The sequence below is a fragment of the Callithrix jacchus genome, chromosome 9 (assembly GCF_049354715.1).
Source record: "Callithrix jacchus isolate 240 chromosome 9, calJac240_pri, whole genome shotgun sequence".
Taxonomy (NCBI): Eukaryota; Metazoa; Chordata; class Mammalia; order Primates; family Cebidae; genus Callithrix; species Callithrix jacchus.
This window is the reverse complement of record NC_133510.1, coordinates 113,145,652-113,267,547: the sequence shown is the minus strand read 5'-3', so window position 1 is coordinate 113,267,547 and position 121,896 is coordinate 113,145,652. Positions and strand designations below refer to the sequence as shown.

The following is a 121,896-nucleotide window of genomic DNA, read 5'->3' as shown; positions in this document are numbered from 1 at the left end:
CCTTGCCAACTGCTCCATCCTTGGTATCAGAACACCCACTTCTTGGGATATTACCATGTGATTTTAATTTGCCAGTCTGGAGTTGAGCATCTTTTCACATGTATGAGCTATTCATTTTCTCCTGTTTATACCATTTAACCATTTTGTCTTTTGGGGTTGTAGCTGCATTTTCCAAATATTTTGATTTGCAATTTATTGGATGTGACACAGCTTTATTTTTCTCAAGGCAACCACCCATATAACAATCCAACTTTTATCTACTAAGCTTCGCCACCACCCTTCTCAAATGATGGATCTGATTACTATGGCTTAAGGTTTGGTGTACTTCTTGGTTATCTTGATGTTAGGATCAGCCCAAGGCCACCATTGGTATTCTCATAGATTGGTATGAATTACATATCACTCCCATTCGGCTGTCAATTATCCCCGAATCATTAGACATTCCCATCTAGGAATGACATGTTTGATCCAGTATGACCCTTGGTTGCTTATTGTTCATTCCAATTTCCTTCGTATGCCTGATTGCACTGACTGGCACCTCTAGAACTGTGTTAAGCAGTGGGCCGTAGTGGACTTGGAGTGCAACTTTCAAGTGTTAACACTTTCGGTTTCTCCTTGTTATAAGCGATACATAAAAATAATTTTAGAAAATGGATGTTAAATTTTATCAAACTTTTTTCTCCAGTAGAATTGATAGATTTTAAAATTAGATTTATAGAATCATCCAGCTATCCTTGTATCCTGGAATTTTAAAAAGTGATAAAAGAATCATCTTAGTTCACAAAACCAAAAAGCCCAACCCCAAACCCATCACTGCCAAATAAGCACTAACCAGCAAATGAATTCCAACAGTTTCAGTTCCAGTCCACCTCTCTGTTCTATACCTATCAGCAACAGGGATGGAGAAATTCACATTGTGAATCTGGAGAGCGTAAACAGCATCTCTCCATTGCTAGTCTCTAAATCTTTCCAGGCTGCTAACAATGGAGAGAGCGGAGCCTTGGCTTTCTTCACCACGCCAACAAGTGAGGCCTTGTGTGTGTTTCTTAAGACTCTACTGATGACACACACGCAGCTTCCCCATCCTTAAGGGGCAGGAAGCCAGGGTGGGCTTCACATGAGTGGACCTTCTACCAGTCAGCTTGTCTACTGTGAAGTCAAGTCCACGAGGCTCCTGTTCCATCTAGTCACATGGCCACCCTGACCAGCCTGAGCCTCCCCTGCCTCCCTCTAGAGGAGCAGGCCTGGGTGTGGGATGGAGGCCCTCGGTGCCCATCACTCCCCCTCCCACAGGAGAACAGTCACCACGACACTGAGAATTTATCATAGAATAGATTTATTTACCTGAAACCATGACTGTGCGACGCTCATTGTTACTAGCACAGAAAGAAACTGATCTCTATTTACAGTCTAAAGTCAAACATGCATTGTGATAAACTGACATTTAGCATTTTATTAAGATAAATGCATCACAATATTTGTATTGCACCAACATCTGTCTACTGCTTCTGATTTCATTAAATAAGTCACATTTAATACAGTGCAAAAGAGCTGTCTGCACACTCAGAAAATAACTGAAAATGAACTGGAGGCCTACATTTTAACCAACACCTGTAGTATTTTTAATGAATTTATAAATAAGCAAACTGTACAGGGCCAATTAAAAAGTAGCATGTTCCAATGTCACTGGAGAGGAATCTGGCTACTTAAAACTGAAGGCATGCATTACAACTGAATACTGTACATTTATATAAGCTATGACATTTTGCAGAGAAATGTGGCGACTTGGCTGACGACTTCTAAGTTCTTGGATAAGGTTTCAGAGCCTCATTCTTCTTGCAGCAAAGAAACCAAAATTCTCTGGAGAGCCTTTCTGATTAAGCTAAATTGTACATTTGTAATTATTATTTTGATTTAAAAGCTAACAACCCCATTGGTAATACACATTTCCTCCACATAACACACAGTGAGTTGGGAACTTTTTTTTACTTTTCTTTTTCCCCAACATCAATCATGCAGAGGGTTGGTAGATGTGTTGCTAAAAACGCACATGCACGCAACCGAACACCCTTACATTTCTGCAAAATGGTTTAGGAAGCGGTTACTCCAGTATTGCTGAAAAGGAAAGAGAGAGGAAATCAGCTTCATGAAATACAGAGAGGAAATGTTAGAATAGCTATTTAAATAGATGAAGATCAACAGCGACAGATGAAAAGGAACATTCAGCTTGATCTTTTCAGTTTCAAGACCAGCATTTCTGATTTACTGTCCCTGAGGCGCTGCCCACACAGGGTAGCATCTAGAAGCACTGGCTCAGTGACACAGATTCCTTGTGTCGTCTGGCTACAGAATAAAGGTTCTGGATGAAAACCCCACAAGGCAGACACAATCACTGCAGGTGTGAAAGCAGCGAGACAGGCAAGAGGACAAGGTCTTGATTAGTGGTGAGAGGGTGAGGTTGATGGAATAGTGAGCAGCCCTGCAGCAGCACAGCCTTCCTGCTCCTGCCCTGTCTGTGGGCACCTTAGCCTCTAGCCGATGGACTGCCCTGCCCTGCCCTGCCCTGGAGGGGAAACTGCGGTCCTGGGGCAGCTCCTTCCTTTCACTGTTTTCAGTAAAGGAGGCTGAAGCCTACTCTTCTTGCTAACTGCAGGGGGTGTTTGGACAATTCGGTGGTTAGTCACAGGGTAACTGCTGCCTCCTTGCTCACAGGCACTATAGACGTGGTATGCTCTGGCCCTGGGCAGTGGCTAGGTGCTTGGTAGACACTAAGCTAAGGCTTGTAGTCTCAGATTTTTTTTTTTTTTATTAAAAAAAAAAGTTTTTAACTATATATATAATTTTTTTTTTGAGACAGAGTTTCGCTCTTGTTACCCAGGCTGGAGTGCAATGGCATGATCTCGGCTCACCGCCATCTCTGCCTCCTGGGTTCAAGCAATTCTCCTGCCTCAGCCTCCCGAGTAGCTGGGACTATAGGCGCATGCCACCATGCCCAGCTAATTTTTTGTATTTTTAGTAGAGATGGGGTTTTACCATGTTGACCAGGATGGTCTCGATCTCGACCTCATGATCCACCCACCTCGGCCTCCCACAGTGCTGGGATTATGGGTGTGAGCCACGGCGCCTGGCCTAATTTTATATTTAAGACAGTTTCACCATGTTGGTCAGGCTGGTCTTGAACTCCTGACCTCAGGTGATCCGCCCGCCTTGGCCTCCAAAGTGCTTGGATTATAGGCGTGAGCCACCATGCCCGGCCAGTCTCAGGTCTTCTGAGGTCTGCCTGCCTCACTCAGGACTGAGGTTCCAGCCCAAGGGGATGGGGGATCAGCTGTTGTGAGGGAGGTCGCTGAGATGCCCTGCTTGCCTGGGAGCTCACCGAGCTTAAGGGATGGCTTCCTCCAGAATGGATCATCTGGGTTTTGCAGAGTGAGCTACTACTGTGGTGTCCCAGTTAGGGTATGTGTGAGGTTGTTGGTCTTCTGGACAAAGCTCAAAGAAGCTAAGGGAGGCATAGGGCGGCAACAGGTGATACTGATGGCTGGGCCTTCAGTCACCTGCCCATCAAGAAAGAATGTGGAGTTGAGTTTCAGACAAGAGCTGCCTGACAGCAGGCACACTGCATCGGGGGAGGCGGGGCGGGGGTGGGGGGAGGTGCTGAGCAGCTACTGCCTTACTGCTGGGTAGGGCCCTGAGGTCAGGGGTGCACCAAGACCATGGTGCTGGACCTGGTCCTTACAGGTTGACTAAGGAGGGGGAGATGCTGAGATGTTTTCACCTGGCAAAGCTTTCAGTGGAATGGACCAAGCGGCCCTGCTCAAAGCAGCAGTCGCCCTAACCTGCTTCCAGCTGTCTGGGACAAAGGAAGGTGGGTCCCTCTATGGCCTCCTCTGTGGGCTGGAGGGGTCGGAAGCCGAGAAACCATGAGGCTGGCCAGGAGTGTGCCTCCCACAGCAGGCCAAACTACTCTACATTTTTGGTAAAAGCCGCTAGGTCAAAGAACTGCGTCACGAAAAGCTGACTCTGAGTTTTGTTTGCACTCAACAGTAATAGTGCAGCAGTCAGTTTGCAGCCCAGAGATGCACTCCTTACATTTGGTCCATTCAACCCATTTCTGGTTATACCTCATGATGCTCAAACTGGCAAAATCTACCCCCTGCCCCAAATGTTCCCTGCTGGGCAAGGCAGCCTCCCTTCCCAAGAGCCACAGCTGCCTGCCAGCAGCCCTGGAGGCCTCAAAGTGAACCTGTTTCTTTTTGAGACAGAAAGGGCCTTACTCTGTCACCCAGGCTGGCCTCCAATACCTGGGCTCAAGCAATCTTTCCGCTTTGGCCTTCGAAGGGCTGGGACTACAGGCATGAGGCATGAGCCACCGTACCCAGCCATGGACTGTGCTTTTAGTTGCGCTCCAGGTTCCATCTCCATTCCTTGGACCTCTGAACTCAGCGGCACCTTGTCCTGCTTGATGTCTCCTAACCACCCCCAAACTCTATCATCTGCATTACAACTACTGGCCGTCCCAGTAACTAGAGCCTAATACATTTCTGAGAATGTAGTTGATGCCTCACACCCTGGCTAAGGAGCAAGCTGGTTTTTGGGCTGTCTAGAGCCATGTCCTGCTTTAACATCCCCTGCAGAGGTAAGTCTTAGCCACAAACGACATGACCCAGCAAGGGGGAGAGGGGGTGACCTATTTAAGATGAACCTAGTGATACCCCGAGTTCACTGGTTTTAGCTTTTTAATGAACAAGTAGCAGTGCTGTGGGATGATTCCTGGCAGCTGTGAACCCTCATTTTAGCAGTAGAGGCTGCACAGCTCCTTCAGCCTGTTGGTCTGGCTGAAAAATGCCTCTCCCGACTCTGGCTTGGGCCCTCCTGGTCGTCTTGTGGAGCCACTGTCTAGGCAGTCTGGAAGCCACACCACCAGCCAGCTTATGGCGTGCTTGAGTCACAAAGCAGGCGCCACAGGCAACCCTGCTGCTCACAGGGCATCAGGGAGCACAGCAGCGTCTGACATGGGGGCAGTTTATTCATTAGTGACATATAGTTATCTCACTTGGTGGCAGCCAGTCACTTTTAGGCTAAAGGATCCAAATCCCAGGGAAGAAAATACTCACATTAGTTGATGGATGTTGGAAGGCATTGGAGGAAAACACCACAGTTAGGACTGTTAATGACTTACACACTGTTGGTGAGACTCATCTTGAACATGCGCAAACATTGATCGTAGTAACGGTGGTGGTGGTTAGTGCCACATTCAAATAAAAATAGTTCTATACAATATGTTCATTTGGTCATGTGCTATTTACAGATTGTACAAAACACACACATACACACGCACACTTGCCCTTATGTTCTCTACACCAGGCCAGCAGAAACTTGCATAAAATGTACATCACAGATAACAATTAGTGCCTGTACATTAAGAATACAATTCCTATGACTACCTACGCAGCAGAGCAGGAGCCTTCTTCCCCTCAAGCAGAGTACAACTAAAGTTCTGAGCTAAGAACTGGAGAGAAAGTTGGACATGTCTGTTAGTCCCAGGTAGGCCACTTAAGAGTTAAAAACAAGACAGTTATTTTTCTCTGTCCATTTAAAATGTTTTATTTTTCTTTTTAAACTAGATCGTGACGTGCCACTGAAATAGGCAATGTTGGCAAAACAATGTCTGTTACAATAAAATACATTAGACATTTAAATAAATAATCTTAAAAACTATGTGAAGGGACATAAACCCGGTCGATTGACTCTGGAACGATGTTTTCTGCACAAGCGAGTACAGGCATACCTCTCGTTAAAACTGATGTAAACAGAACGAACCACCGCAATCCTACAGAAGAAGCCAAGCGGGGCAGGGGTGGGGGGGTGGGGTGGTGAATGGAGGCCAAAGTGGGTGAGGGGAAGTAGCAAACCAAAACAATACTGACTGAGGTAGCAGGACTCTGCTCAGTGCAGAAAAATTGGCTTATGAATAAAAATTAGACTGTGATATCAAATTAAATCCAGATCATCATGCAAAAGACACAATACATGCTATTTAGTTTTAGAAAAAACCACACACATTCATTTCATTTCCTAAAATCTGCTGCCAATTAATTTGCTGACAATGTCTGCTGGCTCAACTATTTTTTTTTTATACAAGGATGAGTATTAAACAGAACACTGTACATGCTTTTTCATCTACAAAAAAATATTTGCATAAAATAGTGTTAGTTCTCTGTACATGTCAATGGACACTTTAATTATGTGTATAAAAAAGGAAAATCTTGCCCCACTGGAGTCAGAAAAAGCAAAACAAAAATCTAGAGTATGAAACCTCCATCACCAGCCAGTATGTTCATGTGAAAATTCAGCAGAGATAGACAGTTGCTTTAAACAATAAAAAAATTAATTGATTAAGTTAAACATCTTCTTTATGGAAAACTGTCAGTCAAGACCAGAACATATCACTAAAGTTAGTGTCTGTGCTATAGACCCAGATCACCAGGGGCATTATGAGCAGCACAAACGGCCAGGAAATCCCATCGGTGCATGCCGAGAACGAGCAGGATTTGGTGGCAGGCTGCACACACTCTTTACCAGGTTCCAGGTAGTTGCGGGCCACAAACTTGAGCGTCTCATCCATGAGAATCACAGGCAAGGAGATTTTCAGCACCATCAGCCACTGGGTCACGTTCAGCGGTGTGATCTGGAAGATGAGCTGACGCACAGAGAAGGCATGTCATGCCTCCAGCCTCTCCAGGAAGGAGGTGGCCTGTCCCCAGCCCAAGCCCCCCAATCACTTACTGGCAAGGGTTCGACATAGAGGATCAGGAAGTGAAGTGACATGGACAGGCAGATGGAGCCCACGAGCCAGATGTTCTCCCAGGGAGGCATCCTCAGTAAGGACTGGTTTTCGGACAAGCTGCAGAGCAAGGAGAGGTGGAGGAACGCACCCCCAAGGCAAGCATGTAGTAAGACACTGTTGGACTACACTTCAGAAAAGCAGCTGTTAACTTGGCACCGTCCGCTGACCTAACTCACTCCACCAACTTTTTATGGTGGCAAAGTTGAAGAGGAGAATGTCCCAATGTAGGACAAACTGAGTTTGACATCTACGTTTTGGCACAGCAGACCCATCTCAGTGCATTCAAAGCTGCTCCCAATTGCCCTGAACACTTGGGCTACTTACAAATTTCCATTTTTGTCACAGGCTTAATTGGATAGTACCATTTGTCTGTGTGAAGGGGTGAGGTTCCTTCGCTGTGGGTGCTGGCATACAGGGCTACCAAAGTTCCTATTTTTGGACCCCACGGTTTCTTTTAAGGAAGAGCTCCTAAGAAACACAGGGCTAAGCACTCCCACTACTTCCTGGAGGTGACGACAGCTTATGCTTTTAATACTGGTGTTGCCTGTTCTTTCTTTTTGGAAGGGAAGAATTGTCCTGTGATCCTCAATCAACTGTGACCACACAAAATTTCCTGGTGCCCTGGCCATTGGCACGCTCGCCCCAGCCTGCTGTGAAGGTGCACTAACCTGTTGAGGGCGTTACACATTTCTATGGTTACTAGAACAGAGAGCGCCATTGTCATCGGGTATGGGGATTCAAAGATTGCACAATCCACGCCTTCAAAATCCGGGTTATCCTCTTTACACTGTAGGAAATGACTCTGCAACAAAAATCCAATCAAACGCCTATCAGCCCAGTATATTTCTCAAGTCCAGGCACCAACTCCATACCAAGACTAGCACAGACCAGCCCAAGAGAAGAGCCAGCCAAGGGGTTGACCCCAACTTCCCAGAGAAGCCCTGGTCCCTCAGAATCATCTTAGATGTAACTGCTTATCATTTAAGCCTTAAGATGATTTGATAGACACCCAAACCACAGAAAGGTCAAGGCCTCACAACACTTCTCATGTAAGGAACAAAAAGAAAGGTGGCTGAGTACCAGCTGGTAGAAGGACACTCTCGGACCGCCATCAGCAGCAATGAACCACCATGCGGCAGCACCCACGGTAGCAGCGCCGACGTAACCTGGGAACAAACATGATGCTGAGGCACTTGCCTCTGCCACTGCAGGGCCCACTGCCACCAAGGCCACAGAGGCCAATCCACATAAGGAAGAAGATCAAAGACATGGGATGGTAATAACATATCACCAGAATCTGTGGTGCTACCAGCAAACTGCTCATGCCTGGCAGCCAGAGCAACTAAAGCCTGGTTTCTGAAGGACAGGGATATTTCTGGTACAGAAGAACTGGGTAATTTTTCCTCTACAATGTGTGAGAAAAAGCAACTGCTGAATCTTGTGCCAACCTTTACCCTGGCTGTGCCTTCTCCCCTAAGGGAGCAGTACTTCAAGGCTGCAAGTGTGTATCCTCCAATGTAAGGCTAGATAACACCATGACTTCTGGGCAAACTAATGCTGCCTAGTTGTACACGAATTTATTTGCTCCATTAAAGGCCCAGCAGCAGCTTTCTAGGGAAATGCTGTCAGGAGCTAGGGTAGAACACTGAGCAGCATGGCCCTGGCCTCAGCAGCTCCTGGGATTCCCCCCAACATTAGCGTTCAGTTCAGGAAGTTTACTGCAAAGAAGCAGCTAGGTGCAGCAAAGAATACACAGAATTCAGATGAGGTGAATATCCCCATGTGGCAGCATCAAAAATGACAAGTGGGGCCGGGCATGGTGGCTCACGCCTGTAATCCCAGCACTTTGGGAGGCCAAGGTGGGTGAATCACGAGGTCAAGAGATCGAGACCATCCTGGTCAACATGGTGAAACCCCGTCTCTACTAAAAATACAAAAAATTAGCTGGGCATGGCAGTGCGTGCCTGTAATCCCAGCTACTCAGGAGGCTGAGGCAGGAGAATTGCCTGAACCCAGGAGGTGGAGGTTGCGGTGAGCCGAGATCGCGCCATTGCACTCCAGCCTGGGTAACAAGAGCGAAAGTCCGTCTAAAAAAAAAAAAAAAAAAAGACAAGTGCATATACCCACTAACCCAGTAATTACAATGGAGCACGAAGCCCCTGGCTGCAAGGATGAGGCACTATGCCTGTCCCAATGTGGAAGGATCTGACAAGCAGGAAGACGTTGAGACAAAGTCATGCAGCATGCACAGCATGCTGGAATCTCTCTGGAAGGGCACAGGGTACATGAGCTCCTCGATGCCAGAGGGAAGTGACTGGCCCAAAACCTTTCCACTTTATGCCATCGTGTGCTTTTTGAATTTTAAGTTGTGTGAATATATTATGAAAACACGCCTTCCTATGGGATTTGCAGGGAAGTGATTTCGACTCACTTTCCCAATCTTGAATTTGATTGGATTGGAACCAGCACATGGGGGAGGAAGATGATGGCTACAGAGATGATTCATATACAATAGGGCCTAGCCACTGCACAACCCTTCTCTTGCTTATGGAAACAGGGACTAAGCTTTATGTCTTGGTGACAATTATCTATTCAAATCCCGTCTATGAACTCTTAGAAGGCAGAACCCAGACTGAGTCATCCTTATCCCTTTGTACACGGGCCTGATGTTTAATTGCTCATTCACAAAAGCCCAGATAAGGGCAGGATGCTAAAACTGGAACTAACTGAAAGGACTTTAGTAAATTGGGTGTATAGTTCATCAAACTGTAAGAGGGCATCCTCCATCTTTTGCTACCCTATATGGGGACAGAAGAAAAAATAGGTTTTTAAGAGATGAGTTTACAAAATTTCAGCTCACAAACATTTCGTTTAAAAATCAGCAATATAAAAAACTGTACTCACAGCCAATAGCCAAGTAACGGAAAAAGAGCCACCCGCTGATCAATGGTTCCTTTGGGTTCCGGGGAGGTTTATTCATGATGTCCAGGTCAGGAGGGTTGAACCCCAGTGCAGTGGCAGGCAGGCCATCTGTCACCAGATTGACCCAGAGCAGCTGGACAGGAATCAAAGCCTCAGGAAATCCAAGGGCTGCTGTCAGGAAAATACTGTTTCCAATCAAGGAAAGAAGACACAGAAAGCCCAAATGATTTCTAGCTACTATTTAAAGAGCATCATCACCCCTTCCTCCTCCATAAAAATACACAACAACAATGATTAACTTTGGGCAATGAGTAAAAACACTTATACCCAATTTGGAATTAAGGTTGCCTTTTCCTAGTTTATTACTTAAATTCAGCTGACTGAGGCTGGGTGCAGTGGCTCATGCCTATAATCTCAGCACTTTGGGAGGCCAAGGTGGGTGGACTGCCTGAGCTCAGGAGTTCGAGACCAGCCAGGACAACATGGCGAAACCTCATTTCTACTAAAACACAAAAAAGTAGCCAGGCATGATGGCGCATGCCCATAATCCCAGCTACTTGGGAAGCTTGAACCCAGGAGGTGGAGGTTGCAGTGAGCTCAGATTGTGCCACTGCCTGCAGCCTGGGTGACAGCAAGACTGTCTACAAAAATAATACTAAAAGAAATAATTAAGCTGACTGAGATAAAGCCAACTCTTGGAGGGCAAGAATTTCACGTAACTCCTTGGTTAAGTTAGGCTCAGTTTCCGTTAAAGAGGATTCTTTGTGCATGCTGGGGCAGCTATAGACAGCCCTCCCAAGGGAGGAAGCAGCATGCCTTCCACAAGGCATTTCTGTCTTGCCCACTCCTCGCTTCCAACTCAGGCACAAAGACAAAAGCTGGGGCAATCTGGAGCACAAAGTAGAAGAACTGAGCTCCGTGACCCATTAGATAAAAGCATGCACGTGATGCTGTCACAGAGACCTACCAGACAACTTCCCCCACGTTGGACGAGATGAGGTAGCGGATGAACTGCTTCATGTTGTTGTAGATTGCCCGCCCCTCCTCGACAGCAGCCACAATGGTAGAGAAGTTGTCATCCGCCAGGACCATCTCAGAGGCGGTTTTAGCCACTGCAGTGCCAGAGCCCATGGCAATGCCAATCTCGGCTTTCTTCAGAGCAGGAGCATCATTCACGCCATCACCAGTCTGAAAGGGAAAGCAATGGTTGGGTCAGCCAACTGGCATGTCACGTTCACAACCCTGAGCAAAGGCTCACTAAATGGAAAGCAGGAGGAAAACGAACAGAGCTGTCGGTCTCTTGGCAAAGAGTCATAAAACTGTTTCCTAAGTTGGTGTCATAAAACACATTATACCTAGGAAATGTAAAATTACCAAATGAGATTACCGAAGTGGACAAAGGGGACTTCAAAATTATCTGTGTATCTTGCTAAAAACAAAAACACAACCTATGTGGCAGTCAAGAGGAAGTGCTTGTATCCACATGGATAAATTTCAAGTAGAAAGGTGAAGATTCCAAAAATACGTACATTTTATTTTTTGAGATGGAGTCTGACTGTTACCCAGGCTGGAGTGCAGTCTCAGCTCATTGCAACCTCCGCCCTCTGGTTTCAAGTGATTCTCCTACCTCAGCCTCCCGAGTAGCTGGGACTACAGGTGCGTGCCACCACACCCAGCTAATTTTTTTCTTTTGTGTTTTTAGTAGAGACGGAGTTTCACCACGTTAGGATGGTTTGATCTCCTGACCTCATGATCTAGCCACCTCTGCCTCCCAAAGTGCTGGGATTACAGGTGTGAACCACTGAGCCCAGCTGTAAGATTTTTTTTTTTAAAGAAAAGAAAGTAAATTTAACAATATATCTGGGTGAAAATCAGGTGAGGGGAAAAATATTGGAAATGCTTCATCAATAAGCCAGCTCTTAAAGAGCATCCAACTTAAAGCAGGGTGATCCACACACAGGGTGAGAGAACACTGACTGATCACAGCCTCAATTTTCAGAAAACTTAAGATTAAAAACAAGTCTCCTTTAACAAAGAGACTAGATCACCAGATTGCTCCTCTAGGACTGATTTAAAAGGCCCTTCTGGGTCTTAAGCTACTCTGGGATCTTCCCTGCAAATAGCATATAACATGCCAACTACTGATGATTAGAATTTTAGAGAAAAGACCCAAATCATGACAGAAATTTCAAATTAGAAAGCTATGACAAAAAATTCAGTGGTCAAAATTAGGATGTACTATATGCTCATTTACCCCGAGTCACCTGTACATGTTCAAACATGCTCACCATAGCTGTAATCTCATCAAAAGACTGAAGAAATTCTACGATTTTAGACTTGTGAGAGGGTTCAACTCTAGCAAAACAGCGGGCATTCAGGCAGGCATCTCGCTGGGCCGAGGGGCTGAGTTCATCAAACTCCCGGCCTGTGAAAGCTTTTGACGACACATCCTCATCCTGCCCGAAGATGCCGATGCGGCGACAGATGGCCACAGCAGTGCCCTTGTTGTCTCCAGTGATCATGATGACCCGAATGCCTGCTTGTCGGCACAGCTTCACAGAGGAGGCCACCTCGATTCTCGGAGGATCCAGCATGCCCACGCAGCCAACGAAGGTCAGATTGGTCTAAAGTAAGAGCATCACTTTAAATAAAAGTGGCAAATTCTGGGTTTTGTCCCCTAGTTTGAAAAATGCCCAGTTAAACAGAGACAAGTTTCCGCATTTTCTTTCTGAGATGGAGTTTCGCTTTTGTTGCCCAGGCTGGAGTGCAATGGCGCTATCTCGGCTCAATGCAACCTCTGCCTCCTGGGTTCAAGTGATTCTCTGGCTTCAGCCTCCAGAGTAGCTGGGATTACAGGCATGTACCACCACACTTGGCCAATTTTATATTTTTAGTAGAGATGGGGTTTCTCCACGTTGGTTGGGCTGGTCTCAAACTCCCAACCTCAGGTGATCCACCCCACTCGGCCTCCCAAAGTGCTGGGATTACAGGCATGAACCACCACACCTGGCCAGTTTCTGCATTTTCTTATAAGAAAAAAATACCACTATACCCGTTACCAAACCATTCTTTAACTCTTGTGCTATTCTGAGCACACAGTACCAAAGTTTGTTCCTTTTGTTCATACCTGTAGGATGTCACATCCTTGATATGAAAGAATTACACTCTTGAGTAGAAAAGTGTAAAGAATCTCTAACTTGGATCTTTTGACCTTTAGTAACTAATGAATATTCTAGAAATATCTCCATTAAAAAAAAAATCATGATTTAGATGAGCTGCAAAATGGGGTTTATAAGCTTATTTAAATTCATCTTGATTATTCCTCTTTCAAAATAAACTTTTACAAAATTATTAACTAAGTCTGAAGCAGCAATCTAAATTTTAAGGGTGACGTGGTTGGTAAGCAGAAAAACAACCACACCTCTTTCTTGGCAAAAGTGAGAACTGTTTGACCTTTCGCTTGAAGGAGTACTGTTTAACACAATGAATCGCGCAGGGTGTGGACAAAGAAACTTTTCATTAGCTAACCTCATATTTAATAAAGTTGGCAGAGTCTTCAAGGTGCATTTCTTCTCTTCTCAGTGGGTTGTCATGAGTAGCCAGGGCCAGGCATCGCAGTGTGTCGCTGCCACTACCCCACTCTCGAATGACAGACATTATCTTCTGTTTGACTCCAGGGGTCATTGGAACCTTAGTACTTCCAACTCGAATGTGGGTGCACCTGTCAATGACACCTTCAGGAGCACCCTGGAAATGTTACAGATTTAAATAAACGATTTTGTTTTATTGGCTCACTAGGATCTTCACCCTGGTAAGAACATCTCAATTGTGGTTTGCCATACTTGCCTTCACAAACATCTTGCTCATTGATGTCCTGCTTGGTTTATTTGGTGTACAATAAACTGACATTGATTTTCTATCACGTGAAAACTCTAGAGTAAATTCCTTTTTCATCAGCTGTTTAATGACCTACGAAGGGAAAAAATAGGAAATACTACTGGATGACAATTTCTGAACTTTACTTGTTTAACAAATATTCACTAAGCACGTATTACATGACAGATGCTGGGGATATAGCAATAAACAAAACAAACGAGTTTTTGCCCTCATGAAACTTGTCCCCTATTTTGGGAGACAGACTAAGATGCAAAAGTAACCCAAATGCTATGGAGAAAAAGGGAAGGGGGATAAAAAACTTGAGTATCTACAGATTGTACTGTTACATAAAGTGGTCAGAAGGCAGCGACACTTGAGTAAAACCCTGAAAAGATGTGTGAGCCAGGTGGGTGGTGGTGAAGACCCACTGAGCAGAGAACAAACGTGCAGCCTGGTGGCTCCTGGAATGGTGAGGGAGTGCCAGTGTGGCTGGAACAGAGTTTACATAAGAGAAAGGTGAGACAGGTAATGGCAGAGAGTGGTAGAAGCAGGTCGTAGGACCTCAAAGGTAATTATGGGGCATTTGGGTTTTATAACGAGTAAAAAGGGAAGACAATGGAGGGTCTCCTAGCTATTAAGGAGTCTGGGCATGGTGGATCACTTGAGGTCAGCAAGTTTGAGACTAGCCTAACCAATATGGTGAAACCCTGTCTCTACTAAACTACCACAATTAGTCACGCATGGTGTCGGGCGCTTATAATCCCAGCTACTCAGGAGACTGAGGCAGGAGAACTGCTTAAAGCCAAGGGCCAGAGGTTGCAGTGAGATGAGATCGTGCTACTTCAGTGCAGCCTGGGTGAAAGAGTAAACCGTCTCAAAAAAAAAAAAAAAATTGGCTGGCTTTTTAAGCGCCATCTGCTTGCGGCGCCGCCTCCTGCTCCTCCCGCCGCTGCTTCCGCCCTGAGTCACTGCCTGTGCAGCTCCGGCCGCCTGGCTCCCCATACTAGCTGCCGATATTTGGAGTTCTTACAACATGGCAGACATTGACAACAAAGAACAGTCTGAACTTGATCAAGATTTGGATGATGTTGAAGAAGTAGAAGAAGAAGAAACTGGTGAAGAAACAAAAATCAAAGCACATCAGCTAACTGTTCAGGTGATGCAAAATCCTCAGATTCTTGCAGCCCTTCAAGAAAGACTTGATGGTCTGGTAGAAACAACAGGATACACTGAAAGCCTGCCTAGGGTAGTTAAAAGATGAGTGAAGGCTCTCAAAAACCTGCAAGTTAAATGTGCACAGATAGAAGCCAAATTCTATAAGGAAGTTCACGATCTTGAAAGGAAGTATGCTGTTCTCTATCAGCCTCTGTTTGATAAGCGATTTGAGATCATTAATGCAATTTATGAACCTACGGAAGAAGAAGGTGAATGGAAACCAGATGAAGAAGATGAGATTTCGGAGGAATTGAAAGAAAAGGCCAAGATTGAAGATGAGAAAAAGGATGAAGAAAAAGAAGACCCCAAAGGAATCCCTGAATTTTGGTTAACTGTTTTTAAGAATGTTGACTTGCTCAGTGATATGGTTCAGGAACACAATGAACCTATTCTGAAGCACTTGAAAGATATTAAAGTGAAGTTCTCAGATGCTGGCCAGCCTATGAGTTTTGCCTTAGAATTTCACTTTGAACCCAATGAGTATTTTACAAATGAAGTGCTGACAAAGACATACAGGATGAGGTCAGAACCAGATGATTCTGATCCCTTTGCTTTTGATGGACCAGAAATTATGGGTTGTACAGGGTGCCAGATAGATTGGAAAAAAGGAAAGCATGTCACTTTGAAAACCACTAAGCAGCAGCAGAAACACAAGGGACGCAGGACAGTTCGTACTGTGACTAAAACAGTTTCCAATTACTCTTTCTTTTTTTGCCCCTCCTGAAGTTCCCAAGAGTGGAGATCTGGATGCTGCTGCTGAAGATATCCGTGCTGCAGACTTCGAAATTGGTCACTTTTTATGTGAGCGTACAATCCCAAGATCAGTGTTATACTTTACTGGAGAAGCTACTGAAGATGATGATGATGATGATGATGATGATGATGATGAAGGTGAAGCAGCAGATGAGGTAATGTTTACCAAATGAGCAAATATGTTTAACACATTGAGAAGCAAACTGAATGACTTATGTATTCCTTTGCTATAATCATTCTGTGATTTGGGATAAAAAACATTTTGGAAAATATGATTTTAGAATTCTACAGCCAAACAATGTATGTATAAGGTTTCAATAAATTGCAAAACTAAAAAAAAAAAAAAAAACTGGCTGGAGACAAGGAACACCACTGAGTATAATGACACTGACTTGAGCTATGGAGTGTGGAGGTGGAGACATGGCCTGGAGCAGAGCTGTCCACCATAACTCTGTGTGAAAATGGCAATCCTCTGTGGCCACTGTTCATGTGGCTGTCACATGTGGCAGATAAGTGCTTGAAGTGAATATGGCTAGGGTACCTAATGAACCGTTTTCAAGTATTCTAAGTAGCTTTAGATAGCTAGTGGCTACTGATTAGAATTTAGTCATGACACCAGAAGAGAACACAGGAGTAACTATAGACAGAAATGGCTGAGGACTATGCATAGAGCCTTCACCTCCTGGTGCTTTGTGAAAGATCTAGCTGAGAAGACCTTGAAGGAGAGGCTAGGGAGGGAAAACAAGTGTGGGATTAGGAAAGCCAAGTGAAGAGGCGCTTTAAAGAGGGAGCGAGTGACAGCACCAACCAATTTTTAAGATGGAGACTGAGAATTAATCTTTGGCTTTACACCATTACCTACAACTAAAGATACCACACTCTCTGCCAGTTTTTGTATTTTTCTTGCCTATTACACAGATCAGGAATGCCAGTATAATACTGAGTAGAAATGGTGAGAATTCTGTTGCCCCGAAGTAGGATGTTACCATGGTTTCTGTGTAAACACACCGTCAGTGTTAAAGACATGCTTTTCTAGTCAGTTTGGTGTGACAGATGAAGTTTCATCATATGCATCTACTGAGGTGATTTTGTCATTTTCCAGCTTAATTTGGTTAATGTGGTAAGTTAATTACATCAATTTGCCCCCACTGACACACATTTAAAAATCCTCATAGAAATCACCAAGAACATTAGCATCTAACCTAGGAAGCTACAGGAGCCCCAAAGCCTGCTCAGCTGACGAGATGGGGCTCAGGGCCCTGCAGTGATCCTGCTGGCCTGCCAGCCACTGAACCACTTCAGGCAGCAAAGGAGTGGGTATGAGTGCGATCCTGGATTCTGCATCATCTCAATCACACCTGTTTAGTTTCAATTAATAATTTACACCAATGGTACTGGGAAGACTAAAGGAATGTGCAGTGATTCTGAGGAAGCCATGGACCTACCCAGGTAAGAGGTCTTAGGGCTGGGAGTGGGGGAGGGAAATCCCTTTCGTCCAGTACTGGGCTGGCCAAGAACCACAAACCTAGCCAAACAAGCCATGGGGCCAAAACGCTGGGCCTGCTCTCTCTGCCTCTAAACTACAGATGGGTTCCTGCTGTCTCAAGTGGAGAGAGAGGCAGAGCTTGTGTTTGGAACTCCTTAGTGAACTAACAGCATGACAGCTGTTTCCAATCCCTTGGCTAAGGGATGTGAAAAAGATGAGGCGAGGGAGCTCTGGAGCAGGGAGACACGAGGATGACAGCATTGCCAGCCCTTGTGTGGTCACTGGCTAGTAAGCCACTGTTCAGCCCCATGACATGACTTGTTTCCCATCACTGGGCAGGAGTAGTCAGAGGTCTAGAATGAAATGACTCAAACCCTCAATTTGTGAAGCTGAGTTTTCAGGCTGCCTCAGATTTTTAGTTACACCAACTAATAGATCACAGTGAGGCTCTACCAGGATCCACCTTCTTACTTATTGGCAGAGTGAATGGTCTAAAATGGAGACAAGGAGCCTGGACTGCTTTGGGTTCATGGAAGCCACATGGGTAGAGAGAGGAAGCCAAAGGAGTGGTCCAAGGCCTTCATGGCTCTAAGATTGCTATCTGTGAATTGTGCATTGGTTTACTGAAAAGGAATCTATACTTCAGCTGAGACATTCTCAATTCTAGTGTGAGTTTTGTTTTTCTCAGTACATTATAAAGGAGACAAAAATCCTGTGAAGGAAAGCAAGGGCACTAGAGTGTCCTTAAGACCAGTTCTGCCTCATATTAACTGGAAGACCATGCCATGTAGGTCATGGAAGGGCTCGGTGTCCCTACCTGCAGGGTGGACAGGATGGTCTAGAACATTTCACCCTGAGATTCTGTGTGGTCACTAAAATGCTTGATATTTGAGGTTATTAAAAAAAAAATAGGTACACTCTTCCCACCCCCAACCCAGACTGTACTACCACTCAATGATACAATGCCTCCTCATCTGCCCTCTTCACGCAGGAAGAGATGAAAGGGTTTATGACACATAAAAAGCATTAAATGTAGTGACAACTGACCATTTTGCTAAATAAGGCTTGCCTTTATACAGCTTCATATGACAACTAGAAAAGGCTGGGTTTTACCTCTCTCCTCCCCTAGACCTGTTCCTTCAGGTATGCAGGATCTCTCCTTGTTCCATCGCTCCTTATTCTACCGAGGAACCCTAAGTTACACAATGTCCTATAAAGAGGCTGCATGTACTGATCAGCAGCCACATGGTGATGACAGACAGGTCTGACATTACAAAGAGGTATGTTCAGCAGATTCCCATGGGATTCCATGGGAATTCAAGCTCCACAGCTAGGAGGCAGTGGATACTGATGACGAAGCTCTCTGTAGGCAACTGATCTGGTGGACCTATTAGAGGACCATGATGGCTGTGCAGAACCTTGGACTGCAGACAGAGGGTATTCACTCTAAGATAGCGTAGGAGGGCTCTTGCTCAACAAGCAATCAGCCTGTCATATAAAAGGAGCAGCTGCTGCTTGCTACCGCACAAGGAATGATGTCTCCCAGGTGGTGGTTTGAGGGGGCAGGACCCAGACCTAGACTTTGGGGGCCTGACTTGCATCCCTAAGCTGCTCCTCCCTGGCTCCTTTGAGGGCATCACACTCCTTCTGCCAATACATCCAGCTTCCGCAGTTCCCATTCTTGAGCTGCCTCTGTAGTTTGCTTCTCTTCCCTGTCCTTGGCACCTACATTACTGACTGACCCAAACAGCCTTTGTGTATTGTAACATGTAGTCTGCAAATCGCTTCTCACTTTAGCGATTTGCAGACTACATGTTACAATACAGAATAGGATAAAGGGAGTTATCCTTCACGTTTAGCCACTTTAGGCCTTAATTTTTTTTGAGATGGGGTCTGGGTCTGTTGCCCAAGCTTAAGTGCAGTGGCACTACAACCTAAACTCCTGGCCTTGAGTGATCTTCCTGCCTCAGCTTCCCAAACTGCTGGGATTACAGGTGTGAGCCACTGTTCCCAGTCCCTTTCAATTTCTTAAATTGAGCCGAGTGACAGGCGGGGGGACCAGTCTTTTGAGGAGACCCAGGTGCTAGAGGCTGAACAGGTGGCCAGTGTCCACGAACAGCCACTGCAGAGTGTTCCTACTCAGATCTAAGCTCACAGGGCTTGTGAAGCCACAGAAATCTAAGGGTAGTACTGCAGGACAGGTCCAGTATGGTGGTCTTGGCAGGAGAAAGTAGCAGCTCCTGGATAGGAACCTTGCCCAGGTCAAACTCACTGTGGAGACTCCCATCCTTGCTACTGGTCCTTGTCATAGTGATGGTGGCCAAATAAGCCCTGGCTCAAAGGCTCTGACAGGCAGAAAAAGACTCAGAGCCTACTCATTTGTTCAGTGGGTACATGGACAATGCCCGTGCCCACTGCCACCACCACCACCACACTGACCTTTAGTATTTGGTTATGCTGGTATCATCAAATGAGTTAAGATATATTTGGTTGCCGGGTGTGGTGGCTCACGCCTGTAATCCTAGCATTTCAGGAGGCTGAGGAGTGCGGCTCACTTGAGGTCAGGAGTTTGAGACCAGCCTGACTAACAAGATGAAACCCCATTTCTACTAAAATACAAAAAATTAGCTGGGTGTGGTGGTGTGTGTCTGTAAACCCAGCTACTCGAGAGGCTGAGGCAGGAGAATCACTTGAACCCGGGAGGTGGAAATTGAAGTGAGCCAAGATTGTGCCATTGCACTCCAGCTTGGGCAACATGAGCAAAATTCCGTCTCAAAAACAAAACAAAACAAAACAAAAAGTTTGGTGAATGCACCTTATGCATTTGAGAAGCATACAAATTAGCGTAATAGAAATATAAGTTAGGCTGAGTCTATTTACTGTGTTCAAATCTTTCGTATGGTTACTGATTCTTCATCTTGGACTACTTACTGTATGAGTGTCCAATCTTTTGGCTTCCGTGAGCCACAACGGAAAGAGAATTGTCTCAGGCCACACATAAGGTACATTAACACTGCCTGATGAGCTTTAAAAAAAATCTGTGACTCTGTTTACTTTTCATTTCTGTCAATTTTTGCTTTGTGTGGTTTTTTTTTTTTTTTAAGACAGTCTTATTTTGTCGCCCAGGCTAGAGTGTAGTGACACAATGTTTATTCACTTCAACCTCCACCTCCTGGGTTTTCAAGAAAATCTTGTGCCTCAGCCTGGGGCTAAAGGCATGCGCCATTATGCCCGGCTAACTTTTGTACTTTTGGTAGAGATGGGGTTTTGCCATGTTGGCCATGCTGGTCTCCACTCCTGGCCTCAAATGATCTGCCCTGCCTGCCTGGGCCTCCTAAAGTGTTGGGATTATAGGCATGAGCCACTGTACCCAGCCTCTTTGTAAATGTACCATTTGGCACACTCACAAATAATCTGGCCATTGGATTTAGCACCAGCTCATAGGTGACTCTGACAAGAGGTTCTTAAAGACTAGCAGAGGCAAGAGCTTGACTGGAGTGGATTTCAAGAAAGTGAGAGGAATGAACGTGGGATAATACACACAAACAGCTCTTTCAAGAAGTTTAACTATACAGGAAAAGAAAGTATGGTAGTTGACAGGGAAAATAAGGTCAAAGGAAAGTTTTAAAACAGTCACATGCTATTACTTCCGTTATGCTAGTGAACATCTAGTAGAGATGGAAATCAGTAATATAGCAGAGATGTTGGGAGGAGATGGCTTCTGCTAGGAGCATGAAGACTGTTCACAGAACTACAGGAGAAGGCAGTCCCTGTGGGCATAGATGGTCACTCAGGGAAATTATCTATTAATTGCTTTTATTTTCACGGTCAAATACACAGGAATAGCATCTTACCTGAGAGTGAATATGGGGAAGGAAATACCATTGTTTGAGGAGATAAGGTATAATTAGTTTTCTTTTCTTTTCTTTGAGACGGAGTTTCGCTCGTTACCCAGGCTGGAGTGCAATGGCGCATTCTCGGCTCACCGCAACCTCCGCCTCCTGGGTTCAAATGATTCTCCTGTCTCAGCCTCCCAAGTATCTGGGATTACAGGCATGTGCCACCATGCCCAGCTAATTTTTTTTGTATTTAGTAGAGGGAGACGGGGTTTCACCATGTTGGCCAGGATGGTCTCGATCTCTTGACCTTGTGATCCACCCGCCTCGGCCTCCCAAAGTGCTGGGATTACAGGCGTGAGCCACCGCGCCCGGCGTATAATTAGTTTTCTAAGAGAGGACAGTGAGGACACTAAGTATACATACACTTAGTGCATGATAAGCAGCATGAGCAATAAACCAGGTTCAAATACTGACCGAGTTGCAGGCATTTGCACGTTCTATTTTAGAAAGACCCTTCAATTCAGTATCAAATACATTCATCTTCTCTACTAGGCAAGTGAGAGCAGTCTCTGTAGCTTCTCCAACTTTTTCATACACACCCTTTGCCTGTATTGGTTAAAGGCACAGAAAGTTGAAAAAAGGGAGAAATACACAGATAAATTTCTCTTTAATATTTTTTTTCATATAAGGACCATCTGTCCTCTATTACATCATTATTCTATGGCCATTTTTAATCCTCCTCTGGAACAGGTGACCCAGATAATTAAAAACATACTCAAAGTACAGGTATGCATGTGATCTTATTCTAATAAGTAGGTTTTTCATTTCCCTTAAATATAAAACACCAATCACAGTATTTATTATTTCACAGAAACATAAGAAGCCACTGATCACACTATTAATTCAAAGAGAGACTTCACATAGTAATGTAATTCCATGTCATTGCTTATCATTCAGAAAAGTTAACATTCTGTCTCTGACAGGGATTGGCTTGCCTTTGAGACAGAAACTCTACCCTTTGCTTTCAGGAAAGGATTTTCTATCCAGGGCTTTATTAATTTCTAGTAAGTATGCTATCAACAGATAAGAACATCACATACACTACAACAATGTATGCAATACATACATTGCAGTTAACTAACTGCAATGCTCAGTCACAGACATTAAGTGAAAGGTTCTCAGTTTTCTTTGGTGTGGTCATGCTAGCCCCACCATAGGCTTCTGAATGGAAGAGGAAATAAAATCAGGAACCCTTGATTTTCAAAAGGGAGGAAGGAAGGCTGGACTTTTATTCCACCCACCCCACCCTTGAACTAGGAATAGTCATTTCTTCTAAATTATGAAGAGACTTACCTCGTTGTAATCCAAAGCAGAGTCATTACAAAGAGCACAAATTGTTGCTAATTCTACCAGACCATCATACTGGTGGCATTTCACTGGTTTATCATCTTTATGCCTGCCAGAAGAGAATACACTTTTTAAAAATAAATATATCTTTTATTGCATTTTAGGTTTTCGGGTACATGTGAAGAACATGCAAGACTGTTGCATAGATACATACGTGGCTATGTGGTTTGCTGCCTTCCTCCCCATCACCTGTATCTGGCATTTCTCCCCATGTTATCACTCCCCACCCCCCGCTGTCCCTCCCCAAGTTCCCCACCACAAACCCCAGTGATGCTCTCCCTGTGCCCATGTGTTCTCACTGTTCAACACCCACCTATGAGTGAGAAAACATGCAGTGTTTGATTCTTGTGTCAGTTTGCTGAGAAAGAGAAAACACTCTTAAGAGCAGGGTGTGGTCGGCTCTATTGATTTTTCCCCAATTGTTTAATAATGAAAAGACAATTTTGGGGACAACAGACTGGAAAAAATTCCAAAGAATCTGAGTGATCATTCCTCAAAATCTGATGTCAGAGCCAGTATTAGACAAATACAAAAGAGAGAATGCATCTCTGATGTCAGAAATCAGTCCGTAAGAAGACCAGAAATTCTTAGTCAATTTAATTCTTCCACCACTGCTATCAGTGAGTAACAAACACAAATCCCACTGGAAAGTTTGGACCCCAGAAGATGCAAAAAGATGACCAGATTATAACTTGTGTTTCATCTTTCAAAGTTTTTGTTTTAAAAAAAATTTACTACTTTCGTCATAAGCGTTGATTTGAGAGCCACATTCAGAAAGCTGTCTTAACTCTGTAGACAAGCTGCAAATCGATACAAATACTAAACTGCCACACCAGAGCCTTTAAATGAGGAGGGTTACTCACACTTCTCCAATAGGTGCATATGTTGATCCAGTTATGGTAAACTCATTAAGGGAACAAGTATCACCTTCTACTCTATCCAGAATGAACATCTGTAGGGGAGAGGGCATCATAATATTTAAAAGGGATTTAAAAAAATACAAATACACTACCTTTGTTAGCTCAAGACAAAGGCAAACCACCTTTTTCATTTACGAACACAACTTTAATAAAATTCACTGAGGCTCACTCAGCATCAGTACTGTCCCTTACTCTAGCTATTATATTAGACTGCCTTGCCCATCACACTCCCGACCAATCGAACAGTCTGAAAAACAGCATCACTGAGGTGCTGAATCAGTGAGCAGCAGTGGCACCAAAGACATAACCCACACAAAATCAAAGTTATGAGGACTCCTGGTCCGCAAAAGGTCAGTTTCAGAGACAAGTTACTCTTTAGATTGCTCAGAATTCCAAATTTCAAATGGCTGGCTGTGAGAGGGCTATTAGGTAGTCCTGCCTTAGAGCTAAGCACAAAAGCTTGGGAAGAACAAACTCACATTTCAGAGCTTCATAAACATTTCCCGAGTAAAATAAGACAAACTGCTTCTCCGCTCCTTCCCACTTATTTTTATTGTGGCAATAGCTCATGTTCTATGAAGCTACATAACTATATGTATACGGTAAGGAGCCCGCAGAGCTGAATGAATTGATGTTCCCTAGACAATACAGATGGAAGCATACTTAGGAAAGGATTTTTATTTTTTAAAACGACATAAGCTATTTTCTTAAAGATAATTTTTTCCCCCTGCTTGATTTGCATTCACAAATTATAATTCAGAAGCCCAGTTTGGAAAAGTAAGATTTAGTCTTGTGTTTTCATTGCAAATGAAAACTTGTAAAACCTTCTCTAAAAAGAAAAAGAAATATAGAAAGTTGATGTCTAAACTATTTTCTCATGCTCTCTTGCAATAAGAGCAATTGATAATTTGATCAAATCATTTTCTAATGGGAATTTTTAATATGTAAAAACAAGTTTAAAAGGCCATGTTTGTTTTAAAAACGTAACTTTTCAGAGCAATTCACCTCATATACGATAAGGAAATTAGCTAATATTTATTTTAAAATAACTTTTTTTTTTTTGAGGTGGAGTTTTGCTCTGTCACCTGGGCTGGAGGGAGTGCAGTACCGTGATCTCAGCTCCCTGCAACCTCTGCCTCCCAGGTTCAAGTGATTCTCCTGCCTCAGCCTCCTGAGTAGCTGGGATTATAGATGCCTGCCACCACGCCTGGCTAATTTTTGTAATTTTAGCGGAGATAACGTTTCACCATGTTGGCCAGGCTGATCTCAAACCCCTGACCTGAGGTGATCCACCTGCCTCGGCCTCCCAAAGTGCTGAAATTACAGGCATGAATCACCATGCATGAAATTTTGAATCTATACCAGAGCCCAAAATATTCTAAAAGACATTCAGAATTTGAATGTACATTAGCTAAATTGAAATGTACTTAGACATTTTTGATTGTAAGCAAGTCAACCATTTAGGATAAGCAGGATGAAAATCTTCCTAAGTCAAGGGCGGTTATGCAATACCACTGCAGGGAGCCTCGTGCAGAATACCAATTAGCACCAGCTTCCTGTTGTGAGGTAGAACTTCACTCAGAACAGGCAGGCCTTTTCTTTATTATAAGAATACATTTTAAGTCAAGCCATTCAAGGGAGAATAGAAGAACAAAAAATTTTTTATAATAAACTTGGAAACAAATTTTAAAAATTGTAATTTTACACATGGCTTATTTTCATGGACATAAAAACTGTTCTGAGGAATTAAGGCTTTCAGGCTAAGTTAAAACAGTTAACTGGGAGAAAGAGAACAGTAAAGACAATCCCTTTCTCTTCCTGAAACAACGAGTAGGACAGAACTAACTTTTAGCCAATTCACCCAAACTTCTGGTTCCAAGGAGTAAGAACTTAAGTAGCTCAAACGCCTTAATATCCAGGAGAAACCTAAGACAAACCTAGAAGCTTTCCACTTTGAAAGCTGGAACACCCCAGTTCTGTCGATTCTAAATGTGGGTTTGCACTTCATAAAGAGCTTGCGGGGGAGGGAGAACCTGTATCTAAAAAATCATCATGAAATTAAAATTGGCAAGATAAAAATTCACAGTACTTAACCGATTATAAAACAATTTCCGATGTTAAAAATAATTATCTAAAACCTGGCGATAAGGCCAAGGTAACTATATCCTTTCAATATCATACAGAAGCATTATTTAACAAGCCCATTCGAGGAAAATGTTACACTGTGCTATTAAAGTTCAAATATATGAGGTTTCCTTATAAGACATTGGTTTTGTAATCTAACCTAGCAATCCTATTCTAATATTCTAATACTGAACACTTCCTCAAATACAGATTCCCTGGCTAATTAATGAGCTGAATAAAATTTGAGACATGTCTACTCTGTATGAGTCATGTGTACCTTCTGGAATAGACTTGTACAAAGTTGTTTAAGCAAAACCTAAGTAAAGTGAATCATACAAAAATAATTCAGCTGTATAATTATTGCATTATTTATTCAGTTGTTACTTTTATTTTTTTTCCCCAGGAGCATGTATACTTTATTGAATGCCATTGTAGAAAAGAGTGTGAGGATAAAGGGCTGATACAGGACTCAGCTCAGGGACAGGGAGAGGAATGGCAAGTGGAGTATGTGGGAAACAGCTCATGGGCAGAGTTCCTGGCCTGGATGATGCCTCCTGATCTATCAACAGACTTGCAATATCGATACTGGGATGATGATCAGCAGAATGGTCATGATGATGCCCAAAAATCAAGGCCCACATGTTAGAGCACTTGGCAGTGGAGGCATAGGCCTGCGCCCCAGTCAGGTCACCATCTTCCTGTCCCTAGACTTCACTATTTACATATCATTTATTATAAGTAATCTGGAGATGATTTCAAGTATACAGGAGGATGAACAAGGTTATATGCAAGTACTGCAGCATTTCACATCAGAGACTTGAGCATCTACAGAGTTTGGTATCTGAGGGAGGTCCTGGAACCAGTCTCCAATGGCTACTGAGAGATGACTGTAGGAACAAGCATGCTACATTCAACATGTTATAGAAAAACCAATTAGGACCTCAGGTAGGGAGATTAACTAGCAGCTTTCTCTAGAACTTATCTGTTAACATACACCTAGAAACAGAGGATCAGGCAAAGAAGAAAGAAGGATGAGCACGGTGGCTGATGCTTGTAATCCCAGCTCTTTGGGAGGCCAAGGCAGGAGGATCACTTGAGCCCAGGAATTCAAGATCCTGGTGACATACTGAGAACTTGTCTCTACAAAAAAATAAAAAATTAGTGGGGCATGGTGGTATGCACTTGCGGTTGCAGCTACTTGAGAGGCTGGGGTGGGAGGACCACTTGAGCCTGGGAAGTGAGGCTACAGTGAGCTACAACTGTGCCACTGCACTCCAGCCTGGGCAACAGAATAAGACCCTGGTTTTTTGTTTTTTTTTTGAGACTGTGTCTTGCTCTGTTGCCTGGGTTGGAGTGCAGTGGCGCAATCTTGGCTCACTGCAACCTCCGCTGCCCGAGTTCAAGCAATTCTCCTGTCTCAGCCTCCTGAGTAGCTGAGTCTACAGAGGCATGCCATCATGCCTAGCTAATTTTTGTATTTTTAGTAGAGATAGGGTTTCACCATATTGGTCAGGCTGGTCTCGAACTCCTGACCTCAGATGATCCACCTACCTTGGCCTCCCAAAGTGTTGGGATTACAGATGTGAGCCACTGCACCTGGCCTTTTTTGTTTTTTTTAATTAAAGGAAAATAGAATTTCTCTAGTTCAGTTATATAGAATACAAGTATATTAGTCACGCTGTTATCCTGTATTTTGTGAAACAGTTTTAGGAATCAAATGATTATATCCTCTCAAATATTAGATATTAGGCTCAGGCTACACACACATGTTATAGAAAAACAAGCCCGAGAGAACGATCCAAGATGGCCAATCGCTAACATCCCGGGATTGCAGCTCTCAGGGAAGGCGCGGAGAACTAGAGGATGCCACACTTTCAGACAAATTCTGGTCGCTCACGGAGCAGAAGATCCCCCAGTGGAGGAAATACACGGGTGGCCAGCGCGACTCTCGTGGCCGGCGCAGTGGTTCCGCTGGCACCTTGGCGCGGCAGCTCTCGGAGCAGAGTAAACAGGTTCAGAGGACTCACACGGGCCCCCAGCATGACACCAGAGCCCGGCGCAGCGGCTGTGATGGCACCTAGGTGTGGCAGCGCTCGGCGCAGAGTAAACAGGACCGGTTTCCCTTCTGACCGAGGTTTGGAGCCCCAGGAAGGGAGAGTCGCCTACTACGGACACAAGAAGGAAGCCAGACAAGAGAATCCTGGGCAGAAAAGCACCATCAGTTTTAACGCCGCTGCTCTGGCCCTGGGAACTAACAACCTGGACGCCCACTCAAGAGACCTAATCTGAAAGTTGGTAATTTCAAAGACGACAGGAGGATAAATTTACAATGACGGGAAGAAACCAGCGTAAAAAAGCTGAGAATACTCAAAGTCAGAACGCCTCTCCCTCTAAAGATGATCACAGTTCCACATCAACAATGGAACAAGGCTTGATGGAGAATGAGCGCCTCCTGATGACGGAATCACTCTTCAAGGAATGGATAATAAGAAACTTCGGTGAGTTAAAAGACCATGTTGTAGCCCAACGTAAAGAAACTAGGAACTTTGAAAAAAGGTCTGATGAAATCCTATTGAGAATAGACAACTTAGAGAGGAGTATGAGTGAATTAATGGAACTGAAGAATACAATACAGGAACTCCGAGAAGTATGCACAGGTTTAAACACTCGAATTGTTCAAGCAGAAGAAGGGATATCAGAGGTCAAAGTCCAACTTAATGAAATAAAACGTGAAGAAAAGATTAGAGAAAAAAGGATAAAAAGGAATGAGCAAAGTCTCCAAGAAATGTGGGACTATGTGAAAAGACCAAATTTACGTTTGATACGTGTACCTGAATGCGACGGAGAGAATGAATCCAAGCTGGAAAATACCCTTCAGGATATTATTCAGGAAAATTTTCCTAAACTAGCAAAGCAGGTCAACATTCAACCCCAGGTAATACAGAGAACACCACATAGATATTCCTCAAGAAGAGCAACCCCAAGGCACATAATCGTTAGATTCACCAGGGTTGAAACGAAGGAGAAAATACTAAGGGCAGCCAGAGAGAAAGGTCAGGTTACCCACAAAGGCAAGCTTATCAGATTTACAGCAGATCTCTCAGCAGAAACTCTACAAGCCAGAAGAGAGTGGGGGCCAATATTCAACAACCTCAAAGAACAGAACCTTCAGCCCAGAATTTCATATCCAGCCAAACTAAGCTTCACAACTGAAGGAAAAATAAAATCTTTTATGAACAAGCAAGAACTCAGAGATTTTGTTACCACCAGGCCTGCTTTACAAGAGCTTCTGAAAGAAGCATTACACACAGAAAGAAACAACCAGTATTAGCCTTTCTAAAAATACACCAAAAAGTAAAGAGCACCAACATAAAGAATTTACACCAACGAATGGATAAAACAGCCAGTCAACATCAAATGGCAGTAACCCTAAATTTAAATTGACTAAATCCCCCAATCAAAAGACACAGCCAAAACCCAACTGCATGTTACATCCAGACCTGTTTCAAATGCAAGGATACACAAAGACTCAAAACAAAGGGATGGAGAAAGATTTACCAACCAAATGGAGAGCAAAAATAAATAATAAATAAAAAGCAGGAGTTGCAATTCTCCTATCGGATAAAATAGATTTTAAAGCAACAAAGATATAGTGGTAAAAGGATCAATGCAACAACAAAAGCTAACGATCCTAACACCCAGATACGAGACTTAGATTCAATGAGACAGAAAATTAATAAGGATATCAAGGACTTGAACTCAGATCCCGAACAAGTAAACTTAATAAATATTTATAGAGCTCTCCACTTCAAACACACAAAATATACATTCTTGTGAATACCACATCACACCTACCCATAAGTTTAAATGAAACATTGATGGGCCATTATTAATACCCAATTTTTTTCAAAATAAAGCAATATTTCCATTTACTCTCCCTCTTTCTCTTCCTCTTTCTTCCTCTCCTTTACTTATTTTTTTTTTTCTTTTATTCTCTCAAAAAAAAAGAAATCAACTTGTAAACCTCTAGATCCAGGTCGGCAATGTCTCTCTCTTTGCTTGATTTCCTTCCTTTCTTCCCTCCCTCCCTCCCTGCTTCCTCCCTTCCTTCCTTCATCCCTTTCTTCCTCCCTACCGTCCTTCTTCCCTCCCTTCCTGCCTTCCTTCCCCCCACAAAAAAAAAAAACAACAAAAAAACAAGCCCACAGAAAGGTATGAAATTACAAATCAAAAGTTTTGATGGCATGAAGGCATGTTGGTAGGATGAACAGAAAACCACCACCGGAAAGATTCTAAATTATTCTTCTTACCCTGCAGACTGACATCTGGTTTGTTGTAAGTGTACCAGTTTTGTCCGAGCAGATAACAGAAGTACAACCAAGGGTTTCCACAGACGGGAGGCTTCGAACAATGGCATTTTTCTTTGCCATTCTGCGAGTTCCAAGAGCCAGGCAGGTGGTGATGACTGCAGGCAGACCTTCAGGAATGGCTGCTACAGCCAGGGCCACTGCAATTTTAAAGTAGTAAATAGCACCTCTGATCCAGGAGCCTCCATGAACTGGGTCATTGAAGTGCCCAATATTTATGATCCAGACTGCAATGCAAATAAGGGAGATGACTTTGGAAAGCTGTTCCCCAAATTCATCTAGTTTTTGCTGAAGGGGTGTTCTCTCCTGTTCTGTTGCCACCATTTCATCCCGGATCTTGCCAATTTCAGTGTTAACTCCAGTTGCTACCACCACTCCCATAGCTTTCCCAGCAGCAATGTTTGTACCCTAGGATAGAAGTAGAGAACTGGTCACAAGATGAATGCCACATCCCAAATAAAATACTGACGCTGAATTTTGACTAGGGCACCCAGATTCTCACCACATTCTACTAGCCCTCTGCTGGCTATTGTTCAAGCAACCAGCCATACAACTGTGACAACCAGCAATGCTCCACATAGTACTTACTTACACCAGGCAGCTCTGTACTAGCCCACCTTAACTTCTATTTGAGCCTGGCTTGCAGAGGATCTTCAAGCAGTGCTCTGACCCCTCTGTGTTCTCCATTTTTTCAAACTTGTATAGTTCAACTCTAAGCATTCTCCACCTCTGACTCCCAACAACTCAACCCCTACTTTTCTCATTGTAATAGGAAAGGCAACCAGTCCCACCGGCTATTTTGAGAACCCCTACTCAAGTGCCAGGGTCCAAAAACCAAATCAAGTGTGAGCACTCTCTCCCATGCCACTTTAACTCCTAGTGTTATAACAGAAGGACATGGCTTCATTATTTTCAGTACCTCTATTTACTTACTATGGGTGGTAGTTAGGCTCTGATACAAACCCACAAATGTCCCCAACTTGAAAATCATTACAGATTCCAAACCAAAAATCCTTGCATTTCCTCACTATTCAAAAAATTTTTCACATCAACAGAAAAAGTGAAAAAGTAAAATGAACATTCATATACTTTGCACCTAAACTCACCATTATTAACGGCTTGCCACATTTGCTTCCTCTCTCTTAACACACACCTTTTTATTGTGAACCATATACAAATAGCAGCTGTCATTTACATCATTTTGAAAACACTCTTTATAGGCTAAGGCTTTTCCAAACGAATCTACTCTTCAACTATGTTTGCAGGTAAGAGTTTGAAGATGTTTGAGCTAGTCTGTTTTTTTTGGTCACCCCAAACCTGCCAATTAAAAGACACTGAAGTCACATGTTCAACAATAATATGTTACGGCCATATTCTGACAGCTAAGACTGACTATGAAAAGTGTGATTATCCTTTAGAATGATAGCCTATGAAAAACGTAACATTTGTGGACCATTCGGCTTTGGAAATGTCTCTAAATAAATTAAAAACATTTCATCAAGTACTTACAGAAAACAGCATGTTCTTTTTATCTTGGTTGACAGCTCGTGGGTCAGGGACGGGATCAGTGTGCTTGATGACAGAGACAGATTCACCTAAGCAGGTTGTAAGACAAAAAAACAGATCTCTGCAATCCACGTCAAGAAACTGGAACCTCTGATTCATGCCCACCCATTACCACTCTTGGGATACTGTCAGTGTGAGAAAAGGGCTAACGGCCCAATTCATCCAAAGGAGGTAAGCTGGAAATATTTAGCAATGTAAATTCATACCAGAGCAAACGGTGTCAGGACAAAAATGAACACAATTGCAAAATAAGTGAATTTTCAAGTACAATCCTCACTGATTACCTTTATTTTCTGGAGTAACTATTCAAGTTAATTTATTTTTCAGTAATCATTTTATACTCTGATACTGTGACTATATATTTACATATATTTGTTGTAAAGTACTTTAACGAATACTTTAACATATATACTGATCCTTTTTTTTTGGAAACAGGGATCTTGCTCTGTCATCCGGGCTGGAGTGCAATGGCACCATCATGACTCACTACAGCCTCAACTTCCCAGACTCATGCAAATCTTCCCAACTTGACTTCCTGAATAGCTGAAATTACAGACACCCGGTACCACATCGGGTTAATTTTCCTTCTATTTTTTGTTGAGATGGGGTTTTAGCATGTTGCCTAGGCTGGTTTCCAACTCATGGGCTCAAACAATTTGCCCATCTTGGCCTCTCCAAAGTGCTTGAATTACAGGTGTGTGCCACCACATCTGGCTATACTCTGAAGTAGCAATTAGCAAGTGTACTGGAAAGATCGTATGATAAATAAAGAACTATTTCTTTCTTTTTTGGAGAGGGGGGAGACAGAGTTATGCTCTGTTGCCCAGGCTGGAGTGCAGTGGCACAATCTTGGCTCACCGCAACCTCTGCCTTCCAGGTTACAGCAATTCTCCTGCCTCAGCCTCCTGAGTAGCTGGGATTACAGGTGCATGCCACCATGCAGGGCTAATTTTTGTATTTTTAGTAGAGACAGGTTTTGCTATGTTGGCCAGGCTGGTCTCAAACTCCTGACCTCAGGTGATCCACCCACCTCAGCCTCCCAAAGTGCCTGGATTACAGACGTGAGCCACTGTGCCTGGCTGATTTCAATTTAAAAATCACGTCACAGATATATAATCAGCGTCAATCTGAGTAAAATATGTCTCCAAATGTTACTTTAAGTCACAGGTAGCAAACCTCACTCTCAATATTTGACCAAAAAAATTGGTTCCACAATTTAGCCTAAAACTACATTGTGATTACTTAATGAAAGATAACATTTGAGAACCTGTATGAAGTTTAAAAAAATTTAAAGAATTTTTTTAGTTTTTTATTATAGGCAAGGCGCAGTGGCTTATGTCTGTAATCCCAGCACTTTGGGAGACTGGAGGCGGGCTGATCACTTCAGGTTAGATCAAGACCAGTATGACCAACATGGAGAAACCCCGTCTCTTCTAAATAAAATACAATTAGCTGGCGTGGTGGTACGCGCCTGTAATTCCAACTACTCAGGAGGCTGAGGCATGAGAATCACTTGAACCCCAGAAACAGAGGTTGCACCAAGCCAAGATCGTGTCACTGCATTCTAGCCTGGGCAACAGAGTGAGACTCTGTCTCCAAAAAAACAAAAAGTTTTTCATTATAGACTGGGTCTCACTATTTGCTGTTCTCAAACTCTTGAGCCTACTGCCTCAGCCTCCCTAAGTGCTGAGATTACAGGCGTGAGCCACTAGTAGTTTTTGTTTGTTTTTTAGTAGCGTGAAAATGGAAAAGGAAGTTTTTAAATGGCAACTACCTCATTAGGGCACACTATGAGTTCACACATATAACCCAACCATTTCCCCAACATTTTAAGGCTTAATTGGCCTTCAGCTTGTTGCAGCTAATGGGAGTTTTAATAAGTAAGCTATTTATAAAGATACAATACCAAAAAAAAAAAAAAGAGAGTCGAGGTGACATCACTATCTCCATGACATTAGTTGCTTTCCAAAACTGATAATCAGATAAATCTTGATAGCCTTTAGACTTTATATTTACTATTTAATTCAGGTTAGCACTGTATTTAAAGTTAATTCTTCTGACAACCTTACTTCCAGTTAGTATGAACCTTCTACCCTACATTGTGCCTTTATAACACAAAAACAGGAAAATGTTTCAAACAATTGTACAAACTCCAGGTAGTACAACTTTCACCTCTTATAGGGGTTAACTTTTGTTAATTGTGTATTTGGATATTGTAAAGATTGATGAAAAATTAGCATTCCTCCAATGAAAAAAATTATAGGACTAAAGTCTATTTTCCTTGCCTGCAAAAAGAACATTGAATAAGTAATTTGCTTTTCACAAAACAGACAATTCAACCTTAAGATTATGACCTATGATAATGATTAATTTTTTTTGGAGGTGGGGGAAGACAGAGTCTTGCTCTGTTGTCCAGGCTGGAATGCAGTGGCACAAGCATGGATCACTATACCCTTGACCTGGGCACAAGTGATCCTTTCACCACAGCCTCCTGAAGTAGCTGGGATTACAGGTGTGCATCACCACACCTGGCTAATCTTTGTATTTTTTTAGAGACAGGTTTTTGCTATGTTGCCCGGGCTGGTCTTTCACTCCTGGGCTTAAGCCATCTGCCCACCTCAGTCTCCCAAAGGGCTGGAATTACAGGCGTGAACCACCGTGCCCAGCCACTTTTTGTTTTTAAAGCATATCTTTAAAATCATATAGGCAGCCGGGTGTAGTGGTTCACACCTATAACCCAGCAGTTTGGGAAGCCAAGGCAGGTGGATCACCTGAGATCAGCAGTTCAAGACCAGCCTGACATAAGGTAAAACCCTGTCTCTACTAAAAATACAAAATTAGCCAGCTGTGGTGGCAGGCACCTGTAGTCCCAGCTACTCAGGAGGCTGACACAGGAGAACTGTTTGAAACTGGGAGGTGGAGGTTGCAGTGATCCGAAATTGCACCAGTGCACTCCAGCCTGGGCGATGAAACAAGACTCTGTCTCAAAAAAAATTAAAAAGAAAAGAAAAAAGAACACACCATATTGGCAAAAAGCATAACTGATAAAGCACTACGAAATAAATACCTTAGAGAGGAGTAAGATGGGAAACCTTAAAGGGACAGTGAAGCAAGAGCCAACTCTACTGGCAATGGAGATATGAAAGGGTCAGTCTTCAGAAATTCAATGACCTTCTAATATATCATACTTACCTGTGAGAATCGACTGGTCAACTCTTAGTGTGGTAGATTTGATGGAAGTTAATCTTATATCAGCAGGAACTTTGTCACCAACTAATTAGGGGGGGAAAAAAAGGCAGCTAAAATGAGTAACTTTTACAACCATGTTACCTAAAAATAAATATCTCAAACCAAACTCAATCTTTAAAGAAAATAAATGATCTGCATTTAACACAAATATATAAAATTCTGTTAAAGCAAGCAAAGTGACAAACTTATCTCAGGGTCATAAAAACTTTGGATAGATTCAAGATTTGAATTAGGAAGGAATAGAATGAAGCTTAAGGAAACCTAACTATACATTATTCTAAAAAGTTTGGCTCTGTATCTTCAGACAGGCCTTCAAGCTTTCACTTTAAAGAATACTCTCCTAGTTAGCAATATTAAGTAACATATTTTCTAAGACTTACTACTTATATACAAGGCACAGCAAAGAGAATCAAGTTGTATATGCCATGATTCATTCCATCAAAAAGGCTAAGTTATTGTGAACAGGAAGCAAATGGCTCCCTTTAAAAAGATATTCAATTAACAACACACATGGCAAATGTAAAATAAAACTACACAATAACACCACTTTTTTTTTTTTTTTTGAGACAAGTTCTTGCTCTGCCACCTAGGCTGTAGAGAACAGTGGGGTGATCACAGCTCACTGCACCCTTGACCTCCCACTTCAGCTTCCCAAGTAGTGAGGACTATATTTGCACAGCACCACACCTAGCTAACTTTTTTTGGGTGGGGGAGGAATGGGAGGAAGGGTAGAGACAGGGGCTCAAGCGATCCCCTCACCTTGGCCTCCCAAAGTGTTGGGATTACAGGCATGAGTCACCACACCCAGCCAGAAATGCCATTTTTAAAAACTGTCAATTTTATAACTGAATTGAACCTAAAAGAAAAAAAAGGAAAAAAAAAAACTGTCAATTTGACAACAAGAGTTGAGAAAATACACCTGGTCATCAAGGATGTATAGAAAGAGGGATTTTACACAGCATGACCATAAGCTCTGGAAGTCTTGCAGTTTTAATCAGTTAAAAAAAGCAGAGGTATAAATCACTGGAGGCAACTCATCCAGTGCATGTGCTGAAGATTAACAAAAATTCTGTCAGTGCACTGCTGACAAAGGACAAACACTGAATGTATATGATGTAACTAGGCATACATACTATGTTAACAACAGCTGCAAACTCTGGGGGACAAATTGTAATACATACCAAAATTGTGCAGCATAATCTTTTTTTTTTTTCCTTTGAGACTGAGTCTCGCTCTGTCACCCAGGCTGGAGTGCAATGGCGTGATCCTGGCACACTGCAACCTCTGACTCCCCGGTACAAGCGATACTCCTGCCTCAGCCTCCCAAGTAGCTGGGATTATAGACGTGAGCCACTGGGCCTGGCCACAGCATAATCTTTTTATACCGCGGAAGAATTCATTCTACAGATATGTTCGTACAACATGCAATCAATTCATACTATATAAAATGACAACTTCCTCTAAAATATACTGTACATTAAGTGGGGGACAAACAAGATGTGAAACATCATCATCATGTGCATGGGGCTACCAATGGCATAAACACCTCTGGGAAGGTGTAGCAAACTAGTAACACTGGGCAGCTGGGGCATATACCCTTGATATCTTTTGAAGTACCAATTAAATGAATAAACCTCTTGCATAACCTGAAGATCTTTAAGTCAACTGAGTCTTCTTTCCTAGGCCAACAAGTTCCTTTAATAGCTCTTAAAGGACCCAAATCTCAGCCCCTTTCCTTGATGTGTATTTAAAAACAATGCCACAACATAACCTTAGTAACAGATAGTCATGTACCTTGAGAATACTGCCCAGCCCCCTGCTGGTATTAAAATATTGCCAAATGCGTGCACAATCACACGATGCAGCTGGACATTAAAACAGCTGTCTGTTAATCCCAACACTGGGTGAGGCGGGAGGATCACTTGAGGCCAGGAGTTCGAGACCAGCCTGGTCAAGATGGCAAAAACCCATCTCTACTAAAAATACAAAAAGTTAGCTGGGCATGGTGGTGTGTGACTGTAGTCTTAGCTACTCAGACAGTTGCAGTGAGCTGAGTTCACACCACTGCACTCCAGCCTTAGAGACAGAACAACACTCTGTCTCAAAACAACAACAACAAAACAGCTGTCTGTGACTTCCTGAAAGATAATTAAGGTGGCTTTTTATTGAAGACACATAAATCCAAATTGGTTTTAAAAATCTGCCACAGGTTGGGCATGGTGGCTTAGGCCTATAATCCCAGCACTTTGGAAGGCCGAGGCAGGCAGATCACCTGAGTTTAGAAGTTTGAGACCGGCCTTGGACAAGGTGGTGAAATCCTGTTTCTAATAAAAATACAAAAATTAGCTGGGCATGGTGGTGGGTGCCTGTAATCCCAGCTACTTGGGAGGCTGAAGCAGGAGAATCGCTTGAACCCGGGAAGCAGAGGTTGGAGTGAGCCGAAGGTGCACCACTGCACCTTGGTAACAGAGTGAGCCTGGGTAACAGAGTGAGACTCCGTCTCAAAAACAAACAACAAACAAAAAACCTGCCATATTCTAGTATTCTCTTAGCTAGAAGGACCATCAAATCATCTTGACCAAACAATGTCCTCTTCATTTTATGCACAGGAACTCAGGCTAGGAAGTAAAAAGAGCCTTCTCCAAGGAAGTTCAATTAATGAAAACCTTTATTTAACTTGCTGTGTGACTGTTACATTCCTTTTGTTGGTTTTAGAGTCAATTTAGGGTTGACTCTACTAGGAAAACAGGTTCTCTTAGAGTCAAAACGTCCATGAAAGTAAAGGTCCACTGAATACTATTCAAGTGAAGACAAAACAATTTCCCTTTGTCCGGAGAGGCTTCTGTGAATTTCAGACACAGGATTTTGTGCATGAAGAGCAGGCAAGACTGTCTGATGATCACATCCAGTAACATTTCCCTGGTGAGGCATGTCAATGCCCTTAGGGCAAGTGGTAGTGGAAAATTCTTATTCTTGCCAAGGGGATGCTGTGCAATTTTTTTCTTCCAAATGTTTTTCTCTGACTCTTTGGGTGGAGGCAGGTATAATAAAAGAATAAACTCTGAACTACCTTCCAACTGTTTTACATCTAACACCTTTCAAATCCAGCTCTTGAAAATCCACAGCTCTTTAATTTGCTATTACAATAAAGATTTCCAATCTGAACAAAATCCTCAGAGTACACTTGAAGTTAGGTTACCAAGAGTGCAAGTAAGAGTTCATTAAATTATTAGTCTGCCACATTTTAGAACTCAATGTAAGTGTTCTTTACCTTACAGGTAGTGTTTATAAGCCATGATACTAAACATTATTTATACTACTTGTTACATATAAATACTGATGGTTAAAACTAGCATTATATTACATAGAAATACTGATGGGCATGGTGGCTCACGCCTGTAATCCCAGCACTTAGAAAGGCTGAGGCGGGCGAAACACTTGAGGTCAGGAGTTCAAGACCAGCCTGGCCAACAGGATGAACCTCTGTCTCTACTAAAAATATAAAAATTAGGCGGGTAGATAGGAGCATAATAAATAAATAAATAAGTAAATTAGGTCATGCGCAGTGGCTCATGCCTGTAATCCCAGCACTTTGGGAGGCTGAGATGGGTGGATCACAAGGTCAAGAGATCAAGATCATCCTGGCCAACATAGTGAAACCCAGCGTCTACTAAAAATACAAAAATTAAGCTGGGCGCAGTGGCTCACGAGGTCAAGAGATCGAGATCATCCTGGTCAACATGGTGAAACCCCATCTCTACTAAAAATACATAAAATTAGCTGGGCATGGTGGCGCGTGCCTGTAATCCCAGCTACTCGGGAGGCTGAGGCAGGAGAATTGCCTGAACCCAGGAGGCGGAGGCTGCGGTGAGCCGAGATCGCACCATTGCACTCCAGCCTGGGTAACAAGAGCGAAACTCTGTCTCAAAAAAAAAAAAAAAAATTTAGCTGAGTGTGGTGGCATGCGCCTGTAGTCTCAGCTACTCGGGAGGCTGAGACAGGAAAATTTGTTTGAATGCAGGAAGTGGAGGTTGCAGTGAGCTGAGATCATGCTCCTGCACTCTAGCCTGGTGACAGAGCAAGACTCCATCTCAAAAAAAAAAAAAAAAAAAAAAAAAAAAAAAAAATTAGCTGGGCATGGTGGTGAGTGCCTGGAATCCCAGCTACCTGGGGGATGGAGGCTGCAGTGAGCCGAGATTGTACCACTTCACTCCAGCCTGGTGACAGAGTGAGACTCCATCTCAAAAAAAACAACAACAAAAACCACACACACACCCCCACAACTTTTTATTAATCAATTGTTATGTATGCATTTAGAAAACCTAATTTATTGTGGCAAATTCCAAATTATTAAAATTTTTATAAGAAAAACACTACGTAAAACTAGAAATCACCTTCTAAATACCACTACTGTTTTTCAATCTAAATGGCTCCTAGGAAAAGCAAGCCTTAACAGAACTACCCTAAACTACTTAAACATTTAACTGTGACTCAAACATTTTTTCCAATTTGAATCATAAATTTTGTAGTTTTTAACAGAACGAATGAAATTCTTCATGAGAAGCTCTAGAGTACTTCAAACTACTTCCAGGCTTCACGGTGAACAGGGAAGGAACATTACACAATGCCATAGTATATTACTATGGTTTGCTCCCAATCTGTTTCTTAGACAGCACTGAATTTAAAATGACAAATGTGATCTCCTCAACAGCTTCTTTGGCATCCCAACCTGGGCTTATAACAGCCTCCACGACCCAAGTGGTGTCTGCCTCTCACCCTCTCACCTCCCTCTAAGCGTCACACACTATGCTCTCTAGTTCCTCCAACTTCTTTCTGGGACTTCACATACCCTTTCTTTTCCCACAAATAGTAAGGCTTTCCTGTAACTCCCAGATTAGGCTGGCATCCCTCATTATGTGCCCACAGAGCATCCTGTCTTTTCCTTATACTCGCATTGTTTTGATGTATCTTCCCCACTAAAACCAAAAGCTCCATAAAGGCAGAGTCACTCAGACATCACTGATTTTCTAGCCCTACCACAATACCTGGCACACAGTCAATGTCAAATAAAATATCTGTCAATGAGTAAAGTACTTGGCACACATATTTCCAGTAGTATACATGTATCAAAAGACTTCTGATTACCAAGTTGAAGAACATCACAAAGCTAGAAACAATTAAAAAAAAAAACAGGGTCCAAAAAAATCTCTGCTTGGAGCTAACTGAGGTTCAATAATGATAATTGCTTAAATTCTACATTCAGACTAAAACCAAAATAATCTATGCTAGTAAAGGTCTAGAAATTTAAGAATGGGGGGATGGGATGAACACATGAGAAAGACTGTGGTTTTAGCCCGTAGAGTAATTAAGGCTGCCAAAGAAGTTTCCTTAAACCATCAGAAGACAAAAAGCATTGAATGACAACCATTTACATAAATGCATTCAATCTGAGTACCAAAGAGAACTACCAAGATGGTAAGTGTTTGAAACACCTGAAAGAGCAAAGACTAACTTGGAAATAAATTTAATTTTACTTTACACTTTTTACTTTACTTTTTGAGATGGAGACTAGCTTTGTTGCCCAAGCTGGAGTGCAGTAGCATGATCTCGGCTCACTGTAACCTCCACCTCGCAGGTTTGAGCTTTTTTCCTACCTCAGCCTCCCAAGTAGCTAGGGATTACAGGCACCCACCACCATGCCTGGTTATTTTTCTTTTTTTTTTGAGATGGAGTCTTGCTCTGTTGCCCAGGCTGCAGTGCAGTGGCACAATCTCGGCTCACTGCAACCCCTGCCTCCCAGGTTCAAGAGATTCTCCTGCCTTAGCCTCCCGAGTAGCTGGGACTACAGGCACATTCCACTGCACCCAAAATTTTTCTATTTTTAGTAGAGACAAGGTTTCACTATGTTGGCCAGGCTGGTTTCGAACTCCCAACCTCAAGTGATCTGCCCGCCTCAGGCCTCCCAAAGTGTTGGGATTACAGATGTGAGCCACTGTGTCTGATCGAAAATAAAAATTTTAGGATATGCTATACTGCTAACATTTGACAGTCCTTGTACTGCCACAAACTGCCACATGCTCCTGGGTAAGTTACAAACTCTGAGTTTTAGTCTTCTGATCCCCTAAAATAAGGCTTCATAAGCTCCCTCTCCAGATCTAAACAGGTGATAGATAAATCAGATTTCAAAGTGGCCCCAAATTAAGAAGCTAACATATAGAACAGACAAAATTTTAGCTCATAAGGAATATTTTATAATTAACTAAAAAATGGCATAGGTGGTCATTAAGCAGGCAAGTTTCTAGATACTAGAATTATAGGGGGCAGAAAGGTAACCAACTCATTAGATGTTGCAGAGGCAACCATACACTAAGCAAGGTTAGAGTAAGTACACAATATCCGGCATAACCTACCAAGAGAGACTTTTATCATGAAAGAAAAATGTGCATTTAAAGTGTCAAACCCCCTTCCTCAAATATACATAAAGTTGTTAACAATATATCTTCTGGACATCTCTTTATGTGTAACATTTACTAAAACTTCACTAAAACAAAATCTGACCTTTTACAGTAGTATATACACACACCTATCTCATTTTTAAAAGTGGCTGCATAGTAACAGTAACCAGTAAAATTTTGAGAGTATTATTTCTATAGCAGGTACTGCTGGAAGGGCTTTACAGGTTACTAATTCAGTCTTCACAACCCTAAGGAAGGCTCTATTATTTCACTCCCTGCCTGTTTATAGATGAGAAAAATGAAGCACTATAAGGAAAATAAGGTACTCGTTCAAGGACATAGTATTTCACAACCATACCATCAACTAAATGAATCAGCCTCCAGTTTTAAGGCTATCTAGTTCTTTGTAACATTTCCTTTTACAATGTTACAGGGTTAACATCTTTGTCTATATCTTTTGTTTGTTTGAGACAAAGTCTTGCTCTTGTCGCCCAGGCTGGATCTCTGGAGATCTGGCACAATCTCAGCTCACTGCAACTTCCACCTCCTGGACTCAAGTGATTCTTTTGCCTCAGCCACGTAAGTAGCTGGCATTATAGGTTCCTGCCACCATGCCTGGCTAATTTTTGTAATTTTAGTAGAGACAGGGTTTCACCATGTTGGCTAGGCAGGTCTCAAACTTCTGACCTCAGGTGATCCACCCACCTCGGCCTCCCAAAGTGCTGGCATTATAGGCGTGAGCCACTGTGCCCAGCCTTGTCTATATCTTTTACCTTTGTATACAAATATATACTCCCACCAAGTTTATGTCCCTGGTATTTCCCCATACTCTCAATTTTGAATTTTTCTGGGACCAGTAATGCCAAGCCCTTCATTTTTCAAAAGTTCCATTATCTTCAATATTAAAGTTGGTCATAGTTAAATATGCCCATCTAGGTGGTTTTGCGTTAATGCTTAGGAAAGGTGGTTCCCAAACCACACAGTTTCTTCACCTTTTCCCAAAATCTGCACCTCAGTAGAAAGAATGAAAAGGCTGGAACTTCCTGGTACTATGACTACCACTGAATCATGGGGAGTGGAGAGGAGGTGATTACAGGAAATTAGGAAAGGCCAGTCCCATGAAAATCAAGTCAGGCTTCAAGATTAACTGGCCTATCATGGTCTGAAGGTTGGGGGGAAATCTCATTTCTCACAGTTCTTAATGTCTTAGCTATTCTGACAGTGCTCAGGAGCTCTAGGTCTCAAAAACTGCTTCTAATCCATCAATGCTGATTTTTTAGACTATTTTGCTCTTCTGCTTATACATTTTCTAGACTAATAATCTATATCTTGGCTTTGAAAACAGAGATACACCTTCCAGGATTTACAGAGCAACAATAATTTTTTATTTTGAAACAGTCTCACTCTGTCACTCAGGCTGGAGTGCAGTTGTGCAATCTTGGCTCACTGCTGGCTCCAACTCCTGTGTTCAAGTGATCCTTGTGCTTCAGCCACCCGAGTAGCTGGGATTACAGGCACCTGCCACCACACCTGGCTAATTTTTTTTTAGTGAACATGAGATTTCATCATTTTGGCCAGGCTGGTCTCAAACTCCTGGGCCCAAATTATCTGCCCACCTCAGCCTCTCAAACTGCTAGGATCACAGGCATGAGCCACCAAACTTGGCCTGAACTTCAGTTTTTAAAACCAAATAGCTAGAATCCTGAGGTGGACTTTCTGAGGACAACGGCAAATGAACCTCTTGAAGTTGCATACAAGATTTTCAATATGTGTTTTTGGGAAGAAAAGTCCATAAATTTCATTACTTCTCAAAGGGACTGTGATCTAGAAATGACCAAGATCTGCTCTAGAGGCTTGCTACTCAAAGCATCATTGACCTGGGAGCTTGCTAGAAATGCAGAATAATCAGGCCCCATTTCAGATGGAACCAATCAAAATGTGCATTTTAACAAAACCCCCAGGTAATTTCTATGCACATAAAATTACAGAAACATTGTTCTAAGCAACGTGCCAAATCTTGAGGCTCCCCACCTCCCACCTTTTTTTTGGAGAGACAGGGTTTTACACTTGTCATCCAGGCTGCAGCGCAGTGGCATAATCACAGTTCACTGCAGCCTCAACCTCCTGGACTCAAGCCATCTTCCCCCACCTCAGCCTTCTGAGTACCTAGGACTACAGGTACACACTACCACACCCTGCTAACTTGTTTTTTTTTTTTTTTTTTTTTTGAGACAAGGTCTCATTCTGTCACCCAGGCTGGAGTGCAGTAGCGCAATCTTGGCTCACTGCAGCCTTGACCTCCCAGGCTCAAGTGATCCTCCCACCTCAGCCTCCTGAGAAGCAAGGACTACAGGAGCATCCACCATGCCCAGCAAATTTTCATTTTTTGTAGAGACGAGGTCTCGTTATGTTGCCCAGGCTGATCTCAAACTCCTCAGTTCAAGTGAACCTCCTGCTTCAGCCTCTCAAAGTGCTGGCATGAGCCACGGCGCCTGGCATCACTGTGGTAGCTTTAAAAACCTTTTTGTAGAGACAAGGTCTTACTATGTTGCCCAGGCTGGACTCAAACTCCTGGGTTCAAGTGATCCTCCTGCTGCAGCCTCCTGAAGTGCTAGGATTACAGGGATAAGCCACTTCAAAAAAAAATTTTTTTTTATATTTTACAAAAGACTTTGCTACAGAATTGTTGTGGCCCACAAAGCCCAAAATATCAGCTTGACCCTGTAACTCACACCTGTAATTCCAGCTTTTTTTTTTTTTAATGGAGTCTCACTCTGTCATCCAGGATGGAGTGCAGTGGCGTGATATCAGCTCACTGCAACCTCCACCCCTGCCCCAGGTTCAAGCAATTCTCCTGCCTCAGGTTCCCGAGTAGCTGGGATTATTTTTAGAGACAGGGCTTCACCACCTTGGCCAGGCTGGTTTTGAACTCCTGACCTTGTGATCCACCCACCTTGGCCTTCCAAAGTGTTGGGATTACAGGCAAGAGCCACTGTGCCCAGCCAATCCCAGCATTTTTGAGAGGCGAAGGCAGGAGGATCACCTGAGGCCAGAAGTCCAAGACCAGCCTGAGTGACACAGTGAGACCTTGTCTCTGCAAATGAACAAAATAACCAATCCACAAAAACAGTATGTCAACTCCTCGGCTCTACAGTACAGAACTGACTACTCTGCTTTCTGTTAAAGAGCATTTAATGTTTGCTAAATGTTTAAAGCCAGTCAGTTCCAATCCCAACAGCTTTCTAAAAGCAAAAAAAAAAAGTCCACATGGACTCATGGCCATTCTATATAAATCACACTTTTTTTAGAGCCAGAAAGCTCCTTAAAACAGCACTCCAATTACCTAATTCTGCAGAGGTTAATGTACATTGTCCAATGTCGTGCAGAACTAGGATCATAATCCAGGTTCTTACATAAATCCAGTCATCTATTTCACAACTCTGCCTTTTACTCAACTACTTGGAAAGAAAGCAGTTTATACTTGTTACTAAATCTCAGTACTGCATGTTGACTGTCTGAAGTGAAAGTTTCCTTCCTTTAAATTGCTGTCAAGTTTAAGAATCATTGTTTTTATTCCCGAGTAAATCTTGAAATTGCTGGCACCACTGTTGGCTATTCAGTCTTCATTTTAGGAAATAAAATAATCAATTTCTGTACAAATGCTAAAGCACATGCAATTTTATGTTAAGATCATGGTACTTCCATTACTTATATATATAATCTTAATAATAGATGAGCTGCTCCAGAGTATACTACAGGATGGAAGTCATGTGAGGATATTTATTTCTTAGTGCTATTCATCAGTGCTGGGTTACCAAGATACATGAAGTTTGTTTAAAACAACCCTGAAGACAGTGCTCTTGAGAAGTCAATAAATAACCCCTGGACCCCCAAAATTCTAAAATTAAGACTTCTGGCCCAGAATGGTGGCTCATGCCTGTAATCCCAATACTTTGGGAGGCTGAGGCAAGAGAATCCCTTGAGCCCAGGAGTTTGAGACTAGCCTGGGTAACATAGGGAGACCTTGTCTCAAAAACAACCACCACCACCACCACCACCCAAAAAACAAAACCAAACCCAAAACCCAAAACCAAAACCAAAAATCCATGGCCAGGCAGATCACTTGAGGTCAGGAGTTCGAGACCAGCCTGGCCAACATGGTAAAATCTTGTATCTACTTAAAAAAAACAAAAAACAAAACAAAACAAATGACCTATGGCTATTATAGGCTGACTCACTTTCATAATGTCAGCAGATAATACAGAAAGCTTAAAAACAATGATGTTCATTTCTTATAAGATTGGGTATAACTTTACTACTTGTGGTTTCCATTCATCCAGAGAAATATTTTCCTGGTGTTAAGATAATGTAAAATTACTGTGGCTTCATAAGCTGTGAACGTGTGGGTCATTTTTCTTTTGAGACAGGGTCTCCCTCTGTTCCCCATGATAGAGTGGTGCATAATTTCGGCTCACTGTAGCCTCAACCTCCTGGGCTCAGGTGATCCTCCCACCTCAGCTTTCCGAGTAGTTGGGACTACACAGGTGCACGCCACCACGCCCAGCTAATTTTTGTATTTTTTGTTGAGATGGGGTTTTACCACGTTACCCAGGCTGGTTTTGAACTCCTGTAATCAAGCAATCTGCATGCCTTAGCCTCCTCCAAAGTGCTAGGATTACAGGTATGAGCCACTGAGCCCAGCCTAAGTATGGGTTATTTTCTCCGTGTTTTTACTTGCCATATCAATTTCATTAAGCTCTTGTGTTCTAGATACTTAAGATTAACGTAAGCATTTGCTAAGTATGCTTACCCAATTTCTCTTCAGAATGATTAGCTGGTATAGCAACATCTAAAATTTAGTTTCCTGGCTGGGCGTGGTGGCTCACGCCTGTAATCCCAGCACTTTGGAAGGTTGAGGCAGTCGGATCAGGAGGTCAGGAGTTCGAGACCAGCCTGGCCAACATGGTGAAAGCCCATCTCCACTAAAAATACAAAAATTAGCTAGGCATGGCGGTGTGTGCCTGTAATCCCATTACTCGGGAGGCTGAGGCAGGAGAATCACTTGAACCCAGGAGGCAGAGGTTTCAGTGAGTTGAGATCACACCACTGTACTCCAGCCTGGGCAAGAACAAAACTCCATCTCAAAACAAAAACAAAACAAAACAGAAAAAAAAAAAGAAAAAAATTAGTTTCCCTAACTCTCTCTCCATATTTCCCTCAAAAAACCATGTATTCCAGTTTAGTCTTCAGAAAGTTCACCCAGAACCATCCTACCAGATATCCTCCAAAAGCTAACAATCTTATATTCAGGAGATGACTCTTACATTCCGAACAGCGACTACAGAAAGGTCTGTTCCTTTCTGCAAATATCAAAATAGTTATAAGTCAGTACCTGTTTTTGTTTTCAGCTTCAAAATAATTTATAACATTCTCCAGTTTTCCAATACATATGAAAGACCCCTTCACATCCAACTTCATAATGTAAACGAAAGCATAAAAGTCATCATGTCTAAAAAGCACAATTCATGCCATTTATCCTTTCAGGCTATGTTAAAACTTCAAATGACAAGAAAAAATATAGAATTAAAGTTCACTGTATAATTTTCAGAGAACTGAATTATTGGGCTAAATGCTAAACTGCACAGTCAATTTGATTACTAACCCTAAGTCTCAACATATATAGTCTTAATAAAATAAGACTATTTATCTGGCACAGATTACGTAGTCATGGTATGCTTTTCCAAAATGTTCCAAATAGTAATTATAAATGCCTTAGAATTACATCTTATCCAATGCAATGACCTGCTGGTCCTAGTAACCCAGCCAGCTATCATTTCTAATTAGGATGTAAGTTTACCATGAAAGGTCAACAGAGCATACAGAGCATACGGAGTATACTGACCAACAGAGCATACTGACAACCTCATATTAAAATTATAACTAGGCTTCCTCAACATGTGGAGGGCACCCACCTGTGAGACCCACACCTATGTCATATTTCACATTCAAGGACTGGACGTTTTCCCCCTAAGATCAGTAAGACAAGGATGTCTGTTCTTGGTACTTCAATACTGTATTGGAGATTCTAACCAGGGCAATTAGGCAAGAAATAAAGGGCATCCAGACTGGAAAGAAGTAAAAACATTTTCATTTGCAAATGTATGATCTTGTATACAGAAAATCCTAAGGAACCCCATGGAAACTATTAAAACTGACGAGTTCACAAGATTGCAAAGTGCATGGGAGATCAACACACAAAAACCAACTGTTATTTCTACATGCTAGCAAAGAACAATCTGAAAATGAAATTGAAAAAAGAATTCCTAATTCAAGGCAGATTAAAGACTTAAATGTAAGACCTCAAACTACAAATATATTCTAGAAGAAACCTAGGAAATACTCTTCTCAACACTGCCCTAGGCAAAGAATTTATGACTAATCCAAAAAGCAAATGCAACAAAAAACTTGACAACTGGGCCCTAGTTAAACGAAAGAGTTTCTGCATAGCAGAAGAAACCTACCAACAGAGTAAACTGACAACCTACAGAATGAAACAAAATATTTGCAAACTATGCACTCAACAAGGGACTAATATCCAGAATCTATAAGGAACCTAAATCCACACACAAGAAAACACCAAATATCACTATTGAAAAGTGGGAAAAGGGTATGAACAGACACTTCTCAAAAGACATCAAGTGATCAACAAACATATGAAAAAACACTCAGTATCACTAGTCAGAGAGATGCAAATCAAAACCACAATGAGATGCCATCTCGCCCCAGTCAGAGTGACTATTAGTGCTGGGCATGATGGCTCACGCTTGTAATCTCAGCATTTTGGGAAGCTGAGGTGGGAGGATCACTTGAACCCAGGAATTCAAGACTAGCTTGGGCAACATAGTGAGACCTCATCTCTACGAAAAAATTAAAAGATTAGCCTGTTACACTGGTGTGTGCCTACAGTCCCAGCTACTTGGAAGGCTCAGGTGGGAGGGTCACTAGAGCCTGGAAAGCCACGGCTGTAATGAGCCATAATCATGTCACTGCATTACAGCCTGGGGAACAGACTGAGACCCGGCATCAAAAAAAAAGGAACACTTATACACTGCTGGTGAGAATGAAAACTAGTTGAGCCCCTGTGGAAAGCAGTTTGGAGATTTCTCAAGAAACTAAAAACAGAACGACCATTCAACCCAGCAATCCCATTACTGGGTATATATCCAAAGAAAAATAAATTGTGGCTGGGTATGGTGTCTCACACCTGTAATCTCAGTACTTTGGGAGGCCAAGGCCAAGGAGGGTGGATCACCTGAGCCCAGGAATTCGAGACCAGCCTGGGCAACATGGTGAGACCTTGTCTCTACAAAAAATACAAATATTAGTTGGGTGTGGTAGGTGCCTGCAGTTCTAGCTACAAGGAGGCTGAGGTGGGAGGATGACTTAAGCTTGGGAGGCAGAGGTTGCAGTGAGCCGAGATCGCACCGCTACACTCCGTCCTGGGTGACGGAGTGAGACCCTACCTCAAAAATAAATGTGGTATATATACACCATGGAATACTACACAGCCATGCAAAAGAATGAAATCATGTCCTTTACAGCGAAATGGATGCAGCCAGAGGCCATTAACCTAAGTGAATTAACACAGAAACAGAAAACCAAATACCATATGTTCTCCCTTATAAATGGGAGCTAAACACTACATAGCATAAAGATGGGAACAGTAAACACAGGGCACTCCAAAAAGTTGGAGAAAAAGGGGCAAGCAGTGAAAAACTGTGAAGTACTATATTCATTATCTGGATGACAGGATCAGTAGAAGCCCAAACTTCAGCATCACACACTATATCCATGTAACAAAGCTGTACCACATGTACCTTGAATCTAAATTTTTATTTTTGAAGATGGGAGTCTTGCTCTGTCGCCCAGGCTTGAGTGCAGTGGTGCGATCTCAGCTCACTGCAACCTCTGCCTCCTGGGATCAAGCGATTCTCCTGCCTCAGCCTCCTGAGTAGCTGGGATTATAGGCGCATGCCACCATGCCCAGCTAATTTTTTATTTTTAGTAGAGACAGGGTTTCACCATGTTGGTCAGGCTGGTCTCGAACTCCTGACCTCGTGATCTGCCTGCCTCAGCCTCCCAAAGCACTGGGATTACTAGCATGAGCCACCACCCTCGGCCAAATCTAAAAATTTTAATTAAAAATAAATACCACCAATAGGCCAATTTCAAATTACAAAAAATTATTTCAATTACAAATATCAGCCGGGCGTGGTAACTCCATCTCAAAAAAAAAAAATTACAAATACTTTCCCCCCAAAAAACCAATGTAATACTTAGGAAGCACAATACCTGAACACTGACAACTAGTGTTGAAAGAAATGACAGACCTTAAAAAGAAAAGACATCCTATGCTCATGGATCGAAAGAGTTAATATGATTCCCCAAACTCATCTATAGATATAACACAATTCTTATTGAAAATACCAGCATGCTTTTTTGCAGAAATTGACAAATAAATCTTAAAAATTTACATGTAAATGTTAGGAACCCAGAATACCCAAAATTATCTTGAAAGAACAAAGTTACACTCCCAAGTTCCCAATTTCCACACTTCATACAATACTACAGCTAGCTATCAAGACCGTTTGGTACTGACCTAAGGACAGAGATCAGTGGATAAATAAGAGTCTAGAAATACATCCTTGCAGGACAAATCAATGAAGAAGTCTTTTTAACAAATGGTGCTGAGACTACTGGATATCCACATGCAAAAAGAAAGAAGCTGGACTTCCAATCTCACACCACAGTTTGTGTTGCTGCTATTTTGAGAGAAGGTCTTGCTTTGTTGCCTAGCATTTTCAGTGGCAGGATCATAGTAGCTCACTGCAGCTTCCAACTCTTGGGCTCAAGTAATCTTCATGACTCTGCTTCCTGAGTAGCTGGGAATACAGGTCTGTATCACCTTGCCTGGCTAATTTAAAAGTGTCTTTTTCCTAGGCTAGACATGGTGGCTCATGCCTACAATCCCAGCACTTTGGGAGGCCAAGGCAGGCAGATCACTTGAAGTCAGGAGTTCAAGACCAGCCTGGCCAACATGGTAAAACCCTGTCTCTACTAAAAATATAAGTATTGGCCAGGCGCAGTGGCTCAAGCCTGTAACCCCAGCACTTTGGGAGGCCGAGGCAGGTGGATCACAAGGTCAAGAGATCGAGACCATCCTGGTCAACATGGTGAAACCCTGTCTCTACTAAAAATACAAAAAATTAGCTGGGCACGGTAGTGGGTGCCTGTAATCCCTGCTGCTCAGGAGGCTGAGGCAGGAGAATTGCCTGAACCCAGGAGGCGGAGGTTGCGGTGAGCCGAGATCGCACCATTGCACTCCAGCCTGGGTAACAAGAGTGAAACTCCGTCTCAAAAAAAAAAAATTATTAGCCAAGTGTGGTGGCAAGAACCTGTAATCCCAGTTACTCAGGAGGCTGAGGCAGGAGAATCTGCACCCAGGAGGCGGAGGTTTCGTGGAGCCCAGATTGTGCCACTGTACTCCAGACTCCAGCCTAGGCAACAGAGCAAGAGTCTGTATCAAAAAAAAGTGTTTTTTCCTGCCTCGGCCTCCCGAAGTGCTGGAATCATATAGGTAGGAGCCACCATGCCTGGCCCATATATAATATCTTTGTGACCTTCAATTAGGCAACAGTTTCTTAGATATCATTTCAGAAGCACAAGCAACAACAATGTGTAAGTGGACTTTATCACATTAAAATCTTCTATGTTATAAAATATGCTGTCAAGAAAGTGAAGGAAAAATCCCTACAGAATGGAGAAAAAATTTTACTAATCATACCTCACAAGGCAGGATATGTAAAGAATTCTTACACCTCAACATTAAAGACAAATTAAAATGGGCAAACGATTTAAATAGACATTTCTCCAAAGAAAACACACTGATGAATAACAGCCACATGGAAACAAGCCCAACATCAGTACGAAATTAGGGAAATGCACATCAAAACCACAATGAGATACTTACCTCATGGGTTAAATTTTAAACAGACAATGACATGTAATGGCAAGGATGTGGAAAAACTGGAACCTGTATACATTGTTGGTGGGAATGTAAAACATCACCATTTTGAAAAACAGTTTGGAGGGGACGATCCAAGATGGCCGATCGCTAACATCCCGGGATTGCAGCTCTCAGGGAAGGCGCGGAGAACTAGAGGACGCCACACTTTCAGACAAATTCTGGTCGCTCACGGAGCAGGAGATTCCCCCAGTGGAGGAAACACACGGGTGGCCAGCGCGACTCTCGTGGCCGGTGCAGCGGTTCCGCCGGCACCTTGGCACGGCAGCTCTCGGAGCAAAGTAAACAGGTTCGGAGGACCGGCCCGGGTGCCCAGCACGACACCAGAGCCCGGCAGCAGCTGTGACGGCACCTCAGCGCGGGAGCGCTCGGCGCAGAGTAAACAGGACCGGTTTCCCTTCTGACCGAGGTCTGGAGCCCCGGGAAGGCAAAGTCGCCTACTACGGACACAAGAAGGAAGCCAGACAGGAGAATCCTGGGCAGAAAAGCACCATCAGTTTTAACGCCGCTGCTCTGGCCCTGGGAACTAACAACCTGGACGTCCACTCAAGAGACTTAATCTGAAAGTTGGTAATTTCAAAGAGACAGGAGGATAAATTTACAATGACGGGAAGAAACCAGCGTAAAAAAGCTGAGAATACTCAAAATCAGAACGCCTCTCCCTCTAAAGATGATCACAGTTCCACATCAACAATGGAACAAGGCTTGATGGAGAACGAGCGCATCCCAATGACAGAATCACTCTTCAAGGAATGGATAATAAGAAACTTCGGTGAGTTAAAAGACCATGTTGTAGCCCAACGTAAAGAAACTAGGAACTTTGAAAAAAGGTCTGATGAAATCCTATTGAGAATAGACAACTTAGAGAGGAGTATGAGTGAATTAATGGAACTGAAGAATACAATACAGGAACTCCGAGAAGTATGCACAGGTTTAAACACTCGAATTGTTCAAGCAGAAGAAGGGATATCAGAGGTCAAAGTCCAACTTAATGAAATAAAACGTGAAGAAAAGATTAGAGAAAAAAGGATAAAAAGGAATGAGCAAAGTCTCCAAGAAATGTGGGACTATGTGAAAAGACCAAATTTACATTTGATAGGTGTACCTGAATGCGACGGAGAGAATGAATCCAAGCTGGAAAATACCCTTCAGGATATTATTCAGGAAAATTTTCCTAAACTAGCAAAGCAGGTCAAAATTCAACCCCAGGTAATACAGAGAACACCACATAGATATTCCTCAAGAAGAGCAACCCCAAGGCACATAATCGTTAGATTCACCAGGGTTGAAACGAAGGAGAAAATACTAAGGGCAGCCAGAGAGAAAGGTCAGGTTACCCACGAAGGCAAGCTTATCAGACTTACAGCAGATCTCTCAGCAGAAACTCTACAAGCCAGAAGAGAGTGGGGGCCAATATTCAACATTCTCAAAGAACAGAACCTTCAGCCCAGAATTTCATATCCAGCCAAACTAAGCTTCACAACTGAAGGAAAAATAAAATCTTTTATGAACAAGCAAGAACTCAGAGATTTTATTACCACCAGGCCTGCTTTACAAGAGCTTCTGAAAGAAGCATTACACACAGAAAGAAACAACCAGTATTAGCCTTTCTAAAAATACACCAAAAAGTAAAGAGCACCAACATAAAGAAGAATTTACACCAACGAATGGATAAAACAGCCAGTCAACATCAAATGGCAGTAACCCTAAATTTAAATTGACTAAATCCCCCAATCAAAAGACACAGCCAAAACCAAACGGCATGTTACATCCAGACCTGTTTCACATGCAAGGATACACAAAGACTCAAAACAAAGGGATGGAGAAAGATTTACCAACCAAATGGAGAGCAAAAATAAATAATAAATAAATGAAAAGCAGGAGTTGCAATTCTCGTATCGGATAAAATAGATTTTAAAGCAACAAAGATATAGTGGTAAAAGGATCAATGCAACAACAAGAGCTAACGATCCTAACACCCAGATACGAGACTTAGATTCAATGAGACAGAAAATTAATAAGGATATCAAGGACTTGAACTCAGATCCGGAACAAGTAAACTTAATAAATATTCATAGAGCTCTCCACTTCAAATACACAAAATATACATTCTTGTCAATACCACATCACACCTACCCATAAGTTTAAATGAAACACTGATTGGCCATTATTAATACTCAATTTTTTTCAAAATAAAGCAATATTTCCATTTACTCTCCCTCTTTCTCTTCCTCTTTCTTCCTCTCCTTTACTTATTTTTTTTTCTTTCCTTCTCTCAAAATAAAAGAAATCAACTTGTAAACCTCTAGATCCAGGTCGGCAATGTCTCTCTCATTGCTTGATTTCCTTCCTTCCCTTCCCTCCCTCCCTCCCTCCCTCCCTCCCCGCTTCCTCCCTCCCTTCCTTCCTTCCTTCATCCCTTTCTTCCTCCCTACCGTCCTTCTTCCCTCCCTCCCCGCTTCCTCCCTTCCTTCCTTCCTTCCTTCATCCCTTCCTTCCTCCCTACCGTCCTTCTTCCCTCCCTTCCTGCCTTCCTCCCCCCCACCCAAAAAAAAAAAAGAAAAACAGTTTGGTAGCTGCTCAAAATGTTAATGTACAGAATCACTATAGGCCCCAATTATTCCATGCTTAGGTATATACCTAACAGAGAGAAAATCTATGTATGTTCACACAAAAATTGGTACAAGCATGTACGTATAAATTATAGCATTATTCTTTTTTTCCTTATTCTTCAGAGAAGGAAATAGGTTCTGTAAGACATTATTCATTACTCATAATAGAACAAAACTAGAAACAACCCAAATGTCCATCAACTAATAGATAAACATTATTCAGCAATAATAAGGAATGAAATACCTGCTATATTCATGAACGAAATATAACATGCTATGCTAAGAGAACCAGTCACAAAGCGCCATAGATTGATTCCATTTATATGCAATATCCAGAAAAAGATAATAAACTGTGGTTGTCAGGAACTGGTGGGAGTAAAACAGTAGGCAACATCTGTTAATGGGTATAGGTTTTTTTTGAGGGTGATGAAAATATTCTGGAATTAGATAATGAGAATCACACAGACCTTGAATATACTAATAGTTTGGCATTCAATAATTGTATTGAAGGCCGGGTGCGGTGGCTCATGCCTGTAATCCTAGCACTTTGAGAGGCTGAGGCAGGTGGCTCCCTTGAGGCCAGGAGTTCAAGACTAGCCTGTCCAACACGGCGAAACCTCGTCTCTACTAAAAATGCAAAAACATTAGCCAGGCGTGGCCGGGCACAGTGGCTCACGTCGTCAGGAGATTGAGACCATCCTGGCCAACATGGTAAAACCCTGTCTCTACCAAAAATACAAAAATTGGCTAGGCATGGGGGCATGTGCCTATAATCCCAGCTACTCAGGAGGCATAGGCAGGAATCACTTGAACCTGGGAGGCAGAGGTTGCAGTGAGTCAAGATCACGCCACTGTACCCCACCCTGGGCAACAAAAGCAAAAGTCCAACTCAAAAACAACAACAACTAACAACTGTTGTCATACTACTAGCCAGTGAGCATCTTAAGGACAGAACTGTCATATTGACTGCTACAACATTATTGTAAGTGTTCTATGAATGAAATTTGAAATCAGAAGTAAGTTCAGCTAATGTATATGCCTTTTAGCAATTACCATACCGTGGGGGAAGAGGTGGGACAAATAAGTGGTAAATAGCTACCAGAATCAGCGCTATCCATGAAGGATCCAGAAACAGGTGAAAGGAAAATGGATTTAAATGTGTACACCGCTTGGTAGTAGTGGTATATTCACCTAAGGGATTTAAACTCAGGGTTTTTTGAATATTCAAATAAAGGGTATGGTTGCCAGGGGCCAGGGAAGAGGGGAAGGAACAAGAAGTTAAGTGTTTAAGGAGTACATTTCAGTTGGGGAATATAAAGTTCTGGATGGTGACAGTCCCAAAACAATGTGAATGTACTCAATGCCACAAAACTGCACACTTAAAAATGGTTAAAATGGCTAATTTTATAATATGTACATTTTACTACAACATAAATAAGGAAAATTCCATTAGACTGAAAATCTTTAGTCATACACACTATATATCAAACATTATTTGTCATTTTTTTTTTTTAACTTTTATTTTTTTTCTAATAGAGATGGGGTGTCACCATGTTGGCCAGGCTGGTCTCAAACTCCTGACCTCAGGTGATCCACCCCTCTTGGCCTCCCAAAGTGCTGGGATTACAGGCGTGAGCCACCGCGCCTGGCCTGTTTGTCCTTTCTAAACTATCAAATGCAACAACAAAACTATGCTACAATATGGAGAACGAAATTTCAGTGTGAGAAAGCCAGATAGGTCACGGTAATAACCAAAGCTTCACCACTAGGAGATCTGTGCAATGAGCAAATTAATAAACTATAAAATTTGCCTAACCTTTCATAAAAAGGTGACTTTGGCGGTACTGAAAGCTGAAAAACAGGCCTGGAAGTCTGCAGCATGAGGGAGCAGCAAAGATGAAATCATGGAAGAAAGCAGGAGCAAGCTACATACAAGTTTATCAGGTCAGAGAATTTCTTCTTCTAAGTGCAATGGGGAAGTCCCTTAAGGGTTTTTGGCAGATGAATAAATAACACAATCTTTTTTTTTTAGGTGGAGTTTTGCTCTTGTTACCCAGGCTGGAGTGCAATGGCGCGATCTTGGCTCACCGCAACCTCCGCCTCCTGGGTTCAAGCAATTCTCCTGCCTCAGCCTCCCAAGTAGCTGGGACTACAGGCGCACACCACCATACCCAGCTAATTTTTGTATTTTTGGTAGAGACGGGGTTTCACCATGTTGACCAGGATGGTCTCGAACTCTTGACCTCGTGATCCACCCGCCTCGGCCTCCCAAAGTGCTGGGATTATAGGTGAGCCACAGCGCCCGGCCAATAACACAATCTTTAAGAAACTACTCTGGCACTCGTGTGGAGAATAAATTGGAGGAAGACAACAAAGGAAGCCAGAGCCTAGCTAGGAGACGAAGACAGCTGTGGTGTGAGATGATGGCTGGACTAGTATGCTGACTGAGGAAACAGAGTTCACAAACTTGGGTGTGTTCTGGAGACAGAATCAATGGTCTTAGAGACAAATCAAAGAATAAGAGAGGGAAACAAATCAAGATGAATTCCAAGTTTCTCACAGTGAACTAGGTTAGAGTGCCTTATGGAGACAGGAAGGACTGGCAAAAACCAGGATTCAGAGAAAAAGAGAAACCAAAATCACCAACGTTGAAGAGACATTGGCTTTTGTTTATTCAAAAAGGATGGTGCTTTGCGGTATTAGGGTTATGGTTTCCTCTGAAGCAGTCTACCGTTGCCATCTACTGATGCAAAATAAGGATGAACTCTTTGGGGGTAATTTCTCTAAGTCTTCAAGTAGACTCAACACACTAAACTAGCCCAATAAGGCTGAGTACAGTGGCTCACACCTGTAAATCCCAGAACTTTGGGAGGCCGAGGCAGGAGGATCATTTGAGGCCAGGATTTTGAGACTAGCCTAGGCAACATAGCAAGACCCTGGCTCTATTTTTTAAAAACTTAAATAAAATCAAACGGAATCTCGTACACATATTTAGGTGATGTCATCTACAACTGCACGTACCACATTTATTTGTGGAAAAACAATCTTCCCTCCAGTGTTTCCTTCTACAGGTAGTACAGAACCATTACACCCAGTCATGTAAACTAGAAATTTTGCCAGTATCTTTGATTCTATATCCTACCCATACACACTCTCCTATCTATTGCTTTGGGCCAGGCACAGTGGCTCATACCTGTAATTCCAGCATTTTAGAAGGCCAAGGCAAAAGGATTGCTTGAGCCCAGAGTTCAACACCAGCCTGGGCAACAAAGCAAAATGCCATCTTTACTTAAAAAACAAAACAAAACAAATAAACAAAAAACAAGGCAGGGTGTTACATGCCTGTATCACCAGCTACTCAGGAGGCTGAGGCAGGAGGATCCCTCAAGCCAAGGAGTTCGAGGTTGCAGTGAGCCATGATCATACAACTCCACTTTAGCCTGGATAAGACAGCAAGACCCTGTCTCCAAGTTTAAAAAAAAAAAGAGAGAGAGAGAAAGAAGAGAGGGAGAGAGACAGAAAAGAAAAAAAGAAAGAAAGAAAGAAAGAAATCTGCTGCTTTAGGCTGGGCACGGTGGCTCACACCTGTAATCCCAGCACTTTCGGAGGCCGAGGCAGGCAGATTATCTGAGGTCGGGAGTTTGAGACCAGCCTGACCAACATGGAGAAATCCTGTCTTTACTAAAATTACAAAATTAGCTGGGCATGGTTGTGCATGCCTGTAATCCCACCTACTCAGGAGGCTGAGGCAGGAGAACTGCTTGAACCCGGGAGGCAGACGTTGCGAGGTGAGCCGAGATAGCACCACTGCACTCCAGCCTGGGCAATAAGAGCGAAACTTCATCTCAAAAAAAAAAAAAAAAAAAAAAATCTACTGCTTTGTATCTAAGTCAGAGGCTCACTTTTTAAACTACTTATGACCAGAATTCTGTACCCAATGGAGATTCAGGGTTAATATTCTAAGTTGAGACCTGACAAAAACTTATTTTTAAAAAGTGCCCCTAGATGATTCTGATGTGCATACCTGCTTAAGTGCCACTATTCATGAACTCAAAAATCTTTCCTTCATTATTCTTAATGTTACTTGTCCTCATTTTCTCTTGCCTAGACTACTAAAATAGCTTCCCTGTATCTCCAGCCTTCCCCATTCTGACCTATTTTCTTTATCACCATCAGAATTCCCTAACTCAAATATCTTTTGCTATTAAAAAAAATGTGGGCCAGGCACAGTGGGCTCACACCTGTGATCTCAGCACTTTGGGAGGCTAAGGCAGGAGGACTGCCTGAGCCCAGGGGTTTGAAAGACCAACCTGGGCAACATGACAAGACCCATTTCTACAAAAAATACAAAAATGAACCAGGTGCGCAGTGGCTTGTGCCTTTGATCCCATTTACTCAGGAGGCTGAGGTGGGAAAATCACTTGAGCCCAGGACGTCGATGCTACAGTGAGCCATGATGGTGCCATTGCACTCCAGCCTGGGTGACAGAGCGAGACCTTGTCCTCCCCTTACCAAAAAAAGTGGTAACTGATAAATTCTGAATAAGATCTTATATACTATTGTATCAATTTCCAAATGTTGATAATCATAATGGGGTTATATAACAGAACATCCTTGATTTTATAAAACAAACATTATTTAGGAGTAAAGGGGCATCATGTCTGCAATATACCCTCCAATAGTTCACACAAAAATGTGTGTATATAGACTGACAGAATAATATACCTGTGATAAAATGCTATTTGCATCAAAACAAAGTTTTTAAAAATCCAATAGTCAAAACATTTCATTCTGAATTGTACTTTTCTTAACAATATACTTAAGCTGTTAAATCAATTGCACACACCATTTACACATAAATACTTTACAGACCCAAATAATCGACTTACTGGCATATATGTAATTCTATCCTTTTTTTCTGAATGAATGACAAAAATTTCTGGAGTAGAGAATACGACAAGGCAATTTCCTTTCACAGGCCAAAGTTGTAGAGCATGGGTTAAGGGATGTAGCTCTTTTAATTATTTTCATTAAAATGAGTAAGACAATAAAGACAAAGCACACCCTTTCCAAGTCAGTATAAAAGCATTACAATGAGATAATTCACAAATAACAACAAAGTAAATAGTATACTTAACTCAGAAGGGTGTGAAAATCCAGATAATCTAAATAACAATATGTAATGACTCTCTAAGTGAAACAGCCAAAACAAACAACCCACCTAGACTATCCTGGTTGGTCCCAGGGGTACTGTGATTTTGGACTGTCAGAAATATGGCTGCTTGGCATGGTGGCTCAAGCCTGTAATCCCAGCACTTTGGGAAGACAAGGCAGAATCACTTGGTCTCAGGACTGTGAGACTAGCCTGAGCAACATAGCAAAACCCCGCCTCCACAAAAAAATATAAAAATTAGTCAAGTGTGGTGGCATGTACCTGTCTGTGGTCCCAGCTATTTAGAGGGCTAGAGTAGGAGGGTCATTTGAGCTTGGGAGGCAGAGGTTGCAGTGAGCTGAGATCATGACGCTGCACTCCAGCCTGGGCAACAGAGTAAGACTCCCGTATCAAAAAAAAAAAGAACGAATGAACGAACGAAAAGAAAATAAATGCTGCACTAATCTAGAGCAGGGAGAATACTGACTGACCCTTTGGAGGTCTGTGGAGAGTTCTGGACTCACAGTGAATTCACAGACTCTTTGAAGCTGATCTCTGGAATTCAGGCAGAGACCCCTGGCTCAAGTGTAACACATAAGTATTTTTTTTCTTGAGACAGAGTCTCGCTCTATTGCCAGGCTGGAGTGCAGTGGTGCAATCCTGGCTCACTGCAACTTCCATTTTCCAGTTTCAAGCAATTCTCCTGCCTCAGCCTCCCGAGTAGCTAGGACTACAGGTGCGCACCACCACGCCCAGCTCATTTTTTTGTATTTTTAGTAGAGACGAGGTTTCACCATGTTGGTCAGGATGGTTTCAATCTCTTGGCCTCCTGATTTGCCTGCCTCAGCCTCCCAAAGTGCTGGGATTACAGGCGCGAGCCTCTGCACCCGGCCACACAGAAGTATTTTTAAGTATAGCTTTTAGAGTCATAAAATTTCCCTTGACCATAGATTCAATTAGATAGTTGTAGGTATGACTTAACATTTGTGCCGACAACCAAAATAGAAAAAACTGTGCCGTCACTAGCCAGTATTCTAACAAATTGCTCACTACAATTAATTGTCAAATCAATACTAAGTTTTACTTCTCTAGCATTAGGGTTCTATAATGTATTTAAACAAGCAGAATTCAAATACCTTGTTTAATCTTATCAATGACAAGAAGAGAACTGCCAAAACACTTCAAAATAATTTTAGAAAATGCAGGATTTGTATGAATGGTACTAAAATGTGTTAATTGCTACATGAAAACAATTATTTTAAATATAATTATGAGCCTTTAGAAAAGGACTACATTCAGAAATACAATCTAGAATGAAAGAAAAATGACAAACTCAACTCACCAGCAATTTCTACAATATCACCAGGAACTATGTCTTTAGCTTTAATTCGCTGTACACTCTTTCTGTCCTGTCGATACACTTTGCCCATTTCAGGCTCATATTCCTTAAGGGCTTCGATGGCATTTTCAGCATTTCGTTCCTATATAAAAGAAAACAGAAAAGCAGTGAAGACCTTTCTGCCACTGCAATTATTTCTAACCCAAGGAATAAAATGTTCAAGTTAAAAAAAAAAAAAGGCCAGGCACAGTGGCTCACGAGGTCAGGAGTTTGACACCGGCCTAACCAAAATGGTGAAACTGCATCTCTACTAAAAATGCAAAAATTAGCCTGGTGCAGTGGCGGGTGCCTATAATCCCAGCTACTTGGGAGGCTGAAGCAGAAGAATTGCTTGAACTTGGGAGGTGGAGGTTGCAGTGAGCTGAGATTGCACCACTGCACTCTAGCCTGGGTGACAGAGTGAGACTCCATTTCAAAAACAGAGAGAAGTCCACTAGTAACATTTGTATTAAACACTTCATATCTTAAGGCAATAGAAACCTTACCTTATAAGGGCACTTGTAATTTTATATTAAAAATGAAAAGCAAGCACCCTCAATTAAGGTAAGGCGATAAAACAATGAGGAAAAGCAATTATAGACTCCACTGTCCCTAAGACTGCAACACAGCCTTCACCTCTAGCCAAATCCCCCTACCATTTAAAATCAGTTCTGTCTCATGAGAGGCAGTACAGTTTAATAGTCTGGGCTAAGCTGCCCAGGTTCAATATAGGCTCTTAACAGCTATGTGACTGTAGAAAGGTTACATAACATACAAGTTTACTGTCTCTAAAATGACAACACTAACAGTTCCTACCTCAAGGCTTGTGAGGATAAGAAGTCATATTTAACATGCTTAGATTGTTTCTGGGCACACAGTAAATGCTATGAGTGATTAATACGTCTCACAACTCCTAAGAATTATCCCTCCAGTGGTAAAGACCAATGAATGGCTGGATTCTCATCATAGCACTGACAGTCGCAAGCTATGTATTTCTCACGACATTATATATGAACTGTCAACCATTAGTCACAGCAATTTTCTTCCAGATTTCAAAATGGAAGATGTACAATCAAACCAGCCTAAAGAGAATTAAATGACACAAAGCTGAAAGCTGGTAACACGTGTGCCTCACTTTTGATGCATATACCCCTGAAAAAGTATTAAAAAACCTTAAATTTGAGAAATACGTGATAAAGTTAATTTCAAACTCGTTATCAGATATCTTACGCTTCACGATCACGTTGGGTGGAACTTAACTGTACTGCTCAAGGTTAAACGAATATGCCATGAGCACTGTATTTTGCATTCACTTAAATCATCAGCTGAGCATAGTAGCTCATGCCTGTAATCCCAGCACTTTTGAAAGGCCAAGGTAAGAGGATTGCTTGAGTCCAAGACTTCCAGACCACCCAGCTGCTCAGGAGGCAGAGGGGGGAGGATCACTAAGCCCAAGAGGCAGAGGTTGCAGTGATTTGTGATTGTGGCACTGTACTCCAGCCTGTCTTGGTGGGGAAAAGAAAAGATAAATTATCTCTGACCCTGAGGACAAAGATGACAATTAAAAGCACTGAAAAGGCCAGGCACAGTGGCTCATGCCTATAATCCCAGCACTTTGGGAGGTGGAGGTGGGCAGATAATGAAGTCAGGAGTTCAAGACCAACCTTGCCAACATGGTGAAACCCCGTCTCTACTTAAAATACAAAAATTAGCGGGGCATGGTGGTGTGTGCCTGTACTGAGGCAGGAGAATTGCTTAACTGGGGGACCTGGGAAGCGGAGGTTGCAGTGAGCCAAGATTATGCCACTGCACTCCAGCCTGGGCTACAGAGTGAGACTCTGTCTCAATAAAAAAAATTATCAAATGAAAAAAGAAAATGGCTGAAATTATACTCCCTGTCCCCCCTATATTCACACTAACAGATGTAATATTTAATGTAGAGAGTGGGGAAAGGAACTGAATAATCATAAATTTAGATAGTATACACCAAAAAATGTCAACAAGAAAATACAAATATACCTAACTTACTGGAACAAAAATATAAATTACAAAACTTCTAAGGTTTCCTCTATTTCTAAAAGTTTACAACCTCCATACCCTTCCAGTTACATCTCCTACTCAAATGCAAAGTGGCTTATCGTTCCTCAAACACATTTGGTACCTTTTGGTTCCTGCTACTACCTCTCTGGAATAATCTTCCACAGCCTCTTTCACTCACAAAAACTTGGTTTCTGAAGAGTTACCAATTGCTTGTCACTGCCTCTAATCCCAGCACTTTGGGAGGCTGAGGTGGGTGGATCCCCTGAGGTTGGGAGTTTGAGACCAGCCTAGCCAACACGGTGAAACCCTGTTTCTACTAAAAATACAAAAAACTAACTGGGGTGTGGTGGTGCACACCTATAATCCCAGCTACTTGGGAGACTGAGGTGGGAGAATCACTTGAGTTCAGAGGTGGAGATCGCAGTGAGCAGAGATCGAGCCACTGCACTCCAGCCCAGATAACAGAGGGAGACTCAAAAAAAAAAAAGCCTGGGCATGGTGGCTCACACCTGTACTCCCAACACTTTGGGAGGCTGAGGCAGGTGGATAATTAGGTCAGGAGTTTGAGACCAGCCAGGTGAAATCCTGTCTCTACTAAAAATACAAAAAAATTAGCCATGTGGTAGCACACACCTGTAGCCTCAGCTACTCGGGAGGAGGCAGAAGAACTGCTTAAACCCACGAGGCCGAAGTTGCAGTGAGGCAAGATCGCGCCACTGCACTCCAGCCTGGGTGACAGAGCAAGACTCTGTCTTAAATTAAAAACAAAAAACAAGAAGCCATCCGGGATGATGCTGGTCAGAAATAATATGCCCCCCATACTACCTTATACTGTCATTGTAATTTTCCTTACTTTCAGAAGGCCAGAACCCTCTATTGATGCTCATACCATTTAGTATATAGACTTAAGCATGTTCTTTTTTTAAAAACTCAAACAAATCATTTTTTTTTTTTCCTGAGACAAAGTCTAGCTCTGTTGCCCAAGCTGGAATGCAGTGGCATGATCTTGGCTCAATGCAACCTCGGCCTCCCGGGTTCAAGCTATTTGCCTGCCTCAGTCTCCCAAATGGCTGGGAGTGCATGCTACCACGCCTGGCTAATTTTCTGTATTTTTAGTAAAGACAGGGTTTCACCATGTTGGCCATGCTGGTCTCAAACTCCTGACCTGAAGTGATCCACCCCTGCCTCGGCCTCCCAAAGTGTTGGGATCACAGGCATGAGCCATGGCACTCAGCCTAAATATAACTGTTTTTAGGAAAACACAACAAGAGGAATATAGCACAATTACAAATTTCTAAGTAGGCCATATTTCTCATAACGTTTATTGATAAAGATTAGAAGTTTACAATTTCAGCAGGACTAAGTATGTTTATAAGATGTGTCAGGCCGGATGCAGTGGCTCACACCCGTAATCCTAGCACTTTGAGAGGCCAAGGTGGATGAATCACCTGAGGTTGGGGTTTGAGACCAGCCTGACCAACATGGTGAAACCCTGTCTCTACTAAAAATATAAAAAGTTAGCCAAGCATGGTGGTGTTCGCTAGTAATCCCAGCCACTCGGAAGGCTGAGACAGGAGAATCGCTTGAACCCGGAAGGAGGAGGTTGTGGTGAGCCAAGGTTGCACCACTGCACTTCAGCCTGGGCAACAAGAGCAAAACTCTGTCTCCTAAAAAAAAGGCTGGGTGCAGTGGCCCATGCCTATAATCCTAGCACTCTGGGATGCTGAGGTGGGTGGATCATGACATGGTCAGGAGCTCAAGACCAGCCTGACCAAGATGGTGAGACCCCATCTTTACTAAAAATACAAAAATTATCCAGGCATAGAAGCAGGTGCCTGTAATCCCACCTACTTGGGAAGCTGAGGCAGAAGAATCACTTGAACCCAGGTGGCAGAGGTTGCAATGAACCAAGACTGTGCCACTGCATACCAGCCTGGTTAACAGAGATGAAAAAACAAAAAAACAAAATTTTTAAAAGATGTGTCTACTTCAGTCCAAATGCCTAAAAGATCAATACTTAACATGAATTTTAAGTCTCAGAGCCTATAATATGCACTGAAGGGGAAACAAAACAAATTTTATACCTAAACCTACCAAAAAGTCCAAGGAGAACAAAAATGACAAGAAGCTTTTATAAAATATGTCACAGGAAGCAACTAAGAGACATAAAGACAGATGCTGGTTCTCACATTCTCATTTCCTTAAGCAGCTTCTCTCATCCATTTTAACTTCTTCCTATCATAAAGGATGAATAAATTTTTTTTTTGAGACAGGGTGTTGTTGCTCTGTTGCCCAGACTGGAGTGCAGTGGTATGATCATGGATCACTGCAGCCTTGACGTCCTGGGCTCAAGCAACCCTCGCACCTCAGCCTCCTGAGTAGCTGAGACCACAGGCCCGTGCCACCACGCTTGGCGAAGAATAAGCAATCTTAACTGCAAAGTTTATATGCAAAAGGTCAAAAAACTGCAATTAATTAAATTAATGGGCCAGGCATGGTGGCTCACGCCTGTAATCCCAGCACTTTGGGAGGCTGAGGAGGGCGGATCACTTGAGGTCAGGAGCTTAAGACCAGCCTGGCCAACATGGTGAAACACTTTCTCTACCAAAAAAATACAAAAATGAGCTGGGTGTGGTGGTGCGTACCTGTAGTCCCAGTTACTTGGGAGGCTGAGGCACAAGAACCACCTGAACCTGGGAGGCAGAGGTTGCAGTGAGCTGAGATCGTGCCGTTGCACTCCTGCCTGGGCAAATGAGTGAGACCATGTCAAAAAAAAAAAAAACAAAAAAACAATTAATGGAATAAATGGAAAATACACATAAACTTCCCATAGACATATTTTTACTCAACCCATCAGGAAAAATAGATAATGGAAAGATTAATACAGCCCTAGTCACTTATATAACTTCCTGAAATTTTACACTACAGGAATGTTTGCTTACCTGCCATACACCCACAATTGCATTGGCTACTAATATGAGTAAAATTACAAAAGGTTCTACAAAGGCTGTAATTGTTTCTTCACCTTCTTCAAACCAAGCCAAAACCTAGAAGAGAAACGGCACATGTTAGAATGTATGTTGTTTTAGGTTTAATGTTGCTTTTTTAAAAAGTGGCTAGCACTGGCTGGGGGAGGTGGCTCCTGCCTATAATCCCAGCACTTGGGACGCTGAGGCATACAGATCATGTGAGGTCAGGAGTTCCAGACCAGCGTGCCCAAGATGGTGAAACCCTATCTCTACTAAAAATAAAAAAATAAGTTGCGTGTGGTGGCAGGTGCCTGTAATCCCAGCTATTCGGGAGGCTGAGGCAGGAGAATCACTTAAACCTAAGGAGGCCGAGGTTGCAGTCAGCCGAGGTCACGCCATTGCATTCCAGCCTGGGCAATAAGAGCAAAACTCTATCTCAAAAAAAAAAAAAAAAAAAAAAAAAAAAAAAAAAAAAAAAAAAGTGGCTAGCACTAAAAGGATTATGATACACAAAATCTATTTTCTTTCTCCAGAAACCAATAGTGGCAAAATACAATAACCAGCTATGTCTCGTTTATTAGAATTATTAGAAGTCAAAACTGTACTTCAGCTGGGCACAGTGGGTCACACCTGTAATCCCAGCACTTTGGGAGGCTGATGTGGGCAGATTACCTGAGGTCAGGAGTTCCAGACCAGCCCCGTCAACATGGCAAAACCCCATCTCTACTAAAAATACAAAAAAAAATAGCCAGGCATGGTGGCATGCCTGTAATCCCTGCTACTTGGGAGGCTGAGGCAAGAGAATCACTTGAACCTAGGAAGCAGAGGTTGCAATGAGCCAAGATCATGCCACCACACTCCAACCTGGGTGACAGAGTGGGACTTGGTCTCAAAAAAAAAAAAAAAATTAATAAATAAATAAAGAAAAGAAAAGCTGGGCATGGTGGATCACACCTGTAACCCTAGCACTTACGGAGGCTGAGGCAGTTGGATCACTTGAGGTCAGTAGTTTGAGACCAGCCTGGCCAACATGGTGAAACTATCTCTACTAGAAACACAAAAAATTAGCCAGGTGCAGTGGTGCACACCTGCAGTCCCAGCTACTTGGGAGGCTGAGGCAGGAGAATCACTTAAACCCGGGAGGTCAAGGTTGCAGTGAGCCGAGACTGCACCACTGCACTCCAGCCTGGCCACAGAGCAAGATTCCATGGGGGTGGGGGTGAACCTGCTTAAAATTAAAATGTTTGCATATTTCACAATAAAATCTTCTTTAAAAAGATCTACTTAGTGACCAGGCGCGGTGGCTCACGTCTGTAATCCCAGCACTTTGGGAGGCTGAGGCAGGTGAATCATGAGGTCAGGAGATTGAGACCAGCCTGGCCAACACGGTGAAACCCCATCTCTACTAAAAATACAAAAAAATAAGCTAGGCATGGTGGCACATGCCTACAGTCCCAGCTACTCGGGAAGCTGAGGGAGGAGAATCACCTGAACTGGGAGGTGGAGGTTGCAGTGAGCCAAGATTGTGCCACTGCACTCCAGGCTGGGCAAAAGAGCGAGACTCTGCCTCAAAAAAAAAAAAAAAAAAAAAAAAGATCTACTTGGTAAACCATGAAAGCACTCTTCCAAATGATTTATGGCAATAATGAATCCAAACGACTACATCTGTATTTAGTGGAATATTATACAGTGAACTTTTACACAAATCACACAAATAGCAAACAACCACGAAGACTGAGGCAATGTCCAATACAAATGCTGCAAGAAGGTAACCATGAATTAAGAAATATCAGTTTGAGCAGGATAAAGAAAACAAAAACAGGAGGCACCAGGACCACCAAGTCCTGACAGATGCCAATCATCACCAACATCCAGTGAGCTAGGGCAAGCAGAAAACCAGAATGAATATGACAAATGTTACTGTAAGCTTTCAACAGGGCATTCTAGTGTCAAGGCCAGGAGTAACGCCAGAATGAAAACTTCTCCAGGAAGTTGTAAATTGTGATAAATGCTGGATCACAGCTGCTCTGATACTAGACTTTCAAATATTGGCCAAGGAGAGCATATCAGAAATAAGAAACTTTAATTAGCTCTTGGGGGAGAAAAATTGCTCAACTTGAAGAGAAACTATGACCTTTTCAAAAGGTCAGTGAGGCATTAGCAACTGTAAGATAAGCTTCACACCTTGTTAAAGTGGGTATGAATTTCCCTCTTGGCAGTAATGCCTGGGGAACAAACTTAAAGTAATATCCCTTGACAGCTAGAGCAAAGGCAAAGACAATGGCAAGCAGCTGTGCGACTATCAGAGCAAACCTCTACTTTAGAATACTACAGCCCAAAATGAAGAACAACCATATCAGATCATGTCAGGCAGTCCTTCACAGTTCTGTTCTATTGACAAGAAACCTCCTGCCTTGTATAAGGAGAAAGAGGATTGCTGACAAAAGAATCCAGGAGATGGGGAGGGAGATAGGATAAGAGAAAGGGGAGGAAAACTGGATGAGTGACATTGATGAAATGCAAGATGACTTGTTGCAATATTATATTACTGTAGTTATGTGAGTTCATAATTATGGTTCATCAGAAGTTATACAAAGTATATTTATACAAGAAACTGGGAAAATGTTTCTAACAATCTTGACAATAGGTTGAACATAAAGAATGATCTGTTTCAGGCCGGACATGGTGGTTCACTCCTGTAATCTCAGCAATTTGGGAGACTGAAGTAGGCAGATCACCTGAGGTCAGAGTTCAAGACCAGTCTGACCAACATGGCGAAACCCTGCCTGTAATACAATACAAAAAAAATTAGCCGGGTATGGTGGCGGACACCTATAACCCCAGCCACTTGGGAAGCTGAGGCAGGAGAATTGCTTGAACCTGGGAGGCAGAGGGTACAGTGAGCCAAGACTGTGCCACTTGCTCTCCAGCCTGGGCAACAAGAGCAAAACTCCATGTCAAGGAAAAAAAAAAAAAAAAAAAAGAATAAGAGAATTATCTGTTTCAACTTGGTGAGGTGGCTCAAGCCTATAATCCCAACACTTTGGGAAAATCTCTTGAGGCCAGGAATTAGAGACCAGCCTGAGTAACATAGTGAGACCCTATCTGTATATATAAAAAAAAATTCTTTTAATTAGGCAGGCATGGCAGGGCATACCTGTAGTCTGATTACTCGGGAAGATTGCTTGAAACCAGGAGTTTGAGATTATAGTGAGCTATGATCATGCCACTACTACATTCCAGCCTAGGTGACGGACTGAGACTCTGTCTAGAAGAAAAAAAAAGGCCAGGTGTGGTGGCTCACACCTACACAGCTATTTGGGAGGCTCGGGTGGGAGAATCAGGCTTCAGCCCAGGTGTCTGAGGCTGCAGTGAGCTATGTTCACACCACTGCATTCCCCCCTGGGAGACAGTGAAATATAAAATTTTATCTCCAGAAAAAAATAAAATTTTAAATAATGTGTAAAAAGGATTATCTGGGTTGGGTACAGTGGCTCATGCCTGTAATCCCAGCACTTTAAGAAGCCAAGGCAGGCAGATCGCCTAAGGCCAGGAGTTGCAGACCAGCCTGGTAAACATGGCAAAACCCCATCTTTATTAAAAACACAAAGATTAGCCAGGTGTGGTGACACACACCAGTAATCCCCACTTCTTGGGAGGCTGAGGCATGAGAATTACTTGAAGCTGGGAGGCGGAGGTTGCAGCGAGCCAAGATCACACCACTGCACTTGGGCGACAGAGAAGGATTCAGTTTCAAAACAAAAAAAGAGCAAGAAGGTAACGAACTTCATGAACAGCAGCAAAGAAAAGTGGAAGAAAAGACCACTGCCCCATAGTTCTAGACATAAACAGTGTTTCTTCTTCCCTTTGCTTTGCCCTAAGTACAGTAATACCTGTCTTCTGGGACTTACACTATCAAACAAGTTCAATGCTTCAAATATGCCAGTATTATTCAAGCTAACCACTTGCTAATGAACATTCACCTACATTAAACTACTTAAAATAAAGAATAGGGTATCTACCAATTATTATCCACAAGCTTAATCTCTGTACAGCACTGAAATGCTATACAACACTGTACTGCATTACACTTCTGATAAGTATAATAAAGCAAGCAAATCTGTTGTTGGTTTTGAGAGTCTCACTTTGTCGCTCAGGCTGGAGTGCAGTGAGTGGCACAATCTCGGTTCACTGCAACCTCCACCTCCCAGGTTCAAGTGATTCTCCTGCCTCAGCCTCCCAAGTAGGTGGGATTACAGGCACCCACCACCACCCACCACCCACCACCACGCCCGGCTAATTTTTGTATTTTTAGAGGCAAGATTTACCATGTTGGCCAGGCTGGTCTCGAACTCTTGGCCTCAAAGGATCCACCCACCTCGGCCTCCCAAAGAGCTGGGATTACAGGTGTGAGCTACTGTGCCTGGCCAAATAAAGCAAAAAAAAAAATTTTTTTTTTGAGACGGAGTTTCAAAAAAACTCCTGTGTCAGCCTCCCGAGTAGCTGGGACTATAGGCGCGCACCACCATGCCCAGCTAATTTTTGTATTTTTAGTAGAGATGGGGTTTCACCTCATTGACCAGGATGGTCTCGATCTCTTGACCTCGTGATCCACCCGCCTCGGCCTCCCAGAGTGCTGGGATTATAGGCGTGAGCCACCGCGCCCGGCCAAATAAAGCAAATTTTAATCCAAGGTAAAAAGCAAGTTCTGCTGTAAACTGGGAGACAGTCATGATGTTGAGACTCAATGAAAGAAAAACAAAGTCCTTAAAAAGATCATAAGCACATTTTGCTTCTTGTACTATCAGAAACTCACACTGTGCCTTTGGGCCCTCAAACAATAAATGAAGAAACTCACATCTAGATTTTTTTTTTAAAAGAGGAAATGGAAATTAAACACTTTTCCAGAATGATACAAAGCATTACCAATAAATGTTACGATAATTTTGGGGGAAGGAAACAATTCTTTCAAGGATTAGTAAAACAGAAAAAAAAGAGCATGAATTAGAATTCATTCTCTTCTGAACCAGATATAAAGCTATGTAAAAACATTCAATTTTTTTCAAGTGTGAGAAAACAATCTTCTTTTTAAAAAGTACTCTAGGCCAGGCTCAGTGGCTCACACCTGTAATCCCAGCACTTTGGGAGGCTGAGGTGGGTGGATCACGAAGTCAAGAGATCGAGACTATCCTGGCCAACATGGTGAAACTCTTGTCTCCACTAAAAATATTAAAAAAAATTAGCTGGGTGTGGTGGCATGCGCCTGTAGTCCCAGCTACTCAAGAGGCTGAGGCAGGCGAATTGCTTGAACCGGGGAGGCGGAGGTTGCAGTGAGCTGAGATGGCACCGCTGCACTCCAACCTGGCGCAGGGCGATGGAGCGAGACTGTCTCAAAAAAAAAAAAAAAAAAAAAGTACTCTATTAAATTTACCTTTCATACCATTATCTTAAGAAAAGCTCTAAACTAGTCAGCAATTTGCCTTTATCGCATTTTTAAAATCAAAAATTAAAATAGTTACAGAAGAAAATTAAAATGACTACAAATGCAATATCAAATACTTTGTCTTCTGAGATACCACAGTAAAAAGATCTCATATGTTTTCAGAAAATTCTACTGAAACAAACTCACCCAAATATTTGTGACATCAAAAGCACTAACTCAGGCTGGGCATGGTGACTCATGCCTGTAATCTCAGCACTTCTGAAGGCCAAGGCAGCAGATCACATGAGGTCAGAAGTTTGAGACCAGCCTGACCAACATAACAAAACCCTGTCTCTACTAAAAGTACAAAAATTAGCTGGCCATGATGGCAGGCGCCTGTAATCCCAGCTACTTAGGAGGCTAAGGCAGGAGAGTCGCTTGAACCTGGGAGGTGGAGGTTGCAGTGGGCTGAGATTGTAGCACTGCACTCCAGCCTGGGCGACCAGTGCGAGACTCTACCTACCTGGGGCGGGGGGGCGGGTGGAGAAGGCACACTAACTCTAAGGAATGCTTTTCAAGAGGTTCTAGTAAGAACAGAGACACATGCAAATGGTCAAATGTAACCAAAAGGTTGAGAACTGCCACAGTCTGGAAAGTTTTACTAGTATTTTAAGGTCAATCTAAGTAGCTGACATGGGAAACGAGGGTGGAAGGAAGGTAGAGAAACCGATGTGAATTATTACCATATTAATTATGACTTTATGATTTAAACAGATGGGAGTGAGACCAACATAGCCCTAATGCCCACCTCCTTCAGGTCTTTTTCTCAAAGGTCACCTTCCTTGAGGACTTTCCTGACCACCCAATATGAAAACTATATCCCCTTTCACATACTCTGATATCTGAGCCCCTTGCTTTATTTTTCTCAACAGTATTATTCTCTAGGTAGGGGTCTTTGTCTGTTTTGTTCACTACTGTATCCCCAGTATCTGTGACAGGTACTCAATAAATATCTTAATGAAGCAGTCAAAGAGAGGAACAGGCAGGCATTCCAGTTACACAACCATATGATGTGTCTGTCACACTTACAACAAAGTTCGTAACCAAGAAGGGAATGGAAAGATAAAGTGATTGATAGAAGGGGGTCCTGAATGTCAAATTAAGCAATTTCTAATGTTCATATGCACTGGGAGATGAAGCTTACTTCTTTTAATCCAAGTGATCTTTTCAAAAAAAAACACTTTGGCCGATACTACAAATTAAACTCGATCCCTACAGGTCACAAACATAAAACATTAATGCAGCTTCTTATTCTATCCACAGCAAAATATTAACTATAATTAATAGTTTACTGCTTACATATTTGAAATAAATCACTAATATTCTTTTTAATTTGGCCATGACTTAATGATGCATGATGTATATAAGAATTGACTAGTCGCTTCTCCAAAAAAAGCCGAATATTCTACCATGTTTTTTCTGTTAAGTCAACAGGAATAAACAGATTGACACACAAAAAAGAATCAGCACTCTTTCTTTTAAAGATAAAGACAGGAGGAATGACATGCAGTGGCAGTACCAACCCCACTTGAAGAAAATCAACACAACAGGTCTTACAACTGCAATTCCTTGATCAAACAAACCAAAGCAAATTAATTCTTTAGAAGTACTCCCTAACCACTTTTCTCTTGCTATTTACCAGCTCAAATAAAAATGTAACATATCTCATTTCCTCAGTAATAACTCCACGTAGTTACCAAAAAGAACTCAAATTTCAACTCCAAACCATAGCTCTATAATGCTCCCAAAAGCCATGGTCCTACCGTATTAAAAAAACTAAAGCATTTATTTAAAAACTTGTTTGAAATGCCTACAAACTATAAGCCTCTAATTATTTCAAAGTAAACAAAAACAAAACTCACACACATTATTAATTTAAAATGCTAATATAAAGTCACTCAAACTGGCCACTGAAGAGACCCTATACAACCCCAATAGTAACACCAGTGCCATGGTTTCGCACAATGCTTCGACTTGTAATGCATAGAATTCAGTAAAAATGTATTTTACTTCTGGCTTGTATACATCAGCTGATTAACCTCTAAGAAGTTCCCAATGACCTTATCAGACCCCAGTATTTAACTGCCAACGCTAAGACTATTTCAGAATTACGTACCCAGTTAAATAAAAATCTTACACTACCTCCAAATATGTCATTAATTTTGCCCCATGACAAACTATAGTTAATCAGACAGCTCTACTCATTTCCCTTAATTGGTAAAATTGCATCCATTTTCTGGGGAAAATTTTTTTAATCCATCAAGGAAAAACAGATACGTCAGAGATACATTGTCAGTGATCGACTCAACTCTGAATGGATGCTATGTAAGTGCCCATGTTAATCAATGAAAACCACAAAAAGGGTTCTTGGGGACTGAATTCTTAATGGCTACACACCACTTGGCTAATAAGGCATAATAAAGTTTCATGGCAGGATTTATGTAAAAATTATTCCAAAAATTTATTTCCTGCCACCACTATCTACTTAAAAGATTGGGTATAAAATTAATCTTTCCCTCATTGGAACGAAATAAATGCCCACTGCTTTATTTCATTCTCAAAATAGCCCCCTATGGTGTGGTTGTTATAAAGACTGAGGCTGACCCCTGGGACATGCATACATATATGTACAAAAATGAAACCGTGAAGTTTTGTCCATTTTGTCTTAACTAGAAAGAAGTATTGCATTGGGCGAATTTCACTTGTCATCATGGTGTTTGTAAGATTACTGTAATTGAATAATAAAAGGCATCTCATGCTGTTAGGATTAGGAACATCTGTGTCCTATTCATGATCATTTTTAGGAAAACTACCAGCCTATAGCCCAAGAAAAAAAAATGCAACAAAAAATTAATACTGAACATTAAAAAAAAGTTGATAACCTAGAAATATACTTGCCACCCCAACACCTTTTTCCTGCTGTAGTTCTTTGCATTTCACTAGTTTCTTAGCAACAATATAGAACTCAAGTGGGTAAGCACACACAAGAAAAAACACCATGCTGGTTTTTTTCCTTTAAGATCTAGAACCAACTATACGAAACCTTGCTCTCAACCTAAGAATCACTTAAGACAGGGGTCCAATTTAGATAAATATACCACCCTAAAGGTCAGTGACCAAATTTGGTCAACAATGGTGCCATCACAGCCGTCATCGTCAGGAACAACTGTCACCTTGCCATTACCAGGAAGGGAAAGCAACTGGAATATTCCTTCTGTAAGTTCTATTTACAGACTACAAAGAGTCCAACATCATCTTAGTATGATCTTACAACACGATAACAATGGAAGAACCCCAAACAGAAAAGGCTTCCCAATGAAGAACTTTTTGATACTAAAAGCTGATAAACCACAAAAATTTATAAGACCATGCCACACTCTGGGGCAATTCCTAACTGCACTGTAAATGTCAAGCATTTATTATCTGAATACCAATGGCTTCAAGTATTGTAATTTTAAAATACCCAGATTGTTTTTAAACATGAAACACAGATCATATCTCCTAATATGTTTTCGCTCAATGAACATCATTTGTTTTCTGATTTACCTATGAAATACTTTCAGCTTTTTGGGGGAAATAAAATATATATTTTTTATACTTACAAAAGATATACATGCTGCCAGTAATAAAATCCTAACTAGCAAGTCTTCAAACTGCTCAATCACAAGTTCCAGCAAGGTTTTTCCTGTTAGAAAAGACACGTGTTGTAATTGTCATTTTACCACCAGCACACCAACAGAGAAAAAAGAAACACATGTTAAGATTACCTTCTTCAGCCGGTAACTCTGCAGAATGTAGAAATTCGCCCAGGCAATGTGTCAAGAGAGAGGTTAAAAAAAGAGAGAGACATTTTAGTACTCCGTCTTTCTAAAAAGAACTGCTATAATTCTAAGCATCAATTTTTTTTAAAAAATAGACCTGGCTATAGGAATAACCGACTTTTTTTTTTTTTTTTTTTTTGAAAGCATACAACAAGAGTATCCCAAGGAAGCAGGCACTCCTTGTAATCAATGGCCTGAGGTCTACCCCGAAGCGTGAAATCACTTAGGGCTCCTGAACCAGAGTGGTTTCAGCGATGTCATCACTTCTGCCAGATGTGTAACTTTGAGTAAGACAAGAACGGTCAGAGGCTTTCCCAACGACCTCGACGCCTCATAAATCGGTAGGGGACGAGAAAACGTCTCGCCGGGCTCCCCGCTGCAGGAGCCTCGTTCCTCCCTCCACCCGGCCTGGCTGCTGTTGGAGAGCCATGCGCGCCGGGAAGGTCAAGGGCCCGAGACGCGAGGAGGTCTAGGGGAGGCGAGGCGAGGCGAGGCCCGCAGCCCCTCTCCCCGCCGCGGGAAGGGCGCGCGGGCCCGACCCTCCGTCCGCAGCCGTCGGCGGGCGCGGAGCCGAAGCCCACGAGGTGGAACCGGGTCAGCCATCTTCCCTGGCTCTCCGGCCCGCGCCAGGCCCCCGCAGCCGAGCGCCGGGCACCGGGCACCTACCGTTGGAGCCCCATCTCTCCTTGAGCTTCTTGACCTGCTCCAGGCTCAGCCCCGTGCTCTCGTTGACACCGAAGTGGCCCAGCACCTCCTCCACTGTCTTTGTGTGCGCGTTCTCCATGGCTTCGGGGGCCCGGCCGGCCTCGCCTCTAGTCCCCGCGGCCTCCTCGCCTCCGCCTCGCACTCGGGCCGCGGGCTCGTGCAACCCCGGGAGCCCAGGCGCGGACGGGCGCGCTCCCCTCCTCCTCCTGCCGCCGCTTCCGCCTCGCCGGGCGCTGAATCACCTCGCGCCCCCTCCCCCAGACAACCGCCCCTCGCGCGACCCGGAGCTCCGCCGCGGGTGGGGGGCTCCTGACCCTCCCTCCTCTCGCCAGAAGGGAGGGCCTCCCTCGCCCTCAGCTGCCTGCCGGGAGCGCAGGCCGCGGCCCCCGAGCCCCCTCCCCGCTCTCTAAAGACGATCAGAGGCCCCGCCCGGGCCGGAGGAGGGGGCGCCCGGCCGACCCTTGAGGGCGGAACGCGGCGAAGGAGGCGAGCAGGCGGGGCGGTGCGCGGCAAGATCGCCCGGGTCTCTCAGCCCCGCACACCCGACAGCGGCGGAAGAAACTGCGGCGGAGGAGAAGGAGGTGGCGTCGGGGACGGCTCCGCGGCGGCTGCTCTAATAGCATTTATCGGCCGCTGCCTCCCCTCTCGCCGCTGCCGCGGCATGTGGACGCCGCTCATTGGCCGAGAGCGCCCAGCGCGGCGCGGGCGGCACGGCCCCGCCCCCTTCCCCCGGCTCCCTCCTCCCGCGCGCCTGGCGCCCACGCCGCCGCGCAGGCCCCGCCCACTCCCGCGCGCCGCCTCTAGGAACCCGGATCGAGGCCGCGCGCGCCGCGGCCCCGGGGCTGGCGGAGGAGAAACGGGGCACCGTTCTCGGCGTGTGCGGTTCTCGGGCTCGTCCACCTGCAGGCGCAGGGTGGGACGCTCACAGTGGGCTCCCTGCACTCGCTGCCCTGTGGCCGGTGGGAGGATGGAAGGCGACTCGGAGGAGCTAGGAGCGCGGTCCACGCGGGGCGTTCTCGAAGCGCGCTCTGGCTGGTGTCCTTGGCTCGCCTCCTCGCCCTCGGTCGCCCGGGTTGCGCTCTGCATCCTAATCAGTCTCCTTCAGAGCCCCCCTCAGGAACCAAGGGGAGTAATTCCGCAGTTCCCTTCCCACACAGCCCAAATCCTTCATCTGTCGCCTCGGGAACACCGCATCCCACACCCCCGCCGCCTGCTCCTTCGCACGCCAACCCCGATTCTTTCCCAGCGGATTCTGGGCCCTGACGAGGAAACCCCCCTCTCAGGGGAGGGAGGAGAGTTGATTTTATTATTAATAGCTCGTGCATCGCTTGATAGGTGTCTGCATGGAAGTCACAGGTCACGCCGCTGGAGCTGCCACACAGCAGCTAGACTTGGGCTAGGAGGTGCTTCGCTGTGGCTTTCAGATGAAGGCCGTTTCGTAGACTCACTTCCCAGAGAGGAAAAAAGGGGACCTGAATCCAAAGTCTGCTCTTAAGCCACAGATGATTTGCTCTGCTCGGGTGGGTTGTACAAAGCGCGAGTCGCCGCAGGATAAAGATAATTTTGCCAACATAAAGAAGCTACATTACTTAACAAGGGGATGGGAAATTGCATGGAATTCATGAACAAAATATGAACATATTCGCTTCACAAAGAAGAGCAGCTTTCTTCAGGGAGTAGATTGCAGAATGAAGCATTTGGTCCACTCTTGTGTTTAGCAATAATGCACCAACCAGATGAGCAAAAGCAGAGCAGAAAAATCACCTCAGTTGCCTCAAGTAGCTGGGCTTCAGGACTTAAGATAAATTCCTTCAACAGATGCAAATCACAGTGCATCACCCAGCTGAAAAAAATCAGGCACGTCATGTCATTTAATTATTTCCAAGGAGTGGAGGTTGGCATGTAGTTTTGATTGATACTTGGAAAAGAACCAACAAAACCCTACACAAAACAAACAAAAAAATTTCTACTGTATGGCAACGCACTGAGAGAAGCAAGGTGGAAACTGGTTAGGTCACAGGATCAGAGCCTCTTCAGGAGGGGCACGTGACTGCACGGTGGGGGTGTGGTCTTGGAGGGCTGGCTGTTCTTGCCTCTGAGACCAGCTCTGCACCATTTCCTACCAATTCTTCTCCCTTACCTCATCTCTCTCTTTCAGGACCGATGCAAGCACTGCAGGCAGGCAGAAGGGTGGTTTGCCTTTCTCAGCCTGGAAATTATCTTTGGCATTTGATGTTGAATATTCTGTGCCACTGTCACTGCTTGGGGTTGTAAGCGCCTCCGGTGCAATTATGAGCTTCTGAAGGAGTTCCTGACCTCAGCCTTTGTATGGAATGCTCTTCTCACAGACCTTCACCTGTGTTGTTCTCTTTCCATTCAGATCGCAGCTTCCATGTCCACTCCTCAGAGATGTCTTTGCTGACTCTCTAAAGTGGCTACCCAGGCACAGTGGTTCATGTCTGTAATCATAGCACTTTGGGAGGCTGAGGCGGGAGGATTCCTTGAGCCCAGGAGTTTGAGGCTGGCCTGGCCAATATAGCGAGACTCCATCTCTACTAAAATAAAATTTAAAAAAATTAGCTGGGCATGGTGGCCTGCACCTTTAGTCTCAGCTACTGAGGAGGCTAAGGAGGGAGGATTGCTTGGACACGGGAGGTCAAGGCTGCAGTGATCTGTGATCATGCCACTGCACTCCAGCCTGGGCGACAGAGTAAGGCCCTGTCTCGAAAAAAAGAAATTAAAAAAATAAAGTGGCTACTCTCCACAGTTCACCTTTCATCACATTTTTTCAGTTTTCTTCTTTTTTTCTCTTTGAGACAGAGTCTTGCTCTGTCACCCATGCTGGAGGACAGCAGTGCAATCCCGGCTCACTGCAACCTCGGACTCCTGGATTCAAGCAGTTCTCATGCCTCAGCCTCCTGAGTAGCTGGGATTATGGGTGTGCAACACGATGCCTGGCTAGTTTTCGTATTTTTAGTAGAGACAGGGTTTCACCATGTTGGCCAGGCTGGTCTCAAACTCCTGATCTCAGGTGATCCACCGGCCTCAGCCTCCCAAAGTGCTGAATTACAGGCATGAGCCACCATGCCCGGCCAGTTTTATTTTCTTAACAGTGCTTACTTGTGGCATTGTATTTTGGTTTAGCTGTTAACTGCCTGTCTCCTAGGGTCTCATGGAGCTCTAAGACAGAAGCTCTATACGAACAGGGCCTTGTACATCTTGTCCATCCTCAGTACAAAGAACAGTCCCTCATGTATGCTCCTCATTTATTAAATGCCTGCTGTTTGAATGAATGAATGAGTCCCAACATCCCTAGCCCATAAGCAACTTGCAAAGGGCGTCCCCCATAGGAGGGCCTCAGCAAATTTTCAGTGAACTCAAGTTTATTGATTTCCAATTTGTGAAATAAACTAGAAGGCCTCTCTGAACTACTTATCTCATCAGAATGGCTGTGAAGTGTAGTCAGTTTAAAACAGACAAAAATAAAGCTAGAAAGCATTATAGGTTTCTCAGAAAGGAGGAAGGTTCAAGTTCTCGTTGGCACTGTTACCACATTGCCATTGCCCTCCTACACTGTTCTCTGCAAGCTTTCTATTTACTGGAGGCTGGAATACTCCCTTAAGCTGAAACAGTGTGATTTTAAGCCCAGAACTGGCCCCCTTAGACATCATATAACAATTATGCTCTTGGTTCCTCAACCTGCTGGTGTCTCTGAAAGCTGTTGTTGATGGGTTGCCAAAATTTATCAGAAACGCAGCTTCCCAAAGGCAGAAATATCTAGTTTCTCTGATGTAGAAATAAACTTGTGCTTAATTTATTTTATGCATCGTGTTATACTTGCTTCTTGTTAACAAGTGTTTTAAAAAGTAAGAATAGGTTTTAGAAATACCCTATTTTTCAGCAAGGATTGCAGGCACATTCAATCAATTGAGGACAGGGAGAGAAAACAGAAACTGTGATTCAGAAAGATGGATGATTTGATCAAAGAACTTCAAAGGCATTAAGAAAGGAGGACATTAGCTGCTAAAAGGCAGGCTGGTTTAAAAGGCAAGTTAGACAGAATGGCCAGTGGAAAAGAGTGACTTGTAAAAGAGGCCCCAGACAACTTCCCAAAGCTCTACAGCCCGTGTAAAGTGATGGAGATGGCAAAAGGCAGTCCATTCTGTATTTGGACAGCTCTGATCATTAAAGCAGTCTCATTCTGGGTTGAATCCACTTCCTATTGGCTGATTTCATCTATACATTGGATCTTGTTTAGCTCTCTGGAACAATTCCGAACAAGTTTAATCCCTCTTTGGTGTGAGACCCCTCTGAGTATTTCAAGCTATCTATTGTGTTAAAAGTCTCTTCCCAGCTTCTTCCTAGATGGTGAGTCTGTAATCCCTCAGCAACTTTGTCATCCAGTTCTAGAGGCACCCGGTACTGAATATAAAAGTCGGGGGATGAGGCTGGGTGTGGTAGCTCACGCTGTAATCCCAACACTTTGGGAGACCAAGGCATGTGGATCACTTGAGGTCAGGAGTTTGAGACTAGCCTGGCCAACATGATGAAGCCCCCATCTCTGCTAAAAATACAAAAATTAGCCAGGCATGGTGGCATACACCTGTAATAGCAGCTATTTGGGAGGCTGAGGCAAGTTGCTTGAACCTGGGAAGCAGGGGTTGCAGTGAGCTGAGATCACGCCACTGTATTCCAGTCTGGGCGACAGAGTGAGACTCCGTCTGGAAAAAATAAAAATAAAAAATAAAAAAATAAACTTGACTACAGTGTCCAAAATGGGTAAAGTGAAAATCTTACAAGGCACTCCCTGCCTCCTTTCTTCTATACTTTATTATACAGTGTTGGAACAGATCATTCTTTTTTTGGTTGAGTGCCTGGTGTAGTCAGCTTGATCTAAGGCTCATGTTATATGAAAACACCCATTTATGTACCAAAATCTGAACCGGTACAGTCAGATGCTTACACTGAGACACCGATAAGAACTAAAGCCATTCAACCAAGTCACATCTGTCATCTCTTATTCTGGGACACATGCTTGTTGAGTAGAATGATGGCAGAACTGCCTGCACTATTTAAGTTATTTGTCATATAAAGTCACTTAAGATGATTATGCAGACATTAGTATACCATCGCTTTTCTCTACTTTGTCCATAAAAAGTTAATGAGAGGACTGGCTGGGCATGGTGGCTCATGCCTATAATCCCAGCACTTTGGGAGGGCAAAGCGGGAGGATCACCTGAGGTCAGGCGTTTGAGACCAGCCTGGCCAATATGGTGAAACCCCGTCTCTACTAAAAATACAAAAATTAGCTAGGCATCATGATGGGTGCCTGTAATCCCAGATACTCAAGAGGCTGAGACAGGGAGAATTGCTTGAACCCAGGAGGCGGAGGTTGCACTGAGCCAAGATCATGCCACTATACTCTATCCTGGGCTACAGAGCCGTCTCAAAAAAAAGGAAAAAAAAAATGAGAGGAAAATGCAGAGACATTGTCCATAACAGGCTCCAAATCCACACTCTAGTGCTCTTTTCACAGAAATACATCCACTTTAGCATGGCTTGTGTTACTGGACACCTCAGCACCTAGTGACTACCACTTTTTCTATATGCCCAAGAACTATAACTTTAATATCTGAGAATTTGTCAAACTTAACAGACTGTCTTTTCCAGAATCTGCCTTCCCTCTACACTGCATGATTATAGGCATTCTTTAGATGGCTGAGTGTCAAAAATCCAACTCACTATCTTACGCTTATAAAAAAGGGACTTATAGGGAATAGACTCCAAATTTAGAACAGCTTGATCCAGGTGCTCAAAATCACTGAGAATCTCTCTCCACTTCTTAGCTTTGCCTCTTTCCTTTGCTTTTTTTTTTTTGAGACAGAGTCTTGCTCTGTTGGCCCAGGCTGGAGTGCAGTGGCACTACTATCTTGGCTCACTGCAACCTCCACCTCCTGGGTTCAAGCGATTCTCCTGCCCCAGCCTCCTGAGCATGTACCACCATGCCCAGCTAATTTTTGTATTTTTAGTAGAGACCGTCCAGCCTGCCTTGGCCTTCCAAAGTGCTGGGATTTTAGGTGTGATCCACCGCGCCCAGCTTTTCCTTTCCATTTTTACTCTCAGGCAGCCTCTCTCAAGGTGGTGGCAGACATGGTTCAAGCATCTCCAGTTTCTGTTTCTCCAGTTTAGTACTTTTGGAGCACTAAGCTGGAGAGAAAGACCTAAGATTTTCTCCAGGATTTGTGCACACCCCTGGAAGCAAAGACTACGGTCAGTGCCATCTGAATTGCACAGACTGAGACTGGGGAGGAAGTAGTTCCCTACAGCAGTGGTTTTCGCACACATGCCTCAGCTTCACCTGGAGGGCTTCTGAAAACACCTTTTGTTGGGGCCTACCTCCAGAATTCTCATTCAGTAGGTCTGGGGTGGACCCAAGAATTTGAATTTCTGAGTTCCTTTGTGATGTTGATGCTGATAGTTCAGGGCACACATGCTGGAAAACAAAGCCCCAAAGGAAAATCCTGGTGCTGTTATCAGAAGAAAGGGCTGCAAATGTTAGATGTGCCTAACAACAAATGTTACTTCATGAGGAAAGTCAAAGATCTCAGCCTGGCTCGGAGGCTCATGCCTGTAATGGGAGGCCAAGGTGGGTGGGCCAACATGGTAAAACCCTGTCTTTAGTAAAACTACAAAAATTAGCTGGGTGTGGTGGTAGGCACATGTAATTCCAGCTGCTTGGGAGGCTGAGGCAGGAGAATTGCTTGAACCCAGGTGGCAGAGGTTGCGGTGAGCCAAGATTGTGCCACTGCACTCCAGCCTGGGCCAGAGAGTGAGAATCTGCTTAAAAAAAAAAAAAAAAGAAGAAGAAGAAGAAGAAGTAACTAGCACAGATCACTAAAAACCCTTTTTGGAGATGTCCTACATTCTTCCATTGCAGTTTGCAATTTTTTCTGCTATATATCCACCACAACCTCTCCTCCAATTCCAAGCTCAAGACACAGTGACTTATCCCATCCTTGGGACCTGTGCTCAGGCTGTTTTCCTTCTGCTTGGATCTGCCTAGTAAACCTTCAAGATGAAGGTTCAAATTCCACCTCAACTTGGTGGATAGCCAAGGCTGCTTCCATGATAGTGGACTTCTCTAACACTTGTATCACCAGTGCTCTCAAGTCTCAAACAGCCCTTTTGTTTGTTTGTTTGTTTTAGACAAGGTCTTGCTCTGTCACCCAGGATGGAGTGCAATGGCACGATCTTGGCTCACTGCAACCTCTACCTCTTGGGTTCAAGTAATTCTCCTGCCTCAGCCTCATGAGTAGCTGGGATTATAGGCGTGCACCACCACAACTGGCTAATTTTTGTAGTTTTAGTAGAGACAGGGTTTCACCATGTTGGCCAGTTGGTCCTGAACTTCTGACCTCAAGCAATTCGCCCACTTCAGCCTTCCAAAGTGCTGGGATTACAGGTGTGAGCCACCTGTACCTGGACTCAAATAGCACTTTCCATCACTCAACTCAAATATAGTAACCTGGGTTTTCCTTCCCCTTCTCTGGTTGGTCATTTTCCACCTTCTTTTCATGTGCTTCCTCCTTTTTTACTTAACTTTATTCTTTGTCGAGACAAGGTCTTGCTCTGTTGCCCAGGCTAGAGTAGAGTGGCACCCTCATGGCTCACTGCAACCTCAATCTTCCAGGCTCAAGCCATCCTCCTTCAGCCTCCCAAGTAGCTGGGACTACAGGCACGTGCCGCCATACCCTGCTAATTTTTTTTGTTTTTTGTAGAGATGGGGGATCTTGTCATGTTGCCCAGACTGGTCTTGAACTCCTGGGCTTAAGCAGTCTTCCCACTTCGGCCTCCCAAAGTGCTTGGGATTACAGATGTGAGCCACTGTGTCTGGACTTTTCTACTTAACTTTAAACCAGCAGTGTCCCAGGGCTTAGGATGGGGCAGTCTTCCTATCTATAATCTTTCCTTAGTCCCACTGCTTTATATTCATTTATTTATTTTTTGAGGCAGAGTCTCACTCTGTCACCAGGCTGGAGTGCAGTAGCACGATCTTGGCTCACTGCAACCTCTGCCTCCTGAGTTCAAGTGATTCTCCTGCCTCAGCCTCCCGAGTACTTGGGACTACAAGAGCAAGCCACCACACCCAGCTAATTTTTGTATTTTTTTAGTTGAGACAGGGTTTCACCATATTGGCCAGGGTGGTCTTGATCTCTTGACCTCATGATCCACCCACCTCAGCCTTTCAAAGTGTTGGAATTCCAGTCGTGAGACACCGCTCGCTCCCTGCCCTTAATCCCACTGCTTTAAACTCCACCTACATAACGGGTTTGTTTGTTTGTTTGTTTGAGACAGGGTCTCATTCTGTCACCCAGGCTGGAGTGATGGGCACAATCTTGGCTCACTGCAACCTCTGCCTCCTGGGTTCAAGCAATTCTCCTGCCTCACTGCAACCTCAGCCTCCCAAGTAGCTGGGATTACAGGCATGCACCACCATGTCTGGCTAATTTTTGTATTTTTGTATAGAGATGGGGTTTCGCTGTGTTAGCCAGGCTGGTCTTGAACGCCTGACCTCAAATGATCTATCTGCTTTGGCCTCCCAAAGTGTTGGGATTACAGGCATGAGCCCTGTGCCCGGCCCACCTACATATTATTGACTACACCTTTTTACGTCCAGACGCATATACTCAGCTGCTGATTTGACATCTCCACTTGACTGGGTCATGGACTCACATGTGACAGGAGGAGGGCCAATAGGGTGGTCACCCCTTCTGAGAAGTGAGCCAGGAATAATACAGAGCCCTTTGAAAATTTAGAGCCAAGAAGAGCAGTATTTGGGGCAGAGTGAATAGCAAATGGGCAAATGCACATATGAATAAAACTCTTTCCTTCGTGGCACTTAATCACCCTAAATAGCTTGTTTATTGTCTCTCCTCTTCTACCAGATTATAAACTCTAGGAGAATAAAAATTGTCAGAGCCATGTGAACCAGAGCAACTCCATCCTGAATCGGAGGTGGATAAAATGAGGCTGAGACCTACTGTGCTGCATTACCGGATGATTAAGACATTCTAGGAGATCTGCACAAGGTATGGGTCATAAAGACTTGCTAATAAAACAGTCTGCAGTAAAGAAGTGACCCAAACCCACCAAATCCAGGATGGCGATGAGAGTGACCTCTGGTCGTCCTCACTGCTACACTCCCACCAGTGCCATGACCATTTACAAATGGCATGATAATGTCGGGAAAACCCTATATGGTCTAAAAAGGGAAGGCACGAATAATCCACCCGTTGTTTAGCATCTCATCAAGAAATAACCATAACCCTTGCGACTGCTCTGTCTATGGAGCAGACATTCTTTATTCCCTTACTTTCCTAATAAACGTGCTTTCACTTTACTCTATGGACTTGCCCTGAATTCTTTCTTGAGAAAGATCCAAGAACCCTCTCTTGGGGTCTGGATCTGGACTTCTTTCCTGTAGCAGAATCATATCCACTTAGAAGGCATGCAATCAAAACTTCCTGAATAAATGCCTGATAATTATCTGCAATGAGGACCTGGAGTCCTTCCTTATTTATTTTGTGCCCCCAGCGCCTAGTGTAGTGCCAGGCACATAGCAGATGCTCAGTGAATATCTACCAAATTAATTAGTGAAGCCCTTTACTTCCTTTGCAATCACGGCTCTGAAAAAAAAAGAAAAAAAAAATGTTGCCATCTTAGAAAAAAAAAGGAAGAAAAGAAACCCATATAGCAGTGCCAAACAAAGTACTGTGGAATGGTTCTCAAAACCATAGCTCCCTGATGGGATAATGTAGTTTAAATATAGCAGCTATTTTTCCCTCCAGTCGGGTTGTTCTTTGATTTTTGTGGAAAGATTTCAAAAGTCCTCCTCCATTGCCCTCCTTCCTCACCCCCCAAGGTGCTTAGACTTTAAACAGTGAAATACTTAAAATGCAGAGATGGCATGGCCTCCTGAGCCTGGTAGAAAAATGAAGAGTGATTAAATGCAATTTTAATTCTGAAGGATGAGTTGATTCTCCCTTCCCTCCTGGGTGCCAGGGTGCTGCTCTTGCAGTAGTGGTAGCAGCCCCAAGCAGGTTGAGTTTCAGTCTGGCAGAAATCCAAGGACAGTGCATGCAGCGGATAGGGTTGCTGTGGACAAATTCCTAGAATAGGATCTTTGTTCCCAAGCTGACCAGCTTGCTCCCTTGATGTCCCACAATAGAAAAGAAAGCGGGTGGGGGGGGGCGGTTGGTGGTGGAGGCATGTTTAGGTCTCCTATTGTGATCCTGCTGTAGTTACCTGATAGTTCACAAAAGAGGTTGGCTGCCCTCCCAAGTCACCTTGTGATTCGCTCCTGATTTCAAATAGGGGGAGGGAGGGGGACACCATGTATCCTAAGAGAAGCTTGTCTGACATGCCTGATCCGTTCCATCTGGGAGGATGCATCATGAACCCCATCTGGCTCCGGCAGTCTGGCTGAGGCTGAGACTGAGGCAGCCGTGGGCTCCCAACACACCCCCATCAGCTCCATCTCTCTCAAGCCCGATCATCCTTCATCTTCCCATGAAAGAAACAGATCACAGCTTCTGTCTTTTGCAAGACCTCCTCTGACTCCCTAGCTCTGGCCTTCTTTTCTTCAATCCCCTCTGCTCCTTCTCCAACTGTGGCTTCTCTGATCTCTCAGCCCTCTGCAGATGCCGTGTTGATTGGGAGCCCTCTGCAGCTGGCAGGGTCCCTGTGAAAATCCAGGTCTTTCACCTGATCCTCCTGCACCACCCAGAGCATGTCTTGATTTGGGAGACAGATACACCCATTGTAAGGCTCTGTATCTCACAAGCTGGAGTCTAGAGGTACTGGACAACCGTTCCTGTTTTCTTAACTGCTTCCCATCTCAGTCGGTAGAGCCATGGCCTCTTTGACCTTCAACCTTAACATTTACATCTTGTCACAGGGGTCCAATCTGCATGGATGGGGGATGGGTAGAGTCCAAGAAAGCAGAGGCTTGGCTGGAGCCGTTTGCAAACATTAGACGTTTCTCTTCCATGACTCATCAGAGGAGAGCAGTCCTCCCTCTTCCTGGAATGCAGCAAACCCATGGCCAACTCCTACCCCCACCCCATCCCCAAAATAAAACAACCCACACCTAGAGCTTTGTCCTCAGAAATCAGATTTCCCCCAAACATCTGACATGGCAACTTGGGGGCGGGGAGCATTTTGAGACCACAGAACAGCCTCTAAGAGGGTTCTCTGACCTGAGGAGAGAGAGGGGGCTGCAGTCACAGCGCTTGTGTCATTAGGATGAGTCTCTTCCAGAAAGCACCTTCACCCTCCCAATATAAAACCAGGGCTCAACAACCATTGGACCATTTCAGCAAGGCTTGATTTCATTGATACATAAAAGGGTTCTAGAAAAAAAAAATAGGCTGATGCAGATAAAAAGCAAGGAAGGAGGCAGGGTGGGGTGGCTCACGCCTGTAATTCCAGGACTTTGGGAGGCTGAGGCGGGCAGATCACCTGAGGTCAGGAGTTCGAGACCAGCTTGGTCAACATGGTGAACCCTGTCTCTACTAAAAATATAAAAATTAGCCAAGTGTGGTGGTGTGGGCTTGTAATCCCAGCTATTCGGGAGCCTGAGGCAGGAGAATCACTTGAACTCTGGATGACAGAGACTCCACCTCAAAAAAAAAAAAAAAAAGGAAGGAAGGATGCTGGATGTGGTGGCTCACACCTATGATCCCAGCACTTTGGGAGGCTGAGGCAAATTGATTACTTGAGTTCAGGAGTTTGAGACCAGAGTGGCCAACATGGTGAAACTCCATCTCTACTAAAAATACAAAAATTAGCTGGGTGTCGTGGCACATGCCTGTAGTCCCAACTACTCTTGGTGGCTGAGGTAGGAGAATTGCTTGAACCTGAAAGGCAAAAGTTGCAGTGAGCTGAGATTGCTCCACTGCACTCCAGCCTGAGTGACAAAGTGAGACTCGGTCTCAAAAAATAAAAAAAGAAAATGAAAATGAATAGACATGCATATGCCATGCATGCAACGTGCTGGGACCTTTTCACATGTTGTCTTAGTTCACCTTTAGGACAAGCCTGTCTGGTAGGTATCATTATCATTCCTATTTTTGCAGGTAATGAAAGCTGATTCTCAGAGAGGTTAAGTCACACAAATTAGAAATCACTATTCACGGCCAGGCACAGTGGCTCATGCCTGTAATCTTAGCAGTTTGGGAGGCCGAGGCAGGTGGATCAGGTGGATCAATGCCGAGGTCAGGCATTGAGGGCCTGGCATCATGGCACACGCCTGTGATCCCAGCTACTCAGGAGGCTGAGGCAGGAGAATCGCTTGAACCCAGGAGGTGGAGGTTGCAGTGAGCTGATATGGCATCACTGCACTCCAGCCTGGGTGACAGAGTGAGACTTCATCTCAAAAAAAAAAAAAAAAAAAAAAAGAGAAATCGCTATTCAATAAACATATTTGGGAATAAAAGATTATTTATATGGAGAATAATTAGCTTGGATCAATTTCTTATACCATGAAATACAATCCATTTCCTATTGGAAAGAGTGTTAAACATTTTTAAAATATCTGTAAAACAATAAAAAGAAGCAACAAAGTATGTAGGTGTGGAGCTGAGATCACAACACTGCACTCCAGCCTGGGTGACAGAGCAAGACTCCATCTCAAAAAAAAAGTAGATAGGGGTGAAGGGGAGATAAAATTTCTAAGTACTTCAGGTATAGAAACATTTTACATTTGCACAATAAAATGTTGTTAAACAAATGGAGGGAATATATGCATGGGGTTTTGGAATGAAACTAGATGACTTCTGAAAAACCTTTTAATGCTAGGAATGGGTGATCTCTGACTGTGCAGAGGCACTCAGAGACACACGAAGATTTTGATTATAGCAAATATCTCCTTAGCTGGTCCTTGGAGCAGTTTAATTTCCTGATCCCAGATCTGTCCCTACTCCCCGCAGTGGCAAGGGGAGAGAGAGTCATTCTGAGTCACTGAAATGCAGCCCTGGCCAGGATGGGAAGGGACAGCTGCTTAATTTGTAGCACATGGAGCTGAGAAAAGAGGCAGAGTTCCCCTTCCACTGAAAGCTGCACAAGGAGGCTTCCGCCAGCAGAATGCAGTGACCTGAGCTGGAATTCTGCCAGGAGAGTGGGATTAACTTCCCAAGTGCTGGCCAAAAAGGGCCCTGGGATTTTTATTTTTATTCATTTTCCATTACAACTGCACGGCAACGCAAACAAGCCCCACAACAATGTGAGCCACCAAGAGTCATTTTCCTTTGCTGGGTGCCATGTCAATACCACACATCTTGCTGACCTCATTTTACCGAAGTTTTAAGATGGGGAGTTTGATTACTTACTTACCTGCTGACGATAATGGGAGAAAGGCATTATGATTGCCTGATTAAAGCTGTACGCTTTACAGGTGAAACAAAGCAACGCCTGCACACGGAGTCCACTGTACCCAGGGATAATAATTTAATGAGAAGTCAGTGGAAATCCAAGAAAATATAGGTCTAGCTCCCCAGTCCCGTAAGATCAGGGGCCCCGAGGCACAGGGATTGGAGGAAATCTGACCACAGGCAATTAAATGTCAATTAAAAAGGGAGTCCAGCGGGGAGAGAAGGGAAAGGGCTTAGTGCATTAGAACCAGGCTCCAGGCTAATGAGACTCCTCAGAGAGGACTTTGTGCATGTTAAACAGGGGGTGTATTTTAACTTGTGATTTGCCCTGTTTTTCAAGCCACATGATTCAATATTACCACAGTCTTCAAAACATCACCTTTTGGAAAATGTGGAGAGACAAATTCAGAGAATTGCAGGGACCAGGTAGTACTGTATACCCTTAGGCAAGTCATTTAATCTGTGTCCCTCATTTATAAAGAGTGGATAATAGAATCTACCTCATGTAGTTTTCATGTGAGTTACATAAGAGACTATGCATGTGATGTGCCTCGCACATGCCTGGTAGCACTAGTAGAGAGATGTTGCATATATCTTTATCTTAGGCTGATCTTAAGGCCCAGCCCTCCTAAAGCGTAAACTCTTTGGTTTAATCCTGCAGCAAACATATCCATTAACATTATGGAAGATATAGAGACTTCCATATATTATTGAAGACTTCTTCTATATTATTGAAGATATAGAGTCTTCAAATTTCCCCCCCTTTTTTCTTAAACGAAGACATACCATTTCAGGCACAGAAAAAAAGTACAATAATAAAATAAACACTCAGCTATGTACCACTTAGAAATACAACATTATTGATAAAACTGGAATTCTTGTATGTTCCTTGAACTCATTCTCGACCCTTCTTTCCCAGTGTTAACCTCTATCCTGGGGTTGGGGTTATCGTTCTCATGCATATTCTTGTATTTTTACTATAGGTATAGAGATCCATGAACAATTATGTGCCGGGCATGGTGGCTCACGCCTGTAATCCCAGCACTTTGGGAGGCTGAGGTGGGTGGATCACCTGAGGTCAGGAGTTCAAGACCAGCCTGGCCAACGTGGTGAGACCACCATCTCTACCAAAAATACAAAAATTTGCTGAGTGTGGTGGCAGGTGCTTGTAGTCCCAGCTACACGGGAGGCTGATGCAGGAGCATCTCTTGAACCTGGGAGGTGGAGCTTGTAGTGAGCTGAGATAGTGCCACTGCACTGGCCCACTGCCTGGGCAACAGGGCAAGACTCTGGCTCAAAACAAAGAAAAAATTGCAAACTGTATTGTTTGGTATTTTTCATAGTTTACACAAATCTCACCAATATTGTACATATCCTGTATCTTGTTTTGTTTTACTCATATATTGTTTTTATAATTTTATTTTTAATTTATTCATTTATTTATTTTGAGACAGAGTCTGCTCTATCACCCATGTGCAATCTCTGCTCACTGCAACCTCTGCCTATCAGGCTCAAACAATTGCCTCAGTCTCCTGAGAACCTGGGATTACAGGAATGCGCCACCACGCCTGGCTAATTTTTGTATTTTTTGTAGAGATGGGGTTTCTCCATGTTGCTCAGGCTGGGCTCAAGTGATCTACCTGCCTTGACCTCCCAAACTATTGGGATTACAAGCAGGAGACACCATGCCAGACCTGGTTTTTTTATTTTTTGGGTTTATTCATAAAAGCTAAAAATACAAGTGTAGATACATGTAATTCTAGTGACTTCTTTTTTGTTGCTTTATAGTTACATATATTATTATTATTATTTAGATGGAGTCTTGCTCTTGTTGCCCAGGCTGGAGTGCAATGGTGTGATCTTGGCTCACTGCAATCTCTGCCTCCCAGGTTCAAGTGATTCTCCTGTCTCAGCCTCCCGAGTAGCTGGGATTACAAGCACCTGCCACCATGGCTGGGTAATTATTTGTATCTTTAGTGGAGACAGGGTTTCACTGTTGGTCAGGTTAGTCTCGAATTCCCAACCTCAGGCGATTCACCTGCCTCAGCCTCCCAAAGTGCTGTGATTATAAGTGTGAGCCACTGCGCCTGGCCTATATATATATTTTTTTATACGGAGTCTTGCTCTGTTGCCGGGCTGGAGTACAGTGGTGCCATCTTGGCTCACTGCAACCTCCGCCTCCTGGGTTCAAGGGATTCTCCTGTCTCAGCCTCCTCAGTAGCTGGGACTACAGGTGTGTGCCACCATGCCCAGCTAATTTTTGTATTTTTAGTAGAGACAGGATTTCACCATGTTGGCCACGATGGTCTCCATCTCTTGACCTCGTGATCTGCCCACCTCGGCCTCCCAAAGTGCTGGGATTACAGGCGTGAGCCACTGCACCCGGCCTAGTTACATATATATTTAAAATAAACAAGTAAAAACAAGTAAAATAAACAGAGAAAAAACTGAAATTCTCATTCTTTCTCTCTGCAGTCTCTTATAACTATTTTACAATGTTTCCCAGATAAAATCAAAGGTGAAATTTCACTTTTTCTTTCTTCTCCAAAAGACTCAGCTCTGTGTTGTTCCCCTGCTTCCAAAATGGATAAGGCTTCTTTTACGGCTGCTAAATTTTACACTACAAGTACTTGAAAATTGCCTGTCTGCTCTGCACTACGGAGAATTTATTTTCGAATGATAATCAGGTCCCAGGCCCTCTTTCCTACTGTGAACGTTGTTCCTCCATTGAAAATGGTGAAAGCTGGCACTTCCATGGAGTCTGGCACTGCAGGGATACTGGCTGATGACCATTTCTCAATTGTCAGGTTTTTTTTGTTTGTTTTGAAACAGGGTCTCGCTCTGTCGCCCAGTCTGGAGTGCAGTGGTGTGATCGTGGCTCACTGCAGCCTCGACCTCCAGGGCTCAAACGATTGTCTCACCTCAGCATCCTGAGTAGCTGGGACCACAGGTGCACACCACCATGCCCAGCTAAATTTTAAAATTTTTTTGTAGAATGGGGCGGGGTGTCTCTCCATGTTGCCCAGGCTAGTCTTGAACTCTTGGGCTCAAGCGATCCTCCCACCTTGGCCTCTCAAAGTGCTGGAATTATAGGTGTGAGTCACCATGCCTGGCCTCAACAGTCAGACTTTTTTTTTTTTTTTTTTTTTTTTTTTAGACAGAGTCTTACTCTGTCACCCAGGCTGGAGTGCAGTAGCAAGATCTCTGCTCACTGCAATCTCCATCTCCCCGGTTCAAGTGATTCTCCTGCCTCAGCCTCCTGAGTAGCTGAGATTACAGGTGTGCACCACCACACAGGCCTAATTTTTGCATTTTTAGTAGAGACATGGCTTTTGCCATGTTGGCCAGGCTGCTTGGGAATTACTGTATGGCGCTGCTTTTTGCACTAAATCATGCATAGTGTATTTTGTTGGCAATTTAAGGTACTTTCAAGGGTTGTTTTGACTATAGTTGGTTTTCACCTTACTCATCATATATAATTCCTTTGAAGTAAGTTTTCAGTAAATGCTTGTTATTAATTTTGTCATTATTATTGGAGAGTTGAAGTGCATAACTTATGATTTGCAAAAATATTAAAGAACAAACTGTTCGGGGTATCATGGAAAATGGCCAATATATGTGAAGATGGTGCTGTGGGATTTCCAGAGAATGTGTTTCAGGTGGGCCAGGTGGCCTGGTGAGGTTTGGCAGGGGAGCCTGCCAAACCACACATGTAGGGTACACCTTCACGACAAACAGGCTTCCACCCCAAGATTCATTACTGAGCCAGCCCTTGGCACATGTGTAATTGGAGTCACCTCCTTTTTTTTGTGGTCAAAAACACAGCATAAAATGTACCATCTTAACCATGTTTAAGTATACAGTAGTACGGTAGTGTTAACCATATGCAGGTTGTGCAACCGATCTGGAACTTTTCCATCTTGCAGAATTGAAACTGTATCTCCACCGAACCACTCCCCTTTGCCCCCTCCCTTGGGTCCCTGGCAACCACCATTCTACTTGGTTTCTAAGAGTCTGACTACTTTACATACCTTACCTAAGTGAAATCATGCAGTATCTGTATTTGTCCTTTTGTGATTACCTTATTTCACTTAACCAAATATCCTTAAGGTTTATCCATGTTTTAGCAGATGACAGGATTTCTTTCTTTAAGGCTGAATAGTATTTTTTTTTTTTTTTGAGTTGAGGTCTTACTCTGTCGTCCAGGCTGGAGTGCAGTGGCTTGATCTCAGCTCACCGCAACCTCTGCCTCCCAGGTTAAAGCGATTCTCCTGTCTCAGCCTCCTGAGTAGCTGGGACTACAGACATGTGCCACCACGACCAGCTAATTTTTGTATTTTTGGTAGAAATGGGGTTTCACCATGTTGGCCAGGCTCCTGACCTCAGGTGATCTGCCCGCCTCGGCCTCCCAAAGTGCTGGGATTATAGTGTGAGCCACGGCACCCAGCACCTCTTGAATAGTTCTGCAATGAACATGGGAGTACAGACATCTCTTTGACACACTGATTTCATTTCCTTTAGATATACACCCAGGAGTGGGCTTGGGGGTCACAGGATCATGCTAGTTTTCATGTGTTGAGGAACCTCCATACTGTTTTCCACAGCGACTGCACCGTTGTACATTTCCACCAACAGTAGGACCTACTGCTTTTGCTGCACTGTCCTGCCTTGGCCATCAGTTTGATCTCCTACCCCTCTGCCAGTTTGGCAAGCCCACCTTTCACTGTTGCTGTCTATTCTGCAATTTAACTCCAGCTACACTAGGTGCTCTGGGCTCTGGCAGCCACCCTGTTCATCTCCCTTGGCCAGGCCTCCCACGGTGACTCCAGATGAAGTAGAGCTCAGGTGCAGGGCCTAAGTTCCCAGGGCGGAAGCATCTCAGATTGCATATCCAGCTATTTTTCACTTTCTTTTCTTTTTTTTCAGATGGGGTCTTGCTCTGTCATGCAGGCTGGAGTGCAGTGGTGCAATTATAGCTCACTGTAGCCTTGACCTCCTGGGCTCAAGCGATCTTCCTACCTCAGCCTCCCAAGTAGCTGGGACTAAAGGCATGTGCCACCATGCCTAGCTAATTTTAAAAAACGTTGTGTAGAGACAGGGTCTCACTATGTTACCCAGGCAGGTCTTGAATTCCTGGGCTCAAGCGATCCTCCCTCAGTTTCCCAAGGTGCTGGGATTACAGATGTGAACCACCAGTGCCAGGCCTTTATTCTTACTTCCTAAAATTGGGAAGCATTGCTCCTTGTTTGTTATTTTCCTACTGTTCCTTCTAAGGAGGGAGATGTAACTGTCAGGAGTCTATCAACCTCATTCTGTCATTCTGTTCTTGAGGCCGCTGAAGGGGATAAAACTGGCTCTCAGAGGCCCAAGTGCATGGAATCTAAAGCTTTGGTGGAAGTTTCTCAGTGCTGTTGTTCCTCAGGGTTACCTGCTCTAAGGGTTTGATCTCACTGAGCTTTAAAAGAGAAAGGCCCCGAGTCATGCAGAATTCAATTTCCAAGTCACAGAAGGATGAATGCTTGCTTAGATTTCCTCTTTACGCCCTGTAAGACCAGAAAGTTTCAGTCTTTTTCTCTTTTCTTCTTTTTTGAGACAGGGCCTTGCTCTGTCCCTCAGACTGGAGTGTCGTGGCAGGATCTCGCTTATTGCAACCTCCACCTCCCAGACTCAAGAGATCCTCCACCTCAGCCTCCCAAGTATACAAAAAATATGAGTACCTGGTCAGTGTGGTGGTGCATGCCTGTGGTCCCAGTTACTTGGGAGGGTGAGACGCGAGGATGGCTTGAGCCCAGGAGGTTGAGGTTGCCGTGAGTCATGACTGAACCACTGCACTCTAGCCTGGGCAACAGAATGAGAGCCTGCCTCACAAAAAGAAAAAAATAAACATGGGCACGCTGGAACCTATATCAATTGTACCAATTAACTGACCTATCTTGAATTAGCCTTGGAAAAATGAAGTGTCATCCCTAAAGGGGGTTCATGATGAACCTAATTTCCCTGTCTGGAGCCTTAGGCTCTACCAAACAGACACCCAGTTGGATAGTTTGGGAACAGGAACAAATAATAGTATCTGACTCCACAGGAAGGTCACGACAAATTTATTGGGTGTTTATTGCCTGTAGTTTCCCACCATTTTGGTTTATCCTATACATATCCTGCCAACTTAATTTTAAAAAATAGCTTTATTATAGAAATCCTCAAATATAACAAAAGTGGAGAAAATATTATAATAAACCCTTATTTACCATTATCTGGCTTCAGCAGTTAATATGAGCATTTCTGCAGTCACCCCATGCCATTCCTCATGGCTGTAACTGGGCTTTCTAAGTCTCAGTTTCTCTGTGTGTCCTTGCCATATGATTTTGGCTATATCTAAGTGTTGTTTTTCTGTTATTTACATAGGATTTTTCTTTCCATTAGTACCTATTTTAAGTAAATATATATATACATACATATATCTTACACACATATACATACATACATACATATATATCATACATACATACTCACACATTTTATATATATATATATATATATATATATATATATATATATAGAGAGAGAGAGAGAGAGAGAGAGAGAGAGAGAGAGAGAGAGAGACAGAAAGACCAGATCTTGCTCTGTTGCTCAGGCTGGAGTGCAGCAATGTGATCACGGCTCACTGTAGCCTCCACCTCCAGAGCTCAAGCCATCCTCCCACCTCAGCCTCCCAAGTAACTGGGACTACAGATGCACATCACCACACCTGGCTAATTTTTGCTAATTTTTCATAGAGACAGGGTCTTGCCATGTTGCCTAGGCTGGTCTTGAACTCCTGGCCTCAAGTGATCCTCCTGCCTTGGCCTCCCAAAGTGCTGGGATTACAGGCATGAGCCACCCTGCCCTGACCTAAGTAAATATATTTTATTTTATTTATATGTATTTTTTTGAGACAGAGTCTCTCTCTGTCCCCAGGCTGGAGGGCAATGGTGCAATCTCGGCTCACTGCAACCTCCACCTCCCAGGTTCAAGCAATTCTCCTGCCTCAGCCTCCTGAGTAGCTGGAATTACAGGTGAGCACCACCATGTCTGGCTAATTTTTGTATTTTTAGCAGAGATGGGGTTTTGCCATGTTGATGAGGTTGGTCTCGAACTCATGACTTCAGGTGATCCACCCACCTCAGCCTCCCAAAGTACTGGGATTGTAGGTGTGAGCCACCATGCTCAGCCATAAATATATTTTAAAGGGAAATATTTAATTATGAAAAAAAGAATACCAGGATTACCTACCATGTGTAGAAAATAATTGTGAAAGTAAATAAATAAATGCATAAATATGATGAAATGTTATTAATAAATACTGTCCAGTACTGGTGACTACCAGCTTCTGCTCATTTTGCTAAAAAAGGGCGTTATCAACAAGTTTAGAGATATTAAAAAATCAATTCAGCACCAAACTGGGACTTTCTCGTAGTTAATCAGAAGGGTTGAGAGAGAGTTTAAACAGAAGTTGTCTTTTCCTTTCTCAACTCAGCTTTATCTGAACACCGAGCTCTCATATCACCGACAGTCACCCACTGTGCCATCTTCTCACATTTCACGTTTTGGAAAACATTGCTGATCCCATTCTCTCTTTCCACTGTCATTTCTGTGATGGTACCTGTGATGGTGAGTTTTGTGTGTCAACTTGGTTGGCCATAGTCTCCAGTTATTCAATCAAATGCTAATTTGGTTGTTGCTGTGTAGGTATTTGGTAGAAGTGATTAACATTCATAATCAGTTGACTGTAGGCTGGGCACAGTGACTCACACCTGTAATCTAGCTCTTTGGGAGGCTGAAGCACGAAGATCGCTTGAGCCCAGGAGTTGGAGACCAACCTGAGCAACATGGTGAAACCCCATTTCTACAAAAAATACAAGAATTAGCCAGGTGTGGTGATGTCCATCTGTAATCTCAGCTACTCAGGAGACTGAGGTGGGAGGCTCATTTGAGGCCAGGAGATTGAAGCTGCAGTGAGACATGATTGTGCCACTGCACTCTAGCCTAGGTGACAGAGCAAGACCTATCTACAAAAATAATAATAAAAAGTTGACTTTAAGTTAATGAGTTTATTTGAGATGTTCTGTGTGTGTGTTGGGGGGCGGTGGTCTGATATGATCAGTTGAGTGACCTTAAGAACAGAGCTGAGGCTTTTCCAAAGAAGAAATCCCATCTATGGACGGCAGCTTCAGGTCCTGGCTGAGTTTCAAGCCTGCCCCAAGAATTTCAAATTTTTCTAGCCAGCCCCCACAATCACATTAAGTCAACTCCTTGCAGTAAATCTCTTGCCACATAGCTCTGTCTCCTACTGGTTCTGATTCTCTGGTGGAACCCTGCCTGGTGCACATCCTATACACGTGTTCCATAGCAGCACGAATGATCTGGCAATTCCTGAATGCACCAGCTGCCCTCCCACCTCTGTGGCGTTGCCTGCTTCTCACCCTGAGGGAATGTCTGCTTCTTCGAGAACACCGTTCAAGTCTTACATCTTGCCTTCAAGGCCCACCTTGAGTAGTTGTCTCTGTGAAGCCTTCCTGGGGGCCTCGGATCTGTTGGAGCCCCGCCTCTGAATTCAACAGCACTGTGGGAGCTCACTCACATGGCCTGCAGCCCACCTTTATCTTGCTCTGACCCTAAAAGGGCTTCTACATCTCTGTGTCTCTAACCCTGGCTACTTCTCTACCTGGCAAATGTCCTTGAACACTTGTCGATGATGCCCCCAAAGCACTGTTAGCCGAAGTGGAGGGCCACCTTTAGCTTCCTGCGGCCCCACACCATTCCTGTCCCTTCACGAGGCCAACATGCTCATGGAATGGAACACCCACCCCATCCTGGGATGGGACACTACCCAAGAAAAGAAGGGAGCCTTCTGAATGAGGACTTAGTAGAAGACAGAGTTGAAGACATGATCCTGCTGTAAGACACTCAGGAGTCACATCCAAGGGCTGAGGAAAGGTTCTCCCGTCCATTCCCGAGGCTGGGCTTCCACCTTCTCCATTTTCCCAGCCTGCAGGGATTTGAAGTCCCCTTTACCTCTATTCAGGGAAGACCTGATGCTGATAGAACAGAATGTCCAGGCTGGACGAAGTGGCTCACACTTGTAATCCCAGCGCTGCAGGAGGCTGAGGTGGGTGGATCACCTGAGGCCAGGAGTTCAAGACCAGCCTGGCCAACAATGTGAAACCCTGTCTCTACTAAAAATACAAAAATTAGCCGGGTGCGGTGGGGCACACCTGTAATCCCAGCTGTTTGGGAGGCTGAGGCTCAAGAATAGCTTGAACCCAAGAGGTGGAGGCTGCAGTGAGCTGAGATCACACCTCTGCACACCAGCCTGGGTGACAGAACTGAATGTCCAGTATGTGGGCCAAAGATCCAACAGAAATAAAGATCCTAAGTGGAGGAAGCAGGGAAATGGGGGCGAATGTGGCCTCAGAGAGAGTCCCTAGAAGGGAGAGTCCCAAGTTCTCCAGTGACAGGGAGAGGCTCAAGCTGATGGAAAGCCTGGGAAGGAGCTGTTAGGTGTTCCTGGAACAGCTGGCAGGATGGGTGACTGCAGTGCAGTGGGGCAGGAGCCCCACCCCAAAGGAGTGCACACCATCCATCTGGATGGCAGCCGGGCCAGCAGTGAGTGCGCAGTGACTAACCAGCCAGCACCTGCTTCTCCTCAGCACGGGGCTGCACATTCTGCCCTCCTAATGCTCTAGGCACATGAAGGCGATTGTGTAACCTCCTAGAGATGAAAGTGCATTTCTCACTGGCTCCAAGGACCTTACGGCTCCTCAAAGTCCGGGGAGCCCAGTCAGAAGCTCAGCAGGGAAGGCCACGCTGCCTCCGCCACGGGCTCATGCGAAAGCGAGTTTCTTCTTCTGGCCCTGGTCCCACTCTCACCTCCCATGAGAAAAAAAGGAATGTAAGTGTCCTGAGAAGAGAAAGCAGAGGGCATGGGCCGCTGGCTTGGCTTGGTACTTCCTGAATAAAACTGTACTATCTCCAGGACAGCCTGACAGTGCACATTTGAACTTCCCTTTAAGGGAAATCTTGATCTCTGACCTTTCCTCTGAGGTGGGGCAGTTCTGCAGGGGCCATACAGTGAGGTTTCCAGTGAGAGGGAGGAAGGAGGGGCCAAAACAGGGACATGGGGACACAGTCCTCATTAAGACTGAGGTTCTGAGGGAGATGTTGAATCTGAAAACATTCTTTCCCTCCATGACACACCCCTAAAGTAACTGCGTCCAGACTGAAACTCAAGGCTGGGCACGGTGGCTCACGCCTGTAATCCCAACACTTTGGGAGGCCAAGGCGGGTGGACCACCTGAGGTCAGAAGTTTAAGACCAGCCAGACCAACATGGTGAAACCCTGTCTCTATTAAAACAAAATTAGCTGGGCGTGGTGGTGAGCACCTGTTCCGCATGCTGGTAGGAGTACATGCTGGCTTTCTGGAAAGTCACTTGATAACATGTGATGAGACTTTAAAAAGGATGACTCAGTAGTTGCACTTTTAGGAAAGATTCTAAAGAAATGACAAGAGATAAGAGATGTGAACAAAGATGGTTTATGCAAAGATGCTTATTACTTCCTGATCATAGCAAAAGAAAAAAACCCTTATTGCCCAACAACCTTAACTGTTCATCACAGTAAGTCCATACTGGAGAATATTATGCAGTCATTAAAAATGGTCACTGGGGCTGGGCACAGTGGTTCATGCCTGTAATCCTAGCATTTTGGGAGGCCAAGGTGGAAGAATTGCTTGAACCCAGGATTTTGAGACCAGCCTAGGCAGCATGGTGAGACTGTCTCGACAAAAAAAAAACAAATTTCTGGGCATGGTGGTACATATCTCTAGTCCCAGCCATTCAGGAGGTTAAGGGTGAGAAGACTGCTTGAGCCTGGGAGCTCGAGGCTGCAGTGAGCTGTGACTGCACCACTGCACTTTAGCCTGGGCAACAGAGCAAGACATTGTCTTAAAAAAAAAAAAAGGGTAATTGGGTCAGGTGTGCTGGCTCATGCCTGTAATCTCAACACTTGGGAGGCTGAGGCAGGAGGTCACTTGAAGCCAGGAGATGTATCTTGGAGAGTTGCCGTGAGAATCAAATGTGAGAGTTCCTGGTTTATTATACCACTAGATAAGGCCAGGCATGGAAGCTCATGCCTCTAATCCTAGCACTTTGGGAAGCTGAGGTGGGCAGATTGCTTGAGGCCAGGAGTTCAATACCAGCCTGGGCAACATGGCAAAACCCTGTCTCTGCAAAAAAATACAAAAATTATCTGGGTGTGGTGGTGTGTATCTGTGGTCTCAGCTACTTGAGAGGCTGAGGCAGGAGGATTACTTGAACCCAGGAGGTTGAGGTTCCAATGAGCTGTGATCATACTGCTACACTTGACCCTGACTCAAAACAAAAAAAAGACTAAATGTGAGCAATAATTATTTAATAATGAACATGTATAATTTTTATTCTTGAAAAAAATCTCAGTTCATGGTTTTCCTTTTCCTTTATTTTTTTGAGATGGAGTCTTACTTTGTCACCCAGGCTGGAGTGCAGTGGCATGATTTCAGCTCACTGCAACCTCCACCTCCCCGGTTCAAGTGATTCTTGTGCCTCAGTCTCTAAAGTAGGTGAAATTACAGGTGTGTGCCACCACACCCAGCTAATTATTCTTTCTTCTTCTTCCTCTTTTTTTTTTTTTAGACAGAGTCTCATTCTGTTGTCCAGGTTGGAGTGCAGTGGCATGATCTCGGCTCACTGCAACCTCTGCCTCCTGGATTCAATCGATTCTCCTGCCTCAGCCTCCTGAGTGACCGGGATTACAGGCACATGCCATCACACCTGGCTGATTTTTGTATTTTTGGTAGAGACAGGGTTTCGCCATGTTGTCCAGGCTGGTCTTGAACTCCTGACCTCAGGTGATCCACCCACCTCAGCCTTCCAAGGTATTGGGATTACAGGCATGAGTCACTGGCCTGGCAGACTCGTTTTTGTATTTTTTAGTAGAGATGGGGTTTCACCATGTTGGCCAGCTGGTCTCAAACTCCTGGGCTCAAGTCTGCCCATCTTGGACTCTCAAAGTGCTGGGATTTACAGGGGTGAGCTACCATGCCTGGCCCTTGTAATTCATGCTATTTAAAAATAACATTTCAGAGAATTTTTGATGAACTGAAACACAAAAATAATAAGTTAAATAGAAAAGCAAGATACAACGTGTGTGCATGTAACCCCACGTTCCAACCTGCACACATATGCATAAAGATATGGGTGCATTTCAAAAACACTTAAAGAGATTGTTTTGCCCCAAGTTTTACCAGTAGTTAAATTGTCAATTATGAATGATTCTCCTTTATCCTTTAGTGTATTTTCAAAGATTTCTAAAATAAGTACTCTTCTGGTTTTTCAAAAGTAAAACTATAAAAAAGATCTGGAATCCGCTGCCAGGAGAACACAGAGGGAAACTGTGACCTCCAGACGTGAGTGGCCTGGCTGCTGGTGTCATGCTCCACAGAAAGCCGAGTCACCCTTTGGGGCCAGGGTGTCCTGTGAAATATATAGACCCGGGTCAGGCCAGCTCACGAGGCCCAGTGGCCTCGGCAGACCTTTCCGGGGAGTGGGCACTCTGCCACCCTGGCCCATATCTTAATGAGATAATGTATGTGAAAGCACTTTGCCAAAGAGAAAACTCTATCCAGATAGGTGATTGCAGGCCTTATTCTGGAGAAAGTAGGCTCTCAAAGCGCATTCCATTAAGGAATTTCACACTCTATCTCCTCCCCTAAACTCTTCTCTTTTTCTCCCTCCCCTGAACAGAAATATATTTAGCAACCCTATCTAAATCCTCTTCTTTCCCTTAATTTGATTAAGGAGCTAGGGGAACAAGGGATGGAATTAGGGGTGAGAGGAGTGAGGTGGCTGAGCTGCGGGGAAAGATTAGAGGAGCTGCATATCTATCTCCGGCCAAGTGATGGCTGAGTGTGGACAGGACGAGGGCCTCCTGGTACTTAGTACAGAGGCACAAAGGACAGAGGGAGGGGACACAGTTGATCACGGAACGCACTTCTCTGTGAGAATCAGAACTGAATCAGGGAGGGTCCAGCCTGTTGGACTAACTGGTGGAATTGGGGGCTACTTCCTACGGGAGGCCCTGGCTTCTGAGTCTCCTCTGCTTTCCTGGCGCCTTGGGTCTGCAGAGCCTCAAGAAGTCCCAGGAGGCTGCATGTGTTGAGCTCTTGCTACCTGTTTGGTACTTTCACATATTCACATACATCAGCAAATGCATTTTTTTTTTTTGAGACAGGGTCTTGCTCTGTTGCCCAGGCTGTAGTAGCACAATCACGGCTGCAGCCTCAACCTCCTGGACTCAAGTGATCCTCCCACCTCAACCTCCTGGACTCAAGTGATCCTCCCACCTCAGTCTTCTGAGTAGCTGGGACCACAGGTACATGCCATCATACTCAGTGTATTATTTTATTATTATTATTTTTAGTAGAGATGAGGTCTTTTTCATCTTGCCCAGGTTGGTCTTGAACTCCTAGACTCAAGCCCATCTTGGGCTCCCAAAGAGCTGAGATTATAGGTGTAGGCCACCACACTTGGCCTGAATTTATTTTATTTCACTTTTTTGAGACAGAGTCTTGCTCTGTTGCTGAGTCTGGAGTGCAGTGATGTACTCGCCGCTTACTACAATCTCTGCCTCCTGGGTTCAAGCAATCCTCCTGCCTCAGCCTCCTGAGTAGCTGGGACTACAGGCACTTGCCACCAAGCCCGGCTAATTTTTGTACTTTTTGTAGAGATGGAGTTTCACCATGTTGTCCAGGCTGGTCTTGAACTCCTGGGCTCAGGCAATCATCTTGCCTCATCCTCCCAAAGTACTGGGATTAAAGGTGTGAGCCATTGCACTTGGCCTGAATTTATTCTTTTTTTTTTTTTGGAGATAGAGTCTCGCTCTGCCACCAGGTGCCAGGCTGGAGTGCAGTGGCACTATCCTGGCTCACTGCAACCTCCACCTCTGGGGTTCAAGCAATTCTTCTGCCTCAGCCTCCCCAGTAGCTGGGACTACAGGTGCGCGCCACCATGCCCAGCTAATTTTTGTATTTTTTAGTAGAGACGGGGTTTCACCATGTTGGCCAGGATGGTCTCGATCTCTTGACCTTGTGATCCGCCCACCTTGGCCTCCAAAGTGCTGGAATTACAGGCGTGAGCCACCGCACCTGGCCGAATTTATTCTTTTTTGTTTGTTTTATTTTGTTTTGAGACAGTTCTTGCTCGGTCACGGAGTGCTGTGGCTCGTTGCAGCCTCCACCTCCCAGGTTCAAGCAATTCTCCTGCCTCAGTCTCCCAAATAGCTAGGATTACAGGCATGTGCCACCACACCTGGCTAATTTTTTATTTTTAATAGAGACGGGGTTTCACCATGTTGGCCAGGCTGGTCTCAAACTCCCAACCTCAAGTGATCCAATTGCCTCAGCCTCCCAAAGTGTTGGGATTACAGGAGTGAGCCACTGTGACCAGCCGGCCTGAATTTATTCTTATGAAGTAATTTGTCTTTACCCATGAAGCTGACACTGAGAGACTGTTTTGCCCAAAAGAATACAGTTGTTAATGTGTGGGGAAACCAGGATTATAGTCCAGTTCTGCCTGAGTCCACTGCTCTCCCTGGCAAATGTTATCCTCAGGAGAAAATAACAGCCAATGCTGACTTAGCCTTATTGCCAGGCTCTGCTGTGTGCCCTAAAATACGTATCTCATTAAATCCTCACAGCGCCTCTATGAGGTAGACACTATTAATAACCCCATTTTACAGATGAGGAGCCTGAGGCATAGAGTAAGCAATTCACATTACAGAGCTGGGAAATGGCAAGAGACAGGGACTGGGAGAGCCTGGGAGAGTGGAGAAGTGTTGGGTACGAGGCATGCAAAATGAGCAGGCCTCCCTGTTTTATGTGTGTCTCTTCTGAGGGTCTGGTTGCTCCGCAAGGACAGAGACTTGTCTTGTTTATCCTGTATTCCCAGCCCGAACACAATGCCTGGAACAGAAGGAATGTTTGCTGCAAGAACTAGTGGTACCTGATAAATTTGGCTATGCAATTGCCTCCACTGGGGGCCAACTTGGTGAGGATTAAGTGAGATTTATTTGTCTAGGGATTTCCAAGTCTAAAACGTCATGCTACTGGGCTTCAGAAAAGGCTCCGTTGGCACTGGGGATCCCTGCAGGAGGCTTCAAAGGTGAACAGGACCTTGATGATGGGCAGGCCCAGGGAGACAGCTCCAGCTCCCCTTGTGGGGTTGGATTCAGACCAAGGTGACAATGGGCAGGGGAATCTGGCAGACACTCCCCACTGTCCCCTTCCACAGGGACATCTCCAAACCCCAGGGGTAAAACAGTATAGGAAATGGGGGGTGGGTGGGAGGAAGTATGCCACCCAGGCAGCTCATAGAGACAGGAGAGAGGGAAGGTGGGAGACTGGTGTTTGCATTAGCAGGAACCCTAAGACTTTTCTAGAAATAGGTTTGAAACAATAAAGGGCAGGAATTTTTTTTCTTTAAGAAAAGAGGACTCTTCCAGGAAGGGTCTTCCAGCTTCAGCAAGAGTTCTCTTTTGCTGACTAATAAACCCCTCACGCCTTGTGGTCTCCTATGCCTCAGGGTGAGGATTCAAGCTTCCCTCCCTTCTATACCCCATGAGGAAGGTTACCAAGGGGCAGAAAACAGAAACAGCCACCAAGTTCCTGGGCCAAGTCCAGGGCTTCCTGGACTGTATTCAGAGAGCTGCGGCTTTTCTCTACCACTTGCAACAGCTCTTGGTGTCTTTATGTGAGCTACTTATTAACCAGAGGATATCAGGACACTGGGAGGGCAGAGCTGATGCTGGTTGCCAGTGGGACTAATTCAGAAACACAGAGCGGGGCAGAGCTGATGTGTGCAGCTGTTGTGCCGGACAGAGGTGCCTGGCAGGGTGAAACCAGGCTCTGGGCACTATGCTGGAGCAGCAGACTCCGGGTGGGGGGTGCTGTGACCTACGGGGATGGCCAGGAGAGGCAGGGTCCCCTACCAACACTGTAGGCCAACCTCGGGAGGAAGGCACAGCAAAGGGCGCTGATGGCAGCTGGAGGCCGCCTGTTGGGATGGGGCATGGCACTGGACTGCCACTCCCTTCTCACAGCCACACATGGAGGGAGCTGTTTCCACTCTGTAGACACTCCTCTATCATCCTCCTTTTCCAAAGAGGCTGCTTTTCCAGAAAAGGCCCTGAGTAAAAGACTCAAATCCCAGGCATCCTCTTCCCTCTCTTCAGTAAGCTGCTGCTGACAGTCCCTGTCTACAGAGTCAGTGTTGAAGGGCTTCATCTGCCTGCTGACCCCTCAGGGTCAAACCAAGGAAGCAAAACACCCGTGGGCCCAGAGATGGTTCCTGACACCAGGCCACAGAGCTGCTTCCTGCTATGTTTAAAGAAACACGGATTAGCCATGCTTCGGACGGGATGCAGTGCTACATGTCTTCGGTTTCAAGCTGGTACCAGCTGCACTGAGGGGAAATGGTTGGGGAAGTTCTCCTGTTTGGCTTCTTTCCACATGGAGGGTGGCGAAAGGAAGAGGGAGCTTAGAGCTGCTATGCTGGTACTGATGCCTTAAAAATGATGATATAAACACAGCCACAGGAGTCCCTGATGAGGACCAGAGGAGAAATGTCCTGACTTACCCTCCAGCCCACGCTCTGCAAACAGAAGTGACCCAGCCCTCATCTATCACCTCAGAAGCTAAACAACTTCCTCAGATGGCCCCATGGAATATAAATCAGGAGGGCCCTAGCTTCTAAGAAACCGGTACACAACTGTAGCCCTCAGAAATACTTATCCTCATTTTCTTTTTTCCTCTCCTTTCAGAATAGGGTGCTTTTGAGTCATATCTGCAGATGAGGCCGGGCAAGGTGGCTCATGTTTGTAGTCCCAGCACTTTGGGAGGCAGAGTGGGGTGGATCACTTGAGGCCAGGAGTTCGAGCCTAGCATGGTCAACATGGTGAAACCCTGTCTCCACTAAAAATACAAAAACCAGCCAGGCATGGTGGTGCACTCCTGTAATCCCAGCTCCCCAGGAGGCTGAGGCAGGAGAATTACTTGAACCCCGGAGGTGGAGTTAGCAATGAGCTGAGATTGCACCACTGTACTCCAGCCTGGGCAACAGAGAGGGACTTTATCTCAAATGAACAAACAAACAAAATAACTGCAGATGAACGTAGCAGGTCACCTTAAGCTGTTACTGAACTTCTCTGAGCATCAGTCTTCATCTGTAAATGAGTATAAAGTTGTATCTATCTCATGGGTTTGAGGTGGGAGGTAAATGAGATAATTCATTTGGAGTGCTTAGTATAATACTACCTCAATAAATATCATTTCAGCAGCTGAAGGCCATTCTCAGGTATAAAGAAGGAAAAACAACACATCTATAGGATTAATATAGATGTGTTGGGATTCCAAACAAGAAGGCTATGAGCCAGGGCTTCAGTGGTTCATGATGTCCAAGCCTTCTTGCTCCTGCTCTCTCTCATGCCAAGTCTGTGCCAGACCTGGTCGCACTTGGCAACCTCAGCGGCCTCCAACTTGTTTGAATTCTCACAGAGAATCCCAATTGGTACTCAGACCTGCTGGCACAGAGACAAATTCAAACACACTGGGGTGGCAGTGAAATGTAGTATGAGAAATAGTCACAAGGAATGTTTAAGCTCGCAGAATGCCTGCAGAGCTGGGGTTTACACAGAGGGCCCCACTTTTGCAGACAGGCCAAGGAGAGAGCTTAAAAATTATTTCCTCTCATGCATACTTTCATGATAGCATCATAACACGCGCAATAAACACGTTTGGCTCCCCACCGAACAGGTACAGACATGACAGCTTTTCTGTTTCAAAGCTCCTGAATGCCAAAGCCTTCTCCGCTGCTCTGATGCCCCAACCTTCCCTGCCTGGGAATTGGATCTGGGGTAATAAGTGACCCAGCAGGCCGAGATGACAGATTCCTGCCTAATGTAGCAACGCCGGGACAACCTGGAGTATCTGGTGCGGCGGGCAGGCACAGGCAGGATGGGAGAGGCAGCCGTGAGTATACCAACCTTTGTCCCTGTTTGCTCTGGGAGAGAGCAGGCCCTGCCAATGCTGCTCTCCTCTCTTGGTGCCTCTGCCTGGGGCTCTTGGCTAGTCAGACCTCCCGGGGGACCTGAGGCAACCTGACCCTCGTGGGTGGCAAGTTGAGACCTCTTCAGGCAGTCAAAGGGTGCTCTGGCACCTCTGACATGACACAGCAGGAATGGGGCTTGGAGGCCTGTGTGTTCCTGCCCCCGAGGAAGCCCTTTCCTTCTGGCTCCTTCCCAGCAGAAAGCTTATCATTAACTAGCCGCCCAGAAAACGATGACCTACCCCGGGGCACTCCTTCGTTCAAACCACTACAGGGTCCGAGGGAAACACAGAAGACCGGTATGGAGCCCGAGCTGGGCGGCGTTGGCGTGCCTTCCTCTTGCCAGCCTTTGTCCTCTGGGGCAGGGAGCACTCCTCTTTTAGCCTTGCTCACTGCCATATAAGTGGGTGGCTTGAGGAACCTATGTGTTCTTTCTTCTGGCAAGGCTGCCCAGTTCTCTGGTTCCCTAGGTTGAGTACAAACAGGGTGAAAGAGGCACATCTGGTGGAGAGGTGGGGACACTCTGACTCTTTCATGGGAAATCCTCCTGCTTTTTTTCCCCCCTTTCTTTCTTTTCCTGGTTGACACTGCTGGGGCTTGAAGCAGGTTGAGCCTGAAAAACAACTTTTCTTGAGAAAAGTCTGAGGGTTTTCTCTTTTCCTAGGAAGCTAGACCCTGGCCCCGCAACCCTCTGCCCCAGCCCCTTCACCTTATTATGGAGGGCACCACCTCTGCCAGGTCCCTCCCAGCTGGCAGGAGCGCTTACGAAGGTCAGAGAAAAGCATCCTTCTCTTTCGCAAATAAACAAACCCAATCCATGTGCTGGAGGACTTAGCGTATATTAATAGCCAGATATTTTGTTTTCCTATTCTGGTGCTTATCCCCTTCCACTAGGATGAAAGATAAGAGAACACAAAATGTTCTCCATCAGCCACTTCTCCCCTCCCCCAGGGAGAGGCAGGCTGGGGGCGTGTGCTCTTCTGTTTAAAGCCATTCCTGATGGACGAACCCTGAGAAAACAGACTTAAAAGTTTATATTCAGTCTCTCTTGGCTACCGTTGCCGCTCAGCAAAGAAACTCTATATTGTTTAAACCCTCCAGGCGTATGGGTTGCAAGGCAACCTTCAAACAATAGAAAATACCCCAAACTAAAAATAAAGGCATTAAGAGATGGAAAGCATGGTGGCGCTATGGTGAAGTGATTCCAGAATTGGGGGCAAGGGAGAAGGTCGTCAATCAGGTTGCTTGTATGTGACATCAGTCCCTGTTCGCCTGCTCTCACCCTTATGAATCACGTTTCTTAGGATACAGAGATATGGGGTCCTGCTTCTTTTTATTTCTTGACTCCCAGTCCTCTCACTGGTCACCAACTACTTTGGGGGGTGTCAAAGGCCTGTAAGTTCAGGTGACTCCTGTCCTCAGAAACCTTCCTAATCAATGCACTTATCCCACTGGCTCCTGGCTGACAATGAATGGCACTCCTGTTCCTGAGAAATCCTTAGAAACCTAAGAATAGACAGGGCTGGGGCCCAACTTAATCCTAAGGTTCTCACAGGAAGGGTTAGAGTTGGGGAGGACATGAGAGGACGGAAATAGGCTGGCGTTGGCTTTGAAGACGAGGAAGGGGCTACAAGCCAAGGAATGTGGGCAGCCCCTAGAAGCTGAGAAAGGAAAGGAAATGGCTCCTCCTCGAGAGCCTCCAGAAGGAACACGGCCAAGCTGGCACCTTGTTAGCCTTGTGAGACCCACTTTGTACTTCTGGGCTCCAGAAACGGAAGATCATGCATTCATGTTGTTTTAAGCCACCGGATTTGTGGTGATTTGTTACAACAGGAAATAAATACAATCGTGAAAAGGAGAACACAAGAACTTTCATAAGGACAAGAAGTCGACAGTGAGTTCCCAGGCACTGAAGGCAGGTGACTGGGAAGCCTGGTGCAGCCCAGGGCCTGGCCCTCAGTGACTGCGGCCCTCTGGTTGTGTGCTCTTTGCTGCAAATGGAGGCCAGCAAGGGGCACTGAGCCAGTGGGGCTGCCTTTAAACAATCAAACACACATCAATACAAAGGCTAGGGTTTTGCCCACAGAGAGGGCAGGCTGATGGGTGAATTATCCAGTTAGGCAGACCTGAGCAGTGGGGACATTGTTTTCATCCATGACCCATAGTCCACCCCAACCAGTGTCACTCAAAGAGAGATCAGATTGAAAAGGAGACTTGAAGAAAGACACATACATCACCTCCATCCCCTACTGAAGGTTGCTGGCCAGAAATTACCAAAAATTCTCTTGGACTTCTCTGGAAGGAGACATGTAAGACTTCAAGGCAGGTTGTGAGCAGGTGTCTATTCTCTGATTAAATGTCTTCTAAGGACATTTTCTTCTCTGATATAACAGAGTCTAGGAAATCCTACCTCAAAAAAAAAAAAGTCAAAGACCAATAATTTACTTTGTCCTCATGACATTTCTAGGAGACAAGAACCATCAGTCTCATTATATAATTTGGGACCCTGAATTACAGAGAGGGCAGGCAACATGGGCATGGTCACACAGCCAACCAGAGTGATTCACTCAAAGCAAAACGCAGCTCTCACTGCTCCAGTGCTGGCACTACCCTCTGTCTGCTCACGCTTACTCTCAGGCTCTGGCTAACCTTGTCATAGGGCGTGGCCTCTGGGTAGGTGGTCCCAGGGGAATGCAGAGATAGAAAGCCATTAAACCTGTCATCACAGGGCAAGCTACTGACGTCCCAGTGGGAAGATTTTCCAGACCAGACCTCTGAATTGCTTTGGGGTGTGTGTGTGCGCGTGTCAGTTTGGAAGGTAATTGGAGGAGGAAGGAAGGTGCTAAACAACGCCAAGTCAAGGTATTTGCACTCTACTTTGCATAAATCAACCCACAAAAAGCTTTCGTTTTTTTCTAGCATCAGTACAAATCTTTTTCCAGCTTTTGTCTCATTAGTCTGTCCTGTTTCTCCCTCTCCTTACCATTCTTCCGAGAGCACCTGGAATCTACCTTTAGGAGCAAAGCTAAAAGATTCTCCAAACTCGCTGCCAGGGGATTGGAGTGGCTTGTTGCCGAACAGCTGCTGAACCTCCAGGACCAGCTCCATCAGGGCCCACAGCTCTGCATGAACGCCAGCCGCTCTGCACACTGGCAGCCATCTCCACTGCCCTTTCATGCAGAGGGGCTTCTGCAGAGCCACCCTCATTTCTTTCTTTTTTATTTTTCTTTTTTTCTTGAGACAGGGTTTTGCTCTCTTGCCCAGGCCAGAGTGCAGAGGTGTGATTGTGGATCATTGCAACCTCTGCCTCTCAGGTTCTAGTGATTCTTGTATCTCAGCCTCCCAAGTAGTAGCTCGGACTACAGGCATGTGCCACCATGCCTGGCTAATTTTTGTACTTTTAGTAGAGATGGGGCTTCTTTTTTTTTTTTTTTTTTTTTTTTTTTTTGAGATGGAGTCTTGCTCTGTCGCCCAGGTTGGAGTGCAGTGGCATGATCTTGGCTCACTGCAACCTTTGCCTCCCAGATTCAAGTGATTGTCTTGCCTCAGCCTCTCAAGTAGCTGGGATTAAAGGTGTGTACAACCACACCTGGCTAACTTTTGCATTTTTAGTAGAGATGGAGTTTTGCCATGTTGGCCAGGCTGGTTTCAAACTCCTAACTTCAGGTGATTCACCTGCCTTGGCCTCCCAAAGTGCTGGGATTATAGGCGTGAATCACTGTGCCTGATCAGATGAGGTTTCACCATGTTGGCCAGGCTGGTCTTTAACTACTGACCTCAAGTTATCCACCCTCCTCGGCCTCCCAAAGTGCTGGGATTAGAGATGTGAGCCACCACATCCAGCCAACTCTCATTTATTGCCACCCAAATTTTGTCTCTCAAAGACTATGAAAGGATGCCTCTGTTTTCCTTAAGGTATAAAGAGAGGAAAATGGAGTGATATGGTTTCAAATCATATTGTCAGGTCTTAAGAATTTTAAAAGTATAATAAGCCTGGGCAACATAGTAGATCCCCATCTCTATAAAAAATATTAAAAATGAGTTAGGCATGGTGGCATGCATCTGTAGTCCCAGCTACTCAGGAGGCTGTGGTGGAAGGATCACTCGAGCCCAGGAGTTTGAGGCTGCAGAGAGCCATGATTGCTCCACTGCACTCCAGCCTGGGTGACAGAGTGAGACCCCGTCTCAAAAAAGAATAGTGTGTAGCTGAGGCAACTGTGAATATTCAATCACTGGGGACCTTCAGCCCATTCTACATAGTAACTGCTGCTCCTGCATCACCACAGCCAGCGCACCTCGCCCACCATGGGCAATCCAAGAAAACGGCACACTCAACTGTTCTCTAACAATGGGAAAATGTTCTGCAAGATACTGACACGTGGAGACACCCCCCGCACAAGAATTTGGCAGTACTTATGTAGCATTACACAGACAAGAACAGAGACACAGTCTCCTGGCCAGTTAGCTGGCCACATAGAACTGTAGTTACACAGGTAGAAGTCAAGATACTCTTCTGCAGCTGCTTTCCAGGCTCCCATAAGAGCTCCTGATTAGCATCTGGGTGTCCTAGATCCCTTGATAGCAGAAAAAGAGGTAGTTTGGGCCAGAGAAATATTCTAAGTCCTAGGATCCAGTTCCCAGATCTTGAAATTTTTTTTTTTTATTGCAAAAATATGAGGCTGGGTATGGCGGCTCACACCTGTAATCCCAGCACTTTGGGAGGCCGAGGAGGGGGAATCACCTGAGGTAGGGAGTTCAAGAACAGCCTGACCAACACGGAGAAACCCCATCTCTCCTAAAAATATGAAATTAGCCATGCGTGGTGGCGCATGCCTGTAATCCCAGCTACTTGGGATGCTAAGGCAGGAGAATCGATTGAACTCAGGAGGCAGAGGTTGTGGTGAGCCAAGATCACGCCATTGCTCTCCAGCCTGGGCAACAAGAGTGAGACTCTGTCTCAAAAAAAAAAAGCATAATACATAATGACCATTTCGGATGTAAGTCCAGTGGCAGGAACTACATCTACACTGTTGTGTAACTATAACCACCATCCTAGAGATAGTACAAAACTTTTTTTTTTTAGATGGAGTCTCACTCTGTCACCCAAGCTGGAGTGCAGTAGCGTGATCTCAGCTCACTGCAAACTCTACCTCCCAGGTTCAAGTGATTCTCCTGCCTCAGCCTCCTGAGCAGCTGGGATTATAGGCACCTGCCACCACACCCAGCGAATTTTTTGTATTTTTAGTACAAAAACATTCACATGTTGTCTAGGATGGTCTTGAACTCCTGATCTCAGGTAATCCATTCTCCCTGGCCTCCCAAAGTGTTAGGATTACAGGCGTGAGTCACTGAGCCCGGCTTCCTACCTCGCTTTATACCATTCTTCCCTGACTCTGCCATGGCCACATTGGCCATCTTGCTGGTTCTCAAACACAAAGAACTTCTTCCTACTTTATGGCCTCTGTATAAGCTACTAATTCTTTTTTTTTTTTTTTTTTTTTTGAGACAGAGTCTTGCTCTGCCGTCCAGGCTGGTATGCAGTGGTGCAATCTTGGCTCACTGCAGCCTCTGCCTCCAGGTTCTAGTGATTCTCCTGCTTCAGCCTCCTGGATAGCTGGGATTACAGGTTCGTGCTACCACGCCTGGCTAATTTTTGTCTTTTCAGTAGAGAAGGGGTTTTTCCATGTTGACCAGGTTGGTCTCGAAATCCTGACCTCAGGTGATCTACCTGCCTCGGCTCCCAAAGTGCTGGGATTACAAGCATGAGCCACCGCCCCTGGCCATGAGTTAGTAATTCTGTCTGGAATGCTCCTCTCACATATCTGTCCATGGATGGCTCCTTCTTACCATATCTCAGCTAAAATGACACATCTTCAGAGAAACTTGCCCTGTGCATCTCATCTAAAGTGGGCAAGATGTTAATTTACTATTTTGTGATATTTTCAGGCTCATTTAAGTTTTTGTGTCTTATCCTATAGAATAGAAACTGCATAGGAGGAGGACTTTGTCTTTTCTATAAGGGATCCCCAGTGGCTAAAATAGTGTCTGGTATATAACAGGTGTTCCATAAAAAAAGTTGGGTGAATAAGTAAAAAAAAAAAAAATTATTCTATGTAATAAATGATCAAAAGGAACTAAGCAAAGATCAAAAGTAAGGTAGGAAATTAGATAAAGACGTAAGAAAACTACAGACCAATATATTTTATAAATTAAAACAAAAAAAAAATCCTCAAGAAAATACTAGCAAACTGAGGCTGGGCATGGTGTAGCTTCAGCACTTAGGAAGGCCGAGGTGGGAGGATCACTTGAGGTCAGGAGTTTGAGACCAGCCTGGCCAACATGGCGAAACCCTTTCTCTACTAAAAATATAACAATTAGCTGGACGTAGCGGTGTGCACCTGTAATCCCAGATACTTGGGAGGCTGAGGCAGGAGAATCACCTGAATCCAGGAGGTGGAGGTTGTGGTAAGCTGAGATTGTACCACTGCACTCCAGCCTGGGTGACAGAGTGAGACTCTGTCTCAAAAATAAACAACATAAAAAAAAAAAACTAGCAAACTGAATCCAGCACATATAAAAGTGATAATACACCATAACCAAGTGGGATTTATCCCAGGAATGAAAGTTTGGTTTAACATTTGAAAGCCAATTAATATATACAACATAATAATAGAATAAAGGACAAGACCCATCTATGATCTTCTCAATAGATGCAGAAAAAACACTGAACAAAACCCGACACCCTTTTATGATAAAGATGCTCAACAAACTAGGGTTCGAAGGGAACTTCCTCAATCTGAAAAAGGCATCCACTTAAAACCCACAGCTAAAATAATACTTAATAGTGAAAGACCGATTACTACCTCCTGAAGACCAGGAAAAAGACAAGAATGTCTACTCTCATTACTTCTATTCAATGTTGTATTGGAAGTTCTAGTCAAGGCAATTAGGCAAAAAAGAAACCAAAGTCATCTAGATTGGAAAGGAAAAAGTAAAACTATCTCTATTTGTAGATGGCATAATCTTGCACATAGAAATAGTATTACTATAGAAAATATTTTCTATATAAAAAACTGTTAGAACTAATACATGAGTTCAGCAAGATTGCAGGATACAAGATCAATATACAAAATTCATTTTTTGTTCATTAGCAATGGTAATCTGAAAATGAAATTAAGAGAATAATTATATTTATAATTGCATCAAAGGGAATAAAATACTTAGAAATAAATTTAACAAAGGAAGTATAAGACTTGAAAACTGAAAACTATAAAAATTGTCAAAATAAATGAAAGAAGATCTAAAGAAATGGAAAGACATCCATGTTAATGGATTGGAAGACTTAGTACTGTTAAGATGACAACATTTCCCAGTTGATTATAGAGTCAATGCAATCTCTAACATTTTGCAGAACCTGACCAATTGCTCTTAAAATTCATGTGGAAATGCACAGGACCCAGAATAGAAAAAAAAAAATCCTGAGAAAGAAGAACAAAGTTGGAAGACTGAAACTTCCCCAATTTCAAAACTTACTCCAAAGTGAAGGTAATCAAGACAGTGTGGTACTGCCATAAGGATAGAGATATACATGAATGGAAAGAAATGGGAAGTTCAGAAATAAACCCTCACAATTTTTTTTTCTGAGACGAAGTCCCAATCTGTCACCCAGGCTGGAGTGCAGTGGCGTGATCTCAGCTCATTGCACTGTTCGCCTCCTGGGTTCAAGCAATTCTCCTGCCTCAGCCTTCCAAGTAGCTAGGACTACAGGTGGGTGCCCCTGGGCCTGGCTAATTTTTGTATTTTTAGTAGAGACAGGAACTTTTATGCCCTGCTTCCCTTATTAAAAAAAAAAAAGTAGATAGCGTTTTGCCATGTTGGCCAGGCTGGTCTCGAACTCCTTGATCTCAAGTGATCTACCGCTTCAGCCTTCCAAAGTGTTGGAATTACAGATGTGAGCCACTGTGCCTGGCCAAAAATTTATTTATTTTAAAATAAATAAATATATATATATATTTTAAGATGGAGTCTTGCTCTGTCACCAGGCTGAAGTGTAGTGGCATGATCTTGGCTCACTGCAACCTCCACCTCCCGGGTTCAAGTGATTCTCCTGCCTCCAGAGTAGCTGGGACTACAGGCGATCACCACTACGCCCAGCTAATTTTTGTATTTTAGTAGAGAAGGGGTTTCACCATGTTGGCCAGGATGGTTTCGAACTCCTGACTTCGTGATCTGCCCGCCTTGGCCTACCGAAGTGCTGGGATTACAGGCGTAAGCCACTGTGCCCGGCCAAAATTAAATATATATATTTAAAAGTAGGCAAAACCCATCCTGGCCAACATGGTGAAACCCCGTCTCTACTAAAAATACAAAAATTAGCTGGGCATGGTGGTGTGTGCCTATAATCCCAGCTACTTGGGAGGCTGAGGCAGGAGAATTGCTTGAACCAGGGAGTCAGAGGTTGCAGTGAGTCGAGATTGCACCATAGCACTCCAGCCTGGCGACAGAGTGAGACTACATCTCAAAAAACAAACAAAAAAAAAGTAGGCAAAGTAGGCCGGGCATAGTGGCTCACACCTGTAATTCCAGCACTTTGGAAGGCCAAGGCGGGTGGGATCATGTGAGGCCACAAGTTCGAGACCAGCCTGGCAAACATGGTGAAACCCCATCTCTACTAAAAATACACAAAATTAGCTGTGTGTGGCTGAAGCACAAGAATTGCTTGAACCCAGGAGGCAGAGGTTGCAGCGAGCCAAGAGTGCACCACTGCCCTCCAGCCTGGGCTTCAGAGCAAGACTCTGTCACAAAAACAAAACAAAACAAAAGTAGGCAAAGGACTTGAATAGACATTTTGCCAAAGAAGATATGTAAATGGCCAATAAACACACGGAAATCAGCCATTAGGGAAATGCAAATCAAAACCACAATGAAATACTACTTCATATCTATTAGGTTGGCTGTAATAGAAAAAACAAAGGCTGGGTGTGATGGCTCATGCTTGTAATCCCAGCACTTTGGGAGGCTGATGCAGAAGGACTGCTTGAGCCCAGGAGTTCAAGACCAGCCTGGGCAACATTGCAAACCCTGTTTCTACAAAAGATAAAAAAAATTAGATAAGCATGGTGGCATGTGCCTGTGGTCTCACCTACACGGAACACTAAGGGAGGAGGATTGCTTGAGCCTAGGAGGTCGAGGCTGCCATGAGCCCTGTTTGTGTAACTACACTCCAGCCTGGGTGATACAGCAAGACGTCGTCTCAGAAACAAACAGTCCGGCACAGTGGCTCATTCCTGTAATCCCAACACTTTGGGAAGCTGAGGTGGGTGGATCACCTGAGGTCAGGAGTTCGAGACCAGCCTGGCTAATCTGGTGAAACCCCATCTCTACCAAAAATACAAAAATTAGTTGGGTGTGGTGGCGTGTGCCTGTGGTCCCAGCTACTCGAGAGGCTGAGACAGGAGAATTCCTTGAACCTGGGAGGTAGAGGTGGCAGTGAGATGATATTGCGCCACTGCACTCCAGCCTGGGTGACAGAGCGAGACTCCATCTCAAAACAAAACAAAACAACAACAAAAAAATTCCCAGCTACTCAGGAGGCTAAGGTAGTAGAATCACTTAAACCAGGAGGCTGGCTGGGCACGGTAGCTCATGCCTGTAAATCCAGCACTTTGGGAGGCGTATCACCTGAGTTCGGGAATTCGAGACCAGTCTGACCAACATGGAGAAACCCATCTCTACTAAAAATACAAAATTAGCCGGGCATGGTGGCGTATGCCTGTAATCCCAGCTACTCGGGAGGCTGAGGCAGGAGAATCGCTTGAACCCAGAGGTGGAGGTTGCAATGAGTTGAGATAGCACCATCACACACCAGCCTGGGCAACAAGTGCGAAACTCTGTCTCAAAAAAAACCAAAAATAAACAACAATAACAAAAATACAAAACGAAAAAACAAACCCAGGAGTCAGAGGTTGCAGTGAGACAGAATGGCACCATTGCACTCCAGCCTGGGAGACAGAGTGAGACTCCATCTCAAACAAAAATAAACAAACAAGAAAACCAAAAACAAACAAATAAACAAATGAATAGACCGACGGATAGATAGACAATAACAAGTATTGGTGATGAATGTGGAGAAATTGGAACCTTCATACTTTGCTGTTGGGAATAGAAAATGATATAACTGCTTTGAAAAAGTTTTTGCAGTTCCTTAAAAAGTTACTATATGGAGATACCATACGACCCATTAATTCCACTCCTACATGTGGAATTACTCCAAGAACTGAAAACATGTCCACACAATAACTTGTACCTGAATGTTCACAGCAGCATTATCCACAAGAGCCAAAAAGTGGAAACCACCCAAATGTTAACAGATTAATGAATAAACAAAATGCAGTATATCTCCACAATGGAATGTTATTCAATTGTAAAAAGGAATGAAGTAGAAAGGAAATTCTGACATTTCCTACACACAGATGACATGGATAGCAATGTTCTTGAGGACATTCTGCTAAGTGAAATAAGCCAGTCACAAAAAGACAAATACCACATAATTCCACTTATAGGAAATACCTATAGTCAAATTCATAGAGATAGAAAGTAGAATGGCAGATGCCAGAGGCTGGAAGGAAGGAAAAATGGGGAGTTGTTATTTCATGGGTTTAGAGTTTCAGTTTTGCAAGATGACAAGAGTTCTGGAGATCTGCTGTACAACAATGCGCATAGTTTACTGCATGTCACATAGAAAAATGGTTAAGTGGTAAATTTTATGTTCTGGATTTTAAATTTTAAATTTAATTTTATTTATTTATTTTTTTGAGACAGAGTTTCGCTCTTGTTATCCAGACTGGAGTGCAATGGCGCGATCTCAGCTCACCGCAACCTCCGCCTCCTGGGTTCAGGCAATTCTCCTGCCTCAGCCTCCTGAGTAGCTGGGATTACAGACGCGCACCACCGTGCCCAGCGAATTTTTTTTATTTTTAGTAGACATGGGGTTTCACCATGTTGACCAGGATGGTCTTGATCTCTGGACCTCATGATCCACCCGCCTCAGCCTCCCAAAGTGCTGGGATTACAAGCTTGAGCCACCACGCCCAGCCTGTTCTGGATTTTTTAAACCATAATTTAAAGTTTTTTTTTTTTAAAAAAAACATGGTGTTGAGTAAAAAACCTTAATAAAAATTAATTTTTGCCTGTCACGGTGGCTCACGCCTGTAATCCCAGCACTTTGGGAGGCCGTGGTGGGTGGATCACGAGGTCAAGAGATCGACACTATCCTGGCCAACATAGTGAAACCCTGTCTCCACTAAAATACAAAAATTAACTGGGTGTGGTGGTGCGCGCCTGTAGTCCCAGCTACTTGGGAGGCTGAGGCAGGAGAATTGCTTGAACCTGGGAGGCAGAGGTTGCAGTGAGCCAAAATCGCACCACTGCACTCCAGCCTGGTGCCTGGAGACAGAGTGAGACTCCGTTTCAAAAAAAAAAAAATTCATTTTTATAATGCTAGTAAGAATAACTGACATGGAAAGAATTTCAAATTTGATAAAGAAAGTTGCTGGCTGTGTTTACCTTTGTTCTTTATTCTTCCTAGAGCAGTGAAAACTGATTACTTGGTTTAATTTTAATTATTTTTACTTTTTGGTTCCTGCCCGATTATGCAATTCTTTTGGTTACAAATAGAAAAGGGAAAGTTTATGTACCAGTCTATTATATTTATGGTATTACATTTAAAAAGACTGATAAATGTTTCTATTTATATAAAGTTTTAATAAAAACTTACATCTTCTCTAAGGTCTATGAGCTGATGCTATTTTATATTCTAAATTCATTCTTATTTTAACTGATTTATAATACACTAGCTTCCTCTTTCAACAAACTTAAAAGGTTATAGAATCTATCTTGAGTAATATAGAAAATGTTGCATAGCTTTTGAAAATTTCATCACAACTTCAAAATGTAACTACTGCTTCTGTTTTTGACAATTTGATACAAGATATGCTAAAAAGGACAGATGTTCATTACAATCACCAAAAGGCCAGCTCCCAGAATAGCTACTATTCCATATATGCATCATGTGATTTCCCGAGTTAGCATCTCTGCCTTTAAACAATAATCACACAGATGCATTTCTAAGTGTCTTATAGGCACAATAGCATCCATTTGCTATGAACTTTATCCTAAGCCTGGTGGGTGCTCTATTATTAAATTTATGTACCTAGAACTACTGAGAAAGCAGCAGTGACTAAGATGTCAAAGTCCCCAGGACATACTACAAATGTCAAATTTTCTCATTACAATCAGATCACTTAAATTGTTCTCTAGTAAATTTTGTGACAATATCATTGGCTGCCTCTTTTTGTATAAGAGGACAAGAGTCTTTCCATGTAGGGTATACTAGAGACGCTGGGGAGGGTTATTTGTAATTATAAAGTGATATTATGTTTATTCTCTATCTGTTTAGCCAAAACAATTGAATGCTTGGGCAGCTGGTATATACCCCCTTGACTGGGGCCTGAATGGGAACCATATTGAGCTCTGTGAAAAGCATGAGGAGACAGTTTCCTTGAAGAGGGTTCCCAGTCTCATGTACCATTTTCATACATTACCTGAATTGATCCTTTCAATAATTCTTGGAAGTTGTAGGGAAAGAAATCGAGGTCCAGAGCAATTAAGTGATTTCCTCAAGGCATACTCTTTCCCTATCATTCATTCTTCACATAACTAATATTTATTCATCAACCCTGCCTATCTGCCTAAGGAGGCACAGGGAATACTAGAAACAGAAACCGTCCTGCATTCCATGCTCCTACAGTCCAAAATGAGAACCAGGTACGGAAGCATCCAGGGTGTGTGTCTTTGAATGGCTGACCCTACATGCTAATCATTTACTCTTTCCCAGGGTTCACCACACCTTCTGTATGTTCTTGTCCTGGCTTACTGACCTCATCTTCTGTTTACATATTATGTATATGTGTAGTTTATATACACAGAACCATAAACATATATGTGTATGTAAACACACAAATATAGGAAATGTGTATGTTCCTTTTTAAAGGTATAGGATTCCTCTATCTTCCCTGCCATTAGGGATCATAGAGCTGTACCTCCACCACTAACAGACCTATTGGCTCCAAGGAAATCTCAACAGTTTGAGACTTGGTAGTGACAGGACAGGAAAGAATGTTAATGATTTTTCCACTAGCTGATCCCAAAAGCTTGGCAGAGTGGAGCTCAATCCACTGAATATTTATATAGCACCTTGATTAAAAGAGCTCAAAGTAATACTCTAAGTAGCTAAATTATAACTTTATTTTATAAATTGCATATTTAAAAAAAAACTCCTTTACCAATCTCCATTATTTGATAAAAATAATCACAAGATGAATTTCATAGAAAGAAGCCTAAAGGAAAATTACAAATTATAATAATCTCTGGATGATCTTAATTATCTGCTGTATCATTCAAAATTTCTATAATAACTGTAGGGGTTTATTTTTCAATTACAGAAAAATGTTACATAAGAAATTAAAACTGGGCCATAAAAAACTCAACCACACTCATAATTTTTAAAATATAAATAAAAATGATTCTTAAATCCATCATATTGGCAAGGCTGTTATAAAACTAGTATTCCTAGTACTGGTAAGGAGACAGCAAACTAGGCATGGTCATATCCAACTCATGGTCATACAAAGTGGCACCAGCTTTTTGGAGAGCAATTTGACATATCTATTAAAATTTTAAAGCACATACTTCTGAACCCAACAATTCTAGTATTTTTATTAGAGATATGCTTGCATAAGGGTGGGAAGACATATGTAGAAGGACATTCAATAAGGAACTTATTAATTGTGCTATGTCCATATAGTAGAATACTTGCAACTATTAAGATAACTCTATACCTATGATTACAATTTATGGTTTAATTCAAAAAACCAGTTGTAGAACAATGAATATAACACTTTTTTTTTTTGAGACACAGTCTTGCTATTGCCCAGGCTGGAGTGCAGTGGCGCAATTTCAGCTCACTGCAACCTACAGTGGGTCCAGGAGATTCTCCTACCCCAGCCTCCCAAGTAAAGTAGCTGGGACAGGCACACACCACCACCCATGGCTAATGTTTGTATGTTTAATAGAAATGGGGTTTCACCATGTTGGCCAGGCTGGTCTTGAACTCTTGACCTCAAGTGATCTGCCCACCTCGGCCTCCCAAAGTGTTGGGATTACAGGCATGAGCCACTATGCCTGGCATTGGCATAAAATTTTAAAAGAATGTAAATGCATATTTGTGCTTGTGCATATTACAGTATCTGGATGAGTATTTCAAAACTGAATTGTGCAAATATCTCTGAGGAGTGAGAAGACTGGGGCAGGTGAGGGCTTTTTATTTTTTAATTTAGTATTCTTTGATATTATTTGAATTTTGATACATTGAGCATACATTTTAATTTTTGACAATTTTATTGGTACATAACTCACGTCATACAATTCACTAATTTAAAGAGGACTTTTGTGTATTTCAACATTCAGTGGTTTTTAGTATATTCAGAGTTATGCAATCATGCCTGTGGCATATATTTTTTTAAATAAAAAATATTTTTGAAAGATGCTTCAAAAGTGAACTTAGTATTGACAAGAAAATTTGTGTGAGAAGCAGAAAAAAATTGAATAGTATAACACTTATAAACAGGGAGGAAAAATATATATGAACAAAAAAAGATGGAGAAGGTCAGAGACAGAAAACAAAGAAAGTTTTTCTTTTTTTAGAAACAGGGTCTTGCTCTGTTGCCCAGGCTAGAGTGCAGTGGCATGATCATAGCTCACTGCAACCTTGAACAAATCCCTGGCTCAAGATATCCTCCTGCTTCACCCTCCATGCCTGGCTAAAGAAAGATTTTTAAAAGCATGTTAGATTTACATCCTTTTTTTTTTTTTGGAGACAGAGTCTCTCACTGCTGCCTGGGCTGGAGTGCAGTGGCGTGATCCTGGCTCACTGCAACCTCTGCCTCCCAGGTTCAAGTGATTCTGCT

At 43.8% G+C, this 121,896-nt stretch overlaps 1 protein-coding gene and 1 pseudogene across 13 annotated transcripts; one reads left to right on the top strand and one right to left on the bottom strand.

Annotated features, from left to right (window-relative positions):
• Positions 1-1,319: 1,319 nt before the first annotated feature.
• Positions 1,320-75,869, bottom strand: ATP2A2 (ATPase sarcoplasmic/endoplasmic reticulum Ca2+ transporting 2). Of its 12 annotated transcripts, none has more exons than XR_013522106.1 (22): positions 75,231-75,869; positions 74,511-74,528; positions 74,346-74,428; positions 65,235-65,339; positions 60,217-60,355; positions 34,515-34,595; positions 31,266-31,351; positions 29,700-30,164; positions 23,209-23,297; positions 22,292-22,394; positions 21,413-21,544; positions 13,616-13,738; positions 13,298-13,516; positions 12,058-12,393; positions 10,737-10,957; positions 9,752-9,954; positions 7,928-8,013; positions 7,516-7,649; positions 6,787-6,904; positions 6,580-6,700; positions 5,115-5,509; positions 1,320-2,115 (listed from the first exon to the last, which is right to left on the bottom strand). XR_013522106.1 is itself a non-coding variant. In XM_009004608.4 (22 exons), exons 1-21 carry the CDS (start codon positions 75,346-75,348, stop codon positions 5,490-5,492), a joined length of 3,000 nt encoding a protein of 999 aa, XP_009002856.1. In that variant the 5' UTR covers positions 75,349-75,869; the 3' UTR covers positions 1,320-2,115; positions 5,449-5,489. The 12 variants fall into 12 exon arrangements, 10 of the variants coding, with proteins under 10 accessions (XP_009002856.1, XP_002753042.1, XP_078193378.1 ...); XM_009004608.4 differs by having other exon boundaries at positions 5,449-5,509; XR_013522107.1 differs by lacking the exon at positions 65,235-65,339 and having other exon boundaries at positions 75,231-75,651.
• LOC103795409 (nucleosome assembly protein 1-like 1 pseudogene) lies at positions 14,658-15,959 on the top strand (annotated as a pseudogene). Its single transcript, XR_622971.5, has one exon. The product of XR_622971.5 is annotated as a nucleosome assembly protein 1-like 1 pseudogene (transcript).
• Positions 75,870-121,896: the final 46,027 nt, after the last annotated feature.

Coding starts and splice junctions, on each gene's coding strand:
- ATP2A2 (XM_009004607.4), bottom strand. CDS start 75,348: ATGGAGAACGCGCACACAAAGACAGTGGAGGAGGTGCTGGGCCACTTC. Junction 22,395..23,208: donor TATGCACCTATTGGAGAAGT/GTGAGTAACCCT, acceptor CTCTTCTGGCAG/GCATAAAGATGATAAACCAG. Junction 10,958..12,057: donor TTGATGAGATTACAGCTATG/GTGAGCATGTTT, acceptor TTTCCCTTTCAG/ACTGGTGATGGCGTGAATGA.